General features: G+C 38.1%; 2 long non-coding RNA genes across 3 annotated transcripts in view; both read right to left on the bottom strand.

The window, feature by feature from the left end:
- Nucleotides 1-22,766: 22,766 nt before the first annotated feature.
- LOC137471144 (uncharacterized) lies at nt 22,767-97,387 on the bottom strand. 2 transcript variants are annotated; one of them, XR_010997433.1, is made up of 7 exons: nt 97,206-97,387; nt 42,078-42,141; nt 40,141-40,282; nt 34,531-34,637; nt 26,598-26,730; nt 24,216-24,306; nt 22,767-23,325 (listed from the first exon to the last, which is right to left on the bottom strand). It is a non-coding gene; the product is annotated as an uncharacterized lncRNA (long non-coding RNA). The 2 variants fall into 2 exon arrangements; XR_010997434.1 differs by lacking the exon at nt 26,598-26,730.
- Nucleotides 97,388-125,260: 27,873 nt separating this feature from the next.
- LOC137469948 (uncharacterized) overlaps nt 125,261-125,731 on the bottom strand; it is an 8,900-nt gene continuing 8,429 nt past the window's right edge. The window contains exon 4 of the long non-coding RNA XR_010996819.1: nt 125,261-125,731. This exon is cut by the window's right edge and continues 836 nt beyond it. This is a non-coding gene — a long non-coding RNA (uncharacterized lncRNA).

Genomic DNA, 125,731 nt, shown 5'->3' with positions numbered 1-125,731 from the left:
TAAGGTGCAACAGATGATGACTGCATTCTAAAAGGTATGCCCTGCTCAAAAGCTGAATAAATAGGTAATGAAATGACTGATTAAAAAAAAAATGATAATCCAAAACATTTGTTCATTTCTGTCTCACACCCTGCACAAAATCACAGCTCAAAAATAAGGATAGTACCTTGATAATCCATAACAGGAAATATCTTCCCCTCAGGCATTATTATTTTGTCTGCTTCAAGTTATACTTTCTAATCCAGCACAAGGGAAAGTAGTGAAATAAGGGTAAAGGAACAGTTGAAAATGCTAAACTTTTTGATCCAGGACAGAAAACTAAGGCCAAGTCTAGCTTCCACAAAGCCTAAAATGCAAAAATGAAAAGAGCAACTATAATATTAATAATTAAAATTGAATTAAAAGTAGCATAAGTTAAGGCCAAGGGAGTATTTTTACTTTATACATTTTTTATTGTTTTTGATCAGTTAGAACCACAGAAGGCTTTGAATACAGAAATATGCATGTAAACGAAATAGTATGTATTAAGATATCTTAACTGAAGTCATTTTTTTAATAAACCATAAAAGTTGTCCTTAATATATTATTACATTAATTATACACAAATAAGTTATGAGAATTATGTTTAAATAACTGCTGTGTAGGCAAGCATCCAAGATGATAAAAAACACAACCTCGAATCCAGATTCTCATTTTGTCAATGCCACAGCAATCACTGTAGGTATACTGCTATGAGGACCATCGCCATACAGCCTCAGCCTGGCTCTGAGTTGCTATGGTATGGGAAGACTCAGTTTGATTTGAATTACCAGAACTTCTCAGACTCTTAAAGAGAACCTTTATTCCAGAAGAAAAAGGTAGCAATCACCCTTAGATTAGGAAAGAGCATTGGTTTCCCTTTGCCTCCAAATGTTCACGTCAAGTCACAAGCATAAGAATGAGGGAGGGACAGTGAAGAACTGTGTCTCACAAATCTCCCTCCTAAACTCCTTCTGGCATGCTCAGGTACCCTTTCCACTCCCACAGCAAGGTTTATCACAAGTTTCAGAAAGGCAGGGGAGAGGCAGAGCTGAGGCAGTCCCATACTCAAAGTGTTTGACTGCAAACCTCAGTATTTATCCAGCTTTTTAAAGATGAAAAGCAGCCTCTGACCATTACAATGAAATTTAATGTGCAGACTTCATAATAATAAATGGTGCCCAATGCACTTTTCAAACATACATTGTTTGTATTTTGGAACATTAGGCAAACTTGATTTTGTAAAGGTGGTGTTACCCCTGTTGTAACTGTAACTCACCACATCCTCTCTAAGAACTCTATCTGAGAAAGCCCAGGTGCAGAGGATCCTTGAAAAATATTCTGAGCTTTGTACAAGGAGAAAAAAAAAAGTCTGTCTCGAGCTGTCACCACAGCAATTATGGATTAAAGATGAGGTCTGAAATTCAGCTGCTAAAATACTTAAGGAGTGTTGCTGACAACCTTTATATGGTAATAAGAGTTTGATGCTTTGTAAACTAACAACACAAATATTTTAAGTATTCAGCAGCCAGAAAGTCAAAATGCCAACTAGACCGCCAGAGAAGGAAGGAAGCAGTAGTACTGAAAAGAATTATTGTCTGACAGTGAACCCTGCCCATGCAAAGCATAATTTCACAGACACCAGGAGTGTAGCTGCTCCTCTAAACTGGACACATACAGTGACCCTGAGAAAGTTATTCCCTGCTGACAAAAGCAGGGTCAGTTGTGGATATGACAGCCTGGTCAGAGAGAGGGAAAGCTACATAAACTTTCCCATGAATTGGTCTGGGAAGCTCTAGGGAGCTGGAGAGAAAGAATTGTAAACCATCTGCAGGTGGTGTTTGCAATAAGTTATTTTCCTCATAAGATGTTTTCCCCAAAGAGTGTCTTTCTTAATTAGCTAATCGTGATATATGTTGATTAAATGACCTGTAGTCGACCAGAGTATAAAAGAAGGGGTTCCAATAAACTGGCACTTTTTAGCCTCAGCTTTCTGACTTAGAGTCCATGTCACTTTATCTGTTCCTGACTCAGTGGTGACAGTCAGTCAGTGGGAAAACAATCCAAATTTCTTGGCTAGTTGGCTATACATTCCTGAGTAATAAACTTTCTCTTCAAGGGTTCTCACACATATCTGAGTGAATTCCCCTTGGAAACTTGTCATTATATGTATGAGTTTCTGTTCTTTTGTGTACTGATGCTCTAATTTACCATTGCTCACGAAAAAATACACACAGATCTTGCTTCCAGTGTCTAAAAAAACCCAAATCACATTAAGATGTGGTTCACTTCAACATTATTATCCCTAATGCCACTAATAGTGTTTTTAAAATAAAAATATTGCTTACATGTAGGTTGATGGGTTCATCTCACAGAGCTGAGGAATTAGGTTACACGGCTTTTTAGTTTGATTCTTTTGTGATACCTCAAGGATTGTAATCACAGTAGTGATATGCCATTCATGAAGTGTATGTTGTGGATCTGAGATAATCACATGTCCTTGACCTTGTGCTTTTGAGAAGGCAGAGATAGGCGACAGACCTCAGGAGGCATATTCATGTTACCTGAAAACATGTCCTTATTTTACATCTAAGATCTGTCTAAAAAAACCCACCAGGCATTTGACATTCCTGGAAGAGAAGGGTTACCTGGGGGCTTAACAAAAGCAAATGGGAAAGAAAAATGAAACTGAATGTGCAGATTTATTCTGAACAGCAATGTTAGGAGCACAGTTTTGACATGTACAAAGGCTGTGTTTATTATCCCCTGGAGAGAAGATAGAGTGGAGGAGCTGACATTGGTTGCATAGTGACATTTCAGGATGGAAGAAGGTATATAGCCAATTAAGTCTAGCATTTGTAACCTGTAGTGCTTTTCCCCTCAAGTGCTTATCTAACACTCTTTAGAATATGTTCACAGCTGCAGCTTCTATTTCTGCCATTAGTAAACTTTTCTACTCTTACTTTAAAGGAGCACGCTCTAAACTTCCTTCCTGGTACATTTTTTAATTATTTGCAGGATCTAGGCCCTCAAATGAAATGCATTTTTTGCTACTTACTATTTCCAGCTCTCTTCTAATTTTACATTTCCCTTTCCCATTTTAAAATGAATTCGCTGTCAGTCCAATCAGTGCGTATTTATCCACTGCCCTTGGATTTCAAGCTTGCATTGACCAGGCATATTATTTCTAGTGTTACCCCAGATGAAAATGAAGACCAAATACAGTATTTGTCTTTCTTATATTACGATTGCTGTCTCTCTCTTACTGTATCTACAACAACTTACCAGTTCCCGTCCAGTTCCTGTCCAGTCTTCTGGACAAAGTGTTTTCATAGAACTTCACTCTTAATCGATACAGGTATGTGTTATTCTCTTGATCACTGTACCATCAAAACATTTTTTACATCCTTAGCCAAGAAGCACATTGTGAGGATGTGTGTTAGCTGAACTTCAGAGACTCAGAACCTGAAAGAACACAAGAGTCCAAACTATTTTCCCCTTGAAAACAACGAAATCACAAACTATGATGCGTCTTGGAAAGATTCACAGGCCCTACCTTGCAAATTCACTTTAAATCATATGCAGCTATTTCAGTGCTGAAGACTCAACAGTAAAGCAACATGGGACAAAAGAATTGTAATGAGCAGTAGATAAGCTCACACTAGCCTCTTTAAGGACTTATCTTTGGAAAGCATAGGCTGATAATTAAGAATGCTGATGCAACACAAAGATGAGGTACATGGCTATGGCTACCCAACAAAAAAAAAGGTAGGGTTTTGTTGTTGTTGTTGTTTGGGGTTTTTTAAACCAGCTATAAAAGATAATGAGATAAAGCCCTAGGTATTCATCTTCTGACAATAAGAGCCATTTGTGTGAAGGACTAAGAAGATTAGGGTAGATAAATGCTTTTATAAGAGCATTGTGGAAGTGTGCAATGGACCTTACAATGTAGGCTGATATTTTAAGATACTTTACAGAACATTTTAAGGATGTTCTTACAAATTGCAATGGCCCTTGTATATGAAACTGTGTCATCTATAAGAGCCTATTTCAGGAAATTATCTTCAAATTTACTCCTACTTGCCATTGACAGTAAATTGCTGCTATTAAACAGATTTCTATTAAAAAAAAAAACAAAAACAAAACAGCCTGTGATTTAGTCCTGGTGTAGGCTGTGATCTTTTATTTGGGAACTGTAAAGACAGCTGTATGGGGACTAATACAACAGATCAATATGCTTTTAGACTCTTTTGAGTAGAACACATTCTATTTACACCCTCAGGACGCAAGTACTACTCTTGAAAAGTATTTTCAGGAAGCATCCCCTAAATTTGTTCTGGAGCTACTGCACATGGAAAGCAACACACAAAATACAGTGAATGAGCAGTTTCCTCCCTTCTGCACTGGCCATGTTGGTGCTTTCAGGGGTTTTATTTGCCCATGATTTCATTCAGCATGTTCGTTGTTTTCCTCAGTCCTTCTTTCTTGTTCCAGCCGCAGAGCAAGTAACCTGAAGCAGACCTTGTTCTTCCTGATTTTTTTTCTGCCCTGTCCTAACCCATTCTCTGAGTTAAATTCCCAAGGAAACTAATCAGTCTGACACCTGTCTGAAAACCATGATGGAAAGCAAATGTTTTCTGAACTTCAGCAATAACTAAAGATAGAAATATCACAAAGGCAAAGTCACTCTGTGTTAATGATCCTTAATTGATCATCCAGTTTGCTCCCTTGCATCAACGCCTTTTCGAATTACAGTTTAATTTGAAGACTAAAAATAACAGAGAATATACAATGAAATTGATAAAACAGAACACATGTTGATACTCTCAAACATCCCAGTGGGTCCTGTATATTTCTTGTGGAAACAAGTTCATATTATAATTAAATATTAGCACTTTAACTATAGGGAGTTCCTGTCTCTTTTTGTCTCTCTTGACAGACATGCTAAAGACAGATCATTTCTTCGACCAATATGACTGATTAGACATACAGCAGGGTAAAGAACAAGGAGGTTTATGAGACCCAGCTCTAGGCTGAACTATAATGACAAATGTGTCTTTAACTTCACCTGTACCTATACCAAAACCATACCAGTACAGTTTTGGAGTTTCTAATGGCTTCATGGCCACCTATCCTCCCATTAGGTCTATTGCTTTTTTTACCATCCAGATTTTTCACATGTGGGACCCTTTAAAACCCCAAACACATACTTAACCAAACAACAGTACTGCAGCCTCCATCTCCATTTGTTTGTATTTTCTTCCTTAGAGGGCCATTTCTATAATAAGAGTGTTGTGATCTCACCTAGTGGATCCAGACCAGACTGTGGCTTTTCAAATTCAAACATCTATCTAAAAGCCAGACACTCTTTGTATTTAAGTCAACAACAGAAACCTACTCAACAGAAACCTACTCAAAAGGAAATGAAATGTAGCAAAAGACAGGTATTTCCTTCAATATTAAAAGCAGTGTGAGTAAAGAGGAATAGTTTTTGATGAATGAGTAGAAGAATACATAAGCTGTTGAATGTTCATTCTTCATTGTTCCTGAAGTTCATGGATAGATGGGGAAAGAAGATGATGGAGCAATTATGTCAGTGGTGTGGAAATGATCTTGTCTCAGTTCTACTTTCCCTGATTTCCTGCTAGAGTGTTTTAGCTGCAGTTTGTCTGTTCTCTTAAGTGTTTGCACAGCAAAACATTTCTTGTAAGGCCTACAAAAAACGTCTAGGGAGAGAAAAGGGATTCACTAACCTTGATGCTACATCAAACTGCTCTGTTTTCTCCTTCTCTTCTTCCACCCACCTCTAGAAAGTTAGAACAGAAAAGGATTGATGATAGGAAAATATATGTCAGAAAACAAAAAAAAAATAGGAGTCCAAAACTGTAAAAATGAATAGTGAGTTGGGCCAAAATAATTAGAAAATTACCTCTTTCTTAAAAATATCTTCAAAAATACTGTGATTTTTAAATTTTAGTTTACAGTCAGCTCCTTCCTCTAGGGCATTAGTCCACTACTAATTGAAAAACAAAGGTTTCCTTTAGCCACAGAATGACAGGTCAAGGCAGAAGAGATGAACTTAATCTGGGTCATTTGGTCCAATTTCCCTGCTCAGGCAGGGTCTTCTAAAGCCAGCTGCCCAGGACTATATTCAGATACTATATATGTATGTTTATATATATATACACTATCTATACTATATGACATATAGAAAACCATGGGTAATTTATGCACAATCCATATAATGGGATAATCTACACAGAGATTTTATATAGATAAATACCAGTTATACATTATATACCTATACACAATATAGACATTTATATATAATAAGAATAAAATTACATGTGTGAACATAGAGAGAGATATCATATAGAGAGATATACAATAAAGCACAAGAAAGAGGAGAACTAAAAAATCTCAGAAGACTGCATGGACTGACCATGTAGACACTGAAGGAAGACTCTGGCCTCTTTGTTAAAAACTTTAAAACGTATTTTCTGCTGGAGCAATGATCCACAGGCTCTGTTTAACCAAATAATTCTACATCTAGAATTTATCATATGGAACCTACCTCAAATGCAAAACACTCAGCCATAATGAAGGGCTTATTTTTTCTTTCTCATAGAACCAAAATTGTATAAGCTGTGCAGACATAGGTGATATCATAATTCTGGTGTTTTTGTAAGTTCAAAGATATCCCCAAAGCCAGAAGTGGGACATCATTCCAGCATTTTGTTAACGTAACGGGTTGTGCTTCATGGTTAATTAATTTAATGTCAATCCATAGGAAGATACAAACTGTAAATATATGTGAGAGCTAGTACCAGTTTCAAAGATGACAAAACATAAATGCTTACACAAGTTTGTGCATGTAGTAACTTTTTAGTTTTGACACAAAGTGCTTAAGATGTTTTTCTTACAGTGATGGTTCCTTTGGGGATTTGCCTCAAATTGACCTCCTCAAAGCTGATTCTCTTAATCTCAATTCAAGGCTATCACTCCCTATGCCTTCAATCCTCATGTGAAGGGAATTACTTATCTATGTATTTATATAATCCTGCCTGCTTCTGCATGAATACAACACCTTCTTAAGTACTTGCACACTGCTTAACTGCTCTCCTTTGTAGCTTCAGATTGCTGACTTTCCACTGCATCCCAACGCTTATCCTTCCTGTGTTGCCCAGACTCTTTCATTTCTCCTTTCCGCTCTGATTTTCTTGCATCAAGCTGAAGTTTCCCATGGTGTTTTTACAAGCACTTCATTTGAAAGACAAAAATTACAGCAGACCTTTTCTTAAAAAATTGAAGGAATAAATATGACAGGGATGAAATATTAATGTCTCCTCTTTTTAATTTTCTTTGCTTTTGGTTTCTCATCTGGTTTAAAGCCTCATCCTCTTGCAATGGAGGTCTGGCTCTTCTATTGAGACTGCTTTGGCCATCCTTCCACACTAGACTTCAAAATATGTCTATGATCCATTCTTACACCTAATCCTACTGACCCTGCAACCACCATACAAACAAGTCAAGGCGGTTAGGGGATTGAGCTACTATGAAAATACAATGACATTATAAGTTATTCCCAGGAGGCAGAAGTAAGGTCACAAACTCAGCAAAGTGACACCTTTTGAACTCCTTATATGCAGAAAAACAAATTCCTTCTCTCTCTTGGAAACTTTCATTGGCCCTTTCCAAATACTAATAGAAAAATGAGGGAAGAACTCTGAAAAATAGATCACTGAAGATTTGTTCCACAAACTCCTCATTTGTTCCACAAACTCCTCAAGAGAATAAGATCATGTAGACATACAACTATGCCAGTTGAAAATCAGATTTCTTTGCCCTGGGCAAACTAGTTCTAGGAAAACTTGAGATATCTCTGCCTCTCTTCCCTAAGTATCAGCAAGGGAGTTTTGACCAACTAAATATTAATAGTATAGTGTGAATCGATACAAATCTTACTATAAACACAACTACCTTTTTCACTATTACCTAGACGTAATAGTGCTAATAATGGCATCAGTTGTGATTTTCTTGTTGTCAGTTGCTGATACAAGGCCAATAAATATAGCCACCAATTGCATTGCTTTTAACCAGGAGTTGTTTTGCAAGCTGGATCAGAGAGCAAGCATTAAAGTGCTAAAATTAGTTTGTGCTGCAGTAGTAGCAAATTAAAAATGGCACACTGTAACACCAAGCAGTGTATAGTTCTGCCAAATGATTTACGAGGTCAGGAGAAAAAGAATTTTTCACCTGGCATTATCTCTGCCCAGATATAATGGCTGCTCTGTCATCAATGCACAAAAAAAATTATAGAAGTTGAGTAAGGTCTTTTCAAAATACAAGGGCTGTTTACAAAGGAATGCTTCTCTTTAAGACACCTTAATAAATTTATAGCCTTGGTGGCCTAAATCTTGCAGCACAGTGAGAAATCTATATGGTGGCAGCTTTTGGCTCCAGGCAAATATTTTAAAATTCATGGTCAAATGACTAGAGGACTGTCACACCACCTCCAGCCGTGAAAAATATATTAAGGTCTGGAGCGTCTGGCATTTTTGCTGCCCCTTTGTGTCTACCGGTAGCACAAACGTAATGGCAAACTGAGATCCTTTGCTGAAGTTCAAAACAACATGTTCACTATTAACTCAAAGTCTCTTTTCAAAAATAAGTGCTGACAAAGGACAGAGAACTCCTTTGGTCCCAGTATAAGAAGTCATAGGAAGAAAGAAAAAGGGAAAAAATAGCTCTTGATTTATGGTGAGGTTAATCTTGAGAGTTTAAAAAAAAAAAAAAAAGGGAGTGTTCAGATAGTACTTCAATGTAAGAACCAGTGCCATGTTTCACCTCAGAGGTGATTGCACCTCAGTGACAGATGAATAGATGACTGTTCCCCTCTCTATAGTATGCTGAATGCAGTCACAAGCTTCCTGGATTAGAAGAAAGGTTGTAAACAAAAGGGTTTATTATAATGGCATTCATCTGAAAAGAAACAAGAATAAGTATTCAGGAGACCATAAGGAGTTTATCAGCATCACCAGCTTCTACCTTCATTGTAATCCTTGATATAAGAATGATTTTGGTGTCTTCCACTTCCACTATCCATAGGCACTCAAAATCACAAGAGTTTTAATTCACAGTCCTACAATAGACAACTCATGCCCTATTTACTGCTCAGAGTCCATGAAATTCATTGCTGAAAAAGTATCAGGTGATTCAGATTTTAAAAAGGAGGATGAGGATTTCTAAAGACTTTGTTAAAACCTAATGAAAATGTTGGGCATTATTAAATCCTAGGAAAAAAAGTTTCAATATCACATCATTTAAAATTATGCTTAATAAAAAGTACAACCCAGGTTGTAAAATCCAATATCCAAAGTCAGCAGAAATATTTTTATTTCCGAACTGTAAGTATATTTTTAGAGCCCACTAAATTCAAAATATGCTTAAGATCACATAAATTGCTGTGGTCAGGATGGCAAAACTTAATTCTACTTTATGGTTTTGCTGAGTGGTATGCTGCTTCACTACATAGAGGACCTGAACTTTGCTACTGGTCACTTTATTCTTAATTAAAACACAGTCTTTCTCTCTGAACACACTTAGACTTTGGAAAAGATCACCTTTGGCATTACCTCATTTCTAATTACAAGTCATACAGTCTTAATGAAATACAGCCAAGTGCAGGACCCCTCAGCTGTCAGTCACTATACAATCATTCATCTAAAATTAACACTGGGAATGGACTTTTAATTAAAATACATTTTAATTATAAAATATATTTTAATTATTTTATCTCTATATATAGAGATGATTTCTTTTTATTTCCTCATTTTAAGGAAAGCATCACCAAAGCAATTAGAGGCACCACCTGAAACCACATTTTAGAGACTCTGAGTCATAAAGGATAATGTAGAAAAGAACAATTTGGTAGGAATGTGGTTGGGGGAAGACACATTTCAATTCACCTACTAGGGCCTTAGCTCAGGTTAAATTTTACCACTAAATTAAAAAATTCATAATAATGTAAAACTCCTAATTTCTTTCACATAGTCACTCTACTAGAGGAATGCATTACAGTTGGTATTTTGTATCTCGAATTATTTTGCTACCATATGCACTAAAAAAAAAGGACTGAGTTTCATAGCCTTATGGCAGTTAAGGAAAATGAGAACATCTGTGTACATACCTACTGTTTTCCATTTAATTTTTTTTTAAATTTCAAAATTTGTTGCTGTTCAGCAATCCAACTTTGACAGATTTTGTAACCAAACTCAAGCAAATTTTAAAACCATAGAAGTCCATGAATTTTAGCAGAGCTTTGTGTTACACAAGAACACACATCAAGCTTATCCTACATCCTGCAAACTATTGCTTCTTTTGCAGAACAAGATTAGATGACGTACACTTCACAACAACAATACCAGCCTTTTCTCTTCAAGTATGCAAGAAGAAAGGCGAAATATATCTTTAGTTCTCAAAGAAGAATGCAATAATATGCTATAGTACAGAAATTGTCCCAGGACAGCATATTGGATCACACCCAACATCTGCACAGTCTCACCATCTCTGGTTGGGCTGCTTGGCCTTTTACATAACTTTGCATTAAGAAACCTGCTTTAAAACACTTTTCCTCTGGAGTCTTTAGATGTGAGGGTGCTCAATTACACGCAGCAACATAGTGCAACACAGAGTCTGGGAAAACACTCCAGATTCTATTACATGTAGATAAGATCCAGAGGGTTGGGAACTAGACTAATGTGGCTGTGCTTGATCATAGGTTTATGCAGTGATCAGGGTTGGAAGTTTGGGAAAGTCAACCAAGCACCCTCATAACCACTTCTTTTTCTCATCAATCATATGTCCACCTTTCTACTTATCATCTGTTAGACTGGAGGTATAGGATGAGCATCTACTCTGTTACTATCTCTACTGGCTTGTTCAAGGACAACCCAAAAATCCTGTCGCAAGAGAGTGAAATTGTTTCACTTGAAGTCACCCACACCACTGGAATCTGGAGACTTTCTACTGCAAATAAGGTAAAATATCAAGAGTAGCATTTCATGTCGCACCTGAAGAGTCCCAGTACATTTCACCTATCTGGGCCCTTGGCTTTACTTTTACAACTGAGACAAAAAAACACCCCACAGGCCCCAGTTGAAATATCACTTGAATACTGACACGGGAGAAAGTATAATGACCAGCTAACAAATGAACCACTGACAAGTGCACAAAAAATGTATGGTGTTTGTATCTAAACACAAGTAAAATGCGTAGGCACATTAATGGGTGTTCACGCACCTCTCAGACACACATACACATGTAATTGAGACATCATTACTACAATCACAGGGAGCATGAGTTCACTGAACTCCCACACAGCTTTTGATGTAGAAAGTCAGTGTTTTGGAGTAATTAGTGGCTAATTTGTATTGACACGGGTGTGCTTGGAAAGTTACTGAGAGTCCCTGATGGGCTCTAACTCACTCAGTTTCAGTAAGGGTAAGGGCTACTGAGCCTGTGCTACTGTTATTTCTGTAAGAAGAAAGGGGTTTCAAAGAGCAAGTTAATCTCCAAGCCTAGCTTTTCATCTCAGTAGTGAACATTTTGTCTGACCTTTGTCATTTTGAATCCCACACCTTTTGTTATTTTTAGGCTTTTCTAAGAAGCTCCATCAGGAGAAGAGGTTACAGTGCCATAAAAATACTACTGTTTTTGAATAATTTATTTCTACTTTCTGCAATTTAGAATATCTGTCTCTGCTTTGGATCCCACTTTCCCCTCCCCCATTCAAAAAAGATATTTTTTTACTCCACTCTCTTCTAAAGAAAATCTTTCAGCAGCCAGCTGCCAACAGTGCTAAAGCCTCAGCAGAATGCTAAGGCATGCAACAAGGCAATCCCCTACATTTTGAGAAAGGAATACAAATGATGAATCTCTTTGTTACTAGACCAAACATTATCAGGAGTACATTGACAGGAAAAGGTACAATCAACATTTTATTACCTAGATCACTGAGACCAGGCAGATATAATTTTTCAATGTACGGGCTCAGGACCAGAGGGCAGCCAGAAGGCACAATCCCTTGAGAACCCTCCAATGAGCCCCATGAAGGGAATTAAAGCTCTCACAAATCTTGCCCTACATACATACATACATACATATATATATATATATATATATATATATGTGTGTGTGTGTGAGTATATTTATATATATATATATGTATATTTATTTATATTATAAAATTTGTCTTGTGATTGTTTCCCAAATTCATTCAGCTGTGGATTGACCTCGCACATGTAATGTGTTATTGCAGGATAGCCTTGTACTAGCATGTCTGAGCATTACTGAAGCTTTCTTCCATTGCCAAGTGTTTCTTCTGCTTCCATGCATTTTACCATCCAGCAGCATCCTCCACTTTTTAGCACAGCACAAGTAATAAAATGAACAGTATTTATTCAGGGCTGAAGCTTATGTGCTATCACTAATTAGCTTATGAAGCTTCCCACCTCACGGGAAGCAGGAGGTAGACCTGAGAGTTAGTGGCTTGGAGATTAAATTCATATTATGCATGTGGATGTAATGTATTTAATATGTATTTCCCAATACATTCACAGGAAAGTACCAAAGACATTCACACCACTACTAATGATTACTTTATCTGGGCTGAGACTGCAAAAGGAACAATAGCAATTGCCCTCCTAGAATTTTGGATAACCAACCATTGATACAAGTTCAAAAGTTCAATGTGCTTCTAAATTCTGCAAAGTATCTTTTTACTGATAGTGGGCAGAGAGGAAGAGGCAGGAAGGAGAAGAGATCAAAACCCAACATGGCATGGATCAAAGCAGCAACACCGAACATACACCATGGGACAGGAGTGTTAAAAAGGCTTAGCTGGGGATTTCATTACTTAGGAAGATAAGCCAGTAAGTGACAGAGGAAGCATCCGATCTTTACCTTTGGTATCTAATTCCCCCACAAACAGGATTCAAACGCTGGGATATTCGTAAATGCTGATATTGTTTCTGCATTTCTCACTTGGCACTTCCAATATTCATAGCTTCCCATTGAAGAGCCAAGGCCAAGATTATGACAGTCTGTGGATCTACACTACAAAGATCTTTGCACAAACCCTGTTAAAAACAAGCTGCCTTAACAAAAATCTAACCATTAGAACCACCTTCCATTATGCACACACAAACAACTTATTCCCATGTGAATGATTTTGTGTATATTTCCACAGGAATCTTATTTAACATTACTTGATAGCCATCCTTTTAGATTGCTTTACTCCTGACACCAAACACCATGAGCACCTTAGGAAAATTCTTTGCCATTCTTTACCACACTTGGTACAGCTGTATCTCTGCCAGGATACCAAAAACTATCTTCCTCCTGCTCCTGCCTGTTCTGCTGTTAACAACAGAATCAGAGGTCTTGTTACAGGCAGGTTCTATACTTCATCAAAGTAAACTCAGACTTGTCAATACTGTTCTTCCTCCAATTCCAATTAAGTCAAAAATCATCCAAGAAATCATCCAATAAATACAATTATTAAATTATTTGTTCTAATTGCAAAACGTCCAAAAGCCCACCCTTCCAAAACACTGAATCTCCATTGAATACAAAACCATGTAGAAAGATACTCCTGCATTATATTTTGTTATATCTCTGGAACTTTCTCCCTTCCAATGGTAATATGCCATGAATAAAACACAATCGCCAAACTTAGAATAGTTAAAAAGCACAATTTACTGCAGAAACGTGCTATTACCTTATTTTGTTGTGTTGGTTTTGATTAAATGATGTCCAAGGTTAAAAAAAACATGGGAGATAAATAATGGGAAGAATTAGGAAACAGACTCTGTTGACCCAAAGCAATACTGCAGTCTGAGAATGCCAACAAAACTCCGTAGCACCACCAGCAGAGTAAACTGTTGCCATGTAAGAATAAGGACACGACAGGCTAAGCATAGCTGAAATAATCCATACACTGTTTAAGTAGCCTGGGTTGGTGGGTACTCTTGCTGATAAGCTGTCACAGTTGGAAGATCCCAGAAAAGAGTGAACGGGTATGGAAGCAACTGCATTACATAGAAAATGGTTTGCAATTTTTTCTCGCTGAAATTTGTCTCTTTGAAATTTCTCACCATGAAATAGAAGTAATCAAGTCCAGAATACTCCTGACTGTGGTATGTAATTTTTTTTTTTTCTTTCAAACAAATTGTAGGATGCTCAGATGTATTAAAAACCATTCAGAGAAGTACTTGTGTGAATAGGTCATATGAGGTCTTTAACTCTGCTGCACATCCAGGTCCAAAAGTTCCTCTCATCACATAATTTTAGTGGTGGATTTTGGTTATGCATGTGAGAGAAAAGAGTGAAAAAATAGTCTTAAGTTTCCTTCTACTATTTTCAATAAGCCTGAAAAAACATCTCTCAGTACCAAAAAGAACTTTCCCAAGAAAAGGTTTTCTAGCTTTAGCTGAAATAGCACAGAAGGCCTTCAGTGATTCCTACAGAATACTCAGGGCTAGGCTCTGCTAATCCATTATGTTTCATTTTTCTAACTGTCACAGGATCCAATTTGAATGTCTAGAAATTGAAAACTTTGAGTTATCCCAGTCTCAGTTACAGCTTACAAAAAGCCCTGGGGAAGTCAGGTTTTTAAAGGAAGTCCTTCTGCATTGCCTATAACCAGCAAAAAATTGTAAGGAAAAAGGTTGCAGGGAAAACCATGAAAATGGTATAAAATATAGTTATGTGGCAGAAATATGATTATATGTGGCTTCATACAGCTTCCTGTTCCTTAGCTCTTTTGCTACATTTCTCAGTGACATTGGCTTTAATATTTCTGCAGGATCCATGTTTTGGTCAATGTGGGGACAGTTTGAACGGTAATTCAGTCATTACTGTGGTGTGTGTTTACAGTATGTGGTTTGTCTCTTTGTTCCTAAAACACAATGATTATTTTTTCCATGCCATTTTTATGGCTTTGCCCATGGCAGGGCCTGAAAAGGAGTTAGCATTCATAGCCTGCAAGTGAGGCAGAAGCATTTCCCATATTCTGAAGATGGGCATCAATGGCACAAGTCTATTAAGAACAAAAGTTACCTAACTTTAGACTCCACAGTTGAACACTTTTTTCTAGTGTGCCCAACTCCACAACACTCCACTTATGTTCATAGCACAACTCCAAGAAATTCAGCTGAACATGTTCCCATCTTAGACTATTAGTGGCATGCAAGAAACAATAGTAGAAAATTCCTTGCTAGCTGTGACAAGGCTGACCTGAAATCCTCACACCTAACATCATACAGGATTTCCATGGCAGAAGGAGGAAGAAAGTGCATTTCCACAGCCTGATACTCAAGGATAGAACCCAAGAAACTATAATTTTTCTCCTTGCAACTGCCTATCTGATTCACTAAACACACTTACAAGAACATAGACAACAAGCAAAGCACTTCTGGGGAATAATGTCCTTTGTTACATTTTCCTCACTTCTCTTTCAGATAGGCCAATTTTAAATACAAGTCAGAAGTCCTAAGAAAAGGGGAGTATTTGAACACACAAGTAGGCCACTATATTAAGCATGTGCGCACTGGAGCGCACAAAAGTTGTACTAACAGATTAATTCTGACATTTTCTAGTTTTCGCACATCTCAAGTTTTTTGCAACATCACTGTCTTTTCACATGGATATATTTGTTTATTTGCTTGGAGTTGTGCATGTGTGAGGTTGCCATGGTTTTTAAGAGGGCAAACTATGAAAGAGAATTTATCCCTACTGCTCGTCAGTAGGGTTGTAACCTTCATATCAGTCACAGGAACCTCTGCTGTTTCAGATGAAAGACCGATAGCAGGAGTAACCTTTCATTGTTAACACAGATCAAGCTTAGAGGTCAACAAGATTAGCACTATTTTTGTGACTGTTATGAATATTGTAGAGGAAAGTCTACATATTTCATGAAAAACGGTCTTGATTATTATGTTTTACCCCAAATCTAGGCAAGGTTCAATTTGCAGCAATTTCATACTGCATTTTTGTAGGCATTCTCTTACTAGAAGATATTTTCCCATGTTCTCAAGGAGACATGGCCCTTCCCACCAGGGTGCATGCACTCGTCTACATAATCCTCTGTTTTCTCACATAAGTTGACATGTTACTTGCTCCACCATGTCTCCCCTTCATGTCTATCTCCTTCTCTAATAGCATAGAAATGATAGATGATAGATGGATGGATGGATGGATGGATGGATGGATGGATGGATGGATGGATGACCTTGGCATTACCACAAGACCTACAGGGAACCAAGGTACCTTTTTTACAATAAAATATTTTAGATTGTACTAGTTTACTCTCCACTACTTGCAGACTCTCATCTTCATCATATAGAACTTATTTTTATTAAGCTGGCTTTTTAGTAGATTTTTTTGCAGCAAAAGCCAAACTAGAATAGTCTTTTCCACAAAAAAGCAAGAAAAAATATTTTCCAGCATGGTGGAAGTGGGGATTGAAATTCAGACAATATTAACTAACCCACACTTTTTGTTAGACTGGAAGGCTTGCTTATTCCATTGTTCAGGTCCTCTTTGCTAAAGGACCTTTTTTCTTTAAAAAAAAAAGGCAAATAAAGAAAGGTGAAACTTAACAAAAATAATACAAAATCAACAACAACAACGACAAAAAAACCCAATCCCAAATCTCCAACTGCTATGTTATCATTAGTTATTGACCAAAGCCTGTCTCAACTCTGTCTGCTTGTGTTACTGGTACAGATTAACAATTTGATAGATTACTCTTTTACCAGTTTCAAAATTATAATCCAAACTATGTCAGAATTTAAAAATCACAGCACAAAGTTATGTAGGTGTCCTAATTTTGTTTCTCAGAGAAGCTGAAGGTCAAGTCAATAAAAGGTCAAGCTGTCTAGTATGTATTGAGATAATATTCTTCTTAACCTGTCACAAGATCGATAATTGGTGCCATTATTCATTTCCTAGAACTAAAGAAACTAACACTATTATTCTAATAAGAGAGTAGAAAGTATATAAACTTCCTGCCATTCCTATTTTATTAAAATTGAAAGTTTTGAATTCAAATCAGCAAAAGAAAAAAGCCTAGTGAAATCAAACCCCTAATATTCTATTCCTATACAGAAAATAAATCACCATTTTATTAATCACATTTTAGAAAGATACAGTCCTTTTTTCAGAGTTTAGAATATAACATTGAAATAAACTGGTTTCTGCAAAAAGTTCTTCTTAGTGATTTTTAAAGTTATAAATGTGTGAGGTCATTTTTATTCCCTTGATTCCTGAATACTTTGTCTCTGTTGGTATATTTTTTAATCATTACAGGCAGTCAGAGGAACACTATGGACCTGATTCTCCAGGACTACACATTTGCAGAGGTATAAAATTATAATAGGAAAAAATTGGATATTAAGTAGTAGAACATCTGTCTTAGGAGGTGCTATTCCTTTTCTGTTTGCTTTGCTTACTGTTTAAAAAGCCAAAAAATAAAATTCCTCATTTCCCAAGTCTGAATGATCCAGCCTGGTCCAAGCCAGCATGAAGCCCATCTGGGTGCTCACTCTCCCATAGAAGATTCTGAGTTTTGTTTTCTGTATTGTTCACTTTGCTTCCACTAAAAGTCACACAGAAGTGGCTTGCCTACACTTAAAAAGATTTCTCAGGAGAGCTATATGGGCCAACACTGCCAGGGAAAACCAGGTTTTACACCATCAAAAGCTTTTTTTTTTATAATGTAACCTAAAACAGTCCCTCACATGTCACTCCCTGCAAAGAAAGAAGCAGAGTATTAGTGTCTCTGGTAGGACATGTATATGCATAGTTGCATATCACACAGGCATACAATTTTTTGGGTAGTAGTTTAAACAACAGAAGAATTCATGTAATGAATTCACATGAATTCATGTGATGCCAGAAAATCACAAAACTAACAACAATCCAGCTTTGCAAGACTGAAGCTGAAATTCTATACCTCTGGAAGGCAATGGTGTAGAAGACTCAAAATAATGCACAGCAGCTCTGTAGAAGACTGAAATGGGTCTTCAGAAAAATACTTTTGCTGTAGATGACAATCTCTATAATGGGATTCAGAATAAGAAAATGTGAAATAGTGAGAGATGAAAGATGATAAATGCATTGTATTGAATACTACAAAGAGAAATGTGCTCCCAGCAATAAAACAAGGACATCCAGAAAAATATCATAGATGAGCTAAGTCAACCTTAGGAAAGTCATTCAAATTTGGTGCTACTACCATGTAATATTTTGAAGTCTTGTTTTTTTACAGACTTGACAAGCATCAAGCTCTTTCAGGAAAAAAAATCCAAATCCACCACCCAAACACTGTCAGAAAAACAAGCAAAGGAGAGACAGTTCAGTCTGGCAGGCTTGTGGGTGATATACAGGCTTTTACGTAGCGTCACTCTGCAGCAGGACTATGGCATCTAAAATAGCAGTATCAAGTTCCAAGATTTGATTTCACATTTGCCAGACACAAAATGGAAGTAGAGTTGTGCAAAAGCTATTTGCTCAGACAAAACTTTGATGTAGCCAAGAAATCTCTCAAAATTCATTCCAATATGGTTATTAGTTTTATCCACTCAAAAACAAAGTTGCTTTTACACATTTACATGGTACTTAATTTTAATTTCAAAATATTTGCTTTAACTATTTCCTTAATTTAGACAAAAAGGACTAAAATAATAAAACCTAAAAATATTTCATGTTAAGCCCACAAAAATTCAGTCATTACCACTAGTGTGCTGATCTGTCCAGCTCTGACTGATTCAAGACCTACACCTGTGTGTCCAAACTCTTTTGTGATGGCAGAAATTGGTACTTTAAAAAAATTTTGATCTATCTTGAGCCCAAACATGGGATGACTATTTCCATTTCTAACTGGAATTAGTTTTTCCAGTTGTGGTAGCCCAGAAACCATAACCACCAGTAATAATTCATACTGCACGAGACAAAAATGGAAGATTCAAACAAAAATTCATACCTGAGAGACCTTAGAGACCCCTGAGAACGATGAAATATGTCCTGCATTAGATTTACTGTAGCTGAATTTTAGTAAAGCATTTGATATAGGGATTCTGCCTTACATTCTTAATTCAAATTGGCTTGGATATGAGCAGAGTTACATGGACAATAAATTGTTTGAAAAAATCTGTAAACAAAGAGTAGTGATTAATGCCACCATATGAAGCTGGAAAACTATATAGCATAGTGATGTAGAGATTAATATTCAGCAGAACCTCTTAATTTTCATCTATGTTCAGATGATGGGCAGTAAGTACCATTTTTTTATATATGTATGCATCTATAATAAATATATGTACTCACACACACAGAATAGCGAATTCAGTAGAAAGAAATCTGGAATATAGAGGTCCAGAAAGCAAGTAAGGACAATTCTGAACACTACCATAGATACAAATTTCCAGTTCTGTATGAGAGCAAGAGGCACAACGCACCCTGGGGGATGTGCATACTGAGGTGATACACAACCCAGCAAACCAGGGAAGTCTGGCCATGATGCTCCGGGAATACCACATTCACTTGCGTACCCCTTAGAATGTAATACTGACATATTATTAGTAATTCAAAGAGGAGAAAAAACCTGCTGCCTAATGGCACTAATATCTAGGCCACAGTTCTGCTCAAGTCAATGACAGGCACCTACATACCTTTGAGGATCAGACCCTCAATCTCATGTAGGAGGATTTTCTTATGAACAAAGATTAAAAGGTCTAAATATGAACAGCTTAGCTAAACTCTGACTAAAGGGAGATGTGATAACTGCCTATAAATATTTGAAGGGTATAAACATTAAGAAGGGTGATGAATTATTTAGATTGATATAAGGGATATAACGAGGAGTAATGGGATGAAATTAAGAAAGTGAAAATTTAGGCTGCTCCCTGACAGCAAGGTATATTTCATCTGTGAAATAATTTACACTGAACACCATGAAAAACTTCTATGAGAGATGTATTAACCTGTTATAGTTTTCCAGCAAAAATGGCAGAAATCCCATGTTTTGGGGGTGGCTAAATTTAGATGAAACAAAGTGTAATAAAATGGGTAGAGGGTTACCTTGCATTGGCCAGAAGACTCTCTGGGTAACTAATAAATCTATCTCCCTCCTTCAGCCTCTTGGGCTCCTGATGGCTTTTCTATGCAAGAACACACATTTTCAGCATCATCTCTGTAACCCAGTAAGAGAGATTGTACAATCTTGGGAAGCGGATATGGTTTGCTTAAGAAGGAAGGAATACTCACATCTTTAATTACAACTGTACAGCAAGTACAAGGTAGAACAGTAAATGTCCTGAGGGAAGCACTTCAGCATTTGCAAGTAGCATTAGGACGAACAACAACAAAGACACACCGATTGGAGGGGTAAAAGGCCTTGCTAGAAAGTGAACTTGTACATCTCAGAAATACCATTTAAAAGGCAATCTCATGCCTCTAAGGTCATCATACAAAATTTTGCACTTTCATCTATTGGCTGGTATCTGTTCAAGCATATGTGGAATCTATCTAGTTAGAGCACAGTCTTGTCCAGTCACAAAGTAGTGCAGTGCTGTGGAAAAGAGGGAGTGCACCACGCAAAGAATTTCATTGGAACTGCAGAAAAAGAGCTTCAAAGTCTAAATAGAGCAGTTTTCGTCTCTGCTGGCAGTGCTCATCTAGTACTGCAGTTTACAAAGTTTTTATTTTCCCTCTCTTCATGATGGATTCACCATCATGGCATCATTATTTGTTAAATCAAACTTTGGAAAGAATTCAGCAAATAGGTTCTCAGACAGACAGTAATTTATCATTAGGCTGTTTAAAAAACACAACAACACAAGAAGGCTAGGTATCTTAGGGACACATGGAGTGGAAAATATCACTTTCTGGGTGAAGAATCAGACAGTCATTGTTGGGTTGGTGTGGCAAAGTTTTGGTAGTGGGATGCAGCTGCAGGGTTGGCTTCTAGGAGAAACCTTAAGAACTTTCCCCACATCCCACAGAGCCAATGTAAGCTGGATCCAAGATGGACCAGCTGTTAGTCAAGGCCATCAGTGGGATGTAGCACGTTTGGGATTACAGTTTAGAAGGGGGAAAAGTCCTGCACAACAGCAACTGCAGCCAACGAAGAGAAGGCTAAGAACATGTGAGAGAAGCAGCTCTGCAGACATGAAGGTCAGTGGAGGAGGAGGAGAAGGTGCTCCAGGTGGTGGAGTAGAGATTTCCCTGCAGACTGTGGTGCAGATCATGGTGAGGGGGCTGTCCCCCTGCAGCCCATGAAGGTTCGTGGTGGAGCAGAGATCCACCTGCAGCACATGAAGATCATGGTGAGGGGGCTATGCCTCTGCAGCTAATGGAGGTCCAGGGTGGATCCACCTGGAGACCAAGGAGGAGCTCATGCCAGAAATATGGAGGGCCAAAGGAGGCTGTGAGAAGCCCACAGTAGAGCAGGATACTGGCAGGACATGTGGTTCCATGGAGACAGGAGTCTACACTGCATCAGTTTTGCTGGCAGAACTTGTGACCTCACAGGGGTCCCATGCTGCAGTAGGTTGTACCTCAAAGACTGCACCCTGTGGGAAGGCCCCACACTGGATTAGCTTGTGAAGAACTGCAGCCTTCACTGCAGTGGAAGGACTCACATTGGAGAAGTTAGTGGAGAACTATCTCCTATGGGAGGGACATCGCATTGGATTAGGGGAAGAGAATTCTCCCCTTGACAAAGAAAGAGTTTCAGCAACATATGATGACTTACTACAATGCCCATTCCCCATTCCCCTGTACCAGCTCATGTGGAAGAGATAGTTAAGCCCAGGAAGAAGAAAGGGTAGGGAAAAAGGTGTTTTAAAGTTTTGATTTTATTTCTTATTATCTTAATCTAATTTGATTGGTAATAAACTAAACCAATTTTCCCAAGTCAAGTCTGTTTTTCCCTGGCCCATAATGGGCGAGTGATCTCTCCCAGTCCCTATCTCGACCCATGGACCTTCTCTCCTCTATCCAGATAAGTAATACAACAGCTTTGATGGACATCAGTCATCCAGCCAGGATCAATCTGCCACAGAGAAATGGGAAGAATATTTAGCTATTTGAATTCCACTGTAGGAGAAAAATTGTTCCACTTTTAAATAATTCCATTACTTTTTATAGTCAATTAAAATGGAAGGCAGTAATAGATTATCTCAAGAATTCATCTTTAAGAAACACACCCTGAAATTTTCAAGCTCTTAATAGGTTTGATCTTGCACTATACAAGATAGGGAACAATAGCAGAAGCGTATCTCACATCAACTCTAACACCTATGTCAGCTCACTGGCATACAAAAAGGGAGACCTAGGTCCCAGTTTAAAATGTGTGTATTTGTATATGAACTAATTTTTAATCAGTTCTCTAAATACAGCATTTTCAAGACAACAAAGAAACTTTATAAAGACTGGCATGAATTTCTAGCAACTAAAACAGTCATAAACAACTTTTTTTCCTTATTAGAGACTAGCAACAGAACTCAAATGAGCCAAATCATATTTTCTAATTTAGAGTGCTGCCTACTAAGTGGCAAATGCACCTTATCTATCAAATCAGTTGTTGGCTAGGCTAAACATTTCTTACTTTCTGATACCTGGCAAACACAAAGCAGCAGTGCTGCAGTTTAAGGACCGTAGCCGGTACTTCAATTCAATTAGTCCTGACTATACCATTACCAGCAGTTTGCCTTTCAACTCTACTCTTGGACGGGCAGTCAAAAATTTTTGTACTTTCCTTCTCACTCTAAAGAACTTGTGGATCACAGCCACTTATTAAATGCAAGTTTTTCTTTCACTGAATTTCAAGGAAGCATGTTGAGGGAGACACATTTGAAATTAACTCCATAGCATTTAGTTAAGACCATATATTGCAGGAAAAAAAACAAGCAAACATGATAAGATTTTTCTCCAGACAATGGGCACAGTTACAGTATTTTTTGTTCATTCTACAGTAGTCACTCCTAGTCTAGTGGTCTCACACAGTATTTTTGTATTCAGCTACATATGCATTTAAATGTTGGAGTCAACCACACTTGTATGAACAAAACCATCCCCAATTAATATTTATGCAGTCCCAGAGAAGTCAATGAGTCAAATTCCACTCTCAGTTGTATCTTCATTAATCCACAGAACTTAATTGGTCTCAGTGGCTTTACTCCAGAGCATGTAATACACCTAAGCATAAATTCATAGCATATAAATCAGGATGGAACATGTGTCCTGCAGTAAACAGTGAAATAGAGTCTTCAGATCGATTTTATGACAGCCTTGCACACTTACTTTATGACTTCAAAGCTTGAGAAACCAACAATAATGCTCAGCAGATTTTTTTTATTTTCAACCTACATTCCACAGAAACAAGCCAACCACAAACCATTCATGTCAGAACAGAAGAACAGCGAATGCTTGATTCTAAGTGTAGATAAAAGAAAGTAGAGCCAGAAGTGACCTTAAGTTCCTGTCCTGTTCAACCCTTGCTCCAAGACAGTTTACTTCATATAAATCCATCATGACAGACCTTTAATACAAGTTAAAAAACATCTGACAATTGAAATTACACAACCTTGTTAAATAAAATCAATTTCAGTGTTGAACTGTCCTTCCTGCTAGAAATTATTTAAGCCCAAATCCACAAAAGGATTCTATATTTGGAAGTAGGATTAAAGTGGGATTTAAAAGTCCAGAACGGAGGTCCCCAGATTACCTGCCTTGCTGTCACCAACTTTAGAGGCATGACTCTTTTCCACAAAGTTCCCTAGACCTAAGAGTTGCATTTCTCTTACAGAGAATGCCATTTTTGGCAAGACTGAGTGACTCAGTATCTGGTTCATTTTTTCACTGCCATGGAGTCAATCAAGAGGAAAGGCAGATGGAGGATAGAGGGATTCAGTCTAGAGCACACAGCCTTTGCAACACCATCAGACCAGTTCTTGCAAACCTACCATGCTAACTGCCACCTTCCTTCAAAATGAAAAGGACAGAGGAAAGACACATCACTTCAGTATGTCATCTCTTTTGTATTCAATCAATAGCTAAAGCACTCCAAAAATCATAGTTATGGAGATTCATTTGCAGTTTCATTCCTTCAATTAAACAAAGCACTCACTCACCAAGGTGGTTAATTCCAATACTGTCCATCCACTTCCACTCAACAGGCTAGACAATGTGCATAATCAAAGTTTTTTAAAACCTAGGTTTTACCTAAATGATAAAATAACAAAATCTATGAAAAGTCCACTCGATAGATCATTAGAGAGGCTTTTTAAGTCACAAAGGGCCTAGAAACTGCCTATGGGACTCCTCTGCACAGCACTTCACCTTTGTGACATGCAACAAATATTCATGGAATAGGGTAGTGACTGAAATGAACCCTCTGAGAAAGAATAGCCCTTTTGTGGACCCCAGAATCTGAAGATATTGTTAGCAAATTATAACAACCCAGAATAATTTACAGTCAAGGTATTAAGACTCTCTTAAGAGAATAGGACATGGGTTCGTGACCCCAAGGCACATCATGACTCTGAATTTTCCCCTTCCCCACTCATACTCGATCTTCTCTTCAAGTGCAAAGCAAAGGACCCTGAATTCCTTTCCCCTGTTTGTGGGAAAGTTATTGTTGGGGTTTTTTGTTTGTTTGTTTGTTAAAGGAGTGACTTTTGCACTGTTGCATTTCCATTACTCTTTCAAAAGGCACTTACTATCAGAACAATTCCAAAAATTGTAAAGAAATTATTTGTAAGCAAAGGATGAGATGTTGAATTTTTGTCCCACCTTCCAGAGTGTATAAAACAAAATTGTCACTAGTGGATAATCTCTAGGGCATACAAGCTTTTGGTCAGGTTGTAGATTCCCCTGCAGCAAACACCTAAAACATTAGTGTTACAGTACAGAGGGCTATAGCAGATTTCTTGTTCTGTGCATCAGTCAAGTCTGTGTGCTGAGTGCTGTATGCTCTACTGTAATGAACGTTTTAGAAATAAAACACAACCAACAAAAATTCTAGACTACTTAATTATTAGGAAAGATTAATCAGGAGATTGATTTTGTATCTAAAATAAAATGCTAATATTTAAAAGAAAAACAAAAAAAACTTCTGAAACTCACAATTTGTCCGTAGAGACCGTGCCTAGCAACTCACTCAAGGTGATGGTGGGAGTTTCAACACAAAGCACTGATTTCATCCATTTTATCTTTAAAGACCTAAGCACCATATGAGGAATTGGCACTATAAACAACAAAATCATAACAGGTGCATAATAGGCACTTCTGCAAAATGTAATGGACTTTTATCACACATACATGACACATTTATAATAATTATAGGCAGATAACTGTGGGTTTCAGACCATCCACTGTGTGTGCTCTTGTCATGTTCAGCTTTCTAGAAATTTTTCAGTTTCATTCACCAAAAAAAATCATACTCTCCTCCTGTTTCCTAGAGGCCAGAGAGATTAGGGGAAAATTTTTTATCTTAATATGTTTGTCTTCAGACTCTGTAATTTTCTCACATCATTCTTAAATATCAGATACAAGTATCTCCCTTTAGATAGCAAGTTTTAAATCATTGCAAAACTATATTTTCTATTTTATTTTGTGCAAACTTGTGTTAACAATATTAGATATGAATTGCATGCATTAGTAGTGACTATGCAAAATCAACACCCAGTCAGTCCGGACAGAAAAAAAATATTAAAATATCCAGACTAAGTATGTCTCTGTTCTACACAAAATTATCAGTATAACAGAGGGAGAATTAAAAAAAAAAAAAAAAAAAGAAAATAAGAAAGCCTTTGCCATATTTCTACAATGCAAGGATAGTAGGAGCTGTGTCTCAACCTCACAAACAACCTTAGTTTTAAAAAGAAATCAAACCCAAATAATAAGCTTTGGTTTTGATTGCAGCTAACACTTGAGTCAGTCAGTGGACATCAAGCTGATCAATATGTCTTCAGACAACAGACAGTGTTTTCTTTCTTATTCACTTTTTCATCAGTTACAAGGATGCATCAGCCTAGGGGAGTCACTACAGCTACTAAGTGATTAATAAAAGAAAACCAACTGAAAAAAAAAAATCGCTATCCACTGCACAGGGCAATCATGGATATGACCAACTGGGTGCCTGTCAACTGCCCAGCACTATACTGGGCTTATTCTCAGCTAAGGAAGTAAAATTAAAAAAATTCAAATTCCCCATCCAGAAACTTTCACTTCATAAGAACCCCATGCTTGCTGTCTCACAAAGCTTTTAAGGTGAGGCACTGACAAGGCTTAGACTTTACCATATCTTTATAGATGCTGTTTTTCTGGAAGGAGGCTGCACTGAAGCGTAAGTTATTTACACCCAGCCTGCACTGGCAGCAGCAGCAGGACAGCTCCTGTCCCGCTGTCAGCAGCAGTAGCTGTCAGCATTAAAGACAAATCCTAGAGATGCGCCTGACCCATGAAGTGTCTCACCCCTGGAAAGAAAACAAGGCTGTGAGCAAAACACTGACCTGGCACCTGGGGACTTAGAGTAGCCCCATCCCAGCTCTGCCCTTATCTCAGCTAGAGCATTTACTCAGATCAATGGCACCAGCTTTGCCCTCTTTCCTCACCTCTGTGGGAATAAAAGCAATCACTAATTACCTGCAAAAGATAGAGTGAAACAAAAGAGCTGAAAACTACTTTTTAAACACAGGATTAAAGTAAAGGGCAACACAGCTTGAAGACCCATGTAGCAATTAGACACACATCTTACCTGGACAATTGCTTCTGATTTCTGCAGAGACTAAGTTTGCCAATTAAAAATGAACCAATAAAAAGAAACATTTCTAACTTTTTATCACTGGCAAGAAAACCATCCTGGCATGAAAACAAAGCACTCTTGTTTCCCAGCATTTCTGGCAGGGGTGCTTCAGGACTTGTCTTGCGGTTCAGATGTTTCTCAAGTCAATCTACCAAGTGGAAAGCACTTAGGGTTTTATCACTTGCTGCCAGTGTTTTCCATAACACCTAAGAGCAAGGAATCCTGTTTGAATGGTGTTCAAACAGTGCTGTAGTTTGAGAAACCTCCTTGCTGGGCAGGAGTAAGGAACACTGAACATTGAAAGGAACAGCAAAACACACTTAATGGGGAGGAGGTAAAACTGGAGCTGTCCCCATCACATTAGGACACAAACTGACAACTACTTGTAGCTACCCACTCAGCAGCAGATGGCTTGGTGTGGAGACTGGAAAATACCTTGCGTGTGTAAACCAAAACAGGGAATTTGGTTGTGATTTCACCCAGTCAAGGTAGTATTGTAACATATCCAAGTAGCTCGTGACCATCATGAAGACCTCAGTGTACTTCTGTCTCAGAAGACTGTAGTATAAGGAGTGATTTCTCATCTCAATACAGCTTCTGACTACTGCCAACACCATTATTTCTTAGTGGTTAACATCTATGAAGTACATGGCAGGTTTCCCAGACATGCACATCAGAGTTAAGAGTCACTGGTTTTACAGAGGGAAGAATAAGTTGAGAAAAGGGAAGAAATTAAGAAAATTAAAAATACAAGAGGAGAGAGCAAACATGACATGGAGTTCAGAGAGGAAAGCACAAGTGGGGAAGAAGAAATAGGTTCAGAAGACAATTATGGTAAAGATGAGGGAATAAAGTTAGGATTGCAAAACCTGTAAATGCACTTATCAGAAAAAGAATAAAGAAAATGGAATCATTCCAGGTTAAGTAAAAGGCTTTAAAAATCAAATGAGGATGAGAGGTCTGCCTAACTACATTCATCAAATATTAGGCATATTTCACCACTATTTGTCAAATTTACTCAACAAAAATATTTGCTGCCATAGCTGGTCAAGTACTCTCCAGCAAACATACTGTTAAAAATATCTTAAGTAAAGTAATTCAACAGTGCATCCAGATGCTATTTATCTAGTTATCATACCCATTCCAAATGGAAGCTGCCTTGTTGTTAAATTTGTTAACTGGAATGAGTGTTGTGACAAAGAGAGGTTAGCCCTTTGTAGCTGATGTACATATGGGTCCCATGCATAGGAAGAAGAAAAGGAAACTGGCAGCACCACAATTAACTACCCTACCCAGCAAACACAACATAACCAGGTTTTTCTTTCTTTATAACATGCATGCATAGCTGATTTTCCTCTTGTGTAGTAAGAATAATACTTTGCCTAGTAAGTGTCAACTTTTGACGCCCAGATTACAGCAATTAAACGCCTCTGGTGCTAAATTCAAAGCTGTGGTTACCAGCAGGGAATTTACTTCTAGTCTGTTTAAATACACTGGGGCTTTGTCAGATTATCCTGTTCCCTGTTACTGGAAGGGCATGTGATGACATAATTTTCACTTCAGTACATATTCAAATCAATTTTCACTACTGTTAGGGCAGCATGTTTTCTTCACATACCATGTTTTGCATCCGAAAATATATGAGGAATGAAATATGAGTTCCTAATATGTTTTGTTCAGGGAACATTATTACTTTCCTAAAATGAACTAGGTTAAAAACTGAAGAGATGCATTAAAGCAAAGTTTGGATACAGAATAAACTATCAAATATTAGGAAAATGTTACATTTAATGCTCTACATGTGACCTTACTTTAGACCTCTGGTATACATATGTACAATGCAATCTTTATAATGCAATTGCATAGGAAGTTTCCACAGGACCCTTCCTCCAATCAGTGCACAAGCTGGATGTTGCTCTGGGACTAAATATGCTATTCAATATTTCTTTTCATCCTCTTTATTCAACGTGTAGTTTCACCTTATTTACTGCATAACATCCATTCCCTGCTCTGAATACCTAATTATTAATTTCCTCATGGGCTTTTGTGTGGCAGTCATCACTATGGTATCTGATGTTTCACAGATATTAATGAATTTATCTTCCAGGCCTGTGAGACAAGCTAATAATACTTTCCTCACTTTGCAGCTGGTGAAAGGGGAACAAAGACTTTGGGAATTACCTGTGACCAGAGAGAGAAGTGAGGAGCAAATCTTAGAGCTGCAGGTCCCCCTATTTGCAGAGCAAGACCTCATTCTGACAGACTTCATTTTCTTGCCAGCAGAAGGACTCACAGACTGCACCTTACCTCAGTCACAGCTGCCTGTGCTCAGCACCCACCCAGGGCACACATCCACGGCTGCAGCTGGTCCAGGGAACACACTGCCCAACTCCTTTAGCCCTTCCCACATCTCCACATGCCTAACTTAAAGGCATCTGCTTGACTCCAGCTAACTTATTTTGTTGTGTTAGATTGAATCTACAGTCCAAAACTGCTGAGAGAAAAACTGGGAGAGCAATTTATCACTAGACAGCAGTAAATCTCTGGGGCCCTCCATTTGTTATACAGGTTCACTGAATGTCTGATTCTGGATCCAGATTCTCAGTACCTCCTGCTTCCCATAATGAAAGTCACTATGCTAATTCTCCACCTGCTGCCTGGCAGAATTAGAAATGGATTCCCATAGCTTCTTTGCTACTGGTACCTCCAGACAAATACAGCTGGAGGCAAGGAGAGAGAAAGTGGATGTATATATATTTGGGGAACTGAGTCAGAGGTGAAGAAAGTCTCAATTTACACGTGCAAATTCAGAGTTGATGTTATCCTCATGGTTATTTTTGTTCATTTTCTAGCCAGAAAACTGCTGTTAGGGAAAAAAAAAAGCAAAAATCCAAGTATTACACAATCTTCCAATGATCCACCTAATGTCATAGGTAACTTATACTTTTGAAGATTTTAATTATTTTCCCTCAAAATGCTGTTAATTACATCCTATTGAATGTATCTATTCTATAAAAAATAATTGATTGTTAACCCTGCCTCTGTGCTGTCTGGACTAATTTAAAACTTTGCAGGACAGATTCTCAACATAAAATTCTTCTGCCTTCCCTGCTTTAGCATCATAAAGAAAAATAAAGGTGAGTTTAACTATGCAGATGAGGTTTTTGAAGTTTCAAGTACCTTTTATGTGCCACTCAGGGTTGGTTTTTCAGGGGAAAAAAGATGAGCAAGTTAGGATGTATGTTGACTCTGGCAACCTCACCTGCCAGCCAGACAACTTTTCATGAAGGAGAATTTTTCCAAATAACAAATAACGCATTTTGACTACCTCAAATGGATCTATGTGGCAGCAGCTGTCTGGCCACAGAGAGCAATGCACAACTTTCCCAAGCATTGCCCTGAAGATCAGAGAAAAGAATGAGAAACAATTCTTATCTTGGCCTGCTGCACCTGTTGTTGTGAACATATGGAATGTGTTATGGAGATGTTTGTTTACCAAAGGGTGGTTTCTTAATTAGCCAATGGTGATGGTGTTTGGACTGGAGGACCAATTAGGTCCAGGTGTATCATAACTGTCTATAAAAGCAATGGGTTTCTTAATAAGAACAGAATAATAGATTGATCAGCCTTCTGTGAATAATGGAGTCAATGCTAATTATTACCTGGCTGGGGGCCCGTCGTTGTTACATCAGATCTAAATGACCAGAGAACCCTAAAATTACTAGAACGCTTGTCATGGCTCTTGCAGCCAGATACTCCTGCACATGCAGAGACCATAGGTGTATTCCATAGAGGCAACGCAATAAAGATAACAAAATCACTGGGCAAAATAAACAAAACTCGACACACAGAGCTGAAATCAGGGATTCTTTCTCTAGCAAAAGCCTAGCTGATTTCTACACTCTCAAGTTTACTGTCTCACACAGGACAGAATGAAATCTCGAGAATTAGTTCCTCTGATAAACAGCTCACCTTTCCATCAGTCTGACATAAAGTGCAATCTCCGCTCTAAAAAGCCAAAATGCTCTGTGATGGAGAGAAGGAGAAAGAGATGCATCACCCAAGTAGTGATGGCTGATGACAATTTTCTGAGACCCAGAGAAGGTATTATGTCTTCACAGGGTGCTGAACAGCATTTCTTTCAACAGCCATACAGAGGCTCCCACCATATTTTTGCCTCACCCATGAAAACCCTGTGAGTGCATAGCCATGTATTTTCCTTATGCAGGCATGCCCATGAGGAGCACTGCTGACACTGCAAGCAGACTCCTTTCCCTCCATGCCCTAGCAGACACATTTTAGCTGTCCTTTCACAGTAGTGCAGGTCACTGGAGCTCTCTGAATCAGCTCTCAGCACCCCAGGGAGCAAGGCCACGTCATGACCAGAAGCACACGCGAGCCACATGAGCTGGGCTTTGAAACTGGATCACAGCACACAGCTGTCAGCACCAAGGACTTCAGCAGACACAGTAGTCATCAGATCAGACCAGGAGCATTTCTCCCTCTCTTTCATCCAGAGTATCCCACATCCCAGTGCCTGGCCCTAGGGTCTCTTAACACCCTTACTTGAAGCTGTAGGGTTTTTTACAGCATGAAGGTGATAATGAAGTCATGAAGACCTATATGTTTTATCTAGGAATATTTTTTCTACCTAAACAATTAGGGTAATTAGAGAGCTTTTTAAAATTATTTTCCCTCAGTCAAGTATTAAATTTCTTTCTCATTTCCCAACTTCATCTCCACCTACTACATTTAATGTATTTCCAGGTCAGCTCACACATAGCTCTAAAAATTTCTATTCTACTTGTTTAGGAATATCAGCAAATAGCATTCAGCCAGTTTGCTCATGCTACTTTACAGCTTGCAGTGGTAATTCATTCTTAGCTGAACTGTGTGATCAAGATAAACACAAGGTAGATGCTCTCTTTTAAAGCTCAGAGTCATTCAAAAAATCCACTGGATCTGCTAGACTCTTCTTTCAAAACAAGTATTCTGCAGAAGAGCTCTACCAGCTCTCTGTCCTCCTTTATTCCCATGTCCAGGAAGGCAAACATCCCTCTAGGTCAAAATTTTTTTTTTCTTTTTAGTTATTATGAAAACAAGAAGATCTCAACGACAAAAAAAATCTTTAAAATAACCCCTCCTGTTGTTAAATATGTAGCTAGTCACTCACCCATCCAATCCCACATCTCCACTATTCTAGTTGATGAGGGGCACGACATCCAGGCTTCTCTAATCCTCCATGAAGAAGGTGGTAGAAACTCTTGTGTCCCTCCTTGCTACCTTTCTTCTCCCCATTAAAAGCAAGAAGACAAGTAGGCAACCTCCCTGCAACTTTCCACATGCAAACAAAAATAATTTTACTTTTTAACCATGTTTTTATATGGAATAGAAAACCAATATCAGGTACAGATGACCCAAGCACATCAACCATCAGGTTTCATTATACTAAAATGCCATATCAGCTTGTTAGGATTTTACATTGCTTTTTCTCACAAAACAGAAAAAAGTTTGCTAGCAGTTTCTCATGTAGACATGGTAGAATTTTTTTTTTCTTTCAGCAAACAGACAAGTATTTCTCTCCTTGGAAAGTTTCTAATTAAAAGTTAAGTTTCTCTCTCTTCCTTTAGAAAGTACCATAAATTATAAATAACTGACTAGTTATTCATTGTCTCTAATGCACAAATCGACATATACTTTCTCCAGTTTTATCAACTTTCCTGTCAGAAGGACTTTTTATATTTGGGTTGGGAGGAGACAGGCTGTTCAAGAAATCTAATGAAACCCCAAGACTGAAAATGCTGTGTCCCTTAGCTACAAAAAGTACATTCTGAAGGTAGCTGCAATACAATCAAAGTCACCACACAGTATGGGCTCCCTCAAATTATGTTCCCAGCGACACAGTGGAGGTTTTTGGAGCACAAGGTAACACAGTGTTCATGCTAGCTCTGTCCTGGGCCTCTGTGAAGCAGATGCTGTCAATCATTTCAGACTGTGTTGAATTGAATGTAACATCTGCAGTATGGTGTTTACAGTTTTCCTGTGAAGGTAAAGCTGAGACAGCCAGTGCATTTTACTGAGCAGTACATTAGGCTCTCCTTGAACTATGCTAGGGATTTGAAAGAGCTGGCTAACTACACTTTGGTCATTAACAATTTGGTTTTGTACCATACTAAGCATCCTATAAGCAAGGAATTAAAGGCTTCAGGCCCTTATTTTAAAAAGGAAAAAAAATAGAAAAAGAACAATATCATCAGGGTTTGGATCCTGAAACTTCTGCCACATGAAAAATCTTACCACCACATGCTGAAATGAAGTAGTTGATTACAGAAAGTTCTCTTCCAGTTCTACACCATCATTTTGTCAGCAAAACTCAGTAGGTAGTAAAAAGTGAGCTACAACCTTTTACTCTGGATTCAAACCAAGAAGCAGCAGTGGATGTAAGTATGTGACAAAATGACCAGCCAGTGGGTTTTCACTGAGGAAAAGCATTCCTGACTGCAGATAGCTCATCTCACACCTCCTCACTGTAACACTGAACTGGCAGTCCCAGAAGAACATTCTTGGTCAGGGGATTTCGGCTCCTCTGCGTCTGGCAGGGATCAGAATAATAAGCACAGGCAGAGGAGCCTTGGGAGTCATGTCCCCTTGGGTGCTTCAGTCTCAGGACTCCTCTCATCCACCCATTCTCTCACAGTCTACTTACGAACATTTTTTCTGACACTGCAGAACGGATGCTCCATACTACTGCTATTGTGTTTTTCTCTTCTGGACTCACATTTGAAGCATGCACCTTCCCCCATATCCTCCATTACAACTCAATGGTAAGAGGTGGAGTTGCATTCTCCTCCCTGATAACAGCACCCCATGGTTCCTTGCCCACACACCATCCTTCAGTGCTCTTCATATTCAGACTTGTGTATATTTCTCTGTGCGTCATTACAGGGCATCCACAAACTCCTTTTAACCAAAGTCAAGGACTAGGAACCCATCATCTGGGGTGAAGGAGATTCCTTTTCCCTCTGCTTTATATCCCCCATTCCCTTCTTTCTTGTGCTGTCCTTCCCCTGCCTGCCCAAGTTTCTTCCCCCCCACAGCCTCCATACTAGGCCTTCCCCTTCACCATTCTTATTCCATGAAGAAGTTGCTCAAAAAATTTCTGACATGTGACAAAACAGTGACTTTACCAGGCTGGGGCAGGCTTACATTCAACACATTTTATATGGTGCTTAAAAATGTACTAAAAATTATTTGTAGTGTAGTTACAACAACGCTAGTAGTTGCACATTGTCAGCTCTCCGGCAGACATGGGACCTAAAGCCTTGATTTGGCAAGCATCATTACTTTCACTTAACAGATGGCAAAACTTAAGCTACAACTTGCCTGAATTTGAGTGTTTTTTAAATAAATAGGAAAAAAAAAAAAAGACAAAATAGATTTCTTTTTTCAATTCACATATTTTTTACCTTCCCTTCTTATAAGTTCCCATTTGTCTCTATGTAAGATGTGGATTCTGTCATAGCAGCAGACATACTACTACCAGAAAAACCTGAGAAAGAGTTGCAGTTCCCACTGTATGTACTCCTGCCAAGTCAGCACCCAGACACCAGATGCTTGCTGCTTTCAGACCATCTCCTTACCATGCTTTAGGTTAAAGTCAGCTTACCAGACTAAAATTGTTCAAGGTAACATGTTATCTGCTATAGAGGGTAGCAAAGCCCTCTCACACCATTCCCACTAGGTGACCCTGAAAGGTAAAAGCCTTGATTGAACACTGCAAGCAATATTTTTAGCACTGCCCTTTTTCTAAATTGATTTTTTCCCCATTGTTTTTAATGGAAGTAACAGCACCCTAGCACCACACACCAACCTTTGAGTTGACTCAATCTTGAATTCACTCTAAAGATTTTTGCTTCTACACTGTCTGCCCTGTTCTGGCCCACCCCCATCTTCTCCTCTTCATGACAAGGATTTTTAGGGGGACAATTGTTCTGACAATGCATCAGTTCCCAACTATGGGAATCTGGAACAACCTCTGATTCTTCTAAGAGCTGCTGTTCATACACTTCGCTCTTCTATTCACCCCACTGACTTACCTCCCTTATCTTCAATCTATAATTAGAAGAGATTAAAGAAGTTGACTTATTGCAAAAGGAAATAAACAAAAGGGATCAGGGATGAGTTGAAAGGTGTGGAGGGGTAAAATATAAAATCAGTACAGACTCCTTGAGAAGGTCATCCCAAGGAAGGGCAAGAACAAAATCAATGAATTTTGGCTCAGCAGTGATGGGAGTCAATCCATCAGGCTAACCGACGGCAGCCAGTCAGGCTCTCACAGACACCTCCTGTTGCTGCCAGCAAAATGTCAAATTTATGAATTCATTTCCATAGCAAGATAACACTCCCCCAGGGCAGCACTGAACAGTTTCACAGCTTCTAGAACAACCTACTGAGCAGGGAGAAAAGAGGCAGCTCTCCTTCTCCACCAACTGAGGCAAGCTGTATTTTAAAGGAATGGATGTATGGACCAAATCCAGAGTCATACTTTTTTAGCACTTGGTTTCTTTAATCTGGGGTCCCTAAATCGAGATACACTTAAGGCATACCCCAATTTCCCATTTTTGTGTCATTAACAAGAGCCAAATGTTACACCCATATGTCTCTCATCCCAGAGTTTAACTTCCCTAGCTGCCTCAAATCCTCCAGAGATGAAGGTGACTGTGTTGACCTCAACTAGCTACACCCAAGTGAAAATTTATCCCATTATCACTATAATTGTAGCTCCTTGTTAAGAAGAGTCTTGTCATGGTAGGGCTGATTCCCTTCAGTTAGTTCAGAGAGCAAACTTCCAGTGATTGTCATTCATCACTGTAGATAGCAGTGACAGAAACTTCCATGAAGTTCTCTGCTCACCCACACTGAGACAAGCACTTATCTTCCCAGCAAAACAAGTGGGGAAACCCTGTATTCTTTTCTTCCTTTTCATCTTTAATCTATCTTCATAGTGTTATCTGGGTGATATTCACTATAAGACAGTGTCACCAGAATCTCTAGAAGTGACAAACTTTTAGCACAGAAATAGTTTCAGGAACCTTATTTTAAATGTTTTCAATTGGAAGTGCAACAGACTGAACTGAGATATAGGAGAGCAGATACTCCAGTTGCAAGCTGAACTTTAATTTTGTTCTATTCGGCATACATTAGATCATTAGAAGCAGCTTTTAAGTTTAGAAAGATGTCAAGTTGGGGAAGGAGGGCATAATCTTTGACTAAAAACTTAAGGGACACAATTTTAAATGAATGCCAAAGTTTTGATTTAGTAGAGTACTTGGCCAAATTCTCCAAAGTTTTCACACTTCTCTACTTTTTTCAAGATATAATTCCACCATTTAGGCTCTTCCAACACACTCAGAAATCATCATTTGCCAGCTGTCTAACACCCAGGTTGTCTAGTTCCAGCAGCCCCCAAATTCATAGGCATGAGTTAGTGAAAAAATGACATAGAGCCGGCACAGTGATGACAGCCAACTCCCAGAAGAAGGTTATTGCCAGTGGAGGAGGATTTAAGTGAAGATACTTAGCACCAAATTTTTCAAAGCAGGCACACACATTCTTCCTATGTAAGTTGTTCAAAAGCAGACATGAACTGATAAGAGGGCAACCTTTAGTTTTGTCAGAACTGATTTGATGGTGTTGCACCCCACTAGCAGTAGATGTGAACGTCAGGCTGACTGAACTTTTACCCCAAAGTTCTTCAGGCAGGACGGGCAGACTAGGGAGTTGACCTCACCTGTGTAAGAGCTCCAGGAACACACAGAAATCAGAGACACCCCAGGGCAGAGACCCTTGATTGAATGATGTGCTCACAGCCAGTGGTGTAATCACTCTGAAACACAGAATCACATAGTCAGGATACACGATCAGAGGAGCATGGTTCATCACAAAACCTAATGCTGAGCCTTCAGAAAATGTTTTACATATGCTGGAATTAGACAGCTACAACAAAATTCACATTTCATGGCAAGCTCTATGTTACCTCACTCAGCATCCTCATTTCAGAAATTTGTACAAAAACATACAGAGACCTCACTGTTTTGCAAGCATTTTAATGCTTTGATAAAAGGTCCATGATGACAAATATTGCTGTCTTCACAGAAGGAGACATGCAAACAAATTGTCACACTGTCTAAAGTATGAGTCACTGTTTAACAAGGTTCTTCATCTTTAAACTGATATTGTTAATCTATTTATAATATATGCCTTTCATTTTTTTTTTTTTTTTTTTTTGTGGTTTCAGGTTCTTTTTAATCTTCTTTAAAATTAATATATATTAATTTTGAATTCAAACTCACTGTATGCATTAACCTGGTAGAAGGAATAATTGTAAGTTACTTTGTCTTAATTATGGCACCATGATACAGAGCAGTTAAATATCCATATAATTTTATATTGTTGCCCTGAAGGCCCTTTCTTGAAGTCAACCTTTTCTTTTATTTTCCTATTTTTTAAGCAAGACTTAATTTGTAAGTGCTAAGAAGGTAGAGAAAATTACTTCACCCTAGTTCCTTTGTATTTTTCTCATACTTTTATTCTCACTTTTGAAGATTAATATAAATGAGTATAGAAAAGTGTCTCTCCAGTTAATTATGCTTTAGGGAACTTTATTCTCTCCTTCCTCCCCCAAATTCTATTTTAAGGCCCAGTCTCATTCTCTTGTTCATTAAGGAACATTAGAAAACAGCCAACTGTATCATATAGCAGCTGATTCTTCCTTTCATGCATGTCCCCAGCTCACCCTCTTTGCATTGTATAACTCAAAGACAATTCAACTTGAAATAGGTTCCTTTGAAAACAAAACTGATGAGCACCTTTCATTTTATTTTGCCTTTCCTTGATTGCCATGTAAAATTACCTTGATACCCTTTACCTTCTTGCCTACCTGTCTTTACCTTCTTGCATAGAACAAGCAAAAAAACAGCCCACATCTCCAGTGTCAGTTTTCCTTGTAAGACTCCATTTTTCAAATGGACCCTTATGATCACAAAATTTTATACACTGATTCAGGAGGGAGTCCATAATCAAATAGCATCATCAGTCCCAAGCATTTAACAAGACAGAAATTCACATCCCTTTCTTCTTCTAGCACCTTCAAAGTCCTTGTGTGGTTGCACACTTCCATCTTTGACAATAACACAGCTTTGTACTGGAAAAGGCCCTTATCCTAGCAGAAACTATTCCTGTCACTCCGTGCAGGATCTCACAAAGTCAAAAGCAAAGAAGACCCAAAAATATTGAAAGGTAAATATGCGATTCTGTAGCACAACGTCATAGAAGGTCTAATGCCTTTCTATCACACCATCGCTGAAAAGCAGAGCTAAAGACAAGGAGGAAGTTGCTTCTGGGCATTGCTTCCTCATGTTGAAATACTTTGGACCAGAAGTCTCATCAGCGAACATCAGGGGCGGTGGTAAAATCACAAATTTTCCAGCAGCACAAAGGCACAAAATAGTGCTGATGACAGAACCAATGGATCAGTACGGTATGACATAGGGGAAGAAATAGACAATGAGAACACCTTTAGTCAGTAGCGTAGCCAGATGCAGTAAATTAAAATGGCAGAATAATTTGAGTTGGAAGAAACCTTAAAGTTCATCTAGTTCCAACACCCCTGCCATGGGCAGAGATAGCTTCTGCTAGATCAGATTGCTCAAAGCTGCATCCAGCTTGGTCTTGGCATCCACAGTTTCTCTGGGCAACCTGATCAAGTGGCTCACCACCCTCACAGTAAAGAATTTCTTCCTAAAATCTAACTGAACTCTACTCTCAGTTTAAAGCCATTTACCCTTGTCTATCACTACGCACCCTTCTGAAAAGTCCCTCTCCAGCCTTTCTGTAGGGACCCTTCAGACACTGGAAAGCTGCTACAAGGTTTTCCCAGACACTACTCTTCTCCAGGCTGAACCACCTCATCACTTTTAGGCTTTTATCTTCATAGTAGAGAAACTCCAGCTCCTGATCATCTTTCTAGTCCTCCTCTGGGCTCCCTCCAACAGGTCCCCACCCTTCTCATACTGGTAGCCCCAGAACAGCATCTAGTACCCCAGGCTCGGTTTATGAGAGCAGAGTAGAAGGGGAGAATCATCTCCCTCAACCTGCTGGCCATGCCTCCTTTTCTGTAAAAAAAAAAAAATTAATCTTTGTTCCGTCTGCTGGCATAGTTGGGTGAAACATCTTTGTCTAAGTTTTAAATAAAATAATTTGCTTTCTAAACATTTGTAGATTTCATTATATTTTATTTCTCATTTGCAAAATACATTCATGAGTTCAAGGTTAAGAGAGTTTTTTTTTCATTTTACTCCTCTGTATTTTACCTCTAAAATAAAGGGTCAGATATATAAGAATCTAAAATCTAACATTCTCCCTGAATAACGGAAAATATTTTTGGTGGTGGTGGTTTGTAGTTTTTCTTAGAAACTTACTATTTACCCAAGAGTACAAGAAAAAGAAAAGAAAACAAAAAGCAGCAAAACCAAAACAACAAACACTAAATCACCACAGGAGGGATTTTTTTTTTTTTTGGGTAAACACATAATTCTTTGTGACTAAGTATAAAAATATTGCTTAGGCCACTGGCCAGGTGTGTGAGGAATAAAGATTTGCTTGGGGTAACAGCTAATGCTGTTAATACAGCAATAAAAAGTTGTTTTCTATAAGAACTGAGCCAGCAGAACAAAGCTATGTCCAGAGTCACAAGCACATCCTGTCTATTTTCTCCACTATTGGCTTTCAACCTCCAACCTCTCTGTGCTCTCTTCACACTCATTTGAAATGATTGTGTAAAACCAAAGAAACTATATACGCATATATTTTCACTCTTTGCTTTACAGTCTTCTGCCAGTTTATAATAACATGGCATTTCTCTGTCATACTGGATGACATGGAAGACAGAAGGGCAATTTAGCAAAACAAATAGTCCAGCAGTTGATCTGCAGCAGCTGTTAAACTCCTAAGCCAGGAAGAGCCTCAGTGAGTTATCAGCCCATTGAACACTGCAGATGCAAATCACTGCTCCCATCTACATTGCAGACCTCTCAAGGTGAGACACAAGTCTTGCTAAGTCAAAGCTCCTCATGACCTCCTTGTGGGATCCAAAATAGAAAACTGAGCTCTTAAGACTGGAAGAAAAAACACTGATAAACACTTCAGGACACCCAAGTTCTTATGGGCACAAAGAGAAGGGTGGCATCTACCATGGTGAGGATATTGGGCATTACTCTCATCTGCTAAGTCAAACGCTACTAATCCTGGGCCCAGCTGTGTCTCTGATCACAGGCACAGCACCCTGTCCAGTGAGAGCTTCTAGCAGCAATGAATGACTTCACAGCACCTGCACTGAAGGGAAGTAGATAGTGTAAAAACTCTTGTCCATTTTGAAATTCTGAAGATGAGAGGGTATTCTTTCCTGAGATACTGACTACATTGTTTAAACTAGAAAGTTTTTGCTTGGTTTTTTTTTCTTTTTTTAAAGCAGTATAGCTAGATACTTATTTCTTAACGAATTTCACCAACTTATCTAGGACTTTAAAATTAAAAGTAAAATTCTTCTGAAGATGGATATTTTTGTATACCTATAGTAAAACTCAGCTTTCTTAGGAGGCAGTTTAGGACTTTTTTCTTTAATGGGTTATTAAGATCATTAACATTCCAAGTGACTATTTTAAAGTACTATTAGTCTATATTATGTGGTAGAATTAAAGAGAGTTCTATTAAACCCAAGGTTTGTTTTATTTCTTTCAATTCTCTAAGGTAAGCTCAAATACTGAGAAACAGAAAGCACTTATACCAGACTGCTTCAGTGAAGCAAGAAGAGGGGGAGGAGGGAAGCAGCTTTAAAACTTTCTTTCTAGTCTTCTGTGTATTTCTTCAACTTAGTCAACTCTGCAGAGGGAATACCCTTTTATTTTTCTTCCCAGCAGTGACAGCTACAATGAGTCATAGTACATGCCTACTCCAAGCAAGCACTTTTTTCTCTTGCCTGCCACCATTTTCAGAGATTTATTTGATGCTACCTCAGCCTACCCATTACCCACATAAACAGGCAGAAGCTAGTTACCATGGGTAATAATTTTAATACTGAGCAGAAATAAAGGGATTCAAATGTTTGGACACACAGAAATCTGTTGTTATATTCTGTCAACTAGCCATTCCCATGCCATCATAAATTTCCAAGAAGCAAATAAACAAATGATTGTGTTTACCTATCAGGGTTCAGATAAAAAAGCTGTAGTACGTATTACACTAAGAGACTGCTAAACTTCAAGAGTTATAAAAAAGTACGTTGCAACTTGCTGTATGTTGAAGAGGTAAACAACATTTCTGATGATTTTTGAGTAGCTCTTCAGCCACTGAGGTACTAGGATGTTGTCCATGTGAGATACACAGGGACAATTTTTTGCCAAAGGAAAAACCCAGATACCTTCAGATATCAAGATGTTTATCCCCCCAGTAGAAATACCCAATCTTAATTACAATAATTACTCCAAGGAAACTTTCCTTACTCTGCGGCTTTTCTTCTTCTTTGCTCCGGTCCCAGACAGCTGGGGCGCCCAGCTAGGCACTGCCTTTTGGCAAGACTGAGGCTGCCACATGCTCGGAGGCTCTAGGGCTGAGCGCTCCAGGGTGGGTAATGCAGCTTTCGTAGCCGTACGCTGAGAGGAAATAAAGGGATAAGGGAAGGCACACCTTGTCCCGTGTGGCTGAGAACTGTTTATTTCCCACGTGGCCGCAGCGGTGATTGGAGCAGCTGTTCCCAGGTCGCGTGCGTGGACAAAATGGTGACCGGGACAAAGAAAGCATTGAGTTATATAGGAGGTGGGCAGACAGGGGTGGAAAACCCCCTTGCCCAATAGGGACAGACAACAGGGGAGTGACATAGAACATAACAACATATGGGAACATAACAGAGGTGGGTACAGGGTTCTGGGACAAATGGGAATGCAAAGGTGGGGTGACTGACACAGAACTTTCTGTGAAGAAGCAGGAAGTGGTTACAAGATTGACATGTAAGAGCTCCCGTGGTAGACAGCTTGGAGCAAATCATTGTGAGGGGGAAATAGGGGTACAGAGAACCAACTTAACTAGCATTTATTAAAATCCCTAACTAAACCAACCCAGCATACAACATTACTCCTTGTTTGCAGTAGAGACCATCCAGCCAAGGTATCATTCTTTGATCATCTAAATGACTATCACTTAATGTGAAACTCATGGAAGCTAGTCACTTTCTAGCAGTTTAAGTACACATCCATCACTCTTTTGAGATTTCTATCATTGTTCAACTAAAGAATGATGTCCCATTAAAAGATTAAAAGATTCTTTAGTACAGCAAGACAATAGCAAATGTCAGCTCAGCTCTGAACCTGTCACATGGGTTACAAAGCCATGATTGTTTTTTTGCAATGAGAATCAAGATCAGTATGAAAGTTCTTCCTCTGATGACTGAAAATTGCAATTAAAAACAAAGAGCTGGTCATCTTCAGATATTCTACTAGATGTGGGTCTTTCCCACATCCTGATTTCAAAGGGAAACATATATTTCTCCATGTATCAGACATAAGATTTTTTTTCACTTTGTACCCTTTCTTTTTCAAGTAAATTCTCTATTTATAGCTTATCCTCTTGGAAGAGGTAGTGAGCAGCACAGCTGAGCGTAGCAAGGAGTTTAACCAGGAAACTAAAGAAAATCAATCTCTGTATGGATATGACTTCCATATATTTATAAACCACCCACCCAAAAGGAGCAAGTTTATACATCACACAGGGGAAGCCCATTACTGTCACAGAGTGTACATGGGGGAATTCTCATGCTGGAAAAAAGAACACCCTTGCTTCCCACAGCTTATCATCAAGAGCTTAGCAAAGTGTTGAAATGAGCTCTCTTGGGTCCTGTTGTACCATAGAACTAAAATATATTAAGTTAAGATTTTTGGTTTGCCACTCTGGGGCTTCTAGATCAATACCAGGCTCTACTGGAAATATTTGGAATTATTTGCAATGAGATCACTTTGCTGCTTTGCTATGTGTGCTTTGAATCTCATGTTATCTTCTTTAAATCTATTCCAGAATTTAGTTTAGCAAATAGCATCAAGGGTGGAGAAGCTTCAAAAGCCAGCATTAGAGATCAAGGTGCATAAATTGATCTGGAAACAGAGAAGTTCATTCATCCAAGACAACTGTAACCCAAAGAAGTATACAGGATGAAGTATGTCTCAGTGCAGCAGTTCTCTGAAAAGGGATCTGAGGATTACAGCATGCCATGAGTACAAAATTCATTCAGTTCCTGAAAAAAGAATGCCTTCAGCTTGACTTGAAATCAGAAACAGAGTCTGAAAACCAGAAAACTATCCTTTTGCTCAGGACTGAGAAGGCTCCTGGTGTGTTTGGCTACCATCTTTCAAGAAGGTGAAGACAGTTTGTATGAGAGGCAAAAAATACGCAGTCAGCTGCAAAGCCTTCCCTCCAAGGAAGGTCTACAGGACTTGGTGCTGCCCAATATAAGGAAGGGTAGGCTGAATGGTAACATCTTCCAGGTAGATTGCATACTGCTGCAAGAAAATAAATCCTTTTCCAATGTCTGTTGCCAATGAACAGCAATAGTTATGCTCAACATGAACCTCTCTTGCTGTCAAATTCAGGACAATCTTTCCAGCAGTAGGGAGAGAAAAACACTGAAAAGGTTGCCTGGGTTCATTGGCAGAACTACCACTGGAGGGGTTTTTGACAACAGGCCTGACAAACAAACATCATTAGAGGAGATTGAGGCATAGCTGATCTGCCTCAGGGACAGAAGCATGGACTAGGAATTTTTTCAAGGTCTTTTTAAGGTTGCCACCTTCTAAATACAAAACACATGGACATATAATGAGTATAAACAGCTGCAATGCAGCAATTAATTTGTTAAGTCTGGTACCAGACCAACACCATCCCTAGTTTTCAGCAAGCTGTTCAAAATCCAAGCAAGATCTACATTGTTAAAACTCCAGCCACTGGTCCCAGTTCCCTCGGGCTAGCTCATGTCCTACCTCAACCATGGCTGCTGGACATTCAGGGCATAGAGATGTTAAAAATTATTTACACTGGGAGTCACCTAGGTCTGCATTTTCTTATCTTGGACAGGCTTGTATGTAAGATAATAAGATCATTAATAGCTATAAGATAGTAAAATCATTAATAGTCATAAGATAATAAACCCCTCCAGGAATGCTGTATGTATAAATCAGGCATAGCACACAAACCATTACAAGCACGTCACAAAACTAAGCCAGGCTGCTCTCTTTTTCTAAAAGAATCTTACAAACCTGAGGAATGCAAAGGAACAAGCACTCCGGGAGCTCAACAAATGAACAGGAAAGAGCTTTCAAACTGTAAATAGCACTGACAGATTTCTTTGTTATTGATGCAGATCCCTGGTGTACAGTCTGCAGTCACTTTGAAAAGAAGTAACGATTATAAATTGATCACCGAGTGCCAACAATTTTCTAGGTGTTTCTTGTTTTTCATTTAGCAGCATACATGAATTTGGAAGCAATCTGAAGCAAAGAGTTATTCAGGACAGCAGAGGACATGAGTGTTTCAGAAACAACGTTCACAGCCTCAAGAGAGAAAGCCTATCTGGCTGGTTTCTTTTGTTTCAGAAGAGGGCTGTACACTACTCCTACGTTTGGGAGGAATTAAGGAATCAACACACCTTCTGAATTATGGGCTCTTCCCCTCTCAGGTCAGTATGGTTTTCTGTTCCATGTGGGACTGTGGTACTCAATGCAAAAGAAGTGGTTGACTCTGTGGCTATTAGCCAGTGGTTTCTGGCCACAGTGTTCAGCAAGACAGTCAGTAAATTGAAAGAATGGTACAGCCAAACCCACCAGGTCTTTCTACCTCTGACTCCTTTGCATGAAAGTGACACCTTGACGATAGAAGAGAGAACATGCTTTTCCAGGTACTCCACATAGAGGGTGAAAGAGTACACAAGTTTAGCACATGAACAAACCTCTTAACAATTAAAAAAAAATCTCAGTTGAAAATTTCTGAGAGTCAAGATCCGGTATATCCAACGGAGCAATGTGTTGACTCAGATGGTTAAAGAACAGCAACAGCAAAGCAAGTGAACAAAGCAGCCATCTGGTGCTACCCAACTTCTATTTTCATTCAGGAGCAACAAGTCCACCTCATGTTACAACCATCTTTTGTTTTAGACACAAGAGAGACAGAAAATACTACATAAGGAGCCCAGGACTGTGTCCTGGTGGCTCTGCAAGAACAAGGGATATGACTTCTCCTTTCTTTATAGAAAACTCAGGATTTTTAATACAAAAAGCTATAAAATGCTCATGCTTTGAAAAAAACCCAACAAAACAAACAAACAAACAAACAAACAAACAAAAAACCCAAACCAAAACAAAACCACAAAAAACCCCCCAAACAAAACCCAAAAAACCCCAAACAAACAAACCAATGCATCTAGGAAAAGGCAGAAAAAGCTTAAAGCTGGAATTTTGCAGCTGGAAATATAAGTGTCTGAGTCTTTCCTAAACTACACATTTGCTTGAGTCAGTTTGTAAGTGTAGGCTTTCATCTGGATTGAAATTTATGGCTAGCTCAAAGCCTTCCCTACTTAACACTAATGTTCAAAGGTGATAGTTTGCACAGATTCATCCCTGATACTGCTGGTTGTTCATGGCATTTATCTGATTTAATCTTTATCATTCTTTTTATTGAGGAAATCTATTCTCATTAATATTTTTAATGGTTTTTAGTGAACGTTAATGAAGTGTGGGAAGGTCCTTCAGGGACTGTACTCTTCTGTCACATTGAAAGTGACACTAAGTAACATGATAAACAGTAGTATATTAGGAGTCTATGTAGTATGTTAGGAGTCTACGTAGTATGTTAGGAGTCTACAGGGAACGTGATCATGGAGCTAAAATGTTCTTTCTTTGCGTGCAATATAGAAAATAACCAAAGAAATATAACAAAATGCATCATTAACATGCACAAAAATTAAAAACTTCATGAAACAAGTAGTAACAGTCATCTTGCATCCCAGTGAAAACTTCCCATGAAAATGTTAATACAGGTACTACCTATTCTCAAATACATAAAAAAAACCCCACTTATAAAGAATTGAGGTTGGATATTCAGTTTGCAGTTTGCAGCCAGTATATAACAAGTAATCCAGTAAAGAGACAGTCAATCAATTGCTTACCTTTTTCCAATCATCGATTGCTTTGAGAAGAAATTACTCCTTTTTTTTTTTTTTTTTTTTTTTTTTTTTTGCAAAGAGCTACTTTTCAAAACAACTCTTTTACACAAAAAGTCAGCCAATTATTTTTTTTATGAAAGCTATTCTAATCCCCCAATGCTAAATAATACTCCATCACTCATTGTATTTTCAGGAGATGTTAATTTTGTTCTTGTTTTATTCTGTAATGAAAAAGTAATTTTATCTCCTTCCTTCTTTGATACTTTATGTAAAATATAATATAAATTATTTAATGTATAATCTCAATATTTTAAAAATATTGTTTATTAACTATATAGGTAAGGGAGTACTCACTGAAGCAGCATTATTTATGCCATAATTCTCTCATTTTTCAGAATGTCAGTAGTGATGAATAACAGATTTAAGAGGAAAATAGAACAAGTGAGTCAGTTCTGCAACACCACTGGATAAGAGCTGCCTATCTTTTTCATTTATGTTTCACCTGTACTGTGTCTGAATTAAATAATCTTTTCTCAGCCACTAATGAGATATTTTTGAGAATTAACAGCAATACACTGCATTAATTCAGTGTACTGCAACAAGAGTTATCAAAATACAGCAATGCATCAAGTCTATATAGAAAGCTACTGTCTATATAGTTCCAGCTACTGCAACAAGAGTTATCAAAATACAGCAATGCATCAAGTCTATATAGAAAGCAAGAGAGAGTTTCCTACAAGATAGAGGTTAGGTAGGGAATCAGTCCTAGAGCTCCTGTTTGCCAGAATCCTAAAAGACAATGCAGAAAAGGCACACATTTTTTGCTTCACTTAGGAACTACTGCAACCTGCAAAGCCCAAAGAATTTCATACAAGACCAGATCCCACCCCTGCAAAACATGATTCATTGCCTGAAAGGAAGCAGTGAGCAAGAGATTCGGGATAATATGAAATTTGATCCAAACAAGGCATAATATCTACTGAATGGGAAAAAAAATCCTAAGTGACCTGCAAGTAGGAAAAGTATGGAATCACAGAAGCATTTGCTTCAATTTCAGTTCATTCACAAATAAAGATCTGCTGGCGACAGCGATTATACTAATGGCATGAAATGGCTCCTGAGAACGTCGCTTAACGTTAGAAAAGGTACAAAGCTGAAAAAGATCATGTATCATGCAGACACTGCCGTTACCACCAAAGTACCACAGATGACTGGTGCCAGGGTGAAGCCATTTTTTATAACAGGTATTACACTGCAGTTGAAACTCTCCCCACCTAAGATAAGAACTGGAGACAATTTCAGCAGGTAAAAGGACTTTTGACCAGCTAACTCATCTCAAATTAGCAGTTGATTTCCTTTGTCTTGCTTTCCAAGCAACCCAGTTCTGAAATAATGTTTTTTACATATTAATTTCAATCTGTATTCAGATATAGTGAACTACAAACTTCGCACAGTAATGGAGGAAAACATTAATTTAGCTGCACCAAGTACCATTTTCTTATGTTCATTTTGGAACTTTTGAAATGCACTAAGTATGGAGTTTACAGGAAATATGACAAAAACATAATTGAGCCAACTTCTCAGGGAATTCTGGCAGTGCACCAGAGGTACTCCACAATTAAATTTTGCAAGAGTTGTGAGGTTATGGTAGGTATATTGTGGTGTCATTACTGCAGCCCTAAATGAAAAAAAAAAAAATTTAAAACGGGAATGGTGGTGTATACTTATGTGAATACACAGAGTAGACTGCAGCAGCCAAAGACCTCACTTCTTCACTGTCAGGTTAAAGACCTATGATTTGTGGAGGCAAACTGGGGCACACAGGAGGGCCAGGGGAACACAACAAAACCCAACAAAACCTGAAAAACAAAAGAAGACAACACAATATCAACTTATCTATGCAAAATTTTCTAAAGGAATCAAATAATATCCCACCAAATTGCAGGCCAGTTGAGAAGCTGAATCCCCCTGAGCACAGCTTGTTTTATTTGTGCCCAGCCTGGGTCCTGCCTATCCAGCAAGCAGGACATGAGCTGCCATATCCACAGTGATGGACATATCCACTGCTTGTGGCAACACTTTAGATCCTCCTTTTGCTTTGAAATCTGCAATCTTGTCTCTCTCAATGCAATGAACAGCAAATGAGACTGTTGGACTATTCTCCACACAATTGTCAGCAAGTAAAAATTTTGTCTAATACAATATCCAAGGTCAAAAATGCTGGATAGAACACATTTAGGGGGGAAAAAGTGAAATATTTAGGGAAGAACTACTGAAAAACTACTAGAAACATGAAAGTCTTCATTTTAGAGGCTACTATAAAAGAAATATGGCCATCTTCTAATACAGAAAACCTAACCTTTTCTCCTGGAAAGCAGGACAGACACAGATGAGGGAAAAGATCACAGAGGTATACTTCAGTAATTATGCTCCCTCTTATCAAAGGTTTAAAAGACCAGAGTAGTCATTTTATAGTTGAAATGCAGTTGCTGCAGTATGGACAGTATATTAAGACAACTACACAGTCTGCTCTGTATAATTATGGTAATGGATACAGCACCAATTATAGATTTTCTTTTATTCCTTGAAGTCCTCAGAAAGATGAAGGTGAAGGAATGATGAAAATAGGAACACATAGGAACACAGCTAGAAATATAAACCACTAGTAATGTCACAGTATGACATTTATTCAGTACCCTAGCAATATTGCTAGACAGAAACAGAACAAGAGCTTCCAGGTGACCTTGCTAGAAGCAGCATACTTTTTTTTTTTTTTCACTTTGAGGGTGGTGAGACAGTGCATTGCATTACCCAGAGAAATTACCAGAAGTGGAAGGACTGGGGCTTTGAACAGCCTTACCTAGTGAAAGATACTCCTGCCCATGGTGAAGGGAATGGGAGGAAGGTGTGTTCACAAGCTATTAAGAGATCCTTTCCAGCCCAAACCTTTCTATGATACTCTATGTAATTACTACTGAGGCTACTCATAGTTTTAACACATTGCCATCATTATAGCTTGTGCATTTATTTTAGTCTGAAATAGAAACATTTGTAAAAAACACAATAAAATTTTGAAAGAAAAGAATTTGCAATAAAAACATTTTAAAAGAAATGTTAGTAATTGTGTTTATAGCCATATCTTAAATTAATCTTTAGAGAAACAATTGTTCCTATGAAGAAGCAGCAAATTCTATAGCCATAGGTTGGATATGCAGTGTTCCTGAGTGTTTTTAACCAAGTCTGTCATGTAAGTTGTTCAGAAGAGTACATATTCTGAACTGAGCGTTCTGTTTCTCTGTTAAACACTTTAATTCTTAAAGCCTCAATTTTAAGGGGCAATGATTGCTTAAGGTCCCAAAGATTAGAGATTATGATAGTAAAATCCACTCACAATTTCTTCTCACAAGATATTTAAGCCTTGCAAATCCAGCACAGAGCATTGACCAGAGCACGTGGTGTGACTGTTCACACTTAGCCAGCCACAAGGAAAGGTACCATTGGAGTCTCCTGAAGAGTGCAGGGGAGGAGAAGGACAGAATGAAAAACAGCCAAAAAAGTCAATGACAGAACACCTCTCAAATCTGCCCTTCCTCTGTTAAGGGTAAGTCTTTATCTGACACAAGGACTCAAGAAGAAAAAAATAGCCTAACTCTTTGTAAGCATTGAATTCAAAGTCTAAGTTAAAAGTCTCCTAGTATTTAAATACTAACATGCTGAAAATATCATTATGAATCTCATATTAAGACCTGAAATAGAATAATGAAAGCAGACATTTTAGCTGTGAAAACATCCAACTTCATAATAGAGGTCCTTGGTAAGAAGTCCACTATAAAGACTGCAGTAAAGGTCCCATTCTAAACCATACACTGAAGGCATCTTTCTATTCATATCAGAGGGGGAAAAAAAAATGTGTTTTCAGTGCACAGACTTAACTGTGAACAATTTATTTCTAAACAATTTTTACAGAGGAAACTAAAATATTGTTCTGTTTCCATTTTCTGGATATTGTTCCTAGCATTCCTATTATCTGTAGATTAAAAAACAAACTTTCAAAGTGTGAAAAAAGAAGTGCATGTGATTTTAGATCACATAAATCTTACCTGAATGTGTACTCTCATTTCTCTTGCAGAACTAGAATTTCAGAACAACATTCTCATAAAGTTTATTGGGATTTCAAATAAGGAAAAAATAAAGTCTTAAAAAATGGGCATTTCATTCCAAGAAAAGTAAAGCTGCGCTCCCACAATGTCTTTATTGTTTATGAGTTTTCATGATTACAGTGAACTAGTTTATAAAGCAGGTTCCCTTGTGTAGTTTTAAAGTACATCGAGGAAAGATAATTCATCTATTGTTTGCTACCACTACTCTACAAGAAACCTCATCTGCTAGTGTGTGTGCTTATACAATAAAATAAGACACTTTTTTTTAGGTGTGTATGCAATTCTTTTACCATAAACCTCTGTGAATGAAAGTTCATGAATATTTTTTGGTATACCTAAACTTATTTTGAAAGTTTATTTGCTACAACTTTGTAAATTCAAGTGCATGCAAATAAAAAAAATGAAGTTTTCTTTACAGGATCCCCCATATTTTCAGAAAAAGGAAATATAGTTTGGAAAAGTAGCAAATTGTCTCTCTCCTACCTGAAAATAATAAAAAAGAAAAAATTTTGAGGAGAGTAGGGGAAAGATAACTGACTACTTGAGTATTGGTAATCTTTCAAGAAATATTTAGTCTAAACCTAAGAGAAAGATTTCATATATCAAGAAAGGACACATCCCCGATTGCAAAATGGAGAATCTACACGGATGAGGAAGATTCTTGTCACCATCAAAACAAAACTGATTTTGTGAAGATGAAGAAAGGATCTGGATGGATTCCTAAAACCCAGTTCTCCTGACAGGGAAATATAATCTAAAGTAGGCATTTTCATATTTGTGCTCATGAAGTCACATCCCTGCATACATGGAATATGTGGCCAAGGACAGATTTCACTGATAGAATTCCCTGAAAAGGAGAACATTCCAACCACCTAAAACACAAAGCACCAAACTGACTGGTCTTACATTTTCTCCTGGGTTCAACAAGAATTACCTTTCCTCTTCCTTCTACTAACTAGCAGGAAAGAATCTCCCAAACAGAAATGGAGTAGCTTTTTTAATAATTTGTATAATGCTCCATTCTTCTATATTTAGTGCCTACAAGAAGCCACAAGGAATAATTATTCAGCAATAGCATTTGCAGCATATTCAGGCATGGATAGATCCCTACTTGTATTCCACAATGGATCTGCCTGAGTCATAGGAACTATTACCCCTAGTTCAGATTCTCTAATGACATGTTTCTACTTGATTCAGTGAAGTCTAAGCTTTATTGGATACCACAACTATTAAAAATGCCAGACTGAACATCCTGCTACCAGAGCACCCCAAGAATATAGGTTGATGAATGGTCAGGTTCTTCATCCTGCAAATTCTCTAGCTGTCAAGGTGCCAAGATGACTATGCAATATAATGGACTTTTGGGGGTTAGTTTGCCGGGTTTCATTCTGATTTGGGACTTTTTTTTTCCTTATGGATTTTGTTTGTTGTGGGGTCTTTTTTTGTTTTTGTGCATTTTGTTGTTCTGCGTTTTTTCACTTGATCTTCATCAGGGAAAAAAGTGAATCTGGGATTACCTAAACAGAAGTACATATTATGTGTTTCTTTGGCCCTTTTTTTTTCCCCTGCCAGCAGTTCCTTTAAGGTGCTGTGCTCTCTTTGATATTTCAGGTCCTCTATACTCAAAATCTGTATGTCTGTCTTGAGATGGGCCCTCAACAATATACTCAAGAATATTGTCTCAAGAGTAATGATGAGTTAAAATTAACCCCAATATAAAAACACTTTTTAAACTTGTTATTTCTTTTGAGATTAAAAACACTTGTATTCATTTAATCACTCCTGTGTAACAGAGCTTTTAATAATTTTTTTCTTTTAAGGAAAGGAAACTTCTTTGGCCTATAAAGAACAGACAAATATGAAGAATAAAAACCCTTCATCGAATGTGTTTTAAACACATAGACTTAATAGATAAAGCATGTTTACTAAATTACACAAAACAACAGCCACAAAGCTCACATTTTCTTTATATTCAATTGTTTAAATGTTTATAGCTTCCTGTCCGAGACACAGAGGCCTTCTGTCTAATTGTTTTGACTGAATTTCCTTGCATGTACAAACTCACCTCCCTTTATTTGCAGCTTCCACTGTCTGTCTTTTCTACAGTAGAGTGGGGAACCTTGAGAAGTGGCCCACTAGGGTACCACATATATTTGCCAGGGCCTAATGGCAGCTTTCCAACTGCTGCTCCACTTCCTTAAAAAGTTTTCATTATCCATATTACTTTCACAAAATAGAAAGGAAGTGTTTCCCTTGCTAAGACAAATGACTTTTCTTCTTAGTTGACATGAAGAGAGAGAAATTACCAGAGAAACTAAGGAGAGCTGTCATTTCCTACAGAGCCATAATGATGCACTGTGTAACATATTCTGTTTTCAAGCCTTAATGCTTGAGAAATTATTTTTAATGTCCATGGTCAAATTCTGCTTCCTCTAGGTTCATGTTTGTTCTGCTCATGATCCTTCTTTTTTACAGAAGATGCAATCAAAAACATGTTTAAAATAACAAGAGCTTCTCAGAGGTTTTTAATGGAATGTAATTGGAGGACTGACCACACAGAGAGAAACACTGAAAATTTAGTGTTATTCACATTTAACATTTTTGAAAAGTCAGGATTTCATCTTAATTTTTTCTATTTTTTTCATTCCTCCTTAGTTTTTTGATGTTTTTTTCCCCTCCTGACATTCAGATACCAAAGCTAATATGTTACTTAGAGAGAGAGCGGAGAGAAAGTTTCACTTTCATTCTTTCAAGGATTATAGTAACATTTTCAGCCAGCTTCCTTTCATTTGCTTACAAGTTGCATAATTCAAGAACATAATCTATTCTTGACTGGGTCTCTCCATGTAATATTTTTATTTGGAATACTCACTTGTACTAGAAATGGGGTAATTTGTTTCAATTCAGAAAACCACGAGAATGAGATTTCCATTGTATCATCTGTGCTTGAATGGCACTTGTGTTTCTCCAGGGAAGTCAATCTGTTGTGAAGGACATTGAGTGCTGGGCTGAGGGAAACATCCTTTGCCTGCAAGGCAGAGTGAACAACCTGAGCCAGTCCATGAAATCATAGCACACAAGCAAACAGGCAATGAAATGAAGGGCATTCAGCTGAAACCACAGACCAGATGCTTCCATGGTATACATTCACTATGGTTCACTTAATTCTGTCAAAGCCTTTATGGCAGCAGAGAGACAGACATGCAAGTGCATATGTTCCTATGTACTTTTTTCTCTTTTTCTCAAGGCGGTGAGAAGGCTTTAATTGGCAAATACAGGACTCTTCTTCCAATCATCCCTGGACTTTTAAGGTTTTTGAGTCTCTTAAAGGTAGCCCATTTTTGCAAGGCATTTGGAGCTCACCAGATAAGCTTTCTGGCTTGCAAAAGACAAGTTTCCAAACAGAGACTTTACTGGTTTGTCTTCTCTTCCAGACATTGAGAGACAATCTATTGCATTTTACAAGAAATAACATGATGTAAACTGAATTATTTGTCAAATACAACCATGATCTAAAGAAGGTGAAGAAAATGAGACATTTATTATTAGTTGAAAAAACATCATTGCATATCAAATATATTCTACTTATTACAACATCCCTCCTAAAGACAAAGCTTCCTGTAGAAAAGGATGTTGTAGATCTTTATTGTTTGAGGAACAACTAATCCTCATTCTAATGAAGCATTATGTGATGGTATTCAACAAGTTTTTGATGTATCATTGTAATTACAGAGTGATTAGAACTTCATTGCCTTATAGCAGACTGATTTTTCTGTAAGGATAACAGAAGGAAAAAGAATAACAGAGTTTCTTGCACTAATGCTACATCATTAGAACTCCAGTTTTTTCTCATGGAAAGCTGAGAACACTCTGCAAGAACCTGCTTCAGACTCCCAAAGACACATCAGTGTCCTTAGAGCTAGAAAATCTGACCCCAGAAACTGTGACCTAACTGTTGACTTGAAACCAAACCCCACAATGGCAGGCGCAAATGCAGAGCAAGGGTAAGAAAGCTCCATATTACCTGTTACTCCTCCTTCTTACTCAGCACTGCTGTGCTATTTAATTTGATGGGATTCTACTGCAATGCATAACCTCTTCAGCCTCCTGTGGGAAGGCACAAAGCAAATAGTAAAGACTTATAGTGAATTTAAGCCACTGCAGGCAGTGGTTTATTGTTTCAGTTACTGTTCAAAGACGTTTTAGAATTATGTGCCCTGTCCACCTTTATATCTAATAATATTACAGTCTGTCCACATACCCCTAGGACCAATGAATTCTGTTTGGTAAAAATATATCTTACAGACAGTTTTGATGTGAAGAGAGACAGAATGCTCCTTTTACTCATGGTAATTTGTTCCAGTGGTCAATCCCTTGCTAGAATTTTTGTGTGCACACTGATTTTCCCTCTTTAAATTTGTTGGCCTTTATCTTCCAGCCACTAGATCTATCTTTACCTTTACCCTCACTACACTAAATACATTTCAGAACCCATTTTTTCCCCCTCTGTGTTTATATACTATACTGCATATGTTCCCTAGACAGTTTTCTGATAAACCGAAGTCTTTCATCTCTCTCTCCCACTGTGCATTTCTGACTTCTCTTCAATTCAGTAGCAGTTTTGTGTTTACTTTCTAGACCACAAATAAAAGTGCTGAACAGGCAGATCTGGACAGAGTACTGGCACTTTCACAACTTCATTCAAAAAGCATCTGCTCAGCAATGGTCTCCCTTGCAGGGGATTTTGGTATCTGTCAGTTTACCAGTTCACAAGTCACATATAACTGCACTTCTAAGGCCCTAAATAATTTTCCACCTGGTACAAAATCACTCTACTTACGTCCTACTATTCCCCATTCTTAGCAATAGCTGTCAAATTTCGTAAATTTTTTTTATAAGTCTGCTGTTGCCTGACAAGTCCAGCTGCCATGCATCCTTTTTGGGTCTACTAGAAAAAAGAAATTCCTTCTATGTGCACTGCCAGCTCAGTAAACATCAGTTTACAGAATATGTATTCCAGCATTTAATTCTTCACCAAAGGGAAACTGTTTCAGTTGTTTCATTTCTTTGTCCCAGACTGAAGTCACATTAAACACTTTATGCCTATCCATGTTAGCTTGCTTGACCTTTAGCAACAGCCAGAATGACCTTATCTTTTTCTGACAAGCTAAGATATAAGCACAGCTTATTGTATACACCTGGTTTTTCCTCTATGCAGAGAAAAAACTCAAATCTGTTTCAACCTTCACAGAGGATCCCTTGAATTCAAGCAGACAAGGTCTGTGTTTGGCTCTACCTGATTAAGGGTCTGGTGCCTGATAAATATGGAAGGCAGAAACAATTTTCTCACTTTTTGTTTTAGCAGCAACTAGCAGCAGCAGCCTCATGTCTTCAAGACTTAACATTCCCATCCCAAGAGAGCAAAGATGGAAAGGAGGAGCTCCAGAATTTCAGCAGGATGTGAAAAACAAGCAGGTAACCTGCAGCCCAAGCTTCAATGGTTTTATTTATGCATCACTTTAATGCCAGCTCCCTCTGGGAGCAGAGGGCTACAAGAGCCAGAGCGTGGGAAGCAGCAGTATTTTCCCGGAGCACAACACCTGTTCTCAGCCTTCTGATGTGTGGCAGAAGACCTGGGCAAGAGGCCGAGAACCAGGAAGAAAAGGAGAAGGAGTGGGGCTTGACATTTTAACAAAAAAATCGCTCTTCAGACCACAATGGACCTTGCAGAGTGCTCAAGGAACAGTAAAAAGCTGTCAGCATCCTCTCATTCTCTCCTCAGCAGGTTTTCCTTCCTGCGACTATGTACTTATCTGCTAACTACAAGCCTACCAAAAACAGAGAAACGGTGAAGGCTTTCAGAACCTGGGTGTAAAAATCTCCACAACCAAAATCTCCTGTGTCTGAGAGGACGGAACGCTGAACATATACCTGTTCAGAAGTACTTAGTGCTAGATTCTTTCTGACAAACTAGATAGCCCAGTAGCCAAAATAAGCGAAAACTGATGCTAGTTTCTTTAAGAGAATGCTGCTGTTTTGGGGATTTTTGTCCCCTTATCCTCTGCAATTTTCTGTTTGCCTTTTTTGCTTTGCCAAATTTTATTTCATTATATTTTGTGGACCACCCCAGACAGCACTTTGTTTCTGCTTGATGTGGACACCCTCCAGATTTTTGTAGATGTTTATTGTCCTAACTGTGCCTGTGAGCCTATGCTTAGTTGAGAATCATTGATTCTCATTTGGAACATCTCTGATGCCAGCAATATCTGTTATTTTCCAATTCCAACATCAAACTATCTTCTCATTTTGGATAGCTACAGAGTGTGTTCACATCCAGGACACCAAGCACACAACGATCTGTAGTTCTAAACTCATTGTATCATCAGGAAAAAAAATGCCATAATTAAGAGTCTAAAACAAACAGATCCCACTGAGGGCCTTTGAAGTTTATGGCCCATCCAGCCTTGTGTCCTGGTGTAATTTGTGAAGTGCTGTGTTAGCATGACCACAGACATCTAGATTTGGCATGGGTGAATGGAATGTCTATTCCATTCACCCTTCCAACTAATTTATAATCTGCACAGTATTTTAAGTCTCAAATGACTGTGAAATAAGGATCCACATACTGATCATCTCTCCAGTCCAATAATCTGAGTTAGAACTTGCTGCAATGATGACATTTTACAAGGAAACACTTGAATGCCTTCTCTTCAATCTTCCTGTGCATCAGAGATCTCAGGAGAGAAGTTCTGCACAGGCAGAAATAGCTACAACCTTATTATATGTAGCGAAAGGAAAAGCACTGTGTAACATATTCTGTTTTCAAGCCTTTAATGCTTGAGAAATTATTTTTAATGTCCATGGCCAAATTATAATTTTGATATAACTAAATTCAGTGAAAATTGTTGGGTTTCCCATTATTTGATTAGAAAATATGCTAAATATTATTTTTTTTCCTCAACAAATTCAAACCCTTTTTCTTGCTGACTGATGCAGAAGGGGGTTTGGCTGGCAAAAAATAATGCTTTAGGCAAAGACAAAGTCTGGTTCTAAAACTCACCTGCTGTGATATGGAACTGAACACCTGACTAATGAGCTAAGTACTCCACTCCTTGTGTATGCTCTTCTGCAGGTGTAAACAAGAACATGATTTGGGCCCTAGGCATAAAAGCCTAAATTCCAGCTGGATTTTCTTAGAGCTTAGTGTCACAACCCCCAAAACAGGCAAAAAAACCCCAAAAAAATAATAAAAAAAAAAACACAAAAAAAAAAAAAAAAACAAAAACAAAAAAACAAAGAGCAAAAAGAAACCAAAACCAAATAAACAGCAACACGGCACCATAACAACAATTAAAACTCAAGTCCTTTTCAGATGAAACGTGGCCAGGAGAAAGAAGGGAATTTTTCTTCATTCTGTACTGTTGGTGGGATGCTGGGATGTGGGCATAAAGGTTAAGGAGAACCTGCAGTCTCTAAACAGCACAGTAACCAGAATGAAAAGAAAAAATAGTCTCAGCAATCCAGCTCCTTCCCAGTAAAAGAACTAGATGTGTCATTTGCCCTCTGTCTCCTTCATCCCACTCTTACTCACCCAAAATGCCTTATAAAGCATTGCCACACACTGAAAAGCAGGCTGGAAATTATATAGTCCATGAATAATAAGGTAATATGAACTAAGGTGTTTGCTGTCAGGTGGGTGAGACTGACATGCACCCTCCAGTAACGGATTTCCACTGCCCTGTATTGGCAAGTACCCACTTGCCTATTGACCCAATCCAAGGCTTCTGGAGGAACAAACACCTTCAGAAATCCATCAGGATGAGGTTGGAGTGAGATTTGCGAAAGAAAATCACTTGTCCTTCTAGTAATTTCTTTTTCTCTCACTGATAAGGGGTAGGCAATGGAGCATCCATCATCTCTCTTCACAGCCAGAAGAGTTTCTGTCCCAAAAGGACAATCTCCCCAGATGGTCCCTTGCACATATCAAAGAAATACAAGTCATTGAAAAACCAAGCAAATTCATTGAAAAACCAAGTAAAGAACTCTAGCAGGGAGATGGGTGAACACCCTGGAGCAGAAGACAAATATATCAGCTTAATACCTCAAAAATAATATCATTTTAATTCTGCTGCTAATCCAAATAATATTTTATGGCCTGATTTTTCTAGATGTTTTTGGGACCTCCAAATTCTGGCAGTGACCCATCAACGGAAAATTGGGTTAGGATATCTTCAATAGCAGCACTACACACCAAGCATCTGTACTCATCTTTCCTAAACAGATTTAAATAAAGACCAGCACAGGGAAAGGCAGAGGTAAGACACAATTCATCCCAGATCCTCAGCACTATTTCATGCCTCTACTGCTGTCATCTCCTTTCCTCCAGGCCAACCCCGTGGCCAAGTTCCTCAAATCTGGATGCTTCTGCTGCCTGCACAAAGTGCTGGTGTTTAGTACAGACAAGCCCATATATTGCAAGAACATGTGCAAATATTAGCAGGAATTCAACAAAATACTAATATTTTTTGTGGAGTCATTTGAGATGATACAGACATACACTGGCTCACATCAAACAGGAGTTGATGGACTTGCCTTTAATTGAGCCTTACAAGTTAAAGGTTACAGGTGTGTTACCACTCAATCAAGACAGTACTAGGAGTACTTTGTGTGGTCTGTGAGGAACCACAGAGGTACATAGGATTCACTGGGGCACAGAGCAGCCTATGTGTATAAAGAACGAGTCAACCTATTTGTTTAAAAATGTAAGGAGCAGAGAAACATGGGGAGCACAAGGAATTAAGCACATAGACTCACCCTAAAAATAATGGGAGCTATGCACTCACTAAGGATTACATGCTGAAAAACAACAAAACTCAATGAATCCCTAATTGCCTAGATAACATTCAGAGGAGAGGACACATTAACTCTGTAATATAACATATGAACTGCAGCATTGCCATTGTCTTAGGGGACAACATTTCATAAGACATTGATTTAAAAAAAAAAAAAAACTCTCATAGGAGCAAAACTCTCTTCCACACTCTTTCTCTATTTCTACATTAGAAGTTTTTGCATATAATTTGTTTTTTTTTTTTTTTATTTCCAGGAGCAGAACTTGTCCAAGGAGACTCTACCCCTACTGCAGCCCAGAAATTTTTTGATGTTGACATGACTTTTCACAGATTGAAACCTAAAAAAAAGAAAAAAAGAAAAAAAAAAAAAAAAAAAAAAAGAAAAAACCCACAAGGACTGTTTCTAGAATCCAATTATTTTGGACACTTTTGAGGGAAAAGCTACTCACGTCACCATAGTTGGTAGTTGGCTTTGAAAAATACCACTTTTGTTTTTCATTTAATTTGCCATGGGAATGAACAGAAGCACTGCCCTGTTGCATACAAGCCTCAGCAATTAAGCAAAAGTGCCCTACTGTGTTAGTACAGTTCCTTTCTTCCAGAATAATCCAGCTGTGGACAACAACATAAATATTATATCAAACCCAAATAGAAAAAAAAAAAAAACAAAGAAGCAAACAAACAAAAACCCCAAACAAAACAATAAAACCCAAACATAATAAAAAGGGAAATGAACAAAAGAATAAACCAAACAAAAAATATTTTCCAAAGGCAGCACTTTTAATATGTAAAAAAGCTATTTGCTAGCACTGATATAAAAAAATCCATCAGGTCTGATATAAGATTTGATTAAACAAGTAAAAGGAAAGCAAGCAGGGGTTTTTGCTAACCATAGCTTGCAATTTCCCTCCTGCACTCTCCATTTGTCACTGAAGTTCATTAGTGCAAACACAGAGGCACAGACAGGTATGTGCATTGTAAAACTCAGCCCCTAAACCTTTCACTGGAAAGGACAGAGGGGTTTGTTTAGTAATCGGCAATAGATTACTGAAGACATGACAAGTGCCAGCCTAGGCAAAGTGTTTTAAGTGAAAGCACTGACAATAATTATGTTTCTATTTTGGGGAAGCACTTGAGCATGTGCCTATCTCCAAGTGGTGAAATAAAAGCTTTGTTGAATAGAGATGAGCCTTCTTGCATTCTGAAGATGAGACACACACTTAAGTTCTTGTCTGAATCAGCATCTACTTGAACAAATATAATCTCCTGAATTTCCTCTTCTTATTTACACATAGAAAACTTGCAAGGACAAGAGCATACTGATAGCTCATAAATCCACTCTCTCCACTACATCAGTGGGGCTTTTTGCCCTCAGGATTAACTTTCTTTCCTCTCTGAGCCCATGCATACTCAAGAAATACAGATATGCTCTTAAGGGAACTTCTTGGAAGAAAAATAAGTGCCATAAGATATTTCAGAAATTGGCCACAGTGGGACACTCTAACAATGATATGACCTGAAAAAGAGGAAATTATGGCTACACTAGCAGCGAGGACCCATTTACAGAAACAAAGGAGCCTCACATACATCAACCCAACTAGTTAGCATTAAAAATCAGGGAATTAAAAGTGGAATGTTTTAAAAATCTAATTTTTAAAGGCATTCAATAGGAATCAGCTGTTAAGGGAAAATGGGGAGTACTGCTTCTCTCCAAGTCCATCTCACTTCTCAAGCAAGAGCTCCCAAACATTTACAGATAAATCATCACCATCTAAGATAGTAGGTGGCCTCTCTACAGACCATCACTGTGGGCTGGAGTACAGCATAAACTTCTCCTGTAAGCTGTCTGTTGCAGAGAAAAACAAACTAAACCTCAAATATTAGAGGTCTTAGAACATTAGAACTAAAACATTCTGCAATTTTTACTTATTTATTTGAAAAATTTGACTCACAAATATTCCACCTCCAACACATGGTCATTCTACTTCAGCCATCACCTGGGCATATGAAAAATTCCCAAAACAAGAGAAGAATTAACCATTTCTTAAAGTCAGATGCCACTATTTTGTTGCATACAGGTGTAAAAGTGAAACTTAATAACCCAAGTGTAACATTTGTAAATGTGTCCTTTTGTCAAGCCTATAAACATCAGTCTACTCACCCTACAGGAGAAAAAAAATGCAAATTATAGTTAAGATAGCTAAAGATGATTTAAAACAACTAGGAGATGTCCCCAAATGTCACAATCCATTTGTTCTGAATGAAAATCACTTTGACTAAGTCACTTTTAGAGAGACAAGAAAAATCTGTCAATACACACACACACTCAAAGAAGATGACAGCATTATAACATTGAATATGAATTAAAAGCTAGAAAGAACAGAAATTTTATGTAGCAAATAATAGACATAAAAGTACCTCTCTAATGAGCACTCAAAGATTTTTTAAGCACAACAAGTACACAAATGATCTCAGTAATAGTGCCTATGGATTACAAGTTATGTATGATAACATAAAAAAGGGCATAAGTATGAAACATTTTTCTCCTGAATATTGTGAAGGAGTAGTGAAAAGTATTTGCATCCCTTAAAGACAACAAAATGCTTCAGCATTGTCTTCAGTTATTGTTGAAATGTAAATTCCAGTTTAACATTTCAAATATAAACTTCTCAGGAAAGCAAAAAAAGAGAAGCCAAAAATGTATGCAGTCATAAAAAAAGGGCTGGCTGACAAGTAACCTGAACCACAGAAGTAGATTTTCAGTAGCTTCTGGAGGCCTAGAAAGTTTAACAGTACAAGAAAATAAAGCAGTGATGGAACAATACTTCACAAAGGCAAATGGGCTGACTAGTTTAACATCAGCAATCAGTAGACCTGGCACCAATCCCAATAAAATAATGAAATGACTAATTTATGGCACTGTTAGGTATTAAAAGGAATGCAATGCAATCAAAGACAATGAACATGGGCTTATGAATTCTAAATCTTGTTTTCAAATGAACTTTTGCTGATAGGTGGTAAACTTGTTAACGTAATAGATTTCTGTAAAAGATTAGATTTGACCTTAATTAATGCATTATAATTATGCAAGATCTGCATGGCATGCATTACACAAATTCAGACCTCCCAAAGTAATAGACCTTAAAATGTTGTTTTAAATGTGGAGCCATGGTTGAACAGCAGCATTTCTGGAGATGTGTTCTGAGATCTAACATACTTCCTAGATATTCCTCAGGGAAGGGGAAAGGCATCCCAGATTCTAGGCAATAAATTTACAGATAAACAGAGAGTGGACAGCAACACATTTGGATTATCCTAAACAGTTTTTAAACACTTCCCTCTCCTCAAGCATAAAATCATTCATCTTCTAAAAGAACAGACTTCTGGGCCAGGTATTAGACACAACCACACAACCTCTATTTCCAGGTTTATCATCCAAAGTCCTTTGTTGCAGAGTTCTAGACATCTAAGCATCCCAGGAAATGTTTTCATGAAACTTGCTGTGAAAGGAGATGCTTTACAGGATCAACTCTGAAGTACAGGGGAAAGACCCAAACCCTGTGTGCCCATGTAATATGCATTATATATTAATTCAGATCTGGTGTGCATTTACCAGAAAAGAATGTGGCAGTATATGACCCTATAAAAAATAGTCTAAAGAATTACTGAAGACTTGGAAAACATGTTGTATAATGAACAGTCAAAAAAGCTCAGGGTATTTAGTTGTCAGAGAGAATATTAAAGTTTTTTTCAACTGTATATCAACATACACATAGAATAAAAATTTGACAGAAGGCTTTTTAATTTAGTAGACAAAAAAAATTAAATTCACAGTGAAGAGTTAGTTTAAACATCATAGAAATCAAAAAAGATCCAATGTTACACTGTTTCTAATGCCATTTTTTCCTACTAACAGTTTAGTTAGTAGGCAGCATGAACATTGAAAAAACAAATAAAAATCACCACACCCAAACCTAGCCAAATTGCACCTTTGACCCCATTGAGGCCCTTCCACATCTGCACATGTGTTATACTTCTGGTGTGTGGGTTTGGAACACAAAATCTTTTCTAGTTTTAGTTTGTTTGGATTTTTTGTTTATAATGCAAAATATCAATTAATACTTTTCTAATATAAGTTTTTGCTGCACTTCACAAAAATCCTGAAAAAGTAGCAGATTCAGGCTAAACTCTAGCACCATCCTTATATATTAGTACCATCCTTATATTGCTGTGGTAAAACAGTGAATTGAGACTAATTCATACCCACTGCTCTCTGTGCAGTCCAGCATTAATCAAAATACCCTGATGTCCTCAGAGCACCAAGCTGCTGACTGCCTTGTCCCACTACTGCATTCTTAGCTAGACAGTTTGTACTTTTACTAATTGCATGACAAATAATCACAACCCTTAGCTTTAACAATAACATCACAGACATACCAATAGCACTTACATAATGTCTGTGCTAATATAGGGATATTACTCCATAGCCTAAGATTTTGCTGATTTCTTACTATTAAAAAATCTATAATCAGTAATATAAGCAGCACCATACACAGTCATTTCACTATTATCTCTCAAGCAACTGCAATTGAATAACTATATTAAAACAACTGACTGTTACCTAAGAGTTAATTTTATGTCAATCTTCACTAAAATCACAATAAATATTAGGTTACTTTGCATAAACCTTAACATTATGAAAATTATATTTCAGCTGAGGAGAAGCCTGATTAAAATTTAAGACCCTGAACAAAAGTTTAAGCATTTAGATTCAACTCCAATTTGCATTACTAATAACATTACTCCATAACTTGAGTGTAATGATGAGTCCAGCAGACTTTGGGCTTTAATGAGGATCCCGAGTAATGATGAACAGCTGGCCACCTTAAATCAGGATGTCTGCTGAGAGTGGGCAATTTGAAAAACCATAGGCTGTCTATTGCCAACATTTCAGAAGCAATGCCAAAAATCTAAGAAATTAGGGGAAAAATGTCTTTGCTAGGATTTAACCCTCTGGCTATCCCAGGTGCCTGGAGACAGTGACAATGTTCATTAAGTCAGCAACACAATGAAATAGCACAAGAGTGAAATATGACTGTCTCTTAGTGGTTGCAGTCAGATTTTGGTGACGGACATCAAAACTCACAAGTATTTGATCTCTCTTCCAAGCAAAATGGCCAAAATGTTCTCATAGCTGTACTACAGGTCAGTGAAAGCTATTACAAAACAGCAGCTCTCCACATGTGAAAGGCATTGCCCCCTCTTTTCTATCACTTGAGACAGTAAATTTCTGCAACACACTGTAGGTATCAGCACTGTATGCTATAACTTACATTACAGAGCTAAGAAAAGCATTGGAACAACTCAGTAAATAAAAATGTGTCCATTAAATAAATCTATTGACTTCCATACATATTCTGCTAATAATTAGAATCCAAAATCCACAAGGGCATAACAATAACAGAGTTGCCATATATTTTTTTTAAATGTTACCCCTTTCATATATTACAATTTTCCTGACCAATTACTGCAAGGTTCATCACAAATAAGCAAAGAACATCCTAAACTATGATTAACTATCAAAGTAAACTGAGAGGAACATTATCAAGTTACTCTGTACCGGAAAGATTAACAAACCTCTCTCTTCTCACATATTCTTTCCTAAGCCATTACACATACCATTAGTACTGCTAACTTAGCTATCCTGCTTTTATACTGTCACCTCCTGCAATAAATTCAACATTATTTTCCCTAAATCAATATACCATCAGCTGCAAATCCACAGTGATTCCTCCTTGTTCTCCATTTAGCCTAACCCATTCTCTCCTGAGCGCTTGTGAAACACCACGTGTAGGGTCCAAACCACACACATATGTCAGAAAGGAACAGCTGCTCCTATCTGAAACCTCCTTTATCAGACACAGACAATCTCATGCATGCTGGCTGCTTGTTATAACACCACTGTCTACAGCCCGAGACAGTCAAGAAAGAGTAGGTGAAGGGGTAGAGAACTTTGTGATCACTGGATGAACACTCTGTGTAGATGATGAACCCCAAATAATGCTCAACCCAAATCTCAGATCGCACAGGATTAGGAGAGAGAATCAATGGCGGCCATTGGACTCCCATCTTGTAGGCAAACTTCTGGGTCAATCTCACTCCAGTATGTTGTGCTTAGCCCTCTCACCAAGACTGATTTATTCAAAGTTTCTTTATAGGTATGTCAGGTTCTCTTCTCTAAAACTATATTGTCTTTGACTTTCTAACAGACAGCTAAAAGCAAGGACCACACCGACACGGCAATGGAATTTCCATCTCAGCTGATTCACAAGAAAGATACTCCTCTATAAGTAAACAGCAGAGAAGAGCACAAAATACACCATTAAAGACTGAAAACACTGACTCAGCTGATTCATAGGATTTTCCACTTGCACAGAAAAATGAGAAGGCATGGGAGACTAGAAGGAAGATTTCACATTCTTTGCATCTATGAACACAAATCTGCCACTGGACTCAGAGAGAAGCACTCAGTTGGTTTTCTTCAGTAGGGTTTTACAGAACATAGAGTTGTCTAAAGTGATCTGTGCAAAATGGCTGTCAGGACTTACTGATTAGACTTCATTCTACCAACTGTTAATTACTGACTCTGCCTGACCCCACATGACTGCATAAAGGAGAGGCAGGCACACCATGGATGGCATTTGGCCTGAGGTGCCTCATGCGCAACTAGAGCAGAAAAAGAACACTCTGAACCATTAATGTGCTTCTCAATTAAACATTTTATTCTCCATTTGCAGTTTTCGTTTTAATATCTCATATTATAAGACCATACTTCATTTTCTTCTGCTTATCCCTCTCCCAGCAGAGGCACAGAACTCCATACTGCACTTAAATCAATTACACTTTGGAATAAAGAATGTTGAGCTTTTTGACAAAATTTGCATTGCTTTAAAACTACGTATACTAAGACTGTCAATGAGAGATTCTTGCCGTATTTGATAGGAAAAGCTATACAATGCTTCTGCTGAGCTGTCTATGTTTTCTATTCCTGCCAGTTGTATAGCTCATATACCAGCAGTCTGATGTGCTTGCTTTTCTTAGCTATTGCCTCAGTTAGGAATCAGTGACTGCATTTCTTGTATGGCATTTCTTGGAAAGAGACCAAACTGCTGCATTAGGGCAGCTTGAATGTGTCTCTTGGAGAAGCAGTATTTCCTCTGAAGTAACTGAGGGACAGATGAATGAAAGAGAGTCAAAAATATGGGACACAGCTGCCACAGCTCTAAATAACTACCCATTTTCACCTCATAAGCATTTGCATGGGAAAACTAGTTGTTGCGAGTACAGTGTCTACAGTATAATTTAGTCACCAGTTGGCACTTAATTTGATCCTCCATTTAATTTGATCAAGACCTCTGAAACTAAATCATCTGGTGCTTAAAAATACAACTTCCACTTCTAATTTTTTTTTCTGCTTTAGTCAGGATAAATTGCTGCTAGATAAATCGATTCTTGGCTACAATTAGTTGCTGTCTAATTAATGGTGATGAGCATAAAGAAATGCTTATAAATAATACAAAAAATATGGAGGCTGATCAAGGAAAACTTGTGGAACTACAAGCTACAAAACTGAAAGAATATTTTTGAAAGAACTGTCATAACATTCAGGGCTTAGCATTTCACTCCTCTTATTAGTGTACTACGTGGTAGACATCTACTTCCAAAGTGTTCATGCTAAGAGTTGTACCCATTTTCACAGGTGAGAAAACACATATTTAAGACTTCTTCCATGAGTGTGTGGATGATATGTCTGCACCATATCTAGAAACGAAAACACTTAACTCAGGACCAGTCTGTCTCCTCACAGGCTGAGAAGACATAGACACTAACTCAGCATAGGTTCCAACAGCGATATCAATAATACAGGAAACCACAGATTTCAATGAGAAGTGTGGGAAAAACCATCAATATATTCAACAGAAAGGATGGCATTGTAAAATCAGGGGACACTTTACTTTTGCACTCTGTTTCTACAAGGATTTTGCTTTTGATCCTCAGAGTTCAAATATTTGTCCCCCACAGATTTGTCATAAATAAAATTTTATTTTCTCTAATATAATATGTAAATAAGATATGGCTAATGCAGAAAACACTTGGTAAATGATGAAAGAGACATATAGAGCAGACAATAGATAATGCCATTGGTAGCCAAAGAAAACTGATTAAATACTCTGTAGCATACCAAATTCCTGGTCTCAAATGTCTGTAGTATCACTTAATATCCCACCTAACTGTTTAGTAGAGCCAGACACAAAATGTGTGAGGCTGTGAATGGTCCATCATCACCACACACTATCTTGGTAAAGCTGACATAAGTAAGAATATGAGCATAGCAGACACTGATAACACATCAAGCATGGAGAATACAGATATCCTGCTTTCCCAGGAATCATGAGGTTTTTTTTTTGTTCTGTTCCACCACCCCACACCTCCCTCTCCCAGCATGGGACACTGACGTTTGAGGTTGTTCTTTTCTCCAGCCACAAAGTTTCTTGTATTCCTGTTCCATCTTGCACCAGTTCTTCCTTGCCTAATTTTATTTTTCAGATCAGAGCTGTTCTGAAATTGCCCAACAGCATTATTTTCATTAATTCATCCTATGGTAGTCTAGTCTGAGTGTAGCTTGTGTCAGCAGCACATTTTTGTAGCTCAGGTAATGTCCTCCTTTTTAAAATAAATCAGGGCACTGACAGCTCCTCTGTTTTGGAAGATGCAGTGAGATGAGATATCTGTTATTTTTCCCACAGTCAGGGCATTTAAAAAAAGTTCAATACAGCATTTTTACACCATCTTCCACTCCTCACTTCTGTATCTCAAGAGTCAAACAAAACAAGAGAAAGCTTAATAAGCACCTGAGGCAGAGTGTGGGTTAATGAGACTTGCAGTCAAAGGTTCTCATTAGTTTTGAAGCTATCTTATTAGAGGATGATGTGGATTATGACAGTAAAGTGAAGCACTGCACAGCAGCATCTGACTTTCAGATAATCCCATTCCAGTTACTGTGGGAAAAAAAAAAAGAGGGAAGTAGACATAGTTACTGGAGCACAAGAGGTATGGCCATTGCAACCTGTCATGGACAATTTCACAGTCAGAAATTGTGGTTCAAGTATAATGTGGTTTTAATTGTTCATGATTCAGAGCATTTTATGTTGACTGCAACTCTGTTACAAATAACAAATACTTTGCAGATAAAGAAAGACAGCAGCACAGCAAAGACACTCAATTTAAAATGCTGCTTATTTCCATTGTCAGCCACAGAAAAAGGATTGTCTCACTGAGGCACAAAACAAAGGGACAGAAATTTGAGATTGCCCTTTAGCTCCAGCCCAACATCATTGCAGATCACCAGGAAAAAAGGAATAGAGCAGAGCTAACTAGGAGGGTGGCAGCATCCCAGACTGGCACCAGCAAAGTGAGGTAGCCTTCACTTCAGTCCAATGATTGAGGAAGAGATTTCATCCTTCTCTTATCATGGCTGCATATCTTGCCCCATATCTCCATATGCCTACATTCATAGGCATATGAATGCCTCATATTCTCAACGTAAGCATCAAGAATTTTTGAATAATTATTATTCATCTGTTTGCTCCCACAGATTTTGAGATGGAGAAATACCACAGCTGAATACACTATTTCATGTGGCCCATGCGAAAGGCATATTTTAATTTTAAGAAGCTTTTGTTGTTTTTACGTCTGCTGCTTTACAATACATGCTGCATTTTCCATACTCCCAGCTACTGTAATTATAATTAAGTCATATATATTAAGTGAAGTAAAATTCAGACATCACCTTGGTACCCAGGAATAATTTAGATGTGCTCTAAGTAAAGAAACTCTCTTAGCTGGATCTACCAATGTTTCTCTCTTCCCAAGGGAATTTTTTTCCACTTTTAATTAAGGAAAGAATACAAAAGCATACTTTCTGAAGCCGTGTATTTGTACTTATATTAGCAAAGGCAGCACTCTGTTTGAAACTTAATACTTTTCTATTCTCTCCAAAGAGCTATTCATCAGCACACCTACAAATACACACTTCCTGTAAATTATAAATCAAAGTGCTCTTACCCTCAGTTGTCTCAAAGGTGATCATTTTAGGTAGAAAGCTGTGTGTGGAGCCTGAAGAACACTCTTGAACTGGTTAAAAATAAACTATTAAAGAGAGGTTGGGAAGAACTTTGAAAATCAGCAGGGGAGAAGGAAAACAGGACCAGGTGAGAGATGAATCTCAGGTGAGAGATGAAGATAAGTTTAGCACCTAGTAGAGAAGAAAAAATCCTTTTCTTTGGGGGTGCCAGTGGACACTAAGTGCCTCATGTGAAGCTCTGTGACTGACACATTACAGCACAGCAGCCTTTAGCTGAATGACACTTAGTCTCACCTCACTGGCCTCCTGAAGGAGGCAAAGAGGAGTGTATCTCTACATAAATCTGCCTGAAGAAGAGACCACTAATTACCCCTCTTCCTAAATGAATTTTGTCCTAGCAAGATTTGAGTGTGGGCTTTTTTTTTTTTTTTTTTTAAGAATAACATGTCTATATTAGAATCATAGGATCATTAAGGTGTAAAAATGTCTCTAAGAACATCAGGTCCAACCACTAACCCCAGGATCACAGTGTTCATCACTAAATCATATCCCCAAGTACCACACTGCTGATGCCTTTTGAACAATTCCAGAGATGATGATTCCATCACCTTCCCATGCATTCTTTCCCAATGCCTGATAATCCTTCCAGTGAAAATTTTTTTCCTAATACCCTGTCTAAATCTCCCCAGGTGCAACCTGAGGCCATTTCCTGTGATCTTGGCATCTGTTACCCGGTAGATGAGACTGAATCTCCACAGGACTACAACCTCCTTTCACATAGTTATAGAGAGCAATAAGGTTGGCCCTGAGACTCTTTTTCTCTGAGCTAAGAGAAAAAGTTGAACAAGAAACACACTAGTTATCATATGCTAAACCAACATCTAGAATTAAAAAGGTATTATCATTCTTTGGAAAAAAATATCCAAGTCAAACAGTAGCATCAAGGACACATCAGAAAGACTGTAGCAGTGTCAGAAGTCCATACATAGTTTTTCCATTTCCATGCTACAGCCAGCAGTCTAAACTATTTCTGACATAGACAATTAGACCAAAGAATAAAGTAAAAAGAAGGAAAGAAACTAACTCTACACAGGAAATGTTATAGATAGCCTGTCACTTGCTAGATCACCATAGAGCTTGCTATTGCTACTGCATTACATTCAGGCTTTTCAATAATTTAATAGCAGCTCAAACAGGTTTGACATGCCTGGGAAAAACATAGCAGATTTAACAAATGTAGATAAATATTTATATTCAAATAGACCAGTTGGTAAGTGCAATTAACTAATAACATCATTACTAGGAAGTATATTACTATTATTATTATTACTTTGACCAAAAAACCTATACCAAAGCCCCAAAACATGATAATATCCTGATGGATAAATCACAAATACACTCAAACCCAGTAGAGATCCACTGCTACCCACATGCAACGTTGTGTTCTTTTCCCCGGCCCCACACAGCTCCAGAGAGCCTGGAATGGTGCTGCTTCTCAGTGGGACTCGGGGCCGCTGCTTGCTTCTGGGTGCTTCTTCGCTCTGCGCACCAGGGTGGGCTGGCCGCGTTCTGCTGCCAGGCACGAGGGGCCAGACAAAGAAGGAAGGAATTGTCCACTCTGTCCGTGTGGTTGGCTGGAGAGTTTTTATTGGCGCGTGGAGCTGCGATGGAGAAGCGTTGCTGCTCTCCAACGCCGCGTGGACAAAATGGCCGCAAGCAAAGAACGGAGTGGGGTTTTATAGGGGGCGGGCCAAGGGAGGCGCAAGCCCCCCTCGCCCAATGGGGGCAGGCTACGAGGGTGTGACGTGGACCGGGGTGGCCAACAGGGACGCGACAGGGGCGAACGGGGTTGCAGGGACAGGGTAACCGACAGGGAAGTCTCAGGAAGGAGCAGGGTGTGGTTGCTGGAGTTGATCTGGAGCCAGACACCGCGCGGGAAACAGGGGTGTACAAAGGGGTACCCGGAACCGGCTAAGTAATACATATCAAAACCCCTAATCTGAACCCAAAACTCGAGATGCAATACCCACAGAACCAAATAAATACTGACAGCAGAAATCTCAAGATTTCTCAACAATCACAATCTCAACAATTGCAATGTTTTCCCATTGTTCAAGCTGCCTTTCATTCACAGAAGCAAAGTTACATAAGATTTTGAGATTAATTTACCCACTCAATTCCATAAAAGTAAAACAGGGTAGGATAATTCTAGCAGGATTTGTTCACTATTCATGAACACCTTCTAATCTGGATTTAGAGTTTAGCATGCAAAAGTGCCACTTTTCACAGTAAACTGCAGATTTAACAGAATTACACTGCTAATTCTGCAGAAAGAGCTTTATTGGTCTTCCCAGTGCATACATTTAAGTTAACTCTTTTCTCCCCAACTGAACAGTAATGGCAAAGAAAAAACAAACAAAAGAATCTTGTAAGATGTAGATGACCTTCCAGTCCGAGGTAATTAGCAGTGAATTTAATTTCTTTTCCACCATATTGATTGAGCACTTTTCTCCATCTTTGTAACTGGTAGGACTTAGATTTCACATATCCCCCCTTCAATTTTTTTCCCTCAAATTCCATTCTTCTAGTGCCTTAGCTTTATTTAAACTCCTTCAGCCTTCAATTCAAGCATCAACTCACCACTGCCACTCTTGCCAAAAAAACCTAACCCAAATTAAATGGAGTGGACCTAAAACTCATTGTTCTGGGGAGTTTTCTGCAGAGAGTGGGGAATAACTGTAAATGCATCTATTATTTCCTTCATTGAAATAGACTTCTGAAATTTCAGAGCATTCCAATGAACACTGCTGCATTCCAATGAACACTGCTTGATCCAAGCATCAGGAATCTCATCAGTTTAATGGACATTAGAACTGGATATCAGTGAAAAGGCAAAGCATTGCAATTTCTCTGAAATTCCAGTACTACCAACAAATTTATGAGGACAGGGAATACGTCCCTTTGATGTGCAAGGATCAAGTTTGGGAATGCTTACACATGTTGAACACATGTTGATTTGATGGGAAATACTCATGGGTGCTGAAGGAGTAGACCAACATCATTGTAAGATGAACTCAATTACCTTTTAAGGTCATGGGACTGGCTTGATGGGTAAGGAAGCAGAGAGAATGGCATGTAATGGATGTTTCTTGCAACAAATTTATTAAGGCTTTAACCCTCTCTCCCATGACATCATAGACAGCTGATTAATTATGGGGTAGATAAATAGAGAAGTAGACTGAAAACTGACTGAACTGCTCGTCTCGCAAGATTGTCATCAGTGGCACTGAAGTCCAGTTGAAGGGAGTGCTTGGTGTTCCCAAGAGATACGGTCTGAGATCAATACAATTGAACTTCTTCATGACAAGTTCCATTAATAATGGGAAAGAGTGCAAGTTTAGCAAGTTTTCAGATTATATTGAATTAGGAGAAGTGGTTGATAAATCAGGCTGTTTTGCTATTATGCAGAAGGGTGTGAACAGACTTGTGAAGGGAGGTGACAGGAACCTCATGCAGTTCAACAAATGAAAATGCAAAACCTCAAACCTATGGAGGAACAAACCCATTCATGAGCACGTGCTGGATTCTGACCAGCCAAAACCCAGCTTTACAGGTAGGGCCTAGGTGTAATTAAGGACAAGTAGAACACATAACAGCAATATTCCCCTGCAGAAAAGAAGGCTAACAGTACCCTGAGCTCCATTAGGGGGACATTACTAGATCAAGATAGATGTTCCTTCCTCTCTATTTGGCACTGCTGAGGCAAGTTTGGAGCATTGAGTCTGATTCTGGGCTCCCCAGTACAAGAGACATCTGTACATACTGCAACAAGTCTAGGGAGTAGCCATGAGATAGCTAAATCTTGGAGCATGAGTAATTCTATAGGCAATTGAGAGAAATTTCTAATCTGTAGCCCTTGTCCCTGGAGGTGATTTCAAATTCCAAGATATCAACTGGGAACATCACCCTACTGTGACATTCGACAAGTGTTGTACATTCTTGAAGTTTGTGGGAGATAACTTTTTGCCGCACATACTTTGTAAGCAAACCAGGCAAGACACTGTCCTAGAATTACTATTTTTTAGAGAAGGATACATGAGGCATGTGATGGTAGGTGGTTGTTTACCCAGGTCACAGTGATCATGAACTTGTTGAGTCTGAATTTTCAGTGAGAAAAAAAGGTCAGCAGAGTTTCTACCCTGGACATCAGGAGAACAAGCTATAAGCTATTCAGAGAGCTGTTTAGCAGAGTACCCTGGGAATCTGATTTTGAGGTCTTAGGAGTCTTTGAGGCCTAGTCAGCTTTTCAGAACCACAAGAGTAGGCAATTCCACTTTGAAAGTCAAGCAAGTAGGAGACACTGCCAGATTGGCTGAACAGGGTGCTCCTCCCATAGCTCAAGAGGAAAAGAAACAATCATCCCCAGAAACAAGGTCAGACTTCACAGAAAGAGTACAGACTTGTAGTTTGCTTATGCAGGGAGAAGGTGCAAAAGGCTGATTTTTAGTTAGAATTGAAGCTGGAGAGTGTTAGGTAATCAGATAATAAGATAGGCTTTTTAAAGTATGCTAATAGTAAGAAAATACTGGATCAATACTTCTTGAAGACAGGCATTTGGTTTAAAGGGATGAAGAAAAAGTGGAAGCATTAGATGCAATCTTTGGCTAAATTTTTAATACTCATAGAGTTTAGGTTGTCCCTGAGCCAGAGGACCATGGGAACAGTGACACTGAAATTGTCAGGGATTCTCTATCAGAGAATATTTACAAGTCTACTGGGCCTAATGGAGTTCACTCCAGAGTAATGCAAGAACTAGCAGATTATATAGCAGGACCTCTCTTGATCATCTACCAAAAATCTTGAGGGTCTGGGGGCATCTCCACTGACTGGAATCTATCCATTCTTCCACATAAGGGGTGCCCCAAGCCTGTCAGTGTTTAAGAGACCTTTGGACAATGATCTTCATAACATGCTTGCACTTTTGTTCAGCCCAAAATTGGTCAGGCAGCTGTATTAGATGGTCACTGTAGGTCCCTTTCAACAGGTAGATTATTCCATTTTATTCATGAGTAGATCCTGGGACAACTGGGACTGTTCAGTCTGGAGAAGAGAAGGCACAGGGGGATCTGATAAATGTATAATAAATACCTGAGGGGGAAGTAAGAAGGCAGATCCAGACTTTTATTGGTAGCTCCCAGGGACAGGAGAAGAGACAACTGGCACAAATTTAATTACAGGAAAACCTTTTTGAACCTAAGAAAACACATCTTTACATTGAAGATGACCAAACATGAGAACAAGTTATGAAATGTCTGTCCTTGTAGATATTTGAAATTAGACTGGACACAGCCCTGAGCAACCTCCTGTAGTTGAACACCCCTTTCTGATCCAGTTGGGGTGGGAGGAGGAGACTATGGACCAGATGATTTCCAGAAGCATGTTCCCACCTCAGTGAATCTGTAATTCACTCTGGAAAAAACCACAGGATGGGCAGACAGGATGGTCTGCAGACATCCAGTTGCTGAACATCAAAACAGAAAGACAGTTCATCCTAACCCTGCTCTCCATTGCAAAAGTATTTGACCAAAATTGAGCAGATATGCAAAATCTTGCAGCACACAGATCTTGAAGTTGTAGAAGCATCCAAAATTTTTGCTGACAAGACAAAGACCCTCCAACTCAGCAGTCAGTTCTGTGAAGTGTTTACAGCTGCTTCCAACCATGCTGAACCAAACATTTTCCATCTGTCTCCTGTGACAGTAAACAGCACTCCAACATGGCTTTAAACTGCAGAATTGCACGATCAAGCAACAATTTTTCATTGTGCTTCTAATCTGCTTGATTATTTATTAATTCAACTCAGAATTTACTGCACTTAGGTTAACATCAGGACTTCTTCAGATGTGTCTTCCTCTTAATTTTTGAGCCATTGTTAAATTAGCAAGTTGCCACGAGGGTAATACTTTATATGTAACAGATGAAAATAGCCCATTCAAACACCCTTCTGCTCTGGACCTCAGTGATTTAATTCAAACATCACAATTCAGCCTGACCCATAGAGTGACAGAAAGGGTTAACAATGTGCTATTTCTGTACCAGTGCAAACATTAGTTAAGATTGTCTATGTTGACTTGCTTTGCAGTCTTGCTTTTAAATATTTTAAATATATGTTTGAATATTTTATTGCAAAATCACTAAAAAACCCACAGATGAAGGAGTAGGAATTCAAACGTATAGGAAGGATGCACATTAAAGAAAAGCTTTAAGAAATTTGGGGGAATTCCTGCTGGTTCAATTTCTGCCTGGGCAAAGGGGAGATAGTTAATTTGTAAATTTTTTAGCCAGAATAAATTTGAGTTATTTTTGCCTAAATGAAAAATCAATATTTCCTACTGGTTTCCAGAAAATCCTTGTTTCTTATTTTTTTTTTCTACCATGCCAGGACTGCAGCTTTTATTTTCTTACATCTCTTATTTCACCATCATTTTTTAAGACTTTTTTTTTCCTAATTTTAAAGTGAGTGAGTAGCAAGAATTGAAGAAAGTTACTGAAGACTGCTGCAGGGGAGAAAAAAAACAAAACAATGAACAAAACTCCAAGGAGCACTTTTCTTAATGGCAGTTCAGAGTGGCAAGAGCCACGCATAGGGAACCATGCTGGGTTAGCGGCTTCGAGAGAGGCTTTTCTCTTAGTTGCCATGACACTTGTTTCCTGCTACCAAGTAACCCCCTGAGGGCACTAATATAGAAATATACAGCACACACTCTTTTTAACCCCAAAATCATGAAACTGGCTTGGAAAAGAATGGACCAATCTGTAGAAAACAAATTACAGTGAATTGATCATCTTGGAGGGCTTGACTGCAAGTCAAAATCAGAGAGAGTCAGATGAAAGCAATTTGCCATCACATTTGCCATTTTGGTTTTAATATTAGAATGTCAGAACTGCAAGTGTTTAATACTAGAGTTTAAAAGAACTTCAGAAGATAAACTATTCCTACAATGTCTCCATAAAAAAATTATTTTACTGTAAAAGTATAAGAGCACTATTCCTATATAAAGAAATGAGGAGTCTAAAATATACAGATTCCATCACCGAAATCAGTGGAGTGATCACTTAACTTCACAGCTCTTCACTAGAAGAGGAAGGATCTGGGCACACTCTTGTTGTTAATACTGTTGCTGTTACTGTTTTTTTTTTCTCATGGCTATTTCCAAGAAATGGTTCTTATCTCAGCCTGTGATCTTTGCCTTTTGTGTCTCCAGTCCTCCTCTCCAGCCACCCATGGGAGCAGAAAAAGAGGAAGGAGAGTGAACAAGCAGCAGCATGGTTTAGAGAATCTTCGCAGGAGTATTAAATTAGGGATTACGACTCCTAAACTACTGTAGGGATTAACAGCACAACCAAGGAACCAAGGAAGTCTCTATACAAAAAATAATCCACAGTACAGCACCACAGTCCTATCTTTTTTATTAAAAACCACCTGATTTCCACTACAATTACCCTCTGAAACTAAACCACACTTGGACACACAGCAATAAAGACAAATCGTGCACAAATATTTGAAATGTAATAACTCAATTCTCAAAGGTACTGATCACATCAGGAATCCAGCCAAACTCAGGTTAGTGTTTCACCTTCGAATCTGGGATTGAGAATTAAACTGAACCACACCTCAGAGCAGACAACATTCATCCTAGTGGTTCAGCTTTGTTCACTGTACATTTTGCCAGATGCTACCTGCCAACAGGAAAAAGGCTTCTTCAGTGCTGAATGAAGACAAGGAGAGCTGTGGAACCTTAACAAAATGATACCTATCCTAGAAGTTCTGTGTAGTACACAGGAAGAAGCAGCAGCTCCATGTTTATTTCACAGAAGCAGTACAGAACTATACAGGAGCCAGCCTCATCAGTGATGTTCCCTGGATGAAGAAAACCTTTAGTTCAACATCTAGATGAACCATTTCAGGGTATGTATGTTACAAAGATCAATGGATTTACTCTAACCTAATGTCAAGGAGAAGAAAGGAGATACCCAGTCACAAAACCAAAAGTTGTATCTTCCTGATAAGTCATAATAAGTATTATCATGACTATATTAATTTCTTTTGTTGCCTACATTCCTTGAACATGGAAAACCAAGATGCCTAACTCCAAGTTGTGTATATCTGTAGAAATTTAAGTTTCTGCTCCTCATTACATGGCATGGAGGCATGCACCAACACGTTTTCCAGGAGAACTCTGTCCTTCAAAACTTGTTTCTGTTACAAATTGTTCTACTCTCCCTGATCTCCAGCATCACATATCACCTCATCCGTTCTGAAGAGCTGTTCAGCTGTTTCCCTACTGCATTTCATCATGGGGAATGTTCAGTTGTATGTGGGAGAAATCTCTGAGACAGCAGATGCTCTCACCACTGCAGAGCTCAGATAGTTTTAGGTTCTGTTGTGCAGCATAAGACATAGAAATAATTTGGGATATCAAAATGGGTTTAAGCCAAATTACTGGCTAAAAAGAAAAAAAAATAAAAAAAGCAAAAAGCAGAGAAGAAAAGAAATTAAAAGTGGGAGAATGAAGGACCAATAAAACTGCCTTCACAACTAGAGGCAGGATCATTAATTTTTTCCAAGCTCATTAAGAGTAGTTATACTCCTAAATTTTATCTGTAGACCTAATATTTTGAGGCTGTCTGACTGCAGGACACCTCTCTTGGCAACTATTACAGTGCTGACAGGACTTGGCAGCCTACAGTCCATGGGTTGTCACTTTAAAATAGTCAATCCTCTGATGCATTGCAAAGTCTCTGTCCCTTGAACTTCTCTGTTCCAGAATCGTTGCTCTTTCCTCAGTGCCACATCTCCTACCAATTATTGGTGTGCTGTGGAATACTGTTTAATAAACATTTTCTTGGCAGAGTACATCATCTAAGTGATCGATCATGAGCTGAGGAAATAAGAGTTTTAAGTACTATATCAGCTTCCTGCATCTCCTTTGAATGGCATCCCAGAGTCATTAAAAAAACCTACCCCTGGCACCAAATGATTTATTTTAATCTAAACAGAGATTGCTTTAATTAAACACACTTTATTCCTCTTGAAATTGACAGAGCACTTCCCTGAAGCCTTCTATCACTCCATTTATCAAATGATTTCTTTGAGAGCAGCAAGCTGCTCCTCACAGACCACTTTGCTCAGGGGCCTCAGTTTTGTTCCAAAACTAGGGAAAAGAAAAATCCACAATAAGAAAATATAGACAGATTCAACTAATCTCAGATAGGAGTACATCTACCTGAATTTGTAACTGGATACTAAACAAAGCTGCAAAGATTACATTGAAAAAAACAAAGTAGTCCAAAAAATTAAGTGTGGGGCCTAAATAGAGGCTGGGCAGAGGATGTAAAAAGACCAGCCCTGAGGACAAGGACTTGGGGGTGTTGATGGAACAGAACCTCAACATGAGCTGACAGCATGTTCTCAGAGCCCAGAAAGCCAACTGTGTCCTGGGTTGCATCAAGAGCAGCGTGGCCAGAAGGGTGAAGGAGGGGATTCTGCCCTTTGAGACCTCACCAGAGAAAGCTCCTAGGGGAAATATTACAGCAGCCTTCCAGTACTTGAAAGAGCCTACAAGAAACCTGGAGAGGGACTTCTCACAAGGGCATGTAGTGACAGGACAAGGGGGAATGGCCTTAGGCTGAAGGAAGGTAGGTTTAGATTAGATACTAGCAAGAAATTCTTTACTGTGAGGGTGATGAGGCACTGAAACATATTGCCCAGCAAAGCTGAGGATGCCGCATCTCTGAAAGTATTCAAGGCCAGGTTGGATGGGGCTCTGAGCAACCTGATCTAGTGGGAGCTGTTCCAAGGAAGGAAGGTTGGAACAAGATAATCTTTACAGTCCATTCTGACCCAAACCATTCTAGGATTTTTGTTTTGTGATGTATGTTCAGAGCAATTGGGACTGTAAAAGAAGAGGGGAGAACAGATACATACACATGCTGTCACCTTTTTTTAATATCATTTTTTTAAATGATAAAATCCTTGCCGAAAGATTAAAATATTTTGTTGATTCCCTTTTCTTTTTACCTCCAGTATACCTGTGGGTGTGGACTGGGGTGGAGTGAAGGGGAGTCATCATATTGTTAAAAGAAAAGACTGATTTCAATTAGTGTTAAACCAAAATATAACTGGAGGTATTCATAAACATTCTGAAATAATTAATTTCCCCCTCCTTCCAAAATCAACTTTTTCAGTCTGATTTGCAGACAAGTATCTGAAATAGATCCAAACTATTATCAAATCAGCATGCTAGATGACTGACATTCACCCTTCACTGAAAGTCTCTCACAAAATAGATTCATGAAAATTCTATCCCAGGTGCTGGAGCTTTTTAATGACTAATGGATCAGTGTCTTTCCAGGCTCACCTTTAATTTGTTATTTACTCAGCAGTATTTACACACTGTTAAGGCAGGCTAAGCCATACAGGGGATAGACACGCACAAATATAAACAGAATTAAAATGTCCTGGTTGCAAGATAGCTACAACAGAAAAATATGCCAGTTGTGCAGAAGAACCTAGGGATGAATCACTACTCTGAAGCATTCAGGCAGTTCTTAAAATATCTGTAATTATCCTTCCTACCCAAGTACAGAATATGACTTTTATTGCCATTGAACCGTTTACTGCCATTCATTTCCAAGGATTTGTACCAGAGGGGGATATCAGAGAGAGTCTTCGTCCTGCAGTTGACATCTTGGAAGACTTAGGGGTACCCAGTGATCCTGGTCTCAAATTACAGAGGCAAGTTTTGTCTTCCAGCTGCTTTGAGGCACAATAGTAGAGACAAAGCCCCATGCAAAAGGAAAGAAAATTGTTGCCAAAAACCAAACCAAAACAAACTCCCCCCTTCCCCCTGCCCCCAAAAAGGTAAGTTAAAGTACCTGTCTCTCCTAGTGGGCAATATAAATATATCAGAACCCTGATGAAGCCGTTTATCCTGCAGGAAACAAGTCTCCTTTAGACATTTTCATTGACCAAATTATTTATTTGCACTTATCAGTATTCAGGTGTGCTTAATATTTTTATGCTTAGAGGGGTAATCAAACATATACAGAGTCTCTAGTCACTCCATCTCAGACCTCTATCTTCCTTCAAACGTGCCAATCTAGCAAATAAAATTGTGTTAGCCTAAAGAAAAGTTCATGGCTTTTTGCATGTAAAAGATTTATCTTCCCTGCTCCTCCTTCTCTGCTGAGGGAACAATCAGGCTTGGAAGGCACACATCCTGTGCCCCAGATATCATGCAGTGGGAACATAAAATGCAAACAACAAATTAATAGCCCGTGCCTCTAGATTCTACTTCTACCTCAGCTGGTTTTTGGGGGATTTTTTTTTTTTTTTTTTGGAATGCCACCAGCTCCCTGATTAAGTCCTACAGAAATAATAAGCAAGTAACATGATAGGCAACATGGTATTTTTCCTACCTTCTTGGATTGCAGAAACAAGGTACCTCCTTACAGCAGGGAGAAATAACAGAGGGCTACAGCTGAATGCAAAATTAACTCTTAATGAGCAAGTGAAAAAGCCTCATGCCTGCTATATATGACCACTCAAAATATGCAACGAATTCCTTCCAGAATGTTCTCAAAAATTAGTTTGCTAATGACATAAGGACAGGTTACAAAATTTCCTTCATTGGTTAGTACAAGCTGCTTGTTAGTTGAATGAAATTCAGGTGTTTCACCGGCTTTAAACTTTCTACTGTAACCTGCATTAGATAACCTATATTTTTTTAATGGAAATTTTAATTATCAGCACCAACAAACTAGTTCTTCATAAAACTATACATAGGGATATGTTCCAGGTCTCCTCCTTCTCCCCATGAAAGCAAACTCAGCCATTTTCTCTTGCAAAGAGAGGGTGATTGGCTGTAGCAGCATCCCGAGGAAATCTTAGAATGTTTCATAGATTCATTTTTGCATTGGGAAAGGGCTTTGGAGAGATACAGAAGACACAAGATGATACCTGCAGTTTTACCAAGAAAATAACAGAAAATAGGCCTTGATCTGAAAACACATCAAGATATGAACAGAGGAAACATAGTGATAGAAATGGATATGTGTAAAGGTTTTCTGATTCAGGTAATGGACTCCAGTGTGGTTTGGGGTTTGGAAATGCCAGAAATGCTGCTGTTAAGTGCCTGGTTACCTAAATAAAGTTCCATTTTATTTTCAGTCACCCTCTAAAGATTTTTAAAATTTTTTTACACCCCATGCAGAGGGATCTCCCCAGATATAAGTTTACAAAACAACAATAATGAAAAGTAATATCTTGTATTCAAGGACATCAATTCAGGTGCAATTTAGCAAAACTTATTCATAATCCATAGAAAAAAGTGATCTGTTCTTTAGGGAAAGGGACAAGGTAAGGGATAGATTTTTCCTGTGTAAAGAATTCAATCTACACATGTTAGTCATCAATTTCATTTTACTCTCTCCTCATAAGAAGTGAGCACAATGCTATAACTTCAGTATATTTTAAGCAAAAGCACAGCAAATGTTTTTATTTTCAGTTCAAATTAAATACCTTAACAGACCTTGCCACAAGCTACATCAGTTGATACCTCTCAGTACAAGCGTTGGACACTTGACAAACCAAACACACAACCTTCTCCATCTAGTCAGTTCTTCAGATTCTCTTTCCAACTATGAGAATTCAATTAGGCAAATTCTTAATTGATACAGACTGCTTTTCCTACTAGCAATGACCCCTTATACCATTGTTAGCAGTCTTCTATGATTAATTATGCCAATGGCAGCAGACTAATTTTCTTATTTCTATAGACTACCAAAATATAGCCATCATAAAAGAGCCAGTGGTGAAAAAAAAAATCATTATGCCATTTATCTTTTACCTCCATTTACCATGGTTTTAACCCTAGCAGCTTCCTATAAAAGGCTCTTCAGGTCTTCCTTTCTTGCATGTGGAGCTTTAAGGCAGGTAGCCAAAGACAGAATGTGCTACTACAAGCACTCTTGCCTTAGACTGGGTTTTACTTGCCAGAACTGAGGTGGAGAGACAAGGAAAGAAGAAAAGAAAAAAATGTTGTCTATAGAATAAAGCATCAGGATTTATTTAAAACTGACATGTGCAACTATGCATAAACAGCCACATATATCTAGACAAAATTTAACACATTTTTTATTGAAAAGACACAAAATTTACTATAACATGGACAGCAAGCATAGCTTCTGCCTGTTATGCCTGTAGCATTTGCCACTTTCTAGAAAGAAAGACTGATGAGCTGAAAGAATCAGGAGTTTAGAACCTATTCAACCAGTAAGCATGGAAATAGAAGACAAACATTTCAAAGCAGCCACAGTGAAAATTCAATGTTTGGGCTAATGATATTTTACAAATAAATGCCCTGTCTATATAATTTTAGGCTTTTTCAACAAGGTAGTGCTGCCTGAAAGAATTTTCATGTGGAGAGAAAGCTGTAAGTGAACATCAACATGGATGGAAAGAAGTCTACGACACATTGCACAGAAATGCTTGCACAAAACTTCTACTGGGAAACAGCACTATGGCCAGTTTCACCTAAGGAGAAAAAATAATCTTCTTTAGTGCTTTATGGACTAAAAGTTCACACAAATGTAATAAAGCAACTCTAAAAATTTACATGTGAATTTGCACTTTCAAAAACTAAAAGTCATACTGCTAGCACAGGCCAAACAAGAGTTGTCCACATTTGCTAAACTCAAAAATCCTCCATTGTAAAAACTTCTTCATTAAAAACCAAAAAAACATACAAAGTTTTTCTGAACTCATAGAGTTGAAAAAGCAGTCCTTTGTATACATTTAAAATCAGAAATATGTTGAATGTTTTTCTTGATATTACATGTCCGTTCTGTTTAAGTTTATTATAAACTATACAAAATTCTTTCTGTTTAATTCAGTTTTTCAAGATGAATAATGAAATTATATCTACTTATTTATAGGACTTTGATTTTACCAGCAGAAATTAAACTGACTACTTATTAGATGAGATTTTAGCATTGCCTTGATCTGAACAGCACAAAAGACAAGTTCTATGCCAGAGGCAGAGAAACAGGATAGTTAATGGATCTTAGCCATGGGGATCTGTAGATAAAGTAAAATCAAAAATTAAAAAAACTCACACCGAACAATGAACGCACTTCCCCCCAAAACCACCACCAAACAACAAAACAGAAATGAAAATAGAATTAAGGCAGCTCCCATAACTACTTCAATTGAAGTATGATAAATTGTAGCTATTTGAGTTCAAGTATCTACGAACCAAAGACCTTTTGACCACAGTTTAAAACTGGCTAGAGCTTTAAAATTTTACTTTTTCAAGAGGACTTTTCCATGGGCATTTAAGGAATTTATAAATATGTTAAATGAAAGAATTGTTCACAAAATTAGACAGTTTCTTAAGAATTTGCACTGAATGTGTAACAGTAACTGTTAGGATTAAATACTGATCTTTTATTATTATTTTCAATGTAGCCATTATTACCGAATACAAATAGTGTTGGTCAAGCCTAGAAAATGATCCACAAGAAAACTTCATCTACTCTAGCCATATACTTCTATAGCTGAGATCTTTTTGGTCTCTAGATTGCTATTTTCTTTAAAGTATCAAGAAGTCATCAGTAACAGCTCTCTAGATGAAGACATGGGATGAAGACACCAATTATGATTCTTTAATATCTAGATGCCAGGTGGGAAAATGCTAAATAAAACTATAATAAATAGATCAAAGTACAAGAACCGCCTGATCTCAGATATATTTGGCTGATTATATGCTTTTAATTATTGGCCTACATCCTTTCGTCACGGGCCCCGGGGGGGGGGGGGGGGGAGGGGGCAGGGAAACAAAAAAAAAAAAAAAAAAAACCAAAAAAACACCAAAACAACCAAATAAAAGAACTCTTCTTACATTACTCCTTTTGATCCAAACACTTATTACAGATTATTGCATAATAAGTGCAATAAGCAGGGAGGTATGTGTGAGGGGGTGTTGTAGTTTTTTCCCCAATGATATTAAAACTCCTTCACATAATACATATCTTAAAGCACTCAGTTATCCTGTGTATGTAGGGCAATGTCCTTAATGCCTGCTAGTCCTATTGCCTTCTTACTGGCTCAAATGTAGTAAGAAATGGACACAACACTGCTGCACTGGATATCCAGCTGTACTGGATAGCAGCTTTTGTCTCTGGTATGGGGAAAAAACAGGAGATGCCAGTCTCTGTTTCAGAGATGATGCACAGGGGTAAGTCAGATTCTGGGTAAAATATTCATAGATTCATCTCTGTCAGTTTACATCCCCTCCTCACCCTCCAGAGCACCCTTATAGAAATTCATCTACTTGTAAAACTGAGAGACAGAAAGGCCTCAGTCATTTACTCGACCCCACCAGATCCAGTCTATTGTCATGTTGACTCCCACTTATCTGCTAAACCTAGTTTGAATTTCAGATGGTTTCCATCTTTATCACTGTAAAGCCGAATTCCACCTCATTAAAATTTAAAATGCTCTGCTGTAACTCAGTCACTCAGAACACTTACAATTTTACCGTGTTTTTAAATATGATTCACAGTACCAAAGAGACACACTAAACAAAGTAATTTTAAATCAGTTAAAATATTGCAATTTAAAAGGAAACTGTAACTCTGTAGCTAACATGTCTTTTGTAAAAAAAAAAAATCACTTTTACATTGGAAGAATTAACAGGAAAGGGGATAAAGAGGTTACCCTATAATGATAATGAGTAGAACTACACCTAGTTAGAGCCACTAATAAATTTATATGCAAGCACAAACAGACCTGAATCTGACACACTGGCAAGTCATATACAGCTCTCTTAGATGAGTTAAAGAACAATGCCAACCAAGAAGCTTTTTCCAAGGGAACATCAGAAAATATTAATAAACAGAATTTCATTAATTATTTTGAGGAAACATATCCAGTCTTCAACCTTTTACAAAGAAATTGAGGAAGACACTTTCTTTTAAAATGTAAAAATATTTAGAATAATTTTTGTCATCAGACAAAATGATATTTAAACAGACTGATTCCTTGAGACCAAAACTAAGTGCTGTGAAAGGTAATCATATTTCTACATATATTTTCACTACCTGATTGGGGACAGAACTTTATAATGCCACAGGAATTTCAAGTAATATTTTAAATCCATACCTATCTACTAGCCTACATTAGTGAAAGAAGCTCATGAAAGAGAATAACAATTTTTTGAACAGAGGTTTTCTGAATCTGTCTGATCTGAGCTCTTTTAAGATGCCATCACTGCTCTGAATTTGCATGCTTTGCTTTAGCATTTACACACCCAACACCATATAAACTTTGCAATTGCAGCAAGCTTCACAGTGTATGGCACAAGCAATAAACTACAGACTACACATTCTGATACAACACACCTAAATACATTTCCAGCTTGTATTCATTGCAACAGATTTGTGGTGCAGTTAAATGTAAGCGTAAATGCCATTCTTCAAAATAGTTAACTGTAAAGGGGACGTGAGATCTAAGTAATGTTGCCTACCATGTAATAAAGGAAACAGAGACAGTCTGATGCCTGATTTTCCACAGCTAAAGTATGGGAAAATGAGTGGCTAAAAAGATAGCAAAATTTTCAGCACTCTAATGCCTATTACTTCAATTCTATATAGGGCTTTCTTTTGAGTTAGCAAAAAAAAAAAATATTTTTTGTTCTTGTTTATTTTGATCTGGCAGAAAATAATAGTCAGAAATCTGGATTTACAGCCCTGTACTTCTGGTGAAATAGAACAGGGACACAAAACAACATAAGGCAGAATAATCTGGAAGTTATGTACATACCACAGTTGCAGCAAGAGTCACAGAAGTTCAATTTCAATTATCACTAGAGATCATCATCCTCACTTACCACATTTCCACTGATAATGTGCAACATTAAGGTAGTAAAAAATCTGGTGTATGAATGCAACAACTAAGTAAACCATCTGCTGCGTGAAAAGTCAGCTGAGAGAATGACTATGGACATATGGGGATACCAGCAGTGAATCACCCCTTTAAGAGTAAGTCAAGCTCTGGTCAAATCAAGGTTTGAAAAAGTGAGGATGGCAAAGAGGCCATTTAACAACAACTACTGTTGGTTTGTAGCAACCTCAGGGTCCATCCCAGACCTGCAACCACCTCCAGAGTCAGCCCGTCATCTGGGATATGAAGTGCCCTAGTTCAGAATAGCTTAAATACTGCCCATCAGTGGAGGATCAGAGCAAAAAAATGGAGGCAACAGGAGCGGTGGTAAAGGCACTTTACAACAGGAAGAGTGAAACTACTTTAAAGCCTTCAAAATGGATCCAAAGAAGGATTTTGTTTCAGGTATTTAAAGATCAGGTTCTGCTTCCAAAGTGAAGAGAGAGCTGGATCAACTCTTTTAAGTTTAATTTGTCCTTTTGACTTCAGCTGATAGTGTCCAGCAGTACTTCCTCTGCTTTGTCTATTTTCACAGAAAGTGCTGCAGTGAGGTCAAAGGAGATACTCAGGCTGATATTTTACTTCTGGGTGGGAAAAGTAGTTTTCAGGAAAGTGTATGATATTGAGCACCTTTCCATATGGAGGCAGAAATTATTTTTTGGCACTTATTTAACCACCAAATTGTAAGCTAGTAGGTTGATGCAACATCAACACAAAGCTATAGGATCTGTGGCTGGAGGGGCACTGTTGTTCAATTGCAATAACAACAAAAGAATACTAAAGATATTCTCCCACAGTGGGACTTAATGAAAGCTTCCTATTCACTAACCTAATTTTCATCTCTGTCAACAGAAATAATGAATAGAACATTTAGACCAGAGAACATTTCTCTGAACTTATATCTAGAAACATTTATTCTAGTTCCCTTGCAGGGGAAAGAAATTTCTGATAACTTGTTCTTTTTTACAGACAATAGCCCCCAATCTAGGAGGAGCCATCTTACTCTAACACAACCATGCACACCAAAAACCTCACAAATGAGCCACCAAAACCTCACACCCCCCACTCACAAATGCTACAGTCTTAAAATTAAAGTACTCTGCAGAATTTACATCTCCAAAACATCCCACAGAAATATGTTCACTTGACATTTTCAGAGGAAGCAATCTTTCAACAAATTCATATTTTCCCATCTTTTCATCAGGAGCTCTAATGCTTTGCTACTGAAAAATACCCCAAAATGGTTTGTTTAAAGCAGAAATCTCCACCCCTTCTGGTCTGTCATTTTTGTACCTTCACTTCCCCATTTTTCTCTTGTTCGAGGAAAATTTTGCATTAGTGAGAAATCAGATGCAAACAAGCTAGTAGGAACTTCACCTAACCAGTGATTAGAAGAGATGCCCAATGAGACACTGCTGCTTTCTGGCAAACCAATGCTTTTGCACTTGAGCAGACCTGCACTGTGGAGCAGTAACTGCAAGAAATATATTTTCTACCTGAACATCCTGTTCTCCAAGGCAATCTAAAACATGCCAAGTACAGGAGAACCACAGAATGGTTGAAAGGGACCTCTGCTCTGAGATGGTTGAATGGGACCTCTGGTCAAGTCAGGTCACCTAGAGCAGGCTGCCCAGAACCAGATGAATTTTGAATATCTCTAAGAATGGAGACTCCATGACCTCAGTAAACAGGGCTTAGTCACCCTCATAGTAAAAAACTGTTTCCTGATCTAGAGACAGTTTCCTGTGTGGTTCAGTTGGTGCCCATTGCCTCCTGCCCTGTCACCAGGCATCACTGAAAACAGCCTGGCTCCATCTTCTTTGCACCTTCCTTTCAGGTATTTCTATACTTTCATCAAATCCTCTTGAGCCTTTTCTTCTCCAAGCTCCACATTACCAGATCTTTCAGCTTTTCCTCACAGGAGATCTTCTTCCATATCTTCAGCTTCATGGCCTGCAATATGTGACAAACTTTTTTTTTTTTTCTTTTCCATGTTTAAATTTAGGGGGAAAAAGGATAATTAAATCATCTGTAATGATTATTTGTCCTATTGAACCACCTCACTTACAAAAGAATTAACTTTTAGCCACACGAGAGGACAGTACGCTACATTTTTAAGTCTGCTGTTTTGTGTTGCTTTATGGCTGCTAACGCGTTTCACAGCATGTTACAATGTGGCACTCAAAATACCGACACAATTATATTTTGCAAGGACTTTGATTTATCTACAGCTTTATGCAGAGACAGAGGTTCTAGTCAAAAAAAGCCAAACCTTCATATTAGCCACAAAAAGTGGTGTTTATAAGGTTTGGCTGTTTGTTTGCTGGTGGTTGTTTGTTGGGGTTTTTTTCTGTGTGTGTGGTTCTGTTAGTGTTAGATGTTTCCTATCAGGTCTCAAGTGGCATTCTCCAGGTCTTGGTATTGGGACCAGTTTTGTTTAATATTTTTACCAATGACATGGACAAAGGGATAAAGTGTACCCTCAGTCAGTTTGCAGAAGACACCAAGTTGTTTTCTACAACTACCTGAATGGACGCAGATGGTGGATGTCAGCCTCTTCTCCCATGTAACAAGCAATAAGACTAGGGTAAATGGTCTCAAATTGTTCAAGGAGAAATTTAGATATTAAGGAAAAATTTCTTTAACATAAGGGTTGTCAATTATATGGACAGGCTGCCCAGGAATGTGGTTGAGTCATCTTTCCTGGAGTCATTTAAAAGAAATGCAGATGTGGCACTTTGGGACATAGGACAAGCCACTGCTGGGCTTGGCAGTGTTTGGTTTATGGTTGGACTATGGTCTTGTAGGTCATTTCCAGCCTAAAATATTCCAGACCCTGCTGGAAATACCAACTAGTGAGACACCTATTTTCAGTAAGATTCTGATAGAGCCAGTAAAAAGCCCAGAACAGAGAAAATATTTGAGGTTATTCCATGTTATGCTGTTCCGGTTTCCACCCTCCAAGGCTGTGGAAGTCAGATATCTAATATGTAAGTGTAAGTGAAAGCATCCCTTGCAGACCGTTTTTTTTTGTTCAAGAGGAATTTTCCTCTCCTCAGTATATCTTTGGAGAATGAGTGAAAAAGGTTACAGCAAGTATTCAAACATCTATCCTGCCTTTCACAAAGCCCACAGAGCTTTACTATACTGCTTTGTATCCATCTGTACCACATTCGCTGCTAAAATGAAAAGAAGCTTTATTACTGAAGCAAGAATCTGTTCAGAAAGAGTAGGTTTCCTCTTCTCCTTCCTCCTGCTATTTTAACGCTTGTCCAGATGTTTTCTTTCCTATTTGCAAGGCAAATGGTGCTAAATAAGAAGATCAAACTGAAGCAAGCAATAGATGTCCCTCTGAGACACACTACTTTATGACAACCCAAATTTTAAATTTGAATTAGAATAATTGTCAGAACAGCTGTGCTGACTCTACACCAATGTATATAAGAATGGGTCCAGTTCTTCATATTTTAAGTTCTTGTTTTGTTTTCAGTTCTCCTCCTCTTGTATTCCCTTTGCCCCTTTTCCATTATTGTGAGCTTTCCAGCAGTCTCGTTTCAATTGTTCTGCTCCCATGTCACTATTGTTTCTGTCACACAGGCCCTCAGTTTCTAGTGGCACAGGATCAGCAGCTCTGCACTGGTTTCTCTATCCACATAAAATATTCTTGCACTGAGAACCCCCAGGACATGTACACTAATGACTGGCTCAGAAATTAGTCCAGGCTTCATTCAGTTTTTCCTAAAGCTTACTCTTAGAATCTCAAGTATCAGTCTAAGGATTTTGACAGACCATGATCTTCAGGTAGTTACTTTGATAGAGGAAGTGGCCAAAGGATCAGAATGTTTGGAAATCTGTGTTGAATGTTGGGATACTCTTTGGCATGGTGGTTACCAGTCAGGTCACAGCATCTGACGAATGAGTTAGTCAACTTCTTATTTCCTTAATCTGTAAAGAGCTTATTTTTATCTCTCCCTGGACACTTGCAAGAAGAAAATTTGTACAACATAGAGTACAGGAGCTTCTCAAAAGTGCCAATAGAATAATCTTTTGGTTTACTTAATTATCCTCCTAATCACTTGTACTTTAATAGAATTTTAAGCAGGGTAGATTATTTTAATACCCACTCAATTTTAATTACTGTACTTTTAGAGAGATTATTTTTTAACAAAGACAGATATCATCATCTCTGAGACAGACTAACAAATTGTAGCCACTGTGTCTTTTCCTTCCAAGAAACAAAAGTCATCCTTGTTTGGACTAACATGTTTACTTGGTGATTTTGTTTATGGCTCCCATCAGCCAGCAGCACTAGAAATAATGCAAAGTACTCAGTCCTTGCCCCAAGAAAATACTTTTTCAAGCAGATAACATGAAAAACATACTTGTAGATTAAACACTTAAATTTTTCTACACAGAGATTCATGAATGTGCCCATTGTACAACTTTGTGCCTCCTAAAGGGCATATTTGCACTAGGTTAAGGCACCTAAGTGAAGAACTGGTTTGGTGACAACAGAGTTTGAAATTAAGTGATTCAAATTGCTTTCAGGAGGATAAGTGGGGACCTGAGGTTCTGGATTGCTACAGTTTGACAGGAGCACAAGCAGTTATTTGAAAAATCTGACAATAGTTTTAAAAACTCAGCTTTTGAGAGTAGGAAGGACATTTCTGCCCAGAAGGACATGTTTTTTTAGCTGAAAAACTTGTTCATGAATAATGAAGAAACACATCCTGTGTTTAAAGCCAGGAATTTATGCAACTGAAATTTTAAATCTGGTTGCTGTCAGTACAGAACTGGCTGTTAAAAAGAGGAAAAGACAATAATATCATTAGAATACAAATAAAAAGCATCAATAATAGTTGTAGCACTCAATATTTTGGACAGATGACTCAGTCTGTATCCCATTTCTTAGTGTTATGCTAACCCTACATTGCTCCTATGAGTCTTAAAGTTGGTGGTTTAACTGTGAGTTTTGTAGAAGCAAGGAAAAAGGTATTACAGCAAGCTATGAGTATCTGGAGGAATATAATTTTTTGTGGGTTTCTTTTTTGTCACTCCATGTGGAGTCCTTTTTATACACCTGGTAACACAAATTTACTCTGTCACCCCTCCATCAGTCTGCATCTCCATATCACCTTTAAGTTTACTATTTATGGTGCCTTTTACATATGTAAGATACTACTTGTCTATTCTCTTTTTTTACCTCTGAAGGCAGTTTTCTCTAGCTTCAGCTCTGTGGCTGTTTAAGCAACGATTGGCAAGTTGTTAATGTCTTTTGGGTCTTCTTAGCCAAGCCACATCTCTCATTACTCCCTGCCAGTGCCCTTCCATGTCACCTCCTGCATCTTCAATTGCCAAGGCTTCTTCTTTACACTATAATAATTCATTAGTCATAAATTTCTGATTTTACTCAGAATAACTGCCCATTAATCCTATTAATATAAAAGTTTGTACCTGGTAAAGATAAAAGTTTTAAAAAATTGGAATAGAAACCTGATCAGGTAAAGAAACCAGTTAAATCAAGTAAAAAAAGTTTAAAAAGCATCATAAATACCGATCCTGAGGTCAGACAAGTTCAGTGCAGAGCTTAAAGCTTGATACTAACAATGGAAATGCTGTATTATTGCAACACATGGCTAGAGAACACAGAAATATAAAAATGCTTCCCAGTGTGCCATAAGACCTTTTATTGACTTGACGGGTAGCTTCTTTATGACAGACATGCAGATATAATAAATCTTGCATGCTATTCCCAGACCAAGAGCATCCAGCAATCCTGCAGCTGTAATATAGAATGCACCACTCAAGGATGGAAGGCAGAGGAGTATTTTTTACCCATGGTCATGCAATTATTCCCTGTAATGCCGGCAACCTCACACAAGTAAGAGATTCCTTTACAGCCAACAGTAATTCTCAGAGTTCTCAAAACTCACAACTCTCAATAATTCAACTCTATACAGTGTCAAAAAAGGCTCTATAAGTAAAAGCTGGATTGTTTCCCAGCCTGAACATTTGAAACATTAACAATTCCATCATCCAAACAGTACCTGGACTCCAGATCACTGTATTCTCACTAGCTGTGGTAAAGATGCTAATAGCTACATTTCCATCCTAAAAATATACTCTTGCTAAATTAACATGTTAATTGAAATCAAAAGGCAACCTCTGAAACTGACCCAGATGCAGCAAAGACAAGGATGTACATCTGGGCCTGATGGAGCTGATAATTTAACTGATGTTATATAAATTAAAATATTAATATCACTTCAGATTTCTTGTCTAAGGAGGCTTCAAATATTAATGCCTTTTTCAAAAGTGATTTGATCAATACGGTTTGTGTTAATGAAAAAGAAACTAGTTAACTGAAGTATTCACTTTTGGAAGAAATTAAAGTTTTCTGAGGGTTCATATTTTGAAGCCCAGCAAATATTCTCTTCCTTAGTCAACCTTTTACACAAATACAAGCCCTTCTACAGAACATTCCCTGCTAAACACACAGAGGAGAGACTATATGCTGCAATTCTGAGAAGTGTTACCATGGATTTCTTTCCTACAGAAGCCATATGAAAAATCACCTTAACAACAGAACCTCATGGTGCCGTCTTCATTTTCTTCCAGCCCAAAGTCATATTTTGCACCTTGACTGATATGGTAAGGATGCAGGGGAAAGCAAGGTGTGGCTGCAACTTCAGGATCACATTCACTGACACATAAAGAAGAACTCTGAAACCAGGCCTTTTTCTGTCCATGCAGAATTTTTACCAAGGTCCCTAGAGGTCACACAAGTACAACCACTGAATTTGTCCACTGTGCCTCTAGCTCTCTTGAGGCTTTGCATTAGCAAGACAAATGGCTAATTCACTACAGAAAAATGTTGTGCATTTCATGATTAAACACAACCCTCCTCGGACTTGGCTTTATTTATTTCCTCTGCAATGATATATGTGCCAGTTTATATTCTTTCAATTCTACTTAAATACAAGCCATTTTTAAAAGGCTGGAGGAATTATCAAAGCAGAATCTTTCATTCTAACACGAAAATGTGTTTTGGCCACTATTTTTTCCTGTTGCCATATAGTTATTTAATGGCATTGTTTAAATGTTTTTAAAATATTTGAATAATTGTTAGTGATCCTTCCCTTAGGAATTCAATTAAACCTAACCCCAAATCAGTAGACATTAATGGGAAGAGTGAAATCTTGTTCTTCTAACTAGCTATTTATATTGAGATTTATATAGCATTAATTATCAGTAGCCCCTAATTATACAATTTTCAGTTTTAGCATAGTTAACAACACACACCTTGTAGTATGCTCATGACCATAAATGCTTGTTTGATGACTGATGACATTAAATACTGGGGTCAGGTGTTCCCCCTTTGGTGGCTGGAGCTTTTTGTTTTGTGTTCTTTTGGAGTGGATGGGGAAGGGGGAACATCAGAGAAGGGGTTGTGATTTGTTTTCTAAAGAAGCCCTGTCCCTACCATAGAGACCTCACGCATAACACAGTCTCCACCAAAGCTTTTCCTTACGTGCCCAAGACTGCACAACAAGAGCTGGCTTTTCCATTCACTATCTTGCCTCAATCCCTGCTGGTACAGAGACTGTTACAGCAATCCAGTGCCATTAGCTATGTTCAACTGTTTCAATTAAGAGTTTCCCTGTATATTAGGGCTCTGCTGTGCTAATGGAAAAGTAATTCATCAATATTTAGAGCTAAATCCCTATCATTTTACTAGTATGCATGTACCCAGGGGTCCTCCCTCTTTTGCTGTTCACAGTGACCTCTGCCCACTATTGCTCTGTTGCTATCTAGCCTTGCCAGATATGTACATACTCAGCTTTCTGTCACTTCAGCCAACAAAGGATAGTGCCAAATTTATCCTCTGCTGATATAAATAGCAGATCATACTGTCCCTGATGTAAATGAAAGAATGAAAGTAAAGACTCATTAGTGAAATTGCTAATCCATGAGCATAAAAACTCAGAAAGAAAATGTGTTTCTGATTTAAACCTCCCCAACCATGCAGAACCTAACTCAGCACGAACAACTCTAGGAACTTGGCTGGAGCACACTAGATGACCAAGAAGCAAGAATCTATGCTCTGAAGCAGGTAATAGAGAGGGAACAGATCAACAAGTGAAAACTGGTCTTCCAGTTTTCCAAATCATCTTAATATAGGAACTACTGTGGCTTTTAAGGTCTTAGCATCTTACATCATCACAAACAGAGGAGAGCGCAATAGGTCACAACTTCAGACTGACAGATGAATCGCTATATCTTCCTTTCCAATTTTTGCCAACTAGGTCTCAAAAAACCCACAGGAACAAGGAGATGCCTGATCTTACCCAAAGCAGAGGCTTTGTGCTTCATTTTCACTTCTCTGGCTCTGCTAACACTGCACTTGCTTCCCTGCTCTACCCACAGTTGTCCAGCAGCCAAGGAAAGGGCCTGTGCCCGTTTGGGACTTGTGCCATCAGCCTCTGTGCTGCTGCACCTACTGCCATTTCAGCAGGTACAGAGCACAAACACACAGCTGCTCAAGTATGAAACTATTTATCAAGAATTACAACAAACATTTTTGGCCTATTCAAGAGCAGCATTATCTCTCTTGATAGTTTGTTTTTGCTATATCACAGGTTATATCACCTATGAATTTTACACTTTATTACAATTCTCCATTCTTTTTCACATGTCACACTTGTGGGGACTACTAACAAACTATAACCATGGCAACAAAATAATAAAACCACTTTTGAATATGTTTAAATAATTTTTAGTAACTTCTTGATAATTACTGTAGGCAAACTGTATGTATTTTTCACAAAATACATGTTACATTATTGTCACTGTAAGCAACTGAGATAAATTATAGGTAATTTCCACTTCTTAAGTTCTGTTTCTATGGTAATATGAGCAACTGCCATTACTTCAGATCTTGTTACCATGGTTATTTCAGGTAATTCCAGGATTTTAATACCCTCAAACCTGAAGTGATACTTTTTCCTCCTATTTTGTGGTTGAACAAAATCATAGTTCAACTTCAGGGGGAACACAATTCTTCTAGTTAAAACAACCCCAGCCTATAGCACATATATATCTAGAGATAAGTCAAAATTAATTACTTACCACAACACCTAGCTGACTTTCTTCTCCTAAAAGGACAGAACCCCTTTCCCAAACATATTTCTATAGAAAAGGGAAGATGTTTCCTCCAGGGTGTGAATTCTCTAACTGCCCTCAGCTGTGCAGACCACTCTTCCTGGCCATCCAGATCCCTGGTGAAACTGCAGAAGTAGGATATAATGGGCAAATGATCTGCTTCTCCACATCCCCACTCTGAGAGCTGACTGATAAGGTGTCAGCTGCCTCCCATCACTGTAACAGTGAGGGTCATTGGGCAGTCTGGGTTCACTCACTGACAAGCCACCCAGCACTTAGGCCTAATTCAAGTGCGCTGGAGAGTAAATGGGCTTAATGGAGTCTTTTGTGGTAGTCAGGCAGCCTTCACCACTCTATCAATACAAACAGCACCACTATCTTCACCTGTGTCCTGCAGGCACCTCTGTAGGTTTGAACATGGCCAGGATAATCCTGCTTGAATCTTTATATAGGAAAGATGTGGCAGAAGGTTTCATATACCAGTGGCTGGATTGTAATAAATATTACTCTAAGGTAAAACTGATTCTTCATCCCGAGAAATCTTCACAGGATATCTGTGTGATCACTACCCACCCTTCCACCAAGAGGTCTCTTTGCTCATGCCTACTGCAAATGCTGCTCTTTACTTCAGGAGTTTTTGCCTAGCATACATTGCTATAGCTAGGACATGAGGCCAGGGCACTGGACAGACTCCAGTCTGAATCACTGAGACTATATGATACTGCTAAGTTTGCTCCAGTGTTGCCAGGAGTTTGGGCTTTTCATTAGCATTTTTTTGGAAAGCACAAACAAGAGAACTTTTTTTTTAAGAAATATAGAATTTCAAACCACATAATTTTAGAGAAAAGATAGTAAGTGTGAAGTAAATGGACCCTAGTGGCTCAGAATCAGGAAAGTAAATATCAGGATCTCAAGGTATTTAATGTTTTCAATTAATCATCTGTTTTAAAGTCCCTAAACCCCCTTCATACTTCAGCCTAGCAGTGTTATTTTGCATGGATGTGATTTTTTTTTTCTTTTACAAATTAACAAGATTTATTGTAGTGAGCCACGGTGCAATGTTTAGATGTTTGTTAAAGAAAAAGCTGTTATCAGTCCTATTGCACAACACTCAAAAGTCAATTTCAGTTATACAAGTGTGGATTTTATCCAAATAATTACCAATTGTCTTTTAATTTAGCTGTTAATAATATCAGGTCACTGTAGTCTCTTAGAACAAGCCAAAGGAGTATATGACCTCAGGAATCTATTTTCCCACTACTGTGTGATTAGTGGAACCCAATGTTGACACTCCACATGAACTGCACAGATCCGTTCTGTGTCTACATACATCATGAAATTCATTGGTATAATAAGGATGAACAGATAAATCAAAGCAGTTGTACTGAAGCACCCTCATCAAAAGTAGTTTGGGGGTTTTACCTCATGCTGACCTTAGTCAGCTCCCCTGAGCAGGACATTTTATACAATACTTATGCTTAATGTGTATCTGATTTGGATAGCCCTCAACATGGGCTGTAGTGTTTGCCATGTACCAGGAGCACTAGGAACAGGAACAATCAGGGCATGTGCATTGCTGCTTTAAACCAAAACAGAAATCTGGGCACAGCCTTTCTATCCCCTTGGATATAAAAGTAATTTTAGACAGAAAATAAGCGGTGGAGGGTTTAAGCTATAGGCAGTGTGTCTCTAACCTGGAGCTTAGAGACAGGGAACAGTTAGTGAGGAAATTACTTGGGGTTTTTTGGATGCTTCAAGGTGATTATGCAATGGCTGAAATTCCTCTGCTTCCACCTGGGAGTTCACAAAAAGAATCTCTAACTCTGAGAGGAAGGGCAGGTCCAACTGAGCAAATTGTGCCCACATTACATTCAGAAACCCAAATTCAGGGAGGAGGTATATCTGAAACTCCTGTGGACCAGAAGTGTTATCCCTCTCTGCAAAATGATTACATTTCCTAGTAAAATCCTAACAAACTCTACATTGTGTGGATTGACAGGCTACCAAGAGCTCTCTAACAGAGTGGAGGCATGTTCATGTCCCTCTTTTGGGAAGTATGGTCATTCCAAAAAGTTTTAGGTTTCTTTCAGATTCCTTTACAGTCAGATATTATGCATATATATTGCACATTTTCTAAGCTCATACACTGATGTCACCTAAGGTGCCGACATCTGTAGAGAACAGTCTTGCAAATGACATGGCAAGCTGTTCCATAAAATTTTGTATCCTGCCAGGCCAGCTGGCAGAAAGGCACTAGTCTAACCAATTAAATTACTCAGGCATTTTCTAGGTCCAATCCTTATTTGCAGGCTTGCAACCTAAAACAATTAACAAAGCTTTCTGTAGCTCTATTGATTGCACTTTCATATTGAGACCTTGATGGTTTCTAAGATCCTGGTAAGCTGAAGGGCTTGTTTTTGCCTCTTAAAATGTGGGGCATCTCCTGTTATGAGTTTTATTCCTTATTCTGTTCACAGGATCTACTTGAACTGTATTTATGGACAATATTTTTTTATAGTAGTGTCATAATTTTCATTTGGCTATTCTGTTCTATTTTCCTTTTTTAATGGCAACCTTGGACTCTAACATGACAAACTCCTGGTATTTTTCTTTCACTCAATCAAGGTGGCCCTAAGCATGAAGTTTTGAAAAAAGCCCAGGAAACCTCTCTTCCTCCAGTGCACACCAGCTATGCTTTATCCATTAAACATTCTTCCAAGGATTTTGGTATTTTTAATTATTTGTCTCCTTTGTACATGATAATATTAATTATTTCCTAATCAATCCATCAAATTAGTCTCTGACCTAGCCAGACCATACAATGATAAACTGGAAAAAAGTATAGATAAGTGATTTTATATGACTCAAATATTTCATCCTGATTTTAAAAGAATATATAAATATTTCTGCTTACCCTGTTTCCTCTTCCTGCATTTCAACCATTGCCAAATTCAGCTTCCAGATAGAGGAGACTGCAAGAGACTAATGCATTCCGTGCTTCAAAAAAGCTATCTACAGCATCCATTCATTTGCATTGCAGCAATTACTCATTTTCTATTTGGAAACGCTCTAACAAAAAGTACCCTCATATCTTTCTCCAGGTTGAAAGGATTTTTCCCAGTGTGGTGTTAGAGGACACAAGGAACCAGACCCCTGACAAATACAGACTTAATATCTAAATCTGAGCTACCTTTTTGTTGCCAGAGAAACATGGGTTGGAGGTGTAAGGCAGAAGAAGAGAAAGTAGAAGGTTCATGTTTAAAAAAGCTTCAGAGAATTTAAAAATAAATCTTCCATTACAGTTAACTGGTGACTAGCACACAAGACACCTGAAATTTCTTAGGATTTGCTTTGGAAAGCCTAGGAATTCTTTTCAGAAAATTATCTTTTATAGAAACTTCTTCCATGATATGGAATTAATACTCAGTGTTAAAAGTCATTGGGTGATTCATGTCATTTTACATACACTACATCCATTGCTCCACAAGATTCCACAGACAACACAATAAATCGACTCCTGCTCCAGTGAACCTTCAGTAGGACTCATAGAAAGTAGGAAGAGTCCACCAGTTGAAAATGAATCTATTGTAACACCCCTCTTGCATAATTAAGAAATAAGCTCATGGTGTAGACAGGCACCCCTGAAAAACATGGCTCAAGTATGTGCTTCTTGAGAAAACTCTCTTCTTTAAAAGGATTTTAGGGTTCTTTGCAACAGAAAGAGACAGTGGTAAGAGCAGTCATCCCTAGCAGTGAAGACACAGGCTACCTAATTTCCCAATGGCATAGAATACACCTTAACTGGCATTTCAAAGAATGTTTGGCTCAGGCAGTGCATTTCTGAGAGCACTTATTAAGTACAATAAGAGCAACTTGCATCACTGGTTTTTAGGGGTAGCTTGATATGTTTATTAAAGACCATCATATTCCTGACACATCTGGTGTCAGGAAAATGATGGTTCAGAGTATCCTTCTGAGTCTGTGCTCTTGTCATTACCACAGGACTAAGACAGGGAGGCACATCCCACTCCTAGGTTGTTTTCTCCCCTCATACTGACCTCGAGGGACATCATCCCAGCATAGGTCCCAGCAGTACCACTTCAGAGCTGCTCCACGGAGCAGGATGTGAAGCATGTACTATGTTCTGCTGCATCAGCGAAGCATAGAAGTGAGCAGAGCCAGAGGCTCACAGAAAAGTCTGAGAGTCCAGTTGCCCACGGGCCCTACAACTGTGACCTCACCCATCTGGCACCTCCTACAGCACCTTGGTGTGGGTTTGCCTCCCCGCCTCCAGTCAACAACAAGGGCAGAGGTTCACCATGGGCCAGCATTTCAGGGGAGAAGTGAGGCAGCTTGAGCATTAAAACAGTCTCTGCTCAACCCAGAGGTTAGAGAACCTGAGGATCTAACTGCTGTGTTGGAAGGTTCCCCCACCTGCAGGGTGTGATAGCTCAGAAAAAAAATGGCGATAGGTAATCTCAGATCACTGATTCTAGTCACTTGTTATTAAATGTTCTGGACCTGGGCTTGACCCTTCTCTCCCTCTCTCTCCTGCTCCCTGGAATTTCCACATCAACTGCTTGTCTTTTAATTCTCCATTCTCAGACTGGAAGTATATTGACTCCAAATGAAGGAGGCAGGTCACAGCGGGTATCTCATGTGACCTTTTCATCTGTAATTCCCTCCTACATAGGACAAAGCCACATTTTTCTATAAATCAACCCCAGAAAATAACCACTATCTGCAAAAATGTTAACAATTAAACAATAATTCAGGGATTTGGAAACTAAGCACCCTCTGTGTGATCAGATTAATAGAATATTTTCTATGTAATTCTAGAGAAAACCAATTAAGCTTACCATCTAACGAGCAATGATGCTCTCTCACATCTGCCAGCAAAACGAATCAACATAATCTATTGCAGGTGGTTGTGCTTTTTATTTGCTATGTTACAGAAATGATTCAGCACGATAAATTATGAAGCCATAATCAGCAATTGGTAATATGGGGGAGTTTATCCTTTTCTTAGTTTATAGGCTTATAACTACTGTTACGTCAAAAAAACAGCACTCAAATTTGTGCCCGCAATTAACATTTATTCATAAAACATCAAGTATTTTTTCACCAGCTCTTAGACCACATGGCATTTCAAGACATCAGCCAAATTGCAAATAATGACCAAAGCTCCCAAATCATCACTTTCTACCACATTTTTGCCTTTCACGTAGATGATCAGAAAGTCATGCAATTAGGAGAGATTTCCTACTTGCATTACAAGAGGGATAAATCTTTTCCATTCTGTTTCTATGATATTTGGAAGAATCTTGTTGTTCAATAATGCATCTTTTTCCTTTGGTCACTCTGACAACATTTGTACAGGACCTTCCACCAACACCTAAAAAGTTTTGTGTTCAGTAGGGAAATGTTTTGGTACATGCATGTACATAAAATAACTCTAGCCCCCAACATAATGTTGTGTTACCAGAAGAAAAAGGACTTAATATTTTTCTAAGATTTGGTAAAATTACTGCTTTCTGGCACAATGGCCTCTTCTAATATGAGTCACAGAAACATGCAGAGACCCACAGTAAATCCATGAAGATCAGATGATATAAAGCCATTTAACTGAGGGTAGTTAAATCAGTGAGAAATGTGGCACATAATCATTATCCATAGCTGCAAGTAAATCCAGCACAAATGTATCCTATCCTGCAGTTATTCCAAAGTTGACATGTGGCTCAAGTAACTGGTACAGGAGTTTCCTCCATAAGAAAGAGTTACTCACATAATGGAAATAATAACATGCATTACATTGCATCCTTCAACCTATAATACTATTAAAGTATTTACTACAAAGTAAACTAATTTTTGCTTGATAAAAAGAAATCAAAACACATGCAGGAGCTTTAGGGAAATAAACTTTCACTTCTAATAGTCCAAGTTAGAATTGGTTGCAGAATCCATGACTGGGTAGGTGTCTGACATCTGAACGTTTAGAAACTTAAGATAGAAAGTAATGCTTTGGAAATTCTACTCTTTTTCAGTTCATGTTAGAGAAAAGTTCAAATGAAAATAACAGGTAGTAGACTTCCTTGATCTCCATAGTGCTTTTGAAATTACTTTGAAAAATCTCAGAAAAAAAATCCTTAAATAACATAAACATTATGAACATCTTTATCATTTATATTTTTGATTACATGTTTGATTTGGGATTTTTTGGGGAGTAGTATATTTTTTGTTAATTTTTATTTGCTTGGAGAGGCCCTTTGTTTAACCAAAAAAAAAAAACAACCAAAAAAAAAGACCAAAAAAACCCCTAAAAAAACAAACAGAAAAAAACCCACCAAAATATTTGCTATCTATAATTTGAAGGCAGATGGTCTCTTTAGTTTGATTCCTGCTTTTTCTTCAGAGGGTTGTGTACCTTAACTTCACAAAGCATCCTGAGGTCACTAAATGCCTGCAGAGCCATTCAGTAGAGGTCAACAAACAAAATTCAGAAGACAACTGTGTGCTTTTCACCCCTTCAACAAACATTTTAGCAGAGCATTTTGATGAAAGAATAAAGGAAGAACATCCATCTTCCCAGCTCACAACATATCCTGTGACATTTGACAGTGATCCTGACCCAGATGGAGATGTGCAGGGTTCTGCAAATCAGCTTGACTTGTGCTGAGAGACTCATCTGAAACTCTCATAACACATGAAAAAAGTCACACAGAAAGAAACAGCTTTCTGTTAAGCTATAGTAGGATGAAAAAAGCCCCACAGAATCCCAAAAACTTAGAAAGGAAACTGTTTTTTCATCTTAACTAAAGTAAACCATGACTGACATCACTATAATACAAATAGTTAAAATGTCAGAGTGGTTTATTGCTTACTATTATAATGTTTTATAATAAGGAAATGAATATAAATGTTATAAAATATTTTATGTTTTATAATAAGGAAACCTAAAAAAATTCCTTTAGAATAATGCTGGCATCTGAAACAAATTCCCCTTCTTCTTTTGCATAGCAGTCTATTTCTTGTCTAAATGACACTCGGTCAGTGCTTATTACTGAATATAACCTGGAAGTGATCAATGGAGCCTCAAAAACACATTATAAAGATCTGCATGTTTCCCAGGATAGAGCCAAGGTCTACTGAATCTGCAACAGTGCCCACCTGTTACAGGTAACCTTGCAAAAGGGTCTCCTTTAGCATTATTCACCCTCAGTGATGAACCAGTGATACAATTAAAATGAAGATACCAGAAAACACATCAATCTGTGTCCTGTATGCTTACAGGAGTTAAAGTGTTCTAATGTTATCTTTCTTAACAGATTGTAAATCATCTCCATTTTTAATATTTCTAACACATTCACATCTACAAACCGATGTCCCTGAGAAGCAGGGGAGCAATGTCATTTCCCCCCCTTCAGCTGTGTTCTCCCCTGAGCTATAAGGGTTTCTTCCTCTCTCAAATGGGAGGACTCACACAAATTATAGGAATCTCCAGAATGACATTATTTCTTGTAATTTGACTGGACATGAAGGTTTCAAACCCTTATAAGAATACATATACACTCTTCACACTTCCTTTTCCCAAAACTCATAGGATAGCAAAGAATTAACTCATCCGAGTTCAAGAATGCTTTTGGTCTTCTTAAAACAAGACACTATGAAGACATGGTATCTACCTTCTGCTCCTCTCTACTTAACTATGATTAGTTGTCTTCTTCTTACCTCAGTTTCTGGGAATAGGATAAATCCTCTTCTAACTGAATAGGAAATGACTACGAACTGGTGCACATTGAAAAAATAACTTCTGCCTGGATCTGGGACCGCAGAGAGAGCATCAAGAGCAAAGCCAGACAACAGATGAACTAAAGGAGAATGGATTATTTCACTACAGGCTGTTGTTTGATATAAGCACCACTACAACTTGCCATCCTCTGAGGTGTCAGCTAGAGGTTGGTAGCACATTACACACAATGGCATATTTCTTTTTGTTCAGCTTTAGTGAACAGTTAGCATGTTTAGTGAACAGTTAGCATCACTAAAAATTATATTCTTGTGTACTTCTGGCATTCCCTTAGCACTTCCCAAATTTAGCATCATCTGTTCTTCGCTGAGATTTTTTTCCCTGTAGGGAACTTAAACTTGCCTCTAAGATCTTGCAGATGGATGAAGCTACAAGAACTTCATGACACACATTTTCTGAATGAACATCTCTGCTCTTACTTACCTGAAGAATCTTATCAAAAAGGGATTTATGGCACTAGCCCTGGCACACAGTTCTCCCTTGCTCCTATTACATGCTTTTCATTATTATATAGTGCTACAGTTCTGCTATAAACTTCCTTTTGATTGTGCCAAAGCTTTACTATAAAAGTTCTATTACAGACAGTGAGATAACTTTCATATAACCTTAGCAGAGGTTCCTCCTTTGAAGGTTTTTTTTTTAAATTAATATTGTACATATGTTTCAATGTGACCTATAATCCTTCCTATATGAAGATTCCCTCTTCATTCCACAAGTGCACACTTCCAGTAATCTGTAATAACAAAGAGCATTTGCAGTTACATACATGATGCATTTTTATTTTAAATGCAACTGCAAAATCAGCTGGAGCAAGCTCACGCTATTTAACCTCCATTATTAATGACACAACACAGAAGAGACAGACCAGTGGCACTATTAAAGCCAACATTAAAGGCACCAGTAAATTTAAGAAGATGAAGTTTTTCCATGAAAACTACATGGTAGTGATGAATGAAAAAAATTAAGAATAACCTGATGTTCCACTGTGTTTTTCCTAGCCACTGTACTTGTGTTAAGATTGTACAAAACTTTCAAGCTCTCACTATATATATATATATATATATATATATATATATATATATATATTATATATGTATATATTTAAGGTCTGATCTAAGACCTCATCTTTTTCTAAATGATGTCTAAATCTCTACATCTGTGTCCTTATGCCAAGAAGACTGAGAAGCTCACAGGTCAGCAAATTGGTTTTTACACTTCGGTTGTGTGCTGTGCTATTCCCAAAAATTTCAGTCTCTTGTTTACATCTAACCAGACACATATGTGTTAAGCCAAGCTGCTCAATTGTAAGCCCTTCCCTGAACTCTTTAAAGCAAAAATACCATGCAAAAACCTTCTGTTCCCTGAAAGAAAAGAAACTCTTTTTGACGAGGAAACACAGCAAACAGAACAAACCTGTGTCGGCCCTGAGGTCAGGTTATCTCAATGACTAGCTGTAAAGAGTAGAGACTGTTTCTGTACCTTCTTTCCCAGAGCAGCCACCTTCTAAAGAAAACTCCCAACAAAGCAACAGCTTTGTGACAGTTGCATGCATCCCAGCAGGAACACCAATTATTTTCAACACCATTTTTTAAAACACATGCCATGGGAGGAAGCAAAGTGTATGTGTATTACTCCAAAAGATAACATTTCTTTCAGCGTTAAGAGAACTGTGCCAATAGGCTCCGTATGGAGTACTCAGTGTATCAAGTAGCAGATTAATTGTCAGCTGTACCACACAATTTACTGTAACTGAAAGCATTGGTATGTAAACTGTATAAATGCATATTGACGAATGACTGACTCTTTGTAGTCCTGCTGAATAACAAAGGCTGTCATAACAAATTGCTGCTGTTCAGAAACAGGTATCTAGAAAAAGCTGATGCAGATAACACTTGTGATTGTTGCCCAGCACTTTACACAATAGAAGCAAAACACAATTTTTTTCTTAAAATTCATGGTTCTGCCATCCATCACTAGGAATTCTTTTGCTATTCACACATTCCTTACCATAGGAAATTCAGCATTATTGAAAAACAGCATCCATTTGTGTCTGCATATTGTAAAAGGTTGGTTTATGCACATCTGTACTACTGATGCATAGCTGTGCTGCCCGTGTATGATGCCATAGTGCAACCTCTTAGGTCCACAGCAGCTATGATTTTTCTGGAGGAAAACTCATCTCTAAAGGATCACATTAAAATTCCTGGATTTTGTCAGGAAAAATGTGACCTAATATTCATCTCTTCCAAACAAATGTCATATTTCAATTGATGATAGTCTGTACCATTTATGATATTAAACAAGGATGATATTTCAATCTCCTCTGTCCAGAAGGATGATGATCTAGGTTTGACTTAAATGTTAAAAAGGTTACATCTTTATTCCCTCAATAAAATATAAATATAGTTATTTTAAAAATTTATATTTATCCCCCCCTTGTTGCCAGTTATAACTGACAAATAATACAGAAAAAAGAAATAGAAGCCCATCTCATTAACTGCGTTCCTATAACACCAAGTTTAATTGTATTAAAGAACAATTCCAATGTTAAGAAGTGTGCTATGTGATTTCTTACCAGTACTCCTGACTTCTCCATTTCATAGTATTTATACTGACTTTAGACAGTATACCTTGTATATTTGCATCAGCCAGAAAATTCAGTCTCCTGCTTTCAATTTGGCCAAATAAATGCTCTCCTACTTCCTACACCTGCCTGCCTTAAAAGCCTTCTCCATCCCATCTAGTGTGGTAAGAGAAGGTTAAAATGCAGATTACAATGGGTCTGATTCTGACAGAAAATACAGGTGTGTGTTCAGTATTTGCATCCTTTCAGACACAAAAGGATGACACAAAGCCTTAGGAGATCAAACCATGGGGTCTGTTCACAAGCAGTTCATGTGGAAATTTTGGCTCACTGAGAACTGCTAGCCTGCATTAAGTACAGGACTCATTTAAAAAGAATATCCATAAATGTGCACATTTACTTACATAAACTTAACTGCACTCCTCATTTGAAGAAAATAAGCCATTTCTTGGGGCATTTTCCTAACTAAAACTAGAAGAATTAAATCATCCTGCTGCCCTTTTCTCTTCTCATTTCAGGCACAGAGACAGATCCTTCATGCCATGTAAAACATTGCCAACATAGCCTAGTTCAAGAACAGTCCCTAACAGCATACCTTGTCTTGGTGTCTGGTCCTATCAACAGCTCAGGGGTGTAAGTCTCTCAGGTCTCTCTATTGCTCTTCTCAAGCCCATCGGTAACACTCACATCAGGAACCGTCTTCTTCTGCTTCCTTGAATATTTGAAGACAATATATATGATAAATTGATCCTTTGCAAGTCCCAAGATGATAACTGGCATTTTATGTGCAAGAGTAAACATAGAAATATAATTATGTGTCTTCTCCTCTACAAAAAAAGTTCTTAAAATTACAGATTATTTTCTTGCAGAACTTGAAAGTAACATACCAAAGATTTATTGAACTCATATTCACAAGTCTAAATAAGTTTTGAGAGAATTTTTCCTAATTTTCAGTAAAATAAAAACTATCAACAATATTCACTATCAACAATATACTTTGTACCTTGTCAACAAATACCTAGTACAACTGATGTATCCACAGGAATAGAAGTCTTACACAGTTGCAATAAAAATTTGCTTACCAAATGCCAAACCTATGGGGAAGATCACAATGATATCTGATTTGCCTTCCCTTTTAGAGGTCTCTTGTCATTTAATCATGAAGAAAAAAGATTAAGATACAGTTTTAAAAGGTCAGTTACTCATAAGTAAATGGTTGATGACAGTCCACAGAAAGAGCCTAGAAACACCCCATAGGCTGAAATATGCTTTATTAAGTTTTTGAGTGCTTCCATGCAAAAAACTGTGTTCAAAATACATTCTGATGATTTATAAGCAGCAAGAATTAAATTGGACAATTATGTAGTCAATATTAATTAAATCACTTGTTAATTGGTGTTTTTTTGATATTCTGTATTCTTCGGATGTGCTAATGTGTGCATATGGCAAGGTTGCAACATCATGAAGCAAGCATGAGTATAGCTGTGACAACTAAGTGTTTAAAACCCAGTTAAGAGAAAAATGATGTTTTAAAGATGTTATTTTACTTTTTCTTCAGCTCAGTTTATAATCCTTCTCATTCCACTGCCTAAACACACACAATCTTCCTTGTAGCATCATCAGAGGTATTCTGTTAGGTCTTCTTCACATATTTGGATTATTTTTAAGGGCAATCTCAATATCAAAAATGTCTTGAATTAGGATTGTTTGATTTAAGAATATGTAGAATGTCTATTTAACATATGTTTATTTTTAAAAATCCATATATTCTCCTTGAACACTACTTCTAACACAGCTTTTCTCTGTCAACATATATGCTTGTAACACTAAATATTTCCTCCAGTAAGTCAGACAACACCGCAACCTACTATTTCTACTATTTTCACATCAAAGTAGCAGAAATAAGCCCTTTTTAATTTAAATTGGTGGGGTTTTTTTGACAAACGAAAAAAAGAACAAAAAAGTTTTTGACTCTTTTTGGCCCATCTGTAGCAGATTAATGAGTTTAATGGAGCAACCAAGTATTGGCTCCCTGGATTTTCACCAATTTTGTTTCATATGTTTAGCTCATTCAACAGGTCTTCATTTTTTCCTTCCTATAATACCACAACCACACACCCACTGAACACTTTTTCCATACCTACCACCCATAATATTTCTCCCAGCATCTACCTATCCAGATAGAAATTTCTATATTCAAGTGCAATTTAATTTCCCCTTCCAGCCAGTCCTCACTTTTAAGTACACTGTCACTGCAATATCATAGAATCATAGAATTATCGAATGGCCTGGGTTGGAAGAGACCTTAAAGATAATTTAATTCCAACCTCCCTCTCATGGACAGGGACAATTCCCACTAGACCAGGTTGCTCAGAGCTCCATCCAGCTTGGCCTTGAATACTTCCAGGGATGGAGCATCCACATCATCTCTATCACATCAAAGTTGGTTTATCTTTAAAGATTGATACATGGTTATGTTTATTCACAACAAAACTATCATCAGACCTTTCAAAATCTTGTTTCTGTAAGCATGAGGCCTTACGTCAATGTTATATTTCAGACATCAGCCCATTACATTCTTCTAGATAAAAAAGGAAGTATTTCCTTGATTTGTCTGGTGACAGTAGGAATGTTTGGCTCCTTTTTGAAATACCATGATGTAAGCCATTCCCCAAGTGTTGCTGTCTTATCAAGAAGAAGATAAGTAGTGAGCCCTTTAAAAAGAAGGTGTTTATACACAGGTGTAAAGTATATTTCCCCTGGGTACTGAAATTCCTAGTAATGATGCTCTGGTCAGTCTATAGCCATGTCAATCCCCTGGGTCCTTACCCCAGCCATTTCCATCACTGGCCTTACAAACATTCTCAGTTATCCTAGTACTAAAAAAGATATATCTAAATTTCTTCAAAAAATATTAGGGTGATGTATTGTTTTATATTAATGTTGGGTAAACAGCAAAGTCTCTGAACTGATTTTGAGGAGGTGGGTTTCTTTTGGGAAGACATCACACAAAGGTCTTAGTGACATGAGAGACATTGAAACCTGCCTCTCCCCTGTCCAATTCGAGGGACAGCTGGCTGGTTCTCTCCAACGAGGATGCTCAGCAAATTCAGAGAATTCCCAGAACAATTGTTGCCAATATTGGTATCTTCCTAAAATAAATCCATTTTCTATAAGTATTTATTTTCTAAACTAGAAGAATTTCACCAAAAATCTTCCCTCTGCAACTGTGGTAACCTCATTCCATTACTGTCAGTGTTCATTGTCTGGTTCCCTTACTCTGACACCCACCACATAATTTTATTCAAAAGCACGCAAAAACATATCATTATATTTTGAATTGGATTTCATTATTAACCCTACCACACATGCAGAGATTTCTAGAATTTAAATATTTTCTAAATTAAGGATACTGTCTGGAAGCTTATTTCTTTCAAGCGATGCTAACTCTAGAAAATAAATAAATATACAACTCCAACAACATTAAGGGAGAGGAAAGAAATATTTAAAGATTTATTCAAAAAAGCTTGAAATTATTTGGCCTGCAGGATCTGTTTCAATATGAAAAACATTTCTGCACAGAAATATGCATATTTTCTTTCCCATATGCAGAAAAGTAGCACAATCTTCAAGAGACATACAGCATCTGACTTTCAATACCTACAGCCTCTTTTGCTTAAGAACAAAATCAAAGCTACTCAGAGCCCTGGGTCACATCTTCATTTAGCCATTTCACATGCAACTTTTGAAGAGGAAAAAAAAAAGGAATTGCATGGGTCTAATACAAACCCTTTGAAGTAATTTTTTGAGGTTCAATGGACTTCAAATAAGGGGTTTGGTTGGGTTTTTTTTCGGTTTTTTTTTTTTTTTTGTTCAGAGTTCTTTTCTCCTCTTATTTTTTAAATTTTTTTTAATTTTATTTTCATAAAACTTTTCAGTGCCAGTTCACAATACTCAAATTATACAGATAAAAACTACATTTTTTGTTATCAAAATCTATCTTTTCTCACTACTGTATAAAATACTTATATTTTGCATGAAATACCAAAAATGAAATAGAACTGAAAAAAAAATTGCTAAAAATTTCTGCATTACAAAACCCATTTTAGTTGATTTATCTCTTCCATGACTGATGCCACTGTAAAGCCCCATTTTCTGAAGGTCCAACAGATTGAAGGAAAAACCTTCAAAATTTATGATAAGCATGAGACATTCAAAAGTTGAAGCAGAGGAGTCCTTTGCTAAGCAAAGACTCCTTTGCTTCAGGACTTCCAAAAACTTTATTGTCACCAGTGATTCACTGTATGACAGGGAGCAACTAACATCTCTGCTGCAGACCACTTCCTTGGTGAAACAAACTGCAATACATTACCTGTGCTGTGAATTTGAGAAGGTGGGAGCAGCAGCTTTGTTTTTGCAAATAGTAAAAAATATACCTGGTCTCTAAACTTAGAGTTATTTTTTTCCTCCTCCCATAAATTAAAGTATTTCTAGATTTAAAAAATGTATTAAAAACTTAAAAGTGCTGTCAGCAAAACACTCAGGCTTCAAGATGCTTAAGAAAGATGTAAAGAATGCAGAGGTCTTCTCTGTGGCACTCAGAAGACCAGGACAGTGGACCTAAGTAAGAGAGGATGTACGTGGATGTTGCCATATCTAATCCACAGCTCTGAGCAGAGAAGTTTGAAGCTTCCAGGGTGACAGACACAACTAATATTTGATGCTAGGTTTGTGCAGTACTTTAAGATCCACACTTGGAAAGGGGAGGTGTGCATCCACCACATTTGCACTAAAAGTACCCAAGGCATCTCAGCTGTCCTGTCTTGGTATTTCCAGGTCCCTTTAGCTTTAGAGTTACGTAGTATTCAGTTACTATGGAATTTATTTTTTTTTTCAAAATACTTCTGTCAATAGGAACACACAGTGTATTGCATGTCTCAGCTGCCAGAATGACTTATGCCCTCTTTACTTCGACATGAATATGTGTGTTTATGCAGAAATGGACAGGTTGGTGATTTCTTATATGACTGACTGTGCGCCTTTTGGCATAATATGCTTTTATGAATAGTCAAGTGAGAACAGCCCACTTACTTTAACAATAATAAATTAGTATGTCTGATTCAGTGAGGAAGTAATAGGAGGGAAAAGGAGAGCAAGAATTAAAATTTCGTGCTGTTCTGCTGAAATTCAAGCCAAAAAATCCCCACACATCCATGCATATAAAAAGGAGACTCTGGAGAAGTAGAAGTTCTACAGAAAAGAAAATTTTAAGACCTGACTGGCCTTTGGTTATGTAAGGAAATGAAGATTGAGCAGCTGCACTGACATTTCGTTTCTGGATACCAGAGGACTGTAGTGACTCACTCTTCATTGCTATGCCAGCACACCTCTTCTACACAAGTTTTGATTAAGGTTAAAAACAAATGAAAAGGCAATGAATTTCAGCTTGCATCAGTGTGTCACTGACAAGTAGCATGAGTAAGTGACCTGTCACAGTGGTCCAAGCCAAAGCATTCTTGTTTGGATAGCTCAAGAGCAAGTATTTCTCATGTGAAATCCAGAAAGGTCATGCTACATAGAAATGAAATTTGGTTTTACTCTTGCACTGCAAAAGTCCATACACCCTACATTCGCAGCTATTCACGTCATATAAAAGAATGCCTGAATTACCATGCACAATAAAATATAAATGGCAAAAATAAAAAACTAATATAGTTTATGATGAATTAAGTGCGGAGATAAAAACAGATACAGCATAATCAGTACCTGCCTCAGGTAATGATAAAATTTGATCAAGAAAGAATAGGTCTGTATGTATGCAGGATATTAGTCAGAGCTCAAAGGGAAATATTAGTCAGAAAGTAAGACTTCCTTAGCAAAGTGTGTAAAGCACAGAAAAGCTGTGCAGGACTAGCCAGAACATTTTGTGCTAAGCTTCAAGTCCTACAGTTAGCACCTTTTCAGGTAATGTCGGAACCCAGAATGTCCCTTGGACATTCTTGGATGTTCTGGGCCCAGGTCAGAAGCATCTGAGACCCTGGAATGCAGCCACAGACCCCTGTGGCTTTGAACCTGATCCATGGAACAATTTACCAACCTTGCAGGAAGAACAAGAGATCACAAAAGTTTAGATATTATAGTAGAATTAGTCACAAAGTGAGAGGAAGAGTTTTTGAGCGCTGTACAGGGGGGTTCTAGGCCTTCTACAGAGGGGTCTGAGTTTTGTACATGGGGGTCAGAAGTTCTAAGATGGAGGGATTTGGGAGTGCCCCGTCCTTTTTTCCTTCTTCTTCCTAACCTCCTTGTTCTTGGTGATGTTGGCATTCACAGATTGGTTTAGAGTAGAAAGTCACTGTTCAATATAGGTGATGGGCATTGGGGGAAAACTGTAAACATCTAATACGTATTATAAGATATAAAAGAGGGCACCAGTTCCCTGGGCGGTGGAGTGTGCCCTTGCCTGACTACTGAATGGACCGCAGCAGCTGAGGGAGAAATCTTTTAGATAACATACAATAAACTACCTTGAGACCGGACAACAGAAGACTACTGAGTCTCTCTTTGGAGACACGGGTTGGAGGAGAGACTTTACCACCTTCCCAGGCTCACCCCAACCTGGGCTGAGTTCTGAGAAGGTAACACCTCGTTAATTCTTACTCAGGATCAGTACCCTCACACACAGGTAACACTAGTCCTTCAAAAGACCTTTTGGGCTTTTCTTAAACTCCCACCCACACCACTCTGAAGTGACCAGGCAGGTGCAAAACCTCTCACCCAGCTCATAAGGAAAACTCAACTAAATACCATCTGTGCAACAAAAGCTGTTACCCATGCCCTGGATTCTGTCTCAGAAGATACTTTCCTGAGCTTCCCGTCTCTCTTATCCCAAGCCCAGGCCTCTTGCCTTGGAAAAGCAGGGCTAATCCCATTCTGAGTGGAAGTCACAGCAAGCCACATCTGTTAAGTGCAAGAACATTGGCCCTAGAGGGAAAGGCATCTTCCTGCACACAGTCACACTTAAATAAATGCAGCATCTGTGAGAGACAGATCACAGACCAAACAAGAAAACACAGGTAAAGACAGCATCAGTTCCTTTCTATGCAGTAATTCCACATCCATCAGCTAGGGAACATTAGTGTTTGACCTAATAGTTGGGTGGGGCTGGAGAGTTTTCATACAGGCTGTTGCAGAAGCAGGACATGGCATCTGTTTTCCTCTTTAGCAGCACAAAATCACATAACAGTAGAATTCAGAGCACTGTCAGTGTTCTAACCTCTTTGTGACTATTAAAACCAGTGTTCCTTTCATTGCTTTTCATATACTTCCAAGTCCTGATCTAGAAGGTCATCATCAGCCACAGGAGTTTCCATGCTTATTAAATCTGTCACTGTCTTCTAATGAACACACTTCTAATGCTGGGTCTTACAACACAGGTATCTTGAAACACAAATAGATGTAATTACTTCTTTTTTTTTTTTTTCCACATAGGTCTTTAAACAGTTTTTATATATCTACCATGTACAGTAAATAACTGGTAGTTTGCAAGAACTAGATTTTAACTAGCTGTGTATGAAAGCCAAATATGTCATTTTTGTATCATTAATCTTATGAGCCATCTGACTCAATCTCATATGAATGGAACCTCTTAACAGAACAGCTTTTCCCTGCAAGGTAAAACCTGTTTAGTAAAATCACTGTACTTCAGAAAGGTTCTACTTAATTACTTAAGTGTTCCTAGTACAAACGTATCCAATAGCTCAAATTCTGTTCTCAGCTTTGCAGAGATAAATAAGCCCCCAGTGACTTCTGTGGCTGTCTATAGCTGAATTTGGCTAATCATATAAATTTTCACTCTTCTGCACGTGTAGTGCACCTCGAAGAGGCAAACGGAAGTCAGCTGAAAAATTGGTAGGATTTGCTTTCCCATTCCAAAATCAGCTTGTTGGCTGCAGTTTGTACAATGAGATGACATGAAACAAATGGAGAAGGGCTGAAAATCCATTCTACTTAAGAGTGCATAAATAGGCACTGAAGTGCCTGTTCTACAAAGAGTGGGGCTATTCATGTTCTTTCCTATACATCAACAATATTGCATTTGGAGTTTTGTTACGTTAGCCTAACACACCTCAAGCTACAATCCGAGACATATGAGGAAAGGAAGTTGGAATGTTCTTAACCACGTAGGTCCTCCTGCACAAATCCATAATTAATGCATCCACAGTGATAACTAATTGCCTGTAAACACATCCCCAAATCACCATGTTGTCCATCTGTTTCTTTTCTACCTTGTTGCATATTTGATGGATTTACAGATGGAGAAAAGAAAGTCTCATTTCTTCTGAAACAGTTCAACACAGTGCCGAGCAGAAAAAGACATGTTTGGAGGCAAGAATCTTAAAACTGTGTTCCACATGCAACTGAGTCTGCAAAAATCAAAAGCAACCCAAACACATCCCTTCTATAGGCATTGCTGTTCTGGTTGCAATTTCCATTTCACTGACTGGCAGCACTTTTCCTTACAGCCAAGGAACCATAGTGAGGAAACACTCCTGCAAATGGGGCAGAGGGAGGAAGGCAGAAAATTGAAGGAAAGGATGAAGAGAAAAATTCAAAAACAAGTTTCTTGCTACTGGAAGGGCCAAGAACAGATAAAAGTACTGGTTTTCTCTCACATGTGTGGAAATGGATCTAGTGGTTGTGGGTGTATTTCCAAGTGTGTCACAGAAAACTCTGATTTCTGCTATAAGGCAGAATGACTGGTGTGGGGCTGCTACATGATTACTTGTAATTGCAGTGAGCTACCATCAGTGAGTTACAGTCCTCAGTACTATGATCCACAAAAGCTCAGCTCACCTTGAACTCTCATTCCTAATTCCTACTTCACCTCTCCTAGGGGAAGCATTTCTTCTCTTGCATTTATCAGAGCTAGCATTTAAGGTTCCATACTAAAACATGTAAAAGAAAAATCACTGTCCAGAGGTTGTGTCACAGCTTGGAGGGGAGCCAAACAGCTGAAACAACCTGACAAGTAATCTTGCACAGACTGCAGACACTATCTGACACATATACACACAGAAACACACTGCCCCCCTCCCCAGCCCCGACCCCCCCAACACTCTATGAAGTCTGTATTTATATATTCACATACTTTCTCAGTCATTTGGCATTTCAGTCATCTGATGGCATTTACCTTGCCCTGTCAGGAAGCATGTTGCAGCCTGCTGGCTCAGGAGCAATCAGTCACAGGGATGCTCAGGGTCTGCTCCCTCTGATACACTGGATACGTGTTCTCAGACATGACTCAACCATTTAGGTAGTCAAAATGACACACAGCACAATTATGTGTAACCCAGTCAATCAGCATCTATCCTAACAATCTGCATGCTGTAACCAAATTTTTTAATCCTAAAACATTTCCCATAAATAAGCAGAGAAGTGTTTTAACTGAAGCAATTCTTACTATAAACACAAATTTCCTGTCTGCTCCCAATGCAAATTCTTTCATCCTTTTTCTTCCCTTCAACTCAGATCCATCTCCACCACCAGCCAGCTTAGGTGCACTTCAGCCTGGCTTATGTGCTTGTCCTCCTCTATAAGACATCCTCTTTCTAGGAAGGATAGGGCAGAAAAGGCCATATTATCTGGCCATATATTCTGAGTTTCTGTTTGACACCTGCTGTGTCTTTCTGGTGCCATGCATGAAAATGAAGGCCAGAGCAAGGAAGAGGAGTCTCTTAATACATGGATTACGATTGGAAAGTCAGTCTGCCCACTCCACCATAACCTCATGCTGGTGTCTGACCAAGATCCAGCAGATCCCTAACTTAGAGCTCTAGCATCTAGCATCTCAACTCATAAGGCGTTTGGATGAACCTGAATACTTCCATGTAGGATTATCTGCAAAACAGGCCTTTCATGACCTCATCTATTTACTCACAGCACCATTCAATCTGAGGCAAATTGTTAAAGACATGCAGATCCCCTTTTGAGCCAGTACTGGAGTAGGATACTCTTCATACAGAAACAGACCTACTCTTCATCTTTTGTATTGGATGCAAGATGCTAATTCTTCTTCAGTGTTTCAATAATTTTTGGATGGAATTAATTCTTAGAGATGGAAAAGAGAGATGAAAAAGAAATATTATTACTGTTTGTATCTGTTCCAAGACCTCTCTTGTCCTCCACCTTTGTCCCAACCACTACTCTATTCTTCTTTTCCTTTGTCAAGAGTAAACCAAAACCATCTTTGGGTCCTGCTGGTATGCTGGGATCCAGAAATCCAGAAGAAGGACAAAAAAAGATATATCAAGTGCCATAAAGTCATTAAAGAGACTAAAGGTGATTATGTGAGATTCCCAGCTCTGTGTGAGCAGCCAGTTCAGGTGAATATGGGAGATGAACAAGAGCTGGTGAGCCTTCAGTCACAAGCAAGTACCCCCTGTGATGAATAGGAGATGGCCTTAGTCCAAGTGTCCAGGAAGGGCCTAAAAGACTTCTTTGAAACAGATGCTTGAAGCATTGTCACTACAGTAGTCCCCAGCTGCAACCCAAAAGAGAAATATAAACACATCAAAAGTCAACCAGGTATGGCTAGCTTCAGGCAAACCTAACACTATGAATCAGCTTTGCTGGCATGTTCTAATATTCTTCTCTTACTCACAGTCTTTCCAAGAGCTTGTGGCATGTCAGGCTGCTGACAGATGATGTGTTCCCTTCCCATTGCCTTAAAAAACTGAGTGAGCGATCTCCAGAAGCAAACTAGTTTGTTCTGGTTTTAAACTAAGCTGTCCAACCCAGGGTAACTCAGGTCCTTTTTTAACTCACAGAAAAGAAGAAACTACTGGCTCAAAACTGAGGCAACTGTTCATGCAGTAACAGTTAGAAAAAGAGAGGAGGCTTCAAGAGAAAGAGCTCTGAGAGTTTAGCACAAAGAAATTGTAACAACTGTAACAATCAATTCCCCAGCTGGAAGTGATACTGCTGTGAGACATTACTTTAATGTGCGTCCTTCGTCTCTGTGACATTGCTGACTTCATGTTTATAAATTAGTAAGGAAGCTGGCAAAGAAAATGGTGCACCTATGGGCTAGATACAGGTAAAACCCAGAAACTGAAATTTAAGTTACAGTAAAATTAGGTGCTATAAATTATGCAGAAGAGTTTAAGCTTCAAGGCTCTCCTATGGATATTTTTGTTCACTTAGAAAAATAAATGTAGTCAGTACAAACCAGTAACTTATTAACAATCTAAATCTGCAATATATATGATGAAAAATCAATAAAATATTAGCTATGCATAGATAAAAATACATTTATGTTTTTAAATTTGTAAGCTTACGGTAATTTGGAAAATAGAAAAAGACAATGTCCTACGTCAACTCTATGATGCTTTTATCCCTAATCATCTATATATGCTGAATAATAAGTTTTGCACCTTTAAGACTTGTTCCAGGAGGGAAGGGGGGGAGAAGAAGCGCGGAGTTTGTTTTCAGAAACTGCACTCACTTCCTGCTCCTGGACGGTGTTGTCTGCGGATGGACAGGCAGGGCTACAGACATAGGGTAGTGTTAATAAATCTTATCTCAGCAGCTGAGGTGTCTTTAGTTTTGTGAGGTTTTACTGTCATTAAAAAAAAAAAAAAAAAAGCTCCAGGTAACTTAAATGCTTAAGGAAGAGTTGTTTAGGTAGCACTGCTGTTTCACAAAATTGAGTATTTTGACATTAATCAGGTAAGGTAGGATTAATCTCACCTACCTTTATAGTCTCAGTGTTCACAACTAAGGTATTCATGGAGAAAAATAGGTGCTTTTAAGACTCAGGTCTGATAAAATATAGACTTTTGCTTTAGGATGAGAAAAATCATGTACTAAAAATACCCATTTATCTCCACTGACCACAGAAGGAGTCTAGGATGTCTGATTTTGATGCAAATACCTCAAATATAAAAATCTGCATTAATCATATCTCTTCTGAGCTCCAAAGTAATTAATATAATTGTAGAAAAATATATTGGAACTTTTTGTTCCCTCTACTTTTTTCCTGTTGCCTATGAGAAACCACACTCCCTCTCCCATTTAGTCCCTCTTCTTTCTTTTATCAGTGTTATGAAATTCCTTGTGGTCCTCTGAAGTACACGTCTTCTTGTTCTTTTCAAAACAAGTATAATCTTATGAAAGACATTAAATATATTTAGGGCAAACTATAAAAAGGGAGAGTACATCTGTTAGCTCTGTTATCCGAGTAAGGTTACCAGGAAGCAATCAACCTAATTCATAGATATTGTAAGATTGTCAAATGTTCTGGATCAAACTATCTAGGCATCTTAATTAAAAAAGAGAACATGGGAATGTTTGTACTGGACTGCACTTGCATTGCATTATCAGCTCTGAAATTAACATAGCCCTCATCAGTGATATTATCTTGAGATAAGGTGACCAGTTCATTCAAAAGTAAGGAGAACTAGAAGTCAGAACACTGTTGGCATCTGTCCAATTACACATATTAGGGAAATTATCCACATCTTGGAAAAGAGATGATTAAGAGATAGGCTCAAATTACCTTCTCTGAAATATTTCTAGACTGAGGGCCAAAAAAAAGGTAGAAAATTGTTGAGAAGATTGCTAGGTACAAATGAAACAGACTGTCTGGATTTCATGGAGATACTGGCTGCATTCCCCTGAAAGAAAATGTGATACTGAAGAAGTTACCTGTATAACATTGGTAAGGTAAACAATTTGCTTGTTAGAAACCATCTGAAAGTTGCAAAAAGGTCTGAAAACTAGACATGCAAGGAAAGATGTTCAGAAAACAATTCATACTATTAAGTCCAGCATAATATATTTTGAAGTAATGTGACAAAGATAATGAAAATAATAAAAGTTTCTCTTATTTTATGCCATCAGTAGAAATCCAGATGGTAAACAAAAATAATTGAAAATTGTTGTTGACCAAAGTAATTGGCATTACTGAAACCTGGTGGGACTCATTTCTTATCTAGAATTATTAAATCATAGCTTATAACCTGCTTGGGAAAGGTTGTGTAAGGAAAAGAGGTTGGGATTTTGCTCATTTTAGAAGGCAATTACTTGCTTTAGAATTATTGATAACTTAGAACAGCAGGACTTTGAACATCCAAGGATCAATGAGCGGGTTCTGATGAAGGGTTGTTGCAGATCATCTGACCAAACGACAGAATGGGATGAACTCATCCTGACTTATTAGTGATGTGGAACATGTGGTGTGATTTTGGAGGCTTCAGCTCAGTGAATGCTTGCTGCAGGTTTCAATCAGCTTACAGGAAATCATCAGTAGAGTTTCTGATACAACACTTTTCTCTATCCTAAAACCAAACCATGCTCTACCCAACAGGAGGCAACTATTATATAACAAAGCAGATGACTGAATCGTTAGAATGATAGTTGGCTGTTACCTAAAGATCAATAGTAGCAATCCAACTGCTACAGTTTCAAAGGGCTCTGTAGATAGGCAGATAGATAAGCAGTACTTCAAAAGTAGTAATTTCCAAAGCCAAGAAAAAGTACAAACAAAACTGGAAGGGAGCTCCAACAACACCAGTAAGAATCTAAGCATCTGAAAAATAATTAGTTAAAATCTTCACTTCCACAGTAAAGAAAATTACCAAAAACTTGGGACACTATATGTATGAGAGGATGCTTAGCAAAAAGACAGCAAGTGACAACACGTGTAAGCAAACAACAGTTAGGATAATCCAAGCTAGCAATCCCGGAAAGTAGGGAAGGAAGACTAAAGAGGCAGTATTGAACCCAGGCCTATCAACACTGCTGCAATCAGAAGTTTTTGTGCTGGGTTATGGAACTAAGGATCACCTCTGTGAGTTCAGAGAAGCAATGGTGGGGGCACTCAATACAAAGCTGAAGACCTTGAAGCCCCCTGTCCTGTCGGCTCCTGAGGCTGTCCCAGGAGAAGTGCCAATCCACAAACCCTCAGACAAATGGACAGGAAGGGCTCTTGGGATCACCCCAAAAGCTAATGGTCCCACAGAGGCATAGGCCAATGGTGGGGTTCTCAGGAGGACCATTTGGGGATGCACCTACCTGTACATACGTTTGTGTGCAGCAAGGGGAGGTCAGGGGAGGTCAGGGGACACTGCTAACTGTGACAGGACAGGCTGAGCATCATATCCTGGCCACTGGAAGGATCCACTTTGTACTTGAATCTGTACATGGGTACGTTTTTGTCCAGTAAGGGGCTTTCATCCAAACCAGCCAGAGGAGAAAAAGATGTGTTCCCACAGGGAATAGGTACTCAGCGTCTCCCAGTTGGCCCCATGGACCTGGAGCTGTGGCAGCATTGCCTCTGTCAAGGAAATGGATTTGGCACCTCCCTGCAGCCTGTGCTTGCTGAAAGCAAAGAGAAGCATTCACAGATATGTGGTAATATTTCCTAGGTAAAAATAGAAGCACTGACCATTAGAAATCTGGAATGTTCTAAATATTCCTGTTCTGTATTTGTAAAGAATACTGTGCAAGATATTGGTCACCAAAAGGAGTACTAAACACTACATACTAAAAAACCTCAAAACTTAGAACAAACAAACAAACAAAAAACCCAAAACAACCACTACATCAAAAAGAAAACAATATCTAAATTTTCTTTCTATTCTTTTAATCCTGATAAAATATGAACAAGACTCATCAAAAAAAAAACATCTATTCCCTCTGTTTGGGATTTTTTTATTGTTGTATGGGGTTGTAGGGCCTTTTTTTTTTACTAAAGTAAAACAATTTGTGGGTGCTTCCAACATCACAAAGTTGGAAGAACATTATTTATCAGGGTTCAAACAGAAAACCATTCAGCAGCTCAGTATATCAGCTAGCCAGGCATCAACCTCAAGAAAATCACAGAAAAAATTAAAAAGGAGCCCGCTGATAAAGTATTAAGATAGAGAAATAAAGACTTAATGACAACAAAAATCACTTAAAAGAAAATCACACCAAGGAAACCTTATTCCCTCCTGTGAGGGAATTTTGTTTGATCATTAAATGTAACTTCAGAGACCAAGTGCACTTTTCTCAGCATTTGTTGTAGCATTATGGAATTTTCTGATTAAAATTGACATTGTAGAATATGGCACACTTCAGATGGGATAAGAGCTAGGTTGGGCCAAGAAGTATTTGTCAGATAATGAACATTTGCTGATGGGAGTTTTTTCAAAGGTGTCTATGACTAGCAATAAGTCTGATCCCACTCCACTTTTTCATTAATTAATAAATTGGAATAAATATTTAAAAATTGATTGATTCTTTACCTTAGACAAAGATTGGTGGGGAGAAATCACTAGAAGACTTGGACTTACTCAAACTAAATGTGTTTAAATATATTCAAACACAACATGATATAGCTGAAAGGAAGAGTGTGTGTGCCATCCATTGAGTAGCAAAGATGTACCTCCAAAGCAGCTTTTTCAGTGACAGCCAAAAAGAAATTCAGAACATGCTCCTTTGGGCAGTTTTGTAGGAAAATGGGCTATTACAATCTCTGGGCATGTAAGCAGCAGAAGTAGGAGGGGTATTGGTACGCTGCCCACAGTTTAAGGGGCCAAATTTTGAGAAGGACATTAGAAAACAGAAGAAGGTGAAGTAAAAGGTCATAAAAATTGACTTTGAGAGCTGAAGAAAATGTGTTAGAGTGAAAAAATCTAACGGCTCAAGTAATTTAGCTTTTGAGAGGGCAAGCTGAGAGTGACATGACTGCAGTCTAAATACTTTCAAAGGGAAAAAAATAGAAAGAGCTAAAGGGTTCTTTAACAAAGACAGATATAGAAAGAACCATAGCTAGAAATGAAGCCAAATATGAAATCATGCACCAATTTGTAATTGCATAAGTGATTAGCCATGGGGAAAAAAATATAAAGTAAAGTCCATCTTCATCTCTTGATGTCTTTAGATCATGAGTAGATGCCTTTGTGAAACACATTACTCTGACAGAGAAGTTATTTTTTAAATCAACGTGTTCAGCTAATAGCCAGCCTGGGAATTAGATCCATAGGAATTTTCTATTTTGCCTGCAGCTCTTTTCTTCAAAAAGGCCAGCTCTCTGACTTGGACAGCAGTCTTCCTATCCTTACTCTTATTCCCCTGTTTCTCCAATAGCAGATGCCCAGCTCTGCTTTTGTTGGGCAGGAAGGATATTTCTGCCATCTGCTGCTGTTTCCCATGGTGGGGGATACCAATTGATCAACCACTGTGCTAGGGCAGCAGAGATCCTGTGGGACTGTGGAGGGGAAAAGAGGCTTGAAACCCATTCTAGCCCTATGGCTACTAAGATCAGACCTCATTGCTTTCTCTGTAGTAAGTTACTGAACTTTGAATAATGAGAAGTACAGAAAGCCTCTCATTTTGACAAGGTACAAAGTAATTCAACTAGCATAAGTGTTATAGTTCATACTTAAATTTAGACATAAAATCAAGCCTGATAAAGAAGCCTTCCTAATACAGGAAAGATGGACACAACCTTTATTTTAAAAAAATAAAATCTAAGCATCTTTGAAAGGTTTTTGGAAAGAGGTTTGTCTACCTAACTCAGATATCCACAGCTAGGCAGAGGATACCCACCTCTGGAGAGAAACCTCCACTGGTCTCTTTTGAGTAAGCAGAGTGTTTAGACCTGAACATCAGCAAGGTGATTATCAAGTACTCTATAATGTATTGGCACAAAATTAGATCCAGCTCAGACACATGAAATCTCCTTTGTAGGTTGGACCATCTACACGTTCTTCTGCCTTTAATACTTAGGATTTCAAATACCATTCAAGTGTAGCAAGGCTTCAAGAGAGAAGTACTGTATTTTACTAGACCAAGTGATGTAGCATAGCTTTATATCAACTCTAATATTACTACTGAAAGGAATAAGAGCAGAGGCAGAAATGCAACTTGTGAACAGAGAAATACAGTGTTTGATCACAAAGATATCTGACAAGCTCTGGGAAAGTGGAAAAAAAAAACCTCCCAAACTTCCAAAAATTTAGAAAAGTATTTGAACATTTTCAGGAATTTTGGTTTAAATGCTCATATTTCCTTCATCTTAAGCAAAACAGACAAAAGAAATTGGGACATCACCTATCACTGTCTGATTTCCAGTTTCTTATTGCAGCCACAAGAGAATAGCAGGGTATATGCTCCCCTCCAGAATCCCACCACAACTCCTCCTTCCCTGGACACCACCAGCAACATGGGCAGGGAGTGCTGTTGCTTGAATGGTGCATATATTCCAATCCCAGTTTTACCTTATAATAAATTATTTCCCATGAGGTGTTCCTGGAACTTACTAAGACATTGAGCATTATTCATTGATCAAACCATCCTAAAAGTTGTCCAAAAATTATTTTTCTTGAGAGAGACGTCAGTCTATACCTTTGAGTTCTAACCTGCATTTGTTCTGGGTTTGGGCTTGAGGTTTTTGAAATGGTGAGTTAGGTAGTGAGAGGAAGAAAAAGACTGACCTGGTGATCTAGGTTTCACTTTGGGAAGAGACATTAGAGATATATGTTTTTCAGTTTTTGAAGTATGTTTTCAATAACAAAATCCTGTCAAATTCAGGCATGTTTATACTTCCTCCATGAATTAGTAGTTGTTTGCAATGCTGTGGATAAGTTTTGGTGACAAATATTTTTAATAAGGGACAAATTTTCACCCCAAACCCATAACATCATGAAAATCAGGTCTGTCATGCAAGAACAGGTTTGTTACAAACTATTTGCCTTCCACGATTTAGACAAGCCATCAAAAACCATATGACAATAAACAACCTAGCTATTGAATAGCTGAGTGGATCACAGAAAATATAAAGTTTCTTTTTCTAATTCAAACCACCCAAAAAGCATTTATGAATAATGAACATGCTCCTGTGCTCAAAAATTTGTCACAAATGATTTGTGAAGAAAAAAAAATAAAGCCCTAAAACTACAATATATATTTTTTTAATAACAAATTCAATCAGAATTACTTCAGGAAATATTTTTCAGCATTAGCTAGTCATCATACCATGTACTTTTAAGGAAGATATTAGATCTATAAATGGTCCATCAAAAAAATGATGATTCAGCACTATAAAGTAATTTGAAGTCTTGCTTTTAAATATATGGTGTTTAGGAGGATATTGAAACACCCTCACAATTCTAAAACATGCTTCATTGTCCAAAGAGTGCTGAATTTAGGCTGGCTCATAAGTGTTAAGCAATCAATTCTTGTAGACACAGCTTCAAAAATGCTTCCATTTAGTCTGGTTGAATTACAAATGAGTTATTTCATTAGCTGAATTATTATTTTGGGATGAACTCCAGAACATTAAAGCTTTACATTTAACCTCCATTACAGTCCAGAATTGAATTAACCTCTCTTTCCCATATAAAAGTTGCTAATGCACTTTCCTTGTAAAATGCAAATGTCATTACACTATGTTTTGCAGAAAGCACTTAGAAAAATTCAGTAGAATTAGGGGTCATATTATTTTGGTGCATTCACTTAAAACACTACATTTTAAGAAAATTAGTTCATCTTTCCTCTCTTTGAACACTAACACTTGGAGGAACAAGTACATCTGATTTACTTGCCAAAATATCAACTCAGTATCTTAGGGCAGCAGCTTGATTCTGCTGTAACACACGCTGTACAAACATAAAGGATTATGTGGGAAGTTCTGTGTTCAAGGTGGTTAAGAGAATCAATCAGGACTTTACATTCCCTAAAATCTTAAGAACGTTTTTGAAGCCCCTCTGGGTTTAACTTTTTCCTGTTCCCCATTCAGAATTAGAATAGAAATAAAAGAAATAAAGCATAAATTTGCATGTGGCTGAAAATAGGCTGAATTGAAGCCACACATATTGTGTCTTTACCTCTGAAGCCTATTATCTTCAAATCATGACTGAAGATCCCAAGGGATGTGGGCTGTTTCTCTAGTCACCTTTTACCACGTTTTTCTAATGTAATATAATAGTTAAGTTTGAAAGTAGACTACTGGGATTGCAAGATTTGGCTTTGTTCTGAATGAGAACAGGAAAATTCTGCATGTACTGCAAAGAAAAAAATCTGCAAAAAGCGGAACATCAATTAGTTATTAGCCATTTTAATATTAGCCATTAGCTATTTATTTTAGAATATGAAACAATTATGGAGGGAAAAATGAAATAATGTTAATCCTGAAACAGGGCATTTTAACAGGAAATCTGTTTGATTTTTTTTTCTTTTTTTTTCCCCAGTTTTTTTTTCAGGAAACACTCAAGGTTGTGCAGAGTCAATTTTTTTAAACAATATGCACGCACTTAACAATTTCGGACATTGTTCATAACATTTGAACTCAGACATGAGATCTGCTAAGTTGAAAAGGTTGAGAAGTAGAAGAAGCAGAAGAGCTGGTGACAATAGACATAAATTGCACAAATTGCTTTTACTGATGCACTGATGCAACATCATTAAATCCTAGGATCATAGTCCCTATTACTGCCATGGCAAATAATGAATAACATGGTTCATTTTTGTATTGCATCAGAAGTATACTCACCAGGAAAAACTACAGGAGGTGGTTTTGCACTCAAAATCCTTCATAATTCCAAACAAATTTTCTAACTGTAGATGTGACTTTCCCAAAAGAATTTTGTTTTCTGACCAGCTGTATTTTTTTTCATTCTGAAAGCAAGAAATGCACAAGAAACCCATGCCTCTGGAGCTGAATGAAGAAGTTCCCAGAGACCATCAGCCTACACCATCTGACAAGGATCTCAGAGACTCAACCCTCCGAGTCCAGGGCTTAGCCAAGATTTTCCCTCTTTTCATTAGATTTTCTGAAAAGATCCAAATTGTAAAAAACAGTCAATATGGAAGGTGTGTTACAAT

Source organism: Anomalospiza imberbis, chromosome 3 (assembly GCF_031753505.1).
Source record: "Anomalospiza imberbis isolate Cuckoo-Finch-1a 21T00152 chromosome 3, ASM3175350v1, whole genome shotgun sequence".
Lineage (NCBI taxonomy): Eukaryota > Metazoa > Chordata > Aves > Passeriformes > Viduidae > Anomalospiza > Anomalospiza imberbis.
This window is presented reverse-complemented; position numbering and strand designations above follow the sequence as displayed.